The following is a 143,619-nucleotide window of genomic DNA, read 5'->3' on the forward strand; positions in this document are numbered from 1 at the left end:
TGTGAAACAACCGGTTCAGGATGCTCAATCTTTAACAGCTCCCAGAGCTTAACAGGTCACCGGGCCATCGGGTGGACCAAAAGCTGGTTTCTTGTCAATGGTACAAAAGCAGAACAATTAATTGCGGGTGCAAGATGTCGCTCGCCTTGTGTGCATTTGGTTCCAGCAACCGTGGGGTTAATTTTGCCTTCTGGTGTTTAAATCCCCCCAAAGTATGTGAGCAGGGTTAATAATAACTCTTGCCAACCCCCCACTACTCAGTGCCATCAACTGTGATTGACATTTACCAGTGGGGAGGGGGGGACTTTTGGAACGAGTGCCAGCCAATCGGCTGCAGCCGACGGGTGGGGGACTCCCTCCTTTGACGTACGTCATATATGTGTCGCATGAGGGGGGGGCGGGACGGGGAACGGTGCGAGTTTATAAGAAGGGCGGTCGGGGCAGCGTCTGCTGTTCAGTCTCCGCCAGTCCCGGGTTGCGACGGATAAGGCAGGGCTTTTAATGGCAAAGAATTAAATCAGGACAATCCTTCGATTCCGCGCCCTGTGGATTGTTACCATCATGGCTATGACTGAAACACCAAGCGATTTCACTTATTCCAAAATGAGAGGCATCATTGTCTTCCTGTCTGGTAAGCTTCTTCCCTTTAGGGGTCGCGATTCTCCGGAGCCCTTCGCGGCCTCGCCACGTCTCCTAGTGTCTGTGCTGCGAGTTAAATGTTCTGGGAGCCAAGTCAGTACAACATGAGAAACGTGGCATCCACTTTGTTCAGTAAGCTTCCATAACGAGCCGAATTGGGCGGCGATGTAGCGAGGCCCCGGTTAACACTGGGACTTTTGTCCTTTAGTTGAGGGGTTTCGATTTACGATGAGATCCTTGCTCTCGTTTCCAGTAAGCGCGTCGGCATTCTGGTGAAGTCTGCACCGACTCTTGTGCCCGCCGGGTCACAATCTGTCCTCGTGTTTCAGGTGGCCTGTTGTATTTAAATAAATGTCAGTGCTGCGTCTAATTGTAAACTTGAAATTATCCGCAGCTCTCTGTGATTGGCTTCGGAACTGTTTCCATGTTTTCGTGTCTTAATGAGACTTCAATGTCTCGATTCCTACTAAGTTGAAGATTGCAATCTTAAAATTGTCAACTCGTAGAGCAGGTTTAAAGGGCTCTTGTAGGTTTGCAATTATTTTACTTTCTGAAAGAATGCGTCATTTTGGAGATTCGGTTATTTCTTAATCGCTACTGAGTTTAAAGCTGGAATGTTGCATAAGCGGCTGATTATTTCCGTGAAGTACGAAACGGGATTGTTACTCGTGTAATATTATATCGTGTCTCGGCGTGATTTTACTGTTTTGAGATTAAGCAGTGAAGGAAAATAATACATTTGTAGCAGGGCAGCATTTAAACGAAATCACCAACAAAGAGAAAGCATTTGGAGCTTAATTTAAAACTCGTTCTCTTTTATTTTTATAATCTCCAGCTTTCATAAAACAACGAAAGATCGGCTTGAATGATTTCATACAGAAGTTGGTGTCCAACCCTCAGATCTGCCAACAGTAAGTGTGTTTTGTTTTTTGGATGGGTTTAAGATGCGCCTGAATGCAGAATTATACTAATAAAGTTTCACTATTGAGTGCAAAATGGTACATTATTAATGAAGTTAAGCTTGGATAACCAACAATGCAGTTGGATAATCCAACTAATCAATTTAATAGGTTTGAGATAGTCAACGTTTAATGTCTTGCAGAAATGTAAGCAAAGAGCGCCACCTGGTGGCGATTTTAATTTTCATCTATGGAAAAGAATACATTCAACGTTTCGGGCCGAGACCCTTCAGCAGTAGATACCGCCCGGCCCTGCTGAGTTCCTTTAGCATTTTGTGTGTTGCTTGGAATTCCAGCATCTGCAGGTTTTCTCTTGTTTGTAAATGTACGGTTAACATTGCCGCCTGCACTCAGTAACATACACAAAACGTCGGAGAACCTCGGCAGGCCAGGCAGCATCTATGAAAAAGAGTATACAAGAGTATGAAGGGTCTCGGGCCCGAAACGTCGAGTGTTTACTCCTTTCCATAGATGCTGTCTGGCCTGCTGAGTTCCTACAGCATTTTGTTTGTTGCTTTGGGTTTCCAGCATTTGCAGGTTTTCTCGCGCCTGCACTTGGTGGCGTTCGTAAACGGGCAGCTCTGGGCTTCTAAACATAGTTTAAAAAGTGAGAATATAAAGTGATCTTTCTAACTGCAAAGATCAAAATGGTTATGCCTTTGTATTTGATTGAATGCTCGTTCTGCAGCCGCCTTCCTCGTGTTTTCTTATAATTGACCAAATGTAAGTTTGGGTAACCAGGGAGGTGCTGAATGGTCCAAAGCATCAGCTTCATAAGTTTGAAATAGTTAAGTGCACGTTAGAAAAGTGATTCTTGGCAGAAAGTTATCAAGCGCGCCATCTGGTGGTAATTTTTAAATTTGTCACAAAATGTGTGGTTATTTTTGTTGACCGCACTCGCAGCCATTGGTGCTTTCAAGGGCAGTTCTGGGCTTCAGAGCATTGCTTTGTGGGTTCATAAAATAACATCTCCATTCTTTTGTGTTTTTTTTTAAAACTAACACATCCATAATATCAGTTCTGTCTTGTGCCCCGTTTTGATTGTACTAAATGCTTGTTTTGCAGCCCTGATGTCCGTGCTTTCTTACAAATTGACCAAAACCAGCCACAGGAAACAGATGCCTATTCTGATGTGAGTAAATGTCTCATTTCTGGAAAATGCATCTTTCACATTACATGATATATGAATCCTAACAATGCTACTTTTCTTCTTCCTTCCAGTCAACTATTGGATCAGATGAATTTGACCTTTCACCATCAAATAGGTAAGAGTAAAATTTGTACAAATATGGTCAGTTAGTTTGATTGGGCCATCTTTTCTAGGTTACTCAACAGGAGCACATAGTTCGCAGATTATTTTAGATTTAAATCCTGCAGAGTTTAAGCTTGTAATTTGGGCTGGTAAGAAGAAAAGCCTTCATTAGTAGAAGAGCTATTTTAGTGTAATAGGTGAGCTATCATATTAAGTAAGTATCAATGGGATAGATTCAAGAAAAACTTTATGCAAATTTTCCTAATGTTTTCCTGCTACTGTGTAGTTTTAATGTCTGACGTATTAATGCTATGTAGAGAGATTAGTGCAATTGTTTTATTGCACCAGTGGTCACTAATCAGTGTTTTATTCCTGCCACTATCTGTAAGGAGTTATCCCCATGACTACATAGGTTTCCTCCGGGTGCTCTGGTTTCCTCCAACATTCCCAAAATGCAGGGTTAATTGTGGGGAAGTGTAGCAACATTTACGAGTTACCCCACTACAGTCCTCGCTGATTTGATAATAAGCATTTCACTGCTTAAAAGTACATGTGAAAAGTAAAGCTAATCTTTAATCTGTACTCCCCATTTTAAAGTCAACTTCTCTTTCTGTTTAAATAGTGTGAAGCCATCAGACTTTGATTACCTTCGAATAATTGGCAAAGGGAGTTTTGGAAAGGTTGGTACAGTCGTACATTCTCCATCTGCTTTGTATTCTGTGTTGCATGTTTATGGTAATAAGTCACATGAGTGGGAGTGTGGTAAAAGTGAAGGGAATAAGTTCCATATTTGTGCTTCGTTCGAGGCAGTTTGCAGCTGGGGACTAATGGATGTCATTATTTTTGTTAATTACTCATTTACACCTGGGTATACTTAAGTTATATTGTTTCAAGATAGCATGTTTGCTAATAAAATATCAAATTCATATCTTTGACTTTTGGAACTGAGGGGCGTCATACAAGTATAACAAATCCAAGGTGGGGGGGAGGGAGGGTGTTGACAGTGGTAGAATTCACCACCACACCTTTTATACACCATGCTTTAAGAGCTTGTGTGGCTGATTTGTTTTCCTTCATCTACCGGTCATTAGTAATTCATTCACAAAGCAGCCTTAGTCAAGGGAAAGCATTGCTCCACTGCAGTCCTTGAGATTGTGACCATTTCATTTCAGGTGCTGCTTGCCAAGCACAAAGAAACGGAAAAATATTTTGCAGTGAAGGTTCTGCAGAAGAAGGTGGTCCTAAAGAAGAAAGAGGTAAGCTATTGACATTCACATGTACACAAATGTAGGCCGATTGGAGGGGAGACTTGGGGTAATTTAGCAGATGAATGTAACTTCCTCTGTCCTTTAGCATTGAGCAAAGTGTTTATCTTTCTTCAGCAAAAACACATAATGGCAGAGCGCAGTGTGCTCCTGAAGAACGTGAAGCACCCGTTCCTAGTGGGACTCCATTACTCCTTCCAAACTGCTGACAAGCTCTACTTTGTCCTCGACTATGTGAATGGTGGTGAAGTACGTAACACTTGAGTATTTCATTGCAGACTTGCCTCATTTAAAGAAGTATTCTGGTTTTGTACACATAATTCAAAGTCTGCACAAGGCCGCTACTAGTTTCAACCCCCCCCCCCCCCCCCACACCATGAGCAGTCAATCGCTTTTGCTTATTTCCGTGGAGTCACTAGCAAGGGGTCGAGGTTTAGCCATGACTCTCAGGGGTGGGTGCTGAGTTTTTTGAATAAAACACAGTTGATTTGAACTGAGCTGTGATAAATTCAGAAGCTTGAACTAGAAAGTACGTGGATATGTGTGTCACATCTGAGTTAAAGTCGGCTTGCTGTTGTATGCTCGAGTAGCTGGCTGCCAAATGGGGTGGTCCGTTACAATAGTGCTTTACAATACTTTATAGTATCAGCGACCCAGGTTCAATTCCTGCGGCTGCCCGTAAGGAGTGCCCCCCCCCCCCCCCAATGACTGCATGGGTTTCCTTCCACAGTCCAAAGACGTACTGTTTTGTAGGATAATTGGCCATTGTAAACTGTCCTGTGATTGGCCTAGGATTAAATTTGGGGAATTAAGGGCAGCATGGCTCAAAGGGTTGGCAGGGCCTATTCTGCGCTGTATCTCGATAAATAAATTAAAAAAAAACTTAGCTGTAGTAGCAACACAGGCACATGACATCGTAGAACAAAGTCCATTTTAGTGGAGAGTGGTCATAGAGTTGCTATACTGTTGGGATTAGGATTGTACTGGCTCAGTCATTATAGGGCACAGTGGAGAGTATCCAATCGTCACTGGTTGCATCACAGCCTGGTATGCCCAGGAACAGAAAAGTTTACGGAAGGATACAGCCCAAAGCCCTCCCCACCATTAAACACAGAGCGCTTCACAAGAAAGCTGCATCCATCGATAAGGTCCCCCATCATCCAGACCGTGCTCTCTTCTCACTACTACCATTGGGAGGAGCCTTGGTCCCTCACCACCAGGTTCGGGGACAGTTAATACCCTTCAACCTTCGGGGCCCTGAACATTAACCCTTTCATCCCTGGGATTCTCTCCAATGCCAGCTCATCCCTAGTCATGGAACATTAATTGCAATGGGTTTATTATGCAAATTGTTTTAGTTAAAGTTCCTTCTCCATGTCCTGATTGAGTGCAGCTTTGTGACACTTGGCAAGACCAGCTGATGTTCACAAACATGCCATCGATTCCAACAGCAAATCCCCTGAACGGTAGTGTAAAGATGGTTTCCATATAACTCTGGGCACTGTCCTTGTAATGCCTGTAACGATTGAATTAAAATACAACTTTATTCCCTCCAGCTGTTCTACCACCTTCAGCGGGAACATGTGTTCCTGGAGCCTCGAGCCAGGTTCTACGCTGCTGAGGTTGCCAGTGCCCTGGGTTACCTGCACGCCCTGAACATTGTTTACAGGTGAGTTTGCATTGCTATTCGAACCATGTCTACGGGACGGAGTAGAGTTAATATTTTGGGCTGAATAATGCAAGGGGGCATAATTTTAAAGAGGAAAGTATAGGGTGGATGTCAGCAGTTATTTATTTTTTTACAGTGGTGGGTGCAGTGCCTCTGGCAGATACATTAGGAACGTTTAAGAAACTTAGAAGGGCACATGGATGATGGAAAAAAATGAGGGCTGTGTGGGAGGGAAGGGTTAGATTGGTCGTTGGACACTGAGATTACCTTTGCAGACTTGTTACTTATGCCAGTGGCATTTAGGGCAGCAGTGAAGTTCCTCGGCCTCTGGTGGTGTTCAGGGCTTCCTTCATCGTGTCAGTAGCATCCTCTCGGTTTTCACCAGTCAGTCATGCAACTCCCAGGTGGAGACTCAGGAATACTGTCACACTCAGATGTAGAAGGGGATTCTTCAGTGCTCTTTCCAAAACAATTTTGTTTGACCCCCCCCCCCCCCCACCCAACCTGGAGAGCTGAACCCCCAAACCAGGGTGACTGGTAGACCACTCTTAGTCTGGCCTCTACCCTTTGACCTGTTTGGCATGGATTACCCTACCAAGAGCCAAAGCCTAAAGCCCTGACTCCAGCTCTCCAGGTCAGAGGTACGCAAGCCTCCAAACCTAGTGACAAAGGTCCTCTTGAAGGACCTTTGCAGAATTTTTATGCAAAAAGCATTTTCCTGTGTTAATTGTATTTTATTATTTTCAGAGACCTGAAGCCTGAAAACATTCTGCTGGATTCTGAGGGCCACATTGTCCTCACAGACTTCGGGCTGTGCAAAGAAGGGGTGGAACCTGATGGAACTACCTCCACATTCTGTGGCACCCCAGAGGTAAGTGATGAGAAGTTTTCTCGTGTGAAAGTAAGCTAACTGAATCCCACCTGACTACACATCCGGCCCGGGTACTAGACCAGGATTGTGTGCACCTATTATAAAGTCAGGCTGCAGGAGGAGAACAGGCATGCAGTTTCATGACTTGGGGCCCTTAGCCCAAGTGGAGCTTAGGCCATTGATGACCTTCCATATCCATTGTCCAAAGTCAATGGTATGGTTGGAGTTTGTGTAATCCATTGTGTCCACTGGGGATTGGCCTATGCACTTCGTCAGAGCCCTGTTGGCCAGCCTTGCCCATTTCCACCTCTCATGACAGGGGTTGGACTTCGAGAGTCAGGCAATTTCATTATTGTTAATAAATTATTACAGCGCGGGTAATGGGGCCCTTTCGTCCCAACGAGCCTGCGCTGCTCCCCATGACCAGGCAAAATAACAGTCCGGCACAGGCTGGATGGGCTATATGATCCATTTCTGTGACTCGAATGGCCAGTTAACCTCCTAACTCGAGCGCCTTTGGACTGTGGGAAGAAACAGCAGCACCTGGAGGAGACCCACACGCTCACAGGGAGAACAGCAGGAATTGAACCCAGAATGCTGGCGCAGTAATAGTGTTACACTATCCCTGAAGAGCAGATCTCTTGACCTGATCCCCATGCTCTTAACTGCTGGTTTTTATTCAATTGTTATCTTAATATTTTAGACTTTACTATATCATGATAGTGCCCTCTTCTCTCCACACCTCTCCCCCTCTGCAAAGCTGGTTCCATCCTTGTTCCAAAACGTTATTTTGTGCCCCAAAGACGCTGCTGGAATTTGGACCTTCTGGCATTTTCTGTTTTCCGCAGAGTGGCAGTGGTTAATATCAGACAACATTGTTTTAGGGGTTTTAGCGGAAGTGAGAGGTGTTATTTTTTTCAGTGGTAAGCTCCTGGACTGCACTGCTGTGGGTGGAGGTAGAGGTGGATACATTAGGGGCATTTAAGTTTTAGATAGGCTTGTGGGCAAAAGATGAAAGGGTTATGAGCTCTATAGGAGGGAAGAGTTAGATTGGGTTAAAAGGTCGGTACATTCCTGTACTGTGTTGTGCATTTCTACATTGTGAAAGCCTAATACTAATGCATTTGTGTGTTTTTTTTAGTATTTGGCTCCTGAGGTGTTACAGAAGCAAGCTTATGACCGAACAGTTGACTGGTGGTGCCTGGGATCTGTGTTGTATGAAATGCTGTATGGATTGGTAGGTATCATATCATGGCTTGCACTGAATGCAATCTCTTTTGCTCTGTAGCATTCAGAGAACGTATCTCCTTGTAAGGCACGGCTTCCCAGCCTGGGGTCCACAGACCCATTGGTTAATGGTAAGGGTCTATGGCATCAAAATGGTTGGGAACCCCTGCTGTAGGGCTTGGTTCTATACTGTCTGACAATGCAATGCATCATATTTTGTGAGATTTTTAAGGTTTCAGACTATAGAATCCTACAGTATATGTGCCCTTCAGCCCATAATATTTTGCTGATCTTTTAACCTACTCTGTGATCAATCTAAACCTTCCCTCCCATATAGCCCTCCATTTTTGTATCAAACATGTATCTAAGAGTCTCTTAAATGTCACTAGTCTGCCTCTACCACCCTCCCTTGACAGCAAGCTCCATGCACTTGCTGCTCTGTCAAAATAAAACTAGCTGACATCCTCCCCCTATGCTTTCCTTCAATCACATTAATTATGCCTCCTCGTATTAGCGCTGGGGGAAATCGTCTTTGGCTATCTGCTCAATTATCCCTCTTATCTTGTATACCTCTATCAAGTCACTTTTCATCCAGAGAAAAGCCCCAACTCACTCAACCTATCCTCCTAAGACATGCTCTGTAATCCAGGCAGCATCCTGGTAAATCTCCTCTGCACCCTCTCTAAAGCTTCCATACCCTTCCTATAATGAGGCGACCAGAACTGAAGTACTCCCAAGTGTGGTCTAACCACGGTTTATAGATCTGCAACATTGACGGCTGGTGGTGTAGTGTGGCATCAGCACCGCCTTTGAGGGTGGTCCCTGGTTCGAACCTGGCCAGCTCTTTGTACACCTTCCATCTCTGCTGGGTTGAGTGTCGAGCTAGCTACTTGGCCTCGTAAAAAAAGACAAAATGCTAAAGGTTGCCACCCAATGCACTAGAAGTAATAACATTATTACCTTGTGTCTTTTGAATTCTGTAAGTTATGATTGTATCCTTTCTCCTAGCCCCCATTTTACAGTCGAAACATGGCTGAGATGTACAACAACATCCTTCACAAGCCCCTGCTCCTAAAACCCAATGTGTCGAACTCTGCCCAGGATCTCCTTCAAGGTCTGCTGCAAAAGGACAAAGCACAGCGACTGGGGGCCAAGAATGATTTTGTGAGTACCGTGACTAAGGCTGTGTTTTGGGGAGGATGGTGGGGAAGGGATGGAATCCAGTAAAGGAAAATCCAGTTGAAATGACAAACCAGTCATTGTATTTGAATAGCAAGTGCTTTTTTGCTAATGATGGGATTTGGATTTTGTTGGTAAGGCAGCTGTTCATTGATTACTAATAGTTGCTTGTAAGCCTCAGGCCAAAAGAGGAGGTTGGCTTTTCATTCAAGGTAACTTTATTATCAAAGTACATATATGTCACCATATACAACCCTGAGATTCATTTTCTTATGGGCATAGTCAATAAATACATTATAGAATAATAACCACAATAGAATCAATGAAAGACTTGGGTGTTCAATTAGTGTCCAACAAACTGGAAATACAAAAACAAAATAATGGATATCGAGAACATGAGATAAGACTCCTTGAAAGTTGGTCCATAGGTTGTGGGAACATTTCAATGATGGGGCAAGTGCAGTTACCCCTTTGGTTCAAGAGCCTGATGGTTGAGCGCTAATAACTGTTCCTGAACTTGGTGGTGCGAGTCCTGAGGGTCTTGTAACACCTCCCTGACGGCGGCATCGAGAAGAGAGCATATCCTGGGATGGTGGGGGGTCCCTGATGGAATCATTCCTGAAAAATTAGGGTATTGAGTGGATTTTGACTCCCTGATGGCTTTAAATTCCTTGCCTCCTATTACTATTCTAACCCCCGTCTCTAGATCATAGTGTAGATACTAGCTTGGTAACATAATCACTAAATTGCCCCAATACTTTCAACTGTTGGGAAAATACATTAATGTTGCTTTTCACTGTATCTTCAACCACTAAATTTTTAGCCCCGGGTGTGACTTGTCCCAGTATCAGTTAGACACTCAATGGCCATTTTATTAGGTACTGGAGTAAAACCCAGTGTGGTTTTTTGCTCCTACAGCCCATCCATTTTGATGTTTGACATGTTGTGCATTCAGAGATGCTCTTCTGCATACCACTCTTCTAACACATGGTTATTTGAGTTACTGTAGCCGCCTTGTTGGCTTGAAACAGTCAAGCCATTCTCCCCTGATCTCTCTCATTAAGAAGGCTTTTTTTTTGCCCTCAGAGCTGCCACTCTCCGTAAACTCTAGAGCATGGGTTCCTAAGTTGGGGTCCACGGACCGCCCCGGTTAATGGTAGGGGTCTATCGCATTAAAAGGAAAGTAGGGAATCCATGCTCTAGAAACTGAAAATCCCAGGTCAGCAGTTTCTGAGATACTCAAACCACCCCATCTGGCACCAACAATCATTCCATGGTCAAAGTCACTTAGATAACATTTCTACCCCATTCTGATGTTTGGTCTGAACAACAACTGAACCTCTTGACCACGCCTGCATGCTTTTGTGGATTGAGTTGCTGCCACCTGATTGGCCAATTAGGTGTTTGCATTGACGAGCAGGTGTTCCTAATAAAGTGGCCACTGCGTGTACGCTCTGGACCTTGTTTCAATTTGCCAATTTTACCCACTGTTCGAGGGCACTGGTTTTGCTGGGGCATAGTTCTGGTGTCAGAACCAAGCCTACTACTATCTTGCTGAAGGGACAGTAGACAAGTTGTTTGAGCATGAGGGCATCACAAAACCAGATACTGGAATTCAGTGATTCAGTGGTGTCCACCCTCATCCTTGCTTTCCCTGAGGTCAGCCAACTAACGTGGGCAGCATGGTAGAATAGCGGTTAGCATAATGCTGTTACAGTGCCAGCAATCCCACTGCTGGTCTATAAGGAGTTTGCGCTTTCTCCCCATCGCTGTGTAAGTTTGAGGTGCTCCAGTTTCCTCCCATTTGCAAACACTGTGAATTAGTAGGTTAATTGGTTCCATGGGCTTGTTGGGCAGAAGGGTCTGTTACTGTGCTGTATATCTAAATAAAAAGTAAATAAACCTGCCAAGGTCCACTTCATTTTTTCCCCCCTTAACTGTCTTTAATCTCCAATTCACAGTTGGAGCTGAAGTTCCATTCGTTCTTCTCAACAATTAACTGGGATGATCTCATGGCCAGGAAAATAGCTCCTCCGTTTGTCCCTACAGTGGTGAGTACTGGACGTGTTATTGACTGGAATCTTTCAGAGACTGGTTGAGTAAAAGGATGATTTCTGTAATTGTATGATTGTTGCTTTAAAGATACTTCACTGGTGGTGTAGTTGTGAAGTGTAAGAGAAGCAAGGACCTTGACGGTAATGTCTAGCTCTTCTTTATTAAGAGGCACCAAGTAATTAAGACTTGCAGGAAGTTGCTCATTGCAATAAAGATCCATACATTAAACAAGTATTTGTAAAGTTTAAAGGCAGATGAGTGTTAATTGACCTACTCCATAAGCTGCTTGGTGTCCACATGGAACACTTTTTTTTAATAAGTTCACTTTGAGCCTGTCTGTGCTGGTGTAGTGGCATCCCGATCAGTGAGGTTCTGGGTTCGAATTTGTTCAGCCCCTTTCAAGAGTTCTATCTCATTTTCCTTTCAGTAGCAGTGTGATTCCACGTGCCACTGGGGGCTGTACACTAACAATACAGCCTTGGAACTTTCAGAAGAGACTGGAAAATTCACTATTACCTCAGTTGCTGACATGCACTATAAAAGACTTTTTCTAATGTTGTAAATACATGCTGGTACTGATGCACATTTGATTGGAGCAGAATTGGGCTTAGGCCATTTGGCTTGTCGCGTCTGCTCTGAAATTTCATTACGGCTGATCCATTTTCCCTCTCAACCCCAATCTCCTGCTTTCTCCCCGTATCCCTTCATGCCCTGACTGATCAAGAATTTATCAACCTCTGCCTTAAATATGCTCAATGACTTGGCTTCCACAGCCACCAGTGGCAACGAATTCCACCGATTTGCCACTCCCTAGCTGAAGAAATTCTTCCTCATCTCCATTCTAAAAGGACCCCTGTCTATTCTGAGGCTCTGTCCTCTGGTCTTAGACTCTCTCCACCACAGGAAACATTCGATAGGTTTCAATGAGGTCACACCTCATTCTTCGGAATTCCAGTGAGTACAGGCCCACGGCCGTCAAATGCTCCTCCTATGATAAGCCTTTAAATCTCAGAATCATTTTTGTGAACCTCCTTTGAACCCTCTCCAATGTTGGCACATCCTTTCTTGGGTAAGGGGCCCAAAACTGCTCACAATATTCCAGCAATATTCCAAGTGAGGCTTCACCATTGCTTTATAAAGCCTCACTATCTGTACTTTAACTTATTTTTATATAATTATAATATTTTTACTGTTGCATGTCACAACAGCACAGCAAATTCCTAAAATATGTAAGCGTATGACACATAAAGTTAACCCTCGATCGTTGATGAGTCATCTATGGTGCATCCTGCTTTCTCAGAACTGCTTGAAGGCAATCAGTCTCAAGGGGTGTACATGGTGTGTAGTTTCCTGATAAGACCTGCTGCGTTATAATTTTATTCCTGGTATTGGGTGTGGCATTTCTCAGTGCAACAGCTTCCACTAAAGTGATAATCCTTATCCAGTGCACATGCACTAAATTGTTAAAGTGCTTCAATAGCAGAGACATCTGGGTGGGAGGGGGAGTTCCAGTCAGCAATTTCACTTACAATAGAGCTTTGGGCAAATTTTGCCCTAGGCCAAGTTGAAAAATTGATGGTAGTTTGTTTTAATTTTCTTTCAGTCCGGACCCACTGACCTGCAGCACTTTGACCCTGAATTTACACAGCAGCCAGTTCCGAACTCTGTGGCAAACTCCCCCGAAGATGTTCCATTTACAGCCAGCATGCGAGAGGCTGCTGAGGCATTCCTTGGTTTCTCCTATGTGCCTCCTGTAGATACCTATCTATAATGCCAAGGAGTTTGGCACTTTAAAAAAAAATTGACAAATGGCTGAGGTTCAAACCTGCACACTGTGCACCTTATTCTTCATGCACAAGTTGTCCCCCCATCTCTCAGTGAAGAGAATTTTTCTTTCTCTAGGGACACATTCCTCTGGATGTTGTGTGGAGTACCTAACAGTCAAGATCATTGCCAAATGTCAATTTTTAATTTTCCTTCAGCTTTTTCACTTTGCAGTAAAGTCTTGAGACAGACTTTCCAATCGTTAGGCAACCAAAATGCCTTCAGAGCCAGCCCTTGTGACAGGGAGCTGTCTTGGGCACTCCTTGCAATCTGCACCACTACCACGACTCCAGTTTCTAATGAGAAAGTCAGCTCATACAGAAGAGGCCGAGGGGAAATGTTGTACATGTGAAGTGATTTATGGCATCCGGAGCAACTGATGCTGCTACTTACTGGGAGCAACTGCAAGATCTATCTCTCCCATTACCTGAAATTGCCAAGATGCCACATTCCACGAAGGATCTGAACTGTGGTCTTAATGGTCGTGCAGTTGGGACCATTGGGAACATTAACCTCTCAGCAGCAGAAGTAATGCTTTTGTGAACATTGAGCTGTTTTGGCAGAGTATGGACTGAAGATATTTTGTTTCCATTCTAAGTTGAGCTTTTCCCAACTAATCTTTCAATGTGAACCCTTAGCCCATGACTTGTTGTCTCTACTTCAAAATGAAATGTACCAGTCCTTCAGCTAAGTGAATTGTTATTTATGAATCATTTAATGTTTGTATTTGATATTTGAAGCCCAGTCTGATCAGGGGTATCAACAGCATGGCTGGAGGAAAAAGACTTGATCAGAACAGAGTTGCTGGGTGAGTAGATTATTCATAAAAGCCATTTGGCTTTTAGGAGAAAGAAAAGACTTGTGGTGGTCGCACATTTTTACCACAGCCAAAGCTTCTAAATGGAACAGTGTTACATTTGGGGTGAGGTAGGAAACCCTCCCCACCTTGCTGATTTAAAAAGTAGGGGGGAAAAGAAGGAATGAAGTGGTTCCATCACAATCCATTAAAAATGAGATTGCTGGAGATGAAGTTGAGGATCTGAGGATTTACTCTTCCTCGAGGTGGAAGTAAACCAATCCCAGGCTATCTTCAGATATGCCAACTACTGCTGTTTAAGCTATGAGATATTCAGTGCACAATGTTAATAACTGGATTGATATTTCTTTCACATTTGGAAGATATTTCTGTATCTACAAACATTTTAGATGTTTAAGGGGCATGGTACATATCTTAGATTTTTGAGAATTTATTTTTTTTAAGATCTCAGCTTGTACTGAATTTGACAATGTACTGTATTTGCCACCTGCTGTTTCAGTAATGTTGCTAGTGTTACAAACTGGAAGATGGATTTGGAATTGTTACTAGAACGTCACTAATGTGCAGCTATGTTTGTGGCTACTTGAATGATGTCAAGAATCATCAGGAAAGCAGATTTTCACCTACTTAACATTAAACCCAAAGCATTTCAGTTAGAAATGTAGTCAGAGGATTAAATGTTTTAAGTAAGCCAGCAACCCTCCCTGCAATCTCCATATTAACTATAGCATCCAACAGAAGCCTGTTGTCTGGTACTGGAATGCCAACCAACTGTGTAGAAACCGTAAACTTATTCATGCATCAAAGTTCTTGTTCTAAATCAGAAATCAAATTTAAAGCCTATTTAGGTTAGGTTTTCATGCATGGATTTATGAAGATTTGCCTGACCTTGTGTTTAGAAAAAAATACTTAATACAAAAATGAATTGTTGTACTAATAAAATAAATCTGTAGTTATGTTGTGTATACATTTGCAGTGCAAGATCAGACCATCTGTTGGTGTTATTGACATAACTGCATCCTATTTCTAAATCAAGAAAATGTTGAATAAATAAAAATGCTTATTTCCACAGTGGGTTTTTTTTATTTTAATATAAGGTATCTTTCTTATCAGCACCATTTTAAACTTGTGGACAATGTCTCTTCAGGTATGTTTGCCTTGAACAGCGAAGCATTGTAAACTTGAAGGGAAAGGCTGAGCGGATAGACAAATGGAACCCAATCCAAATAAGTTTGAGCACTGGGCCTGAGTGAATGAAGCACTACTGAGTAAAGTACTACTGAGATCAGAGGAATCCTGGAGTGTTGTAGTGAGAGAAGTCAGCAAAGCAAAGATGCTTAAATTTCCGGGGGGGTGGGGGGGGGGGGTTATTGAAGCCACAGCCTTCATAAGCATACAAAAGCATAACTTGCTAAAGACCAACATGACTGCTGATGGCTTTGCTGGCCAGTAGAAAAGAAAACATTTTCAGAGCTATAATGGAAGAGTAGACATACAGAACTATTCTGATGGCTCCTTCAGGATGTCAGCAGTAAGTGCGCAGACATTGATGAAGTTTAGGGAAAAAGAAATATTTTATAATGCACTGAGTGATCCCTCAGCACTATATCACAGCAAACATTCAACTGGTCACACACATGACTTAAAATCCAACTAGTTTCATGATCTTGTCAATTCAATAGTGCATTTATATCTACAGCTGACAATACTTGGGTTTCCCATGAGAATTACATTCTTGGCTTCATTGCCAAGCTGCTCCTTTCTGTACGTGTAGCTGGGCAGCTGTGCACAGTTCTTAGGGGGTGGGATCACTGTGGTTTATGTTCATCTTGCAACACCTTCTCCAGGCACAGCAAACTGGTGTTAACACTATGCTTTACAGTACAGGTGACTGGAGTTTAATTCTCGACATGTTCGAAGCTTATAGAAAGTTATTGCTGTTTCTGGACATGCCCCCACCCTGATTTATTAGCATCAGAGTGGCTCATTAGAAAAATTGGCAAAAAGAAGTAAGCATGGTTGTGTTACAGTTAATGTTGACACTATTACAACTCCGGGTGTCAGAGTTCGGAGTTTAACACCAGAATGCTCTGTAAGCAAGTTTGTACATTCCTTCCTGTGAACTGCATGGGTTTCCTTTCAGTCCAAGGGTGTACTGGTTAACTGGTTATTGTAAATTGTCCTATGATCAGGCTGCAGTTCATTGCTGACGGCGCGGCTCAGTGAGCTCTAAAGGCGTGTTCTGCGCTGTATCTCCGAATAAGTGCTGCCTTCTCATTGTTACCATCAGGAAGGAGGTACAGAAGCCTTAAGGCATACACTCAATGATTCACTAACAGCAATTTCCCTCTGCCATCAGATTTCTGAATGGACACAATCTGTGAACACCACCTTACTACATTTTTGTACTACTTAATTTAACTTTATATATTTAGTGATTCACTTCTTAATTACATATTACACTGTACTCTTGCCACATAACAAATTTCACAATGAATACCAGTGATGTTAAACCTGATTATAATTCTAAATAAAGCAAATGACTAGAATGGGTAATGAACCATTTGGCCACTTGGTGGTGCTGTTGTTACACCTGAGGAAGAAGTCTAAGTAGAACTTTGAAATTTCTTCAATGATTTTGGACAAAAATTATTGAAACGTTTTCAAACAAATTTCAGAAGATTGTGCTGCAGATTATCAGGAGCTTCAATGACTAAAATTGAAAATACAAGTCTTGTTGGTGTTTTGACCATTTTGTCCCAGTGTGCCTTTTTTTGTTACTTTTTTTTCTCCCAACCTGAACGGCTACATAATTTATGGCAGAGAATAAATTTCAGCTTGTCACTGACTTAGGTTGAATAAATGTAAAATTTCATTTTCTCCTAGTAATTTCCAGGATTTAGGATTCCAGGAACACCGGACAGCTTTCATGTGAAAAGCAATGGGGAAATTTATGTTGGATTAGTATCATCCTTCTTCCTTGGATGGCCCTTGCATTGAAGAGTAATTCACTTTCATTCCATTCCACAGATAGTTAGGTGTTTAATGAAGCCAATTCAGGATGAATAGACCCTTCAGCAGGTGTGGCATAAGACACAGGAGCAGAATTGGGCCATTCAGCACATCGAATCTGCTGAGTTGACTCTTGACTTTGATACCTTGACTAATCAAGAAATTATCAACCTCTGCTTTCAATATATCCAATGACTTGGCCTCCTCAGCTGTTTGTGGCAATGATTTCCACAGTTTCACTACCCTCTTGCTAAAGGAATACATTCTCAGGTTTAAATAAACTCCTATTAGTCTTGGTGAGACCGCACCTAGAATATTGTGTGCAGTTTTGGTCCCCTAATCAGAGGAAAGACATTCTTGCCATAGAGGGAGTACAGAGAAGGTTCACCAGATTGATTCCTGGGATGGCAGGACTTTCATATGAAGGAAGACTGGATTGACTAGGCTTATACTCACTGGAATTTAGAAGATTGAGGGGGAGATCTTACTGAATCTTATTAGATTCACGGGGTTAATTCCTGGGATGTCCGGACTGTCTTATGCAGAGAGGTTAGAGAGACTGGGCTTGTACATGCTGGAATTAAGGAGATTGAGAGGGGATCTGATTGCAACATATAAGATTATTAAGGGATTGGACAAGATAGAGGCAGGAAATATGCTCCAGATGCTGGGAGAGTCCAGAACCAGAGGGCATGGTTTGAGAATAAGGGGTAGGTCATTTAGGACAGAGTTAAGGAAAAACTTCTTCTCCCAGAGAGTTGTGGGGGTCTGGAATGCACTGCCTCGGAAGGCAATGGAGGCCAATTCTCTGGATGCTTTCAAGAAGGAGCTAGTTAGGTATCTTATGGATAGGGGAATCAAGGGATATGGGGACAAGGCAGGAACCGGGTATTGATAGTAGATGATCAGCCATGATCTCAGAATGGCGGTGCAGGCCAAATGGTCTACTTCTGCACCTATTGTCTATTGAAACGTATAAAATTCTAAAGGGATTGGACAGGCTAGATGCAGCAAGATTGTTACCGATGTTGGGGAAGTCCAGAACGAGGGGTCACAGTTTAAGGATAAAGGGGAAGCCTTTTAGGACCGAGATGAGGAAAAACTTCACACAGAGAGTGGTGAATCTGTGGAATTCTCTGCTACAGGAAACAGTTGAGGCCGGTTCATTGGGTGTATTTAAGAGGAAGTTAGATATGGCCCTTGTGTCTAAAGGGATCAGGGGGTATGGAGAGAAAGCAGGTACAGGGTTCTGAGTTGGATGATCAGCCAAGATCATACTGAATGGCGGTGCAGGCTCAAAGGGCCGAATGGCCTACTCTTGCACCTATTTTCTATGTTTCTAAGAAGGGTCTCAGCCCAAAATGTCAACATGTCAACATTTCCACAGATACTGCCAGACCTGCTGAGTTCCTGTGTGTTGCTTTGGATTTCCAGCATCTGCAGTTTTTCTAGTGTCTGCACCCTCTTTAACTCCGTTCTAGAGGGACAACCTTGTATTCTGAAACTGTACCCTCTGGCCCTAGGAAACATCCTCTCCACATCACCTCTATCAATATTCAATGTTTCAATGAGATTCCACCCCTACCCCCATTCTTTTGAATTCCAGCGAGTATAAGCCCAGAGAACAAAAAAAATTCTCTTATATTAACCCTTTCATTCCCAGACCCTTTCCAATGCCAGCAATGCCAACAACTATGATGTTGTTGGGATAACGGAGACATGGCTGCAGGGAGATCAGACCGGGGAAATGAATGTACAAGGGTATACGTGCTATCATAGGGACAGAAATGTGGGCAGAGGGGGTGGGGTGGCCCTGTTGCTGAGGAATGAGATTCAGTCCTTTGCAAGGGGGGGGACGGGACATAGGATCAGGAGAAGTAGAGTCTGTGTGGATAGAACTGAGGAACAGTAAGGGCAAGAAGACTCTAATGGGTGTTATCTACAGGCCACCAAACAGTAGCATGGATATTGGGTGCAAGTTGAATAGGGAGTTAACATTGGCATGTGGCAAAGGTAATGTCGCAGTAGTTCTGGGGGATTTCAACATGCAGGTGAACTGGGAGAATCAGGTTGGTGCTGGACCCCAGGATAGGGAGTTTGTAGAGTGCCTACAGGATGCATTCTTGGAACAGCTTGTACGAGAGCCGACCAGGGACAAGGCTATTCTGGATTTAGTGTTGTGTAATGAACAGGATTTGACAAGTGATCTTGAAGTAAAGGAGCCATTAGGAGGTAGTGACCATAATATGATAAGTTTTTATCTGCAATTTGAGAAGGATAAGGGCAGATCGGAGGTGTCAGTGTTGCAGTTGAACAAAGGAGGCTATGGAGCCATGAGGGAGGAGCTGGTCAGAGTTAACTGGACAGATATCCTAGCAGAAAAGACAGTGGAACAGCAATGGCAGGTATTCTTGGGAATAATGCACAAGGTGCAAAATCAGTTCATCCCCCAGAGAAGGAAGGATTCAAAGGGGGGAAAGGGGCCACAGTGGTTGACAAAGGAAGTCAGAGATTGCACAGCATTAAAAAAAAGGAAGTATGACAGAGCTAAGGTGAGTGGGAGGACAGATGATTGGGAAATTTTTAAGGAACAACAGAACTTAACTAAAAAGGCAATACGGGAAGAAAAAATGAGGTATGAACACAAGCTAGCCAGGAATATAAAGGAGGATAGCAAAAGCTTTTTTAGGTATGTGAAGAGAAAGAAGATAGTTAAGAACAATGTTGGGCCCTTGAAGAATGAATTGGGTGAAATTGTTATGGGAAACAGAGAAATGGCAGAAGAATTTAATAAGTACTTTAGATCTGTCTTCACTAGGGAAGACACAAGCAATCTCCCAGATTTATGGACGGGCCAAGGACATAGGGTAACGGAGGAAATGAAACAGATTGACATTAGGAAGGAAACTGTCATGAGTAGATTGATGGGACTGAAGGCTGACAAATCCCCAGGTCCAGATGGTCTGCATCCTAGGGTACTAAAGGAGGTGGCCCTGGAAATTGCTGATGCATTGGTAATCATTTTCCAATGTTCCTTAGATTCAGGATCAGTTCCTGAGGATTGGAGAATGGCTAATGTTATCCCACTTTTTAAGAAAGGAGGGAGAAAACAGAGAACTATCGACCTGTCAGCCTAACATCAGTAGTGGGGAAGATGCTAGAGTCCAATATTAAAGATGAAATAGTGGCATATCTAGATAGCAGTGATAGGATTGGGCCGAGCCAGCATGGATTTACTAAGGGCAAATCATGCTTGACTAATCTATTGGAGTTTTTCGAGGATGTAACCAGGAAGTTAGACAAGGGAGATCCAGTGGATGTAGTGTACCTCGATTTTCAGAAGGCATTTGATAAGGTCCCACATAGGAGATTGGTGGGTAAAATCAGAACTCATGGCATTGGGGGGAAGATATTGACATGGATAGAAAACTGGTTGGCAGATAGAAAGCAAAGGGTAGCGGTGAATGGGTGTTTCTCGGAATGGCAGGTGGTGACTAGTGGGGTGCCACAGGGCTCGGTATTGGGACCACAGCTGCTTATGATTTACATCAACGATTTAGATGAAGGCATTGAGAATAACATCAGCAAGTTTGCTGATGATACTAAGCTGGGTGGCAGTGTGACATGTGATGAGGATGTTAGGAGAATTCAGGGTGACTTGGATAGGCTGAGTGAGTGGGCAGATACTTGGCAGATGACGATTAATGTGAGTAAGTGTGAGGTTATCCACTTTGGGAGTAAGAACAGGAAGGCAGATCTGTACAGTGTAGAGTTAGGTAAGGGAGAAATACAAAGAGATCTAGGAGTCTTTGTTCATCAGTCACTGAAGGTGAATGAGCAAGTGCAGCAGGCAGTGAAGAAGGCTAATGGAATGTTGGCCTTTATTATAGAGGGAATTGAGTACAAGAGCAAGGAAATCCTTTTGCATTTGTACAGAGCCCTGGTGAGACCACACCTGGAGTATTGTGTACAGTTTTGGTCTCCAGGGTTAAGGAAGGTCATCCTGGCTGTAGAGGAAGTGCAGCGTAGATTTACAAGGTTAATTCCTGGGATGTCCAGTCTGTCTTACGCAGAGAGGTTAGAGAGACTGGGCTTGTACACGCTGGAATTAAGGAGATTGAGAGGGGATCTGATTGCAACATATAAGATTATTAAGGGATTGGACAAGATAGAGGCAGGAAACATGCTCCAGTTGCTGGGAGAGTCCAGAACTAGAGGGCATGGTTTGAGAATAAGGGGTAGGTCATTTAGGACAGAGTTAAGGAAAAACTTCTTCTCCCAGAGAGTTGTGGGGGTCTGGAATGCACTGCCTCGGAAGGCAATGGAGGCCAATTCTCTGGATGCTTTCAAGAAGGAGCTAGTTAGGTATCTTACGGATAGGTGAATCAAGGGATATGGGAACAAGGCAGGAACCGGGTATTGATAGCAGATGATCAGCCATGATCTCAGAATGGCGGTGCAGGCTCGAAGGGCCGAATGGTCTACTTCTGCACCTATTGTCTATTATCCTTTCTAAGATAAAACAGTTCACAACACTCCAAGTGCGGTCTGGTGAGTACCTTACAAAGCCTCAGCATAACATCCTTTAATATTTTTGACCTCTTGAAATGAATGTCCATTGAACAGTTGATGGCTTTGCTGACCAATAGAAAATGGAATTCTTTATGGAAGTGCAGGCAGAGAAATCATTTCAGGAAATTGTCATTAACAGAGCCGGTGGCCTCCAATACTGGATGATTTTTTTTTCTGGTTCTTCAAAATGCTTTAGGAATAGTCGCTACTTTTTTTCTGTGAGTGAGGGGGTCAGGGATTGTTATTATCAATGTCTTTTCCTGCAGTGGGGGGGGGGGGGGAACTTAGGGTCTGCGAGTTCTATTTCTTTTTCATGCTGTGAGTGAGGGAGTTGATGTCTTTTCTTTTATCAGCTCCCAAGCACTTTCTGTATTTCATGACTATTTGGAGAAGAAAAATAACAGAGTTGTATTGTATATGCACACTTTGACAATAAAATGAACCCTCTGATCTCTGAAAATGAGGCTGAAGCAGCAAGCCTTCTGTGCGCTAAGTCGCAGCAACCTTTAAAATGATCACACGCCTGACAAAAGGTCATGTGAAATTAATGATGCACTTACATCAATAACTGACAATACTTCTTAAGCTTTTTATGAGAATAACATTTTCTTACTTGCTCTACCAAACATTCCCCTCCTGTACAAGTAGTTGGGCGGCTGTGCACAGTTCTCGGGGCGGGATCACTGTGGGTGATCACCTTGCAACCCCTTTCTGCATCTGCTCAGTGAAATATGCCCAGGTCAAGTACAAACACATGATAAAAACTAGGCCAAGAGAGCTTAAACAAAGATATCATCCTGCTTCTGGACACATTCCCCTGCTTTCTTAGCACCCGAGCTGCCTCTAATAGGGGAAAGTGGCACTAAATATATATTCTTCAGCCAACTCATGAGAAAATATTAAGACCAGAATCTCCCCCAAACAGGAAATAACTGGAATGGGTAATAAACTGTTTAACTATTAAGCCCCTCTCAGCACTTGTCCCTGCAAGTGGCCTGAGGACTATACCTGTCCTTTCGCCTCCTCCCTCACCTCTTCAGGGCCCCAGGCAGTGCATCCAGGCGAGGCAACATTTCACCTGTGAATCTACTGGGGTTGTCTATTGTGTCCGGAGCTCTAGATGCAGCCTCCTCTACATTGGTGAAACCCATCAAAAACTGGGGGGCCGCTTCGTCGTGCATCTCTGCTCTGTCCGCCACAAGTGGAACACCCCGGTAACCAAATGTTTTAAATCATGGTTCCTATTCCCGTTCCAACATGTCGGGCCATGGCCTCCTGTTACGCCAAGATGAGGCCACCCTCGAGGTGGAGGAGCAATGTCTTATATTCCAGCTGGGAAGCCTTTAACCTGATGGCATGGAATATCAATTTCCTTCCAGTAAAAAAATTCCACCCCCCACTCTGACCTTTTACCTCTTCTCACCTGCCTACCACTTCCCCCTGGATCCCCTCCTCTTATCAGATTCCTCCTTCTTCAGCTCTTTCCCACCCACCTATCACCTTCCCCTGTCCCCACCTTTTTGTTCTGGCATCTTCCCCCTTCCTTCCTGGTCCTGATGAAGTGTCTCAGCCCAAATCATCGACCATCAATTCATTTCCATAGATGAGGCCTGACCTACTGAGTTCCTCCAGCATTTTGTGTGTTTTAGATTACCAACATCTGCAGACTTTCTTGCAATTATGATAAACTATTTGGCCAGTTGGTGGGGCTGTTGTCACGTCTTATAAAAACTTCCACGTATCAGCTTGAAACCCAAATAAAGTGATTCTCTGCTGTGATTTAGAACGTGATCATTTGAAACCGTTTAAGAAATAAAACACAAAAGATGCTACTTTAGGATATCAGAATCAGGTTTATTAACACTGGCATGCGACATGAAATTTGTTAACTTAGCAGCAGCAGTTCAATACATAATCTAGCAGAGAGAGAAAAAAATAAACAATTAAATCAATTACATATATTGAATATTCAAAAATGTGCAAAAACAGAAATATTATATACAGTATTAAAAAATAGTGAGGTAGTGTCCAAAGCTTCAAAGTCCAGTTAGGAATCAGATGGCAGAGGAGAAGAAGCTGTTCCTGAATCACCGAGTGTGTGCCTTCAGTATCTCCTACCTGAAGGTAACAGTGAGCAAAGGGTATGCCCTGGGTGCTGGAGGTCTTTAATAATGGACACTGCCTTTCTGAGACACCGCTCCCTAAAGATGTCCTGGGGTACTTTGTAAGCTAGTGCCCAAGATGGAGCTGACTAGATTTACAGCCCTCTGCAGCTTCTTTCGGTCCTGTGCAGTGGCCCCTCCATACCAGACAGTGATGTAGCCTGTCAGAATGCTCTCCATGGTACAACTATAGAAGTTTTTGAGTTTATTTGTTGACATGCCATATCACTTCAAACTCCTGTCTTGCCTTCTTTATGACTACATCAATATGTTGCGACCAGGTTAGATCCTCAGAGATTGATTGACTAAAATTGAAGACACGAGCCATTGCTGCTGATATGACTTGATAAATCACATGGCTCTACTTCGTTAGGAGTTTGGAATTTGGTGTGTCGCTAACGACCCCACAAATTACTACTAGATGTATTATAGAGAATGTTCTGCCTGTTTGCATTGCTGTCTAGCATAGCGACACCAAAGCACAGGATGATCAGAGGCCTCGTGGTGTCATAGATTCAGCCAATTCCATCTTGGTAACAAGCCTCCCCACCATTTTCAAATGGCTGTGCCTGAAGAAGGCAGCATCCATCATGAAAGATCCACCCACCATCTGGATCTTGTCCTCTTCATATTACTACCTGCATGAGGATTTACAGCAGCTGGAGGACTGACACTCAAGCGGTTTGGAAACATTTTCATCCTGCTTGCCAAGCAATTCCAAATAGTCCATGAGCTCATGGACACTAGCTCACAGTTCCTCTTTTGCACCAGTGACTGAATGTGTTACTAATTTACATTGCAAGTTATTCTGTTATGCATGTACTGTACTGGCGGCACAAAACAACATTTTTCTTGATGAAACCTGATTCTGATTCTGAACTGCTGTATCTGTTCCTCTGTAAAATGTGCCCAGGTTAAATACAAACATAAGAAAAACACAGTTGTGCACCTCCACTCCACCCATCAAAAGCAAATCTTCCTGGTGGCCAAATTTTAACTCTGATTCCCATTCTGACATGTCTGTCCACAGGATGGAGGAGCAATACCTTATATTCTTTAAGGTAAAAAAAAATCCCTCCCTTCATCTTCTATTCCTCACTCTGGCCTCTTACCTCTGCTCACCTGCCTACCACCTCCCACTGGTGCTCCTCCTATGGTCCACTTTCCTCTCCTATCATTCCTTTCTCTCCAGCCCTTGTCCTTTCACAACCACCTGGTTTCATCCATTACCTTCTAGCTAGCATCCTACCCCTCATGCCACCTTCTCATTCTGACACTTCCCCCCTTTCCTTTCCAGCCCTGAAGAAGGGTCTCGGTCCAAAGCATCAACTGTTTATTCTTTTCCAGCGATGCTGCCCCACTTGCTTCCAGCATTTTGTATATGTATATTTATTTACTGAGATATAGTGTGGAATAGGCCCTTGTAGCCACGCTGTCCAGTAATCCCCAATTTTTAAATCCTAGCCTAATCACAAGTTACAATGACCAATTAACCTACCAACTGGTACGTCTTTGGACTGTGGGAGGAAACTGGAGCACCTGGAGGAAACTCTCACAGTCATGGGGAGAACATACAAACTCATTACGCCAATTACTTACACTTCCAGACAGAAACCTAAAGATACTGCTTTAGTATGTCAGAAGGTTCACTGACACAAATCTTGATTCTGTTTTAACTATTTCCTTCTGTGTGCCTCCTATAAATCAGCTGCTTTCCCCAATAGGAGCAGCTACATAATTTATGGCCAAAAATCAACACCAGCTTGGCACTGACTTCAGTTGAGTGAATGTCAAATTTCATTTTCTCCAACAGTTTTCCCAGATTTTAATGTGGATTTAGGAATCAGATTCCAAACACTGGTATGCTTTCATGTTCAAAGTAAAATTTTATTATCGAAGCGTATTCATGTTACCATATACAACCCTGAGATTCACTTTCTTGTGGGCATTCTCAAAAAAATCTATAGAATAATAACCATAACAATCAATGAAAGACCGCCCAACTTGGGCATTCAACCAGAGTGCAGAAGACAACAAACTGCCCTTCATGGTTACAGTTGGAGGAAAATTTAGTAATGGGGTTTTCATTAGCTTCTTTATTAGGAGCTCCTCTTCCATTTTTGCTCTCCAGAATAGTTAAACATACTTTAAAAATTTGGTTTCAGTTTCATAGATTTTTTGAATTAAATGATTTTCTACTTTCTAGTAATATTTATTCTAATTTCTTTTTTTAAGCCATCAACTTTGGATAAGGCTTTTTTAACATGGAAAATTAAGGGAATAAAAATTTTTTTAGATTTGTTTTTACAGGACTGGTTAATGTCCTTTTCACAGTTAATGGATAAATGATATCTCTAATACACATTTTTTCAGATATTTACAGGTTAGGAATTTTTTGTGATTTTTTTTTACCAAACTGCCCCTTGGTCTGCTCTTTAAATTTTGCTTATGCTATTTTTCAGCTTAAAACTTTTCAAAAATGATTAATAGCTAGCATTTATAAACAGTTAATGAGTGCTCGCATGTCAGCTAATGATAGGGTTCAACGCATCTGGGAAGTAGAACTTCAACACTCACTTTCAGACAATCGATGGAGTAAAATTTATTATCTAGTCAATAATTCATCTATCTGCACACACCATATCTTAATTCAGTTTAAGATAGTACACAGGGTCTATATGTCCAAAGATAAATTGGCGCATATTTTTACTTATATAAGCCCTATTTGTGACAGATGTAACGCAGAATTTGCTACTCTAACTCATATGTTTTGGTCATGTGTAAGCTTAAACAATTTTTGGAGGGATGCGTTTGGAATATTATCTAAAGTTATAGTTGTGGATGTTCAACCTAATTCACTTACAGCAATTTTTGGGATTATTCCAGAGGAAGCAAGCAAAGTGTCTGCTTCCGCTCAACATATGATAGCCTTTTCAACTTTACTGGCTAGGAGAGCTATCTTGCTGTACTGGAAAGAATCTAACCCACCTAATGTTTTTTATTGGCTCTCCTCCATTATGTCACGTCTAAGCTTGGAGAAAATTAGAAGCTGGACATTTCAAAATTACGTCCTTTAATTTTGAACAAGTCTGGCGACCCTTTATTCAATATTTTCACATGATTTAATTTATGTTTTATTAATTTATTTTTCTTTACTCTTTTGGGAAAATCCTTATCCGTGAAGGTTCAGAGATGACTGGAAGGATGTTTTCTTTTCCTCTCTCTCTTTTTAAAATTTTATCCACAATTGGCCTGCCCAATCTTTTTTTTCCATCTTAGTTAGTGGGTTGTTTTCCTTTATTAAATAAAATTTCCTATCTTTTTTTTAATGATTGCTATGAGGAGTTGTAGTTTTTTTTAAACCATTGTATATATAACAGCGTAACATTTTACTTATCTGATTTTGACATTATATTTTCTGTTTTTTTATTGCTGTTTATGTCTTTTATATTATCTGTTTGCTAAACTCCTGATTTGTATATTCTTTATTTGAAAATCAATAAAAAGATTGAAAAATGAAATGACAACAAACTGCGCAAGTACAAAAAGAAGAAATAATAGTAAATAAATAAAAATAAATATCAGGGGCAGGAGGTGAAGAGTCCTTGAAAAGTGAGCCCATAGGCTGTGGGAACATTTCAATGATGGTGCGAGTGAAGTTATCCCTTTTGGTTCAAGAACTTGATGGTTGAGGGGTAATAACTGTTCCTGAAACTGGTGGTGTGAGTCCTGAGGATCCTGCTCCTCCTTCCTGATGGCAGAAGCAAGAAGAGGGCATGTCCTGGATGGTAGGAGTCCCTGATGATTGATGCTGCTTTCATGATGGAGTAGGCCGTTATCCACTTTTCTGTTGTAGGACTTGCCGTTCAAGGGCATTCCTGTTTCTATACCAAGCTGTGATGCACCAAGGCTGTGAAAGGTGACATACAAATTATGTTGGGTTAACATAATTCTTTCTACTTCTCAGTCAGTTCTTGTGATCTAGGGTAATTCACTTCGATTGCGGTCCTGCAGGTCCCTAGGTGTCTGGGAATAATGACATACATTCCTGAATCACTGAGTGTGTGCCTTAAGGTTCCTGTACTTCCTTCCTAACAATAAAAAGACATGTCCTGGGTGATGGGGGCGGGGGGGGGGGGGCGGTCCTTAATAATGGACGTCACCTTTCTGAGGCACCACTGTTTGAAGGTGTCTTGGATACTACTGAAGCGATTTACTACCAAAGATGGAGCTGACTAATTTCACAACTTTCTGTTGCTTCCTGAAGGGTTTTGGTCTGAAATTTCAACTGTTTACTCTTTTCCGTAGATGCTGCCTGGCCTGCTGAGTTTCCCCAGGTTGGGGGGGTGGTGGTGGTGTGTCTGTGTGTATATATAATGTCTTGCAATCTCTCCTAACAGATCAACTCATTACATAGTGCATTTAACAAGCTAACACAAAACGAATTCAAATAAAGCATTAGTTACAGAAGAAAGAGCAGTGCCAGTAATTGATAAGACACAAGCTCATAATGAGGTAAATTGCAACGTGAAGAGTCTAAGAAACCATAGTCTTATAACAGTGGGCAGAAGCTGTTTATGAGCCTGGTGATATGTGCTTTCAGGATTTTGTATCTTCTGCCCGATGGAAGAGGCAAAAACAGAATACAGGGTTGGGTGGGGTGTTTAATTGTGCTAGCTGCTTTACTGAGGCAGCAAACAGTATTGACAAATTCCATAGAGGGGACACACACGAGGAAATCTGAAGATGCTAGAAATTCAAATAACACACACAAAATGCTGGTGGAACACAGCAGGCCAGGCAGCATCTATAGGAGAAGTACTGTCGACGTTTCAGGCTGAGACCCTTCGTCAGGACTAACCGAAAGGAAAGATAGCAAGAGATTTGAAAGTAGTGGGGGGAGGGGGGAAATGCGAAATGGTAGAAGACCGGAGGACTTGGGATGAAGCCAAGAGCTGGGAAGGTGATAGGTGAAAGTGATACTGAGCTGGAGAAGGGAAAGGATCATGGGACGGGGGCCTCAGGAGAAAGAGGGGGGGAAGCACCAGAGGGAGATGGAGAACAGGCAAACAACTAAGTATGTCAGGGATGGGGTAAGGAGAGGAGGGGCATTAACAGAAGTTAGAGAAGTCAATGTTCATGCCATCAGGTTGGAGGCTACCCAGCCAGTATACAAGGTGTTGCTCCTCCAACCTGAGTTTGGATTCATTTTGACAGTAGAATTCCATAGAGGGCAGGCTGGTTCCCATGGTGTGCTGAGCTGTGCCCACAACTCTGTCATTACCATTTTAAAAGCAGCTTCATATTAGTGGCTCTGTGGACACTGGTTTCATACTCACAAGAGCACCTCAACTTTGAATATTTCCATACAACGGACCGTAAACTGCTGGAAATCGAAAGCAACACACACAAAAAAAATGCTGGAGGAACTTAGCAGGTCAGGCAACCTCTATGAAAATGAATCATCAATTAATGTTTCGGGCCGAGACCTTTCTTCAGGACTGGAAAGCAAAGGGGCAAATGTTAGAATAAAAAGGTGGGGGGAGCGTGAGGAGGGTAGCTGGAAGGTGATAGGTGAAGCCAGGTGAATGTGAAAGGTCAAGGGGTGGAGAAGGAAACTGATAAAGGAGGAGAGTGAACCATGGGAGAAATGGGAGAAGGGTGAGAAGAGGTAAGAGGCCAGAGTGGGAAGAGTCAGGTGGGAGAGGGGAGAAAGAAACACAAGTTGAAATCAGGGCAGAGGGATGAAATAAAGAGCTGGGAAATTGATTCGATGAAAGAGATATAGGACTGGGGACTCTGATGGGAGAGGGCAGAGAGGCCATGGGAGAAAGAAAAGGGGGAGATGATGGGCAGTTAAGAAAAGGTGAGTGAGGTAAATGGAAATGGGGAATGGTAAAGGTGGGGGTTTTACTGGAGGTTCGAGACTCGGTTTGTTTGGCTGCTGTTGTTTCCTGTGCTGTTCTGCCGAGCATTGTGGTCATGCTATATTGGCGCTGGAATGTGTAGCGACACTGGTGGGCTGCCACCAGCACATCTTGTGTTGACTGTTAATGCAACTGACACATTTCACTGTACATTTCCATGCGTATGTGATAAATAAATCTGAATCTGAACCAGCCTCCGCTCCACTGACTGCCTGCATTTCCCACTGCCTTGGTAAACAGCCAAGTAAGCAAAGATACCTCATTCTCTTTTCTTGGAAACGAAAAAAAAGTTGAGAACCTGTACCACCAGCTCAAGGACAGCTTCTATCCTTGAACAGACCTCTTCCAGTAGTTACTCGAAAAACAAACCAGAACTGCTGAGGGACTGAGTGAGGGAATTAATGCTGTGTGACTCGCTTAAAAAAAAACTCAGTTCCAAGTTGAAAAAAGTACTTTTGATCCTTTATTACGAAACCAGCAAAGATAGAAACATAGAAACAGAAAATCTACAGCACAGTACAGGCCCTTTGGCCCACACTGTTGTGCTGAACATGTACTTACTTTAGAAATTACCTAGGGTTACTCATAACCCTCTATTTTTCTAAGCTCCATGTACCTACCCAGGAGTATCTTAAAAAATCCTATCATATCCACCTCCACTACCATTGCCGGCAGCCCATTCCATGCACTCACCACTCCCTGCGTAAAAAACACCTCTGTACCTACTTCCAAGCATCTTAAAACTGTGCCCTCTCGTGTTAGCCATTTCAGCCCTGGGAAAAAGCCTCCGCCTATCTGCACGATCAATGCATCTCATTACCTTATATACCTCTATCAGGTAACCTCTCCTCCTTCATCTCTCCAAGGAGAAAAGGTGAATTTCACTCAACCTATTCTCATAAGGCATGTTCCCCAATCCAGGCAACATCTTGTAAATCTCCTCTGCACCCTTTCTATGGCTTTCACATCCTTCCTGTAGTGAGGTGACCAGAACTGAGCACAATACTCCAAGTGGGGTCTGACCAGGGTCCTATAAAGCTGTAACATTACCTCTCGGCTCTTAAACTCAATCCCACGGTAGATGGAAGGCCAAAGTACCATATGCCTTCTTAACCATAGAGTCAACCTGCACAGCTGCTTTGAATGTCCTCTGGACTCAGACCCCAAGGTTCCTCTGATTCTCCACACTGCCAAGAATCTTGCCATCAATACTATATTCTGCCATCATATTTGAACTACCAAAGTGAACCACCTCACACTTACCTGGGTTGAACTCCATCTGCCACTTCTCAGCCCAGTTTTGCATCCAATTAATGTCCCGCTGTAACCTCCGATAGCCCTCCGCACTATCCACAACACCTCAAATCTTTGTGTCATCAAAAATCTCTCCACTTCCTCATCCAGGTCATTTATAAAAATCACCAGAGAAGGGGTCCCAGAACAGATCTCTGAGGCACAACACTGGTCGCTGACCTCCATGCAGAATATAACTGTCTACAACCACTCAGCCTTCTGTGGGCAAGCCAATTCTGAATCCACAAAGCAAGGTCCCCTTGGATCCCACGCCTCCTTACTTTCTCAATAAGCCTTCCATGGGGTACATTATCAAATGTCTTGTTGAAATACATATACACTACATCTACTGCTCTTCCTTCATCAACGTGTTTAGTCACATCCTCAGAAAATTCAATCAGGCTCATAAGGCCTTTGACAAAGCCATGCTGTCTATTCCTAATCATATTATGACTCTCCAAATGTTCATAAATCCTGCCTCTCAGCATCTTCTCCATCAACCTACCAACCACTTACATAAGACTCACTGGTCTATAATTTTCTGGGCTATCTCTACTCCCCTTCTTGAATAAGGGAACATCCACAACCCTCTAATCCTCCAGAACCAGGATCATTGCCAAAACCTCAGCAATCTCCTCCCCCGCCTCCCACAGTAGCCTGGGGTACATCTCGTCCAGTCCTAGAGACTTATCCAACTTGATGCTATCCAAAAGTTCCAGCACATCCTCTTTCTTAATGTCTATTTGCTCAAGCTTTTCAATCCACTGTAGGTCATCCCTACAATTGCCAAGATCCTTTTCCATAGTGAATAATGAAGCAAAGTATTCATTAAGTACCTCAGCTATTGCCTCCAGTTCCATACACACTTTTCCACTGTCATACTTGATTGGTCCTATTCTCTCACATCTTATCCTCTTGCTGTTCACATACCTGTAGAATGCCTTGGGGGTTTCTTTAATCCTATTTGCTTAGGCCTTCTCATGGTCTCTTCTGGCTCTCTAATTTCATACTTAAGCTTTTTCCCTGTTCGCCTTATATCCCCTGAACATCTGCCACATTTCTGCCATACATTTTCCTGAGAGCATCTGTTCCCAGCTTACCTTCCAAGTTCCTGCCCAATAACTTCATATTTCTCCTTAATCCAATTAAACACTTTCCTAACTGGTCTGTTCCTATTCCTCTCCAATGCTATGGTAAAAGAGATATAATTGTGATCACTACCTCCAAAATGCTCTCCCACTGAGACACCTGACACCTGACCAGGTTCATTTCCCAATACCAGATCAGGTACGGCCTCTCCTCTTGTAGGCTTAGCTACATAGTGTATCAGGAAACCTTCCTGAACACACCTAACAAATTCCACCCATCTAAACACCTTGCTCCAGGGAGATGCCAATCAATATTTGGGAAATTATCTCCCATCATGACAACCCTGTTATTATTACACCTTACTAGAATCTTCCTCCCTATCTGCTACTCGATGTCCCTGTTACTATTGGGTGGTCTATAAAAAACACCCAGCAGAGTTATTGATCCGTTCCTGTTCCTAACTTCTATCCACAGAGACTCCGTAGACAACCCCTCCATGACTTCCTCCTTTTCTGCAGCCGTGACACTATCTGTGATCAGCAGTGCCACACCCTCATCTCTTTTGCCTCCCTCCCTGTCCTTTCTGAAACATCTAAAGCCTGGCACTCTAAGTAACCATTCCTGCCCCTGAGCCATCCAAGTCTATGCAATGGCCACATCATAGCTCCAAGTACTGATCCATGAACTAAGCTCATCTGCTTTGTTCACGATGCTTCTTGCATTAAAATACACACATCTCAAACCATCGGTCTGAGCGTGTTCGTTCTCTATCACCCTGCCTATTCTCCCTCTCGCACTGTCTCCAAGCTTTCTCTTTATGTGAGCCAACTGCCCCTTCCTCTGTCTCTTCAGTTCAGTTCCCAACCCCCAGCATTTTTAGTTTAAACTCTCCCCAATAGCCTTAGCAAACCTCCCTGCCAGGATATTGGTCCCCCTCAGACTCAAGTGCAACCCATCCTTTTTGTACAGGTCACGCCTGCTGCAAAAGAGGTCCCAATGACCCACAATTCTGAATCCCTGGCCCCTGCTCCAATCCCTCAGCCATACATTTATCCTCCACTCCCTCTATTCCTATACTCAATGTCACATGGCACAGGCAGTAATCCAGAGATTACTACCTTTGAGGTCCTGCTTCTCAACTTCCTTCCTAACTCCCTGTAGTCTATTTTCAGGACCTCCTCCCTTTCCCTACCCTTGTTGTTGGTACCAATATGTACCACAACCTCTGGCTGTTCACCTTCCCATTTCAGGATATTGTGGATGTGATCAAACACATCCCAGACCCTGGCACCTGGGAGGCAAACTACCATCAGCGTTTCTTCCCTGCATCCACAGAATCACATGTCTGACCCCCTATAGAGTCCCCTACTACTGCTGCCTTCTTCCTTTCCCTACCCTTCTGAGCCACAGGGCCAGACTCTGTGCCAGAGGTGCAGCCACTGTTGCTTCCCCCAGGTAGGCCATTTCCCCCTCCCCCCAGTAGTATTCAAACAGGAGTACTTATTGTTAAGGAAGACAGCCACAGGGGTACTCTCTATTACCTGACTCCTGCCCTTCCCTCTCCTGACTGTTACCTATTTATCTGTCTCCCGAGGCTCCGGTGTGACTACTTGCCTATAGCTCTGTCTGTCACCTCCTCACTTTCCCTGACCAGACAAAGGTCATCGAGCTGCATCTTCAGATCCCTAATCTGATCCCCAAGGAGCCTCAGCTCGGTGCACCTGATGCAAATGTGGCCATCTGGGCTGGGAGTCTTCTGGAATTCTCATATTTGACACCCAGTACAGAACACTGGCCTCACAGGTATACTTTCTGTTTCTATTCCTCACAGGTAACTTACCTCACCTTGACCTGTAATTGCCAAAGCCCTGTCAGATCACTGTCGATGACCACTCCTTTGATGACTGCTCTGCTAGGCAGCATCTCCCTTTTATGCCTGAACCTTCACTGCCATTTAACTTCCAACTGGTGCTCCGGTTATAGCCGCTTTAGGCCACATACAATTAACTAACACTCCCAAAGCTCCCTTGTTAAATAACTGCTGCCGATCTGCGAGAAATCCCTCTCGGTAAAGCTCTGCTGACGCCGCTTTCAGGCCATGTGCAATGGACTAACGCTCTCAAAGTGTTACCTATACAAAATAATCTTGTATAGGGATAAAAGAAAGCAAAAACTAGCATAGCTATAGTGAGATGAGCGAAACAAGCGAGGTTAACATAACCAAATTAGCAGTCAACAAACAAAATCCACTCCCTGGCGCGCATGCATGTTCTCCCTCTCCCGCTCTCTCTCTCTCTAACGGTACGAAGGGTTAATATGTGACTATACGTATTTGCTTCTACCACGTCCCAACCCATGTGACAGATTGCTGTAACCTACAATAAAAACACACAATACAGAAAAGACAGAAAATAGATACATGGCTCCTAAACCTCTCATAGAATAAAAAAATAAACTTGATACCTCATTCTATCTCAACATGTTATCTTGACATTTCTGACAACAATAAGCCAATTGCCAGCTACCAATATTTGTCAGTAGTTATTTTGGCTGTACATCAATTATTTATTTTTAGTGCCCATGATTTTATCATGCACTCTATTAAATTTGTTTGAATATTTACCCACTCTTGCTGACATGCCTCCTCAAATCCTTTCCTGGGCCTTTTAATTCACTTAAGGGATCTCAATGTCACAGTAGCTAGTGCACATCTGTAATCTTTCCTTTAAATGGGTGATTCTATTGAGGTACGTTGTCTCATTAGTATTGAGGATTTTGGAGTTGTATTTGGGGGCAGCACAATGCTTTACAGTACCAGCAACCGGGGTTCAATTCCCGCTGCTCTCTGTAAGGAGTGTGCTCGTTCTTCCCTTGACCATGTGGGTTTCCTCCAGGTGCTCCGGTTTCCACCCACAGACCAAAAAAATACCAGTTGGTGGGTTAATTGGTCACTGTCCTGAGATTAGGCTAGGATTAAATCAGGGAATTACTGGCTCGAAGGGCCAGGACCTATTCTGCACTGTATTTCAATAAATAAAAATTGCTTTGCGATTGCATCTGGCCCAATGGGTGCCCGTGGCTGTGTCCTTAGATCAGCTGATGATGGTATTTATAGACGTTATCCTCCCTCTGCTTCACTGAGGTTCCTATCTGCTTCAAGAGGACCACTATCAACCAATAGATAGCATTTCTTAATGATGACTACCCAGTGGTTCTGACACCTACCATCATGAAGTGTTTTAAGATGCTGGTCATGACATATATTAACTCCAGGCTCCCAGATAACCTCAACACACTGCAATTTCCCTGGTAGCATCTCCCTGGCCCTGCACTCATCTCTGGAGTATGTGGACAGTAAGAACACCCATGTTAGATTATTGTTTATTGACTACAGCTATGCCTTCAATACTGCAACTCCAAGCAAACTCATCATCATCTCCGAGACCTAGGAGTCAACACATCACTCTGTAGCTCAATCTTCAACATTCAACAGACTGCAAACAGTAAGGATAAGCACACCTTACTTCAATTACTCTAAACACTGGTGCATCACAAGGTTGTATCTTCAGTCCCCTACTCTATTCCCTTTACGTTCACGATTGAGTGGCTAGATTCCACTCTAATTCCATCTAACGTGAGATCCAGACCAGTGAGTTAATGGTCCAACGATTAAAGGTTGGGTACCCCAATCTACAAATTTGCAGGTGGGCTGTACACAGTGGGCTGTATCTCAAATAACGATGAGTCAAAAGTACAGCACACACACACAGGGTGACACAAAGAGGGAACATGGTGTCATGACAACAACATCAGCAAAACAAAATGAGGTGGTTTCTGACTTCACGAATGGGGACAGAGCTGAGGTCAAGCTTTTCAATCACCAATATCCTGTCCTGATCCAAACATGTAGATGCCATGGCCAAGAAAGCCTCTACTTCCAACACCTACTCTATTCACAATGCCTCTATCTCCTCAGGAAGCTAAAAGAAATCTGGCGTGACACCGTCAACCCTCAACGATGCAGAACAAAACATCATGGCTTGGCATGGCAATTGCTCTGCCTGTGACCGCAAGTAATTAGAGCTGTGGACATCAGCGCATCATAGAAATCAGCTTCCCCTCTGTGAACTCCATCTATATTTCTTGCTGTCTATGTAATGCAGCCAGCATAATCAAAGACCCCTCCCCTGGATATTCCCTTTTCTCCATCTCCCACTGGACAGAAGATACAAATATCTGAAAGCATGTACTACCAGGCTCAAGGACAGCTTCTGCAAGAATATTGAATGGTTCCCTGTATAATAAGATGGACTGTTGACTTCACAATCTAACTTATGACCTTGCACCTTATTGTTTACCTGCATTTTCTCTAGCTGTTGCACTTTAATCTGCATTCTGAAGGCTCATATCAAAGGATAACTCTGAAATTCTTCTGCTCCAGATAGCCACAAAACCAAATCAAGAAAAGAGCAGCAGCATGATCATCAGCCCCCAAATGCCTCCTTCCCACAGAAAAAGAATGAACAAAAATGGAATAGGCATATCAATCCCAAATCCTCCTCTCCCAAAGAATGAGAAAGATTGGGCAAAAAAGACAGAGTACTAAAAAAACCATAAGACTGAAAAAAGTCTTTAGACAAAGTCCATATCCAAAATGCAGAAAACATGGGTAACATTTTCTAGGCACAGCGGCAGGCCTTTCCCTCTCTGGCAGCAGAGCGATCCCACCAGTGATCAAAAGCTAGACAGCCAGCACTCAACTCCCACATTCAATCTCTCTCATTGCTTTCATTAGCAAACAATGGAAGATTTAATTCTATTATTGTTTTACCTTGTACTGCTTCAATGCACTGTTTAATACCATTATATCTCAGAAACTGGTGGGGAAACTGTCCCTGCTAGGTCACAACACCTCCCTCTGTAACTGGATTCTGGACTTCTTAATAGAAAGGCTACAGTCAGTCGGTGTGGACAGCAATGTCTAGTTCCATTTCACTGAGCACCGGCTGTGTGTTCAGCCTGCTGCTGTTCATACTATTTGCTCATGACTGTGTCGCAGGACTTAGCTCAAACAATATCAAGATTGTAGACGGCACAACTGTGGTTGGCCCCATCAGTGATGATGAATCAGAGTCCAGAGAGGAAGTGGAGTAGCTGGTGGACTTTAGGTAGGTGCAGATGAACAATCCACCTCTGTGAATACATGGCTCCTCTGTAGAAAGTTAAATGCACCAAGTTCCTGAGCATTCACATCACAGATGACCTCGCCTGGTCCCTTATTATCACCTCCCTGAACAAGAAGGCACAACATCTCCACTTCCTCAGGAGATTATGGAAAGCGAGGCTCCCCCCCCCGCCAACAACACCCTCATCTTTACTGCATTTTATAGGAGTACCATTGACAGTGTCCTGACAAGTTGGATCTCATCTGGTATGAAAGCAGAGAGCAGTGGACCAGAAGTCGTTACAAAGGACTGTGAGAACAGCTGAGAGGATCATAGGGGTCTCCCTACTATCTGTCGAGGACATTTATCAGAGCACTGCATGCATAATGCCCTTAGCATTACTAAGGATCCCACCCATCCAGCATCCTCTGACTTTCTACCATCAGGCAGGAAGCTTCCATGCATAACAAGGGTAGGTCAGGATGGCTTCTGAATTCCCTGCCACATCACATTCTAAGTGTCACTGGATAATTTGTACTGTTGGCTACAATATTTAATTTATGCAAAGTACTTGTTTATCTATTGTAATTCATTTGTAGACACAATTCTTACTTTCCTAAGTTATTGTGTGTTATATGTACTACTGTGCTTTACATCCTGGTCTGGAGAATGGTCTCGTTTGGCAATATACATGTATATAGTCAAACAACAATAAACTTGACTCAAGAATTGATCTGCATTAACAGTATGCAAGACAAGCCTTTCACTGTACTTTGGTACATGAAACAATATTAATCAATTCTAAATTCCAATTGTTAAAAATTAAGCAGAAATTAAAAGATTTAACCCTTGCCTACAGCAGGCTAAGGATTTACTTATACTATAAAATTTTAATGCAACCAAGATTTCAAATGCGATAATAGTTTTAAAAAAATGACACAGCAGGTCCAGAAGTACCAAGTTTAGCTGAGGTCCTCTAATCTCAAAATCTGACTGTCTCTGTCTCCACAGTAAGTCCTGCCCCAATTTCTCAATCTCAGCTCTTCAAGGAAGCTGACCAGTGCCTTCGAGCACAAGACCCGCCTTGTCTGGGTCCCAATAGTCCGAGTTACAGCACCCACTTCCTTGAGCAAAAGCATATACAGTTGCAAGAAAAAGTTAGCGAAGCCTTTGAATTACCTGGTTTTCTGCATTACTCATAAAATGTGGTCAGATCTTCATCTAAGTCACAATAATAGGCAAACACAATCTGCCTAGACTAATAACATACAAACAATTGTATTTCTTCTTGTCAGTACTGAGTATTGTACACTGTTGGTGCATGGCCAAGTGGTTAAGGCGTTTGTCTAGTGATCTGAAGATCGCTAGTTCGAGCCTTGCGCTGGGGGGGGGGGGGGGGGTGTCCTTGAGCAAGGCACTTAACCGCACATTGCTCTGTGACGACACCGCTGCCAAAAGTGGACAACACTGGTGGCGTGGAGAATGAGACTTGTAGCTTGGGCAACTGTCGGTCTTCCATAAAAAAAAGCCTTGCTTGGAAAGTTTCCAGGGCGCAAATCTGTGGTCTATCAAGACTAATAGAGGCCCACACACACTACTACTGTAAACAATTTACCATTTAAACAATCACAGTCAATGTTCAAAAAAGCAGGTGAACCTCTGAGGTAATGTTACTCCTCTGGAGTAATGCCTTCTACAAAAGCTATTTGGAGTCAAGTGTTTTAATCAATGAGATGAGATTGGAGGTGTGGGTTGCAGAGGTGCCATGCCCTATAAGAAAGACACACACAGTTAGGTTACTGACAGAGCCTGCTCTTCTGAAGAAGGATCTGTTTATGTGCGCCATGCCACAATCAAAACAACTTTCAGAGGACCTTAGAAGAACTGTAGAGATGCATGAAGCTGGAAAATGCTACAAAAGCATTTTTAAAGACCTGAGTGTCCATCAGTCCACAGTAAGAAAATTGTCTCCAAGTGGAGGAAACTCAGTACTGTTGCTACTCTGCCTAGTCGTGGGCATCCTGCAAAGATCACACCAAGAGCACAATGTGCAATACTGAAGGAAATGAAAATGAACCCAAGGGAGCAGCAAAAGATCTGCAGAAATCTGTAGAATTTGCTACAATCTCGGCTCATGTGTCCACTATATTTAAAAAAAACACACTAAACAGGAAAGGTGTTCATGGAAGTACAGCTGAAAGGAGACCTTTGCCACCCAAAACACTGCTGTATGCCTCAAGTTTGCAAGAGTCCACCTGGATGTTCTGCAACACCTCTGGGACAATGTTTGTGGACTGATGAGACAAAAGTTGAACTTTTGGCAGGAATGAACACCGTTATCTTTGGAGAAAAAAAGGGCACTGCACACCAACATCAAAACCTCATCCAAAATGTGAAGCATGGTGGTTTGGGGCTGCTTTGCTGCCTCAGGGCCTGGACAGCTTGCAGTCGTTGAGGGAACAATGAATTCAAAATTGTATCAAGACATTTTAAAGGAGAATGTCAGGATAGCAGTCCATCACCTGAAGCTTAATATAAGTTGAATGATGCACCAATTCAATGATAAGAAACACAAAAGTAAATCAACAACAGTACAGTTTATAAAGAAAATTAGTTTTTTGGAACAGCCAAGTCAGAGTCCAGACCTTAACCCAATTGAGATGCCATGTCATGATCTGAAAAGGGCTGTTCATGCAAGGTTTCCCAAAAATACTGATGAACTAAAAGTTTTTTTTTAATGGGGGAATGGTCTACAGTTCCTCCTCACCATTGTGCAAGTCTGATGAGCAGCTACAGGAAACATTTGGTGGAGGTTATTGCTGGTAAAGGAGGTTCTACCAGTTATTAAATACAAGGGCTCCAATACTTTTTCCAGCCTGGACTGTGAATGATTAAACAATGTGTTCAATAAAGACATGAAAAGTACAATTTTTTGGGTGTTATTGTCTGTAATTATAACTTAGAAGATCAGACATTTTATGAATAATTAATGCAGACAATTGGGTAACTGCAAAGGGTTCACAAACCTTTTCTTGCAACTGTACATTTTAAATAGAGAGATAACACTATCACATCAACTCTGATATCAGTGATAAATTCAAGATTCTGTTTATTGGTAGTCACACTAGTCATGGAATCTTAATCAAAATTTCACAACATATACAATTATTTAAGCTGATTCTGACTAGAACATCCCCCATTGATTCAGGATTTATTCCTTTGACTCACAGCCTATATCGTTTTTAACTATTATCACTTATGAATCCTCTGCATCTAAAATCCCAATTGTTAGAAAAATGCTTTGTTTCCCCCGCAAAAAAAGCGACATTTATTAAGAAAAATATTGAAAAGTACAAATGTTTAAGCAGGTCAACTCAGGGAAAGACAATCTTGGCATAAAATTGCTATACAATATCTGTGAAATATTGGTTTTGCTTTTCCTGACAGATGTATTATCAGCTGCAAAACTCGCTGTGAGCTATAGCAACAAACACAAAAATACTTGAACTCAGCAGGCCAGACATCATCTATGGAAATGAATAAACAGTCGACGTTTTGGGCCGAGACCCTTCATTGGGACCACCAAGTCCTGTTTACACTTTTCCAAAGATGCTGCCTGGCCTGCTGAGTTCCTGCGGCATTTTGTGCGTGTGCTGCTGTGGACTGCCAGACTCCGCAGATATTCTCGCTGCTGTGATCCATTGATTTTCCAAGAGTTTTTAAATCAATGTAGTTGCCAACCTCAGATCGTAAGTCATCAACCACACAGTTCTCCCACTAGCTTGCAGTGACCTGCAGAATTCCGCTTTTACTTCAGATGTCTATCCTCTGACACTTGGTTTTCCCCCTCAAATACTAAAATAGCTTACCTGGTTGTTTGTAGGAAGTGTTGCTACGTGCAATTTGTTTGTTGTGTCTCTAATATTGGAACAAGGAGTGCATAGGAAGGTTTTAGTTGGGAGGGGGTAGGGAAATAGCTTGGGCATTGTGGAAAAGGGGCTCTTAAGGATTCAGTTGTCTGTCTGCCTGCCGCTGAGTTTTCCCTTGGCGGGAAGGTACTCGGTTTGAACGACGACGGGCCTCCCCTTCCCCTCGTGCGGAGGACCAACCGGATATCCCGGCTTGCAGCGCGACGCTAGCATGGCGGCCAGCGACGTTCAACCACTGAGGCAAACGGCGGGATGAGGTTGGAACCAAGGGTAGATTGTCTTCGTGTTCGCCTCCTCGGACTCCAGCCCCCCCGCGCGGCTCAGCTCTTCCCGCCTCCCCTCCTTCCGCGCGATCGCCGAGGCGCTGAGCGCGGCCGGAGAGCGTCTTCGCGTCCGTCTGGCTGAGCAGGCTCGATGGGGCAGTGAGGACACGGGCCGCGAGTGTGCCCCTGCCAAATAGTGAGTGCCCACGGCCGCCAAGGCCAGGACGGGGCGTCGCGCTTGCGCACTAGCTGCCAAGCGGCACTTCCTGCTAAATCGTGAGCCACTCCACAGCGACTGGGAATAAAGCTGTCTCCTGCCGCCCATCAACATTTTTATAATTAAGAAAACTTTGATTAATGAGTTTCCCGCCCTTGCTTGCTCTTAACGTGAATACTGGTACGTCGAATTTCTAAACTTTTTAATGAAAATAAGGCATTGATTTATTTTCAATTGTTTAAGAACTTTTATACCTACCTGTCTGCTATTGTTGATAAATTGTTCTGTTGATTTTAGTGCACTTTATGGATTGAGAAAATTAAAGTGTTGGGATTAAAAGCATGGATTTTCCCCTTGGATTTCAACCTTGCTGGCTTAAGATCCAATATTAATTGTTGGTACAGCTTCCTGTTTACCAACCTTATCATTCCTTCAGACATTGATATATTTTTGTGAATTTCCAGAATTTTTATTCTTATCTCTGTATTTCACAAATTCCTATTTCTGTAACAATTGCCCAGTATTTGCATTTTTCCACTATTTAAGAATTTTTAAATTTACGTTTATCTTTCTACTAAAATAACCATTAATATTTGTAGGTATATAGTATAGAAATAGGCCACTTTTACTGGCAGTGCATTCCAGATTTCAACAATATAGTGTAGTGAAAAATTAACCCCAAAATTTCCCCTTTAAAATTCTTTTTTCTCTCCTGAAGACTAGAACACAGCACAAGATATTCAGCTCACAATGTTTATTTTTTTTTTAATTTATTGAACTACAGTGTGGAATAGGCCCTTCAAACCACACTGCTCAGCAATTCCTTGATTTAATCCAAGCCTAGGGGAAGTGAGAGGCAGGTGAGAAGAGATCAGAGTGGGGAATAGAAGAAGAGCGAAGGGGGAGGGAATTGTTTTTAACCGGTAGGAGAAATCGATATTCATGCCATCAGGTTGGGAGGCTACCAAGATGGAATATAGGATGTTGCACCTCCATCCTGAGGGTGCCCTCATTGTGGCTAAAGAGGAGGCCATGGTCAGAGTGGGGAATGGGAATGGGGAATAGGAATTAAAATGGTTGGGTACTGGGAAATTCTGCTTTTGATTGAGCAGAGGTGCTCAATAAAGCGGTCTCCTGATTTACATCGGGTCTCACTAATGTAGAGGAGACCATATCAAGAGCAATGGATACAATAGACAACCCCAGCAGGTTTGTAGGTGAAGTGGAGGAAGTTAAGGTGTGTTTGGTGGCTGCAGTTGTGGAGAATGATGTTTTGGATGTGGAGGCTCATTGGGTGGTAGGGGAGAACAAGAGGAACTCTAGTGGGATAGTAGGAAGATGGAATGAATGCAGATGTCCAGGAAATGGGACGATGTGGGTGTGGGCAGCATCAATGGTGGAGAAAGGGAGACCCCATTCTTTGAAGAAGGAGGACATCTCTCCTGGAGAGAAAAGCCTCATCCTGGGAACAGGTGTGGTGGAGTTGTAAGAACTGTAAAAAGCAAATAGTATTTTTACAGGAGATGGGTGGGAAGAGGTATAGTCAAGACAATTGTGGGAATCAGTAAGTTTATGAAAGATGTTGATAGTTTTTTTTTCTCCAGAGATGAAGACCGAGAGATTGAGAAAGAGGAGGGAGGTATCAGAAATGGACCGAGTGAATTTAAGAGCAAGGTGGAAGTTGGAAGCAAGGTTGTTGAAATTGGCCAGCTCAACATGGGTGCTTTAAAGCAGCACCGATCTTGTCATCAATGTAGTGCAGGAAGAGTTGGGAAGTATTACCAGGGAAGGTGTAGGACAGCTTATATACATGAACTGATTGTGTGAACCATGACGTGACACTAGGCTCAGGAATGTCTGTATGTTAGGTGACTGAGAGGAAGTGATAAAGTGGCAGTGATTGTGGAGGGGTGGATTAGCGGGTGGAGGTTTTGATCATCCTTACTGTCAGGGAAAGTAAATGTTTTTGAGTCTGGTGGTCCTGGTGTCCAGCTTGTACAGCTAGAGATGCTCTCTACTGCACATCTGTACAATGACTTGAGTATAGATGTACATAGTCCAGCTCACTCAGCCTCCTCACAAAGTAGGGGTGTAGGATTGTGTATAATGTGTTCTGGGACCTTGAGGAATTGTGCAAGACGTGCACTCCCAGAGGTTCCCACTGCTGTGCTACCAATGTAAGTGTAAGTGTAACAATGGCTGTGAGTGGTGCAAGTTCTCCTGAAGTCGATAACCACCTCCTTTGTCTTGTTGACATTGAGGAAGAGGTTACTTGCCTGGCACCAGGTCCTGAGCTCTTCCAGCTACTCTCTGAGGGCTGTCTCGTCATTGTTGGAGATGAGCCTCACTGCCATCGTGTCATGGGCAAATTTGACACGTTGATTACTTACGAGAGTAAGTCTGCAGACGCTGAATATCCAAATGACACACGCAAAATGTTAGAGGAACTCAGCAGGCCAGGCAGCATCTATGGAAAAAAGTACAGTCGATGTTCTGGGCTGAGACCTTTCGGCAGGTCCGGAGAAAAAAAGATGAGTAGATTTAAAAGGTGAGGGAGAGGAGAAAGAGAGAGACACAAGATGAGAGGTGAAACTGGGAGGAGAGTCATGAAGTAAAGAGCTGGGAAGTTGATTGGTGAAAGAGCTACAGGATTGGAGAAGGGGGAGTCTGATAGAAGGGAACAGAAGGCCATGGGAGAAAGAAAAGGGGGGGAGGAGCACCAGAGGAAGGCGATGGGCAGGTGAAGAGAAAGGGATGGGTAATGTGATTACTTGGCTATTTATAATTGACCTCCTATATTGGTCATTTTTAATCTACTTTGAAATAATAGTTCACTCCGGCTTCTTAAGTTCTGTGCTGTAATTTTCAAAAGGAACATTGCGACTGTACATTTTCCTCATACTTTCCTAAAATTGAACACATATCAATCAGAATCAGGTTTAATGTCACTGTTGTGAAATTTGTTGTTGAAGGATAAATTTAAGGAATGAAACAGCACAGGTATTGCAAGTTTGCAAAAAACTATATCCAGAAAAACTTAGTGATGAGTATACAGCATAGGAAAAAAGACCTTTGACCCCCGACTTTTCCATGGCAACCAAAGCGCCTAACAGAGCTGGGCCTATTTGCATTTGTTTGGCCCATATCTCTCTAAGGTTTTCATATCCATATACCTGTTCAGATGTCTTTCAGCCATTGCCATTGTATGTGCCTCTAACATTTTTTCTGGCAGTTCATACTGTCCAGCCTTGATGTAGGATAAAATCGCCCTCCACCCCATTCCTCTTTAAGTCTTTCCCCTCAAACCATAAATCTATACTCTCTACTTCTAGGTTCCCCTGCTAAAGACTGTGACCATAAACACAAGAGATTCTGCAGATGCTGGCAGATCCGAGCAGCATGCAAAAAATGCTGGAGGAACTTGGCAGGTCATCTGCAGACAAGGTTAAACAGTCGATGTTTCAGGCCGAGACTCTTGTGAGGACCCATCAGGATCCTGATGAAAAGTCTCGGCCTGAAACATCGACTGTTTATTCATTTCCATAAAGAAGGTGACCGATCACTTTATCTGTGCACCTCAATACTTCCATAATGTCACATTCCATCGAAAACATCCAGAGACAATCCTGTCTCTACTTATAACTTAGTCAAGACTCAGCAATGTCCTGTTGAATCTTTTCTGCACCCACTCTAGCTTAATGACATCCTTCTACCAGGATGTACACGGTGTGTCAAATGCTGTCTTCCCAACATCTTATACCGCTACAACATTGTGTTCAAGCTCTCTGACCAATGAAGGGAAGTGTGTCAAATGCTGCCTTCACCACCCTGTCCATTTGCTTTGCCATTTTTAGGGAACTGTGTACTTAAACCTTATGTTCCTTCTGCTGTACAATACTCTTTATGGCCCTACCATTTATTATGCAAGTCCTGCCCTGGTTTACCTTCCCATTCGCTATGCTAGAGTTTTCAGTCTAGTGGAAATAACTCGGAAAATTTGTAGCTCATGTGTTTGACGGCTGGTTGAGCTGTTCTTCAATTGTAAGCATTTCATCACTGTACGAGAAGACATCATCAGTGCACTTTTCAATTATGTGTCCCTCAATATGCTTGGCTTTTATATACTTATCATTACAGAAACTCCTTTGTGACGTAGGGAGAGGGTCTCTTCGCTGACTGGGTGCATGGCGAACTCTGGAATTTTGCCCGCATTGGCTTCTAAGTGGGATCAAGGTCTACATATCTGTTTATAGAGTTATTTGTAGAAAACCACGCTTTTAGGAATTCTCTTGCGGACCCCACGTCCACTTGCATCAGCACTTCCACTGGTGCCCAGTCAGTTTGGGCCCCTCTTGATCTTCATGGGTAGAGACTAGAGAAAGTCGGTGATAACACTTTACAGCCAGTTGATGTTTGTGGAGCCTTGTGGATAGTTTTCTCCCTATTTGGCCAATCTAACATTTGCTGTTGTCCGCACATTGGATTTTGCGGACCACATTGGTTTTGTCCAGTAGCTTGGTTCGTTCTTTTGGTCTGCAGAGTACTCTCCACAACATAGCTGTCGGTTTATGAGTGACTGAAATTCTATGTTCTTGGAGCAGTTGGGCTGTCATTTCCAAGATATTTCGAATGTATGGAAGGACAACCTGTTTGGCCTTTGGCACATTGTCGACCTCATAGGCATCTTTGTGTGAAGTTATGTGGGTATCCATTTTGTGCTAATACTTCGAAGAGATATTTCTCCTCTGATGCTTGAGCTCTGCCGTGCTAGAGGATAAGACCATTGGACAAGACCAGTGTGTGGACTGCAGCAAATATTACGTCAACCAAGCAGAGAGAAAACTATCCACACGGATCCATGAACAGGTTGAAAGGCCGAGACAGAGTAGATGTGGAAAGGATGTTTCTCATGGTGGGGGAGTCTAGGACAAGAGGACACAGCCTCAGGCTAGAGGGACATCCGTTCAAAACAGAGGTGCAGAGAAATTTCTTTAGCCAGATGGTGGTGAATTTGTGGAATTTATTGCCACAGCCAGCTGTGGAGGCCAGGTTTTTGGGTGTAAAGTCATGGCACAAGTAAATACAGAGTATGCACGATAATTCCTAGAGGCGTGGTTTTCTGCAGACAATTCTATAAACAGACTCGTGGACCTCGATCCCATTTATAAACCAATCTGGGCAAAATTCCAGACAGCACACAGAGTTTGCCATGCAACCAATTAGTGACAAGATCCCCCCCCCCCAACTTCAGAATCGGGTTTCTGTAATGACAGCCAACCAGCTGATTGATAAGTATATAAAGGCCAAGCTTTTGGAGGACACGCAAGTAAACAGCACACTGATGATGTCTCCTTGTATAGTGACAAAATGTTTTGCAAATGAATTACCAAGATCAGAAAACAACTCAACCCTACCATTTTCAGTCTGTCCTTTTAAAATGAGTGGGATACAGCATGGAATTGATTGGAAATAATTTGGAAGATGTATAGCTCAGGTGGTTGATGGTTGGGTTGAATTGTTCTCTGATCTTGGCAATTTTCTCGCAAGCGTTTCATCACCATGCAAGGAGACACCATTGTGGTGTGTCCTCTGAACGCTTGGCCTTTATATACTTTTCAATCAGCACTAAACATCATTTCAGAAACTCAATTGTGATGTGGGCAGCAAATCTCGTGGCTGATTGGCTGTGCGGTGAACCTTGAGCGTCGTGGTCTGGAATTTTGCCCACATTGGCTCGTAAATAGGATCGAGGTCTACGCGTTTGTTCACAGAATTGTTTGCGGAAAACCCTGCTTCTAGGAATTCTCTTATATGCTGCATGTTTGCTTGCACCATAATTTACACTGATGCCCAGTCGAATTTGTGCCCCTCTTGATCTCCATGGGTAGAGACTAGGGTGTGTAAGGGAATCAATCAGCTGATTGTAAAGTATACAAAGGCCAAGCATTTGGAGGACACACTGCAGTTAACAGTGTACTGACAACCTCTCTTCACATGGTGATGAAATGTTTGCAAGTAAATTGTACACTAAAGAGACCTGTGTTAGTAAAAATACTGTTCAGGAGGGGTTGGGGCTTGTTTGAGTCAAAGATGATCAAATGCCCCAAAAACAATACTGGGCCTGTCAGTAACAAAACCAGTGTTAAAATGTCACCACCACAACTATTGCATGTTTTGACATACAGTTCGTAGCTTTTTACTCTCCCACTTTGAATAACTAGTTCCGGTTCCGTCCGCCTAAACTGGGTGGAAGGTTGGATCCATCTAAGCACTGGGCCGATCTGGGAATGTCGAGTTCGGGCTGGACGCGTAACACTGTGGCAGGGCCTAGGTCCTAGTGCAGGGGATGACCCAGTGCTTGGATAATTTAAACACCGGGCCAGGTGGATTGAAAAGGCAGGGTATTGGGACCGGAGGAGAGGGTCCAGCCGGTCCTGCTCCGGAACATTTTGCTCTACTCTCCTCGGCGTTGAGGCTGTGTCGTTCCTCGGCTGTTCCAGGTTGTTGTGTTTGCGAGCTCTGCGGCGATTTGCCCTACTGTGAGATTGAGGCTATGGGCTTACTCCAGACTTCGGGTTTATGGACTCCCTTTTGTTCTGAATGCTGGTGCTTGCTGTATTATTTGCATAATTTGTTTTTCTCTCTGTGAGTATTGGGTGTTGATCTTATTTCAATTGCGTTCCTTCAGGTTTCTTGCTTTGTGGCTGCCTTTAAGCAGGCGAATCTCAAGGTTGTATAAATTATACATACTTTAATAATAAATGTACTTGGAACTTTAGTTCCCAGTGAACTTTGCCTCCTGTAGTAGAGCTTGGGTTTTAAGTGAATAACAACATTAATTTAAATACGGATATTAATTGCCTAGAAGAGGCCTGGCATGCTGTTCATGAAATCTTTTTGCTTATTTGTAAGAAAGTAGAAGACCAACAGTGGAAAGGTCAGAATAGAATGATGGTGTGAGTTAGTAGTGAAAGAGGGGTTATTACCATGAAATGAAGGCCAAATTCACACACTTATTTTTATTCATTAGGCTATTAGTAAGCTGTGACCTTTTTTAAAAATCAGTGTTCATTGTGAATCCAGTATTGATAAATATTGCAGAGATCCTGTTCACACAGTAAACATGTAAATTTAACTTTAGCCTCTGCTTGTTAAGGGTGTGGTGTAACTTAGCAGCTGATCATAAATAGGAGAAAAAGTCTAGAGATGCTGGAAATTCTGACCAACACACGCAAAATGCTGGAAGAACTCAGCAGGTCAGGCAGCATTTATGGAAATGAATAAGCCGTCGATGTTTCAGATCGAGACCCTTCTTCAGGATGGGACAGAAAGGGGGAAGATGCCAGAATAAGTAAAGTGAAAAGGGAAGGAGGATAGCTGGAGGGTGATAGGTGAAACCTGATGGGTAGGAAAAGTCAAGGGCTGGAGAGGAAGGAATCTAATAGGAGAAGAGAGTGGACCATTGGAAAAAGAGGAGGAGGAGGTGACCTGGAGGGAAGTGATAGGCAGGTGAGAAGAGGTAAAAGATCAGAGTGGGGAATAGAGGAAGTGGGAGATTTCCTTACTGGAAGGAGAAATCGATATTCATGCCATCGGGTTGGAGGCCACCCAGACAGAATATAAGGTGTTGCTGCTCCACCCTGAGGGTGTCTTCATCTTGGCACAAGAGGAGGCCACGAATCAACATGTCGGAACGGGAATGGGAATGACAGTTGAAATGTTTGGCCACCGGGAAGTTGTAAATTTCATGCTGTTTGAATAAATGAGAAAACCATGACTGCCAAGGACTGCACTTTCCAAAGTGAATTTATTAAAAGCACATCTTTCAAAAGATTGGCTATAAACAAACCAGTGCTTTTTTTGCTGAAATTTGTCCAAGGTATTTTAGTAATGTTCAAAGTAAATTTATTATCAAAGTCTGCATTACATTACCAAATACTACCTTGACAATCACAGTAAAAAAAAAGAAATGGTATAGAATTTTATGAAACACTATACATTAACAGACAAATTAAAAACGAATGTGCAAAACATGAACTGCAGACAAAAATAATACTGAACATGAATTGTAAAGTGACCTTGAAAGTGAGTCGGTAAGTTGTAGAATTAGTTGAATGAACTTATCCACACCAGTTCAGGAACCTGATGGTTGTAGTGTAATAGCTGTTCCTGAACCTAGTTGTGTGAGACCTAAAGATTCTATAGCCCCTGCCAATGGCAGTTGCGAGAAGGTGTTATGCCCTGGATGGTTTTGGTCATTGGTGATGATGGCGACGTTTCATGTAAATATACTCAGTGATGTGGAGAGCTTTGTCTGTGATGGACTGAGCAATAATCACCTTCTGTAACCTTTTCCATTCCTAGGCATTGGTGTTTCCATACCAAGCTGTGATGCTACCAGATACTCTTCACTCTAGTTATAGAGTTATAGAAAAGTACAGCACAGAAACAGGCCCTTCGGCCCAAATGTTCCATGTCGATACATTTAGACTGCCTATAGTGCGCTGTACCCTACCATCCATGTACTTATCCAAACTTCTCTTAACCGTTGAAATTATACTGGTATGCACTATTTGTGCTGGCAGCTCATTCCACACTCTCATGGCCATCTGAGTGAAAAAGTTTCCCTCATTCCCCTTTTCACCCTTCACCCTTAACCTATGAACTTTGGTTGTCATCCCACCCAACTTCAGTGGAAAAAGCCTGCTTGCATTTACCCTATCTATACCTCTATCAAATCTCCTCTCAATCTTCAGCATTCCAAGGAATAAAGTCCTAACCTATTTAATGTTTCCTTATAACTCAGGTCTTCCAGACTCAGCAACATCCTTGTAAATTTTCTCTGTACTCTTTCAATCTTATTTAAATCTTTTGAAATTTGTCAAGGTTTTTGTACCATGTCGAATCTACATAGACTTCTAATGAAATAGTGGCACTGTCGTGTTGTAGTTGTAATGACACTTATGTGCTGGTCCCGAGACAGATCATCTGATATGTTAACATCAAGGAATTTAAAGCTACTGACCTGACCTTTCCCACCTCCATTTACCTAATGAGGATTGGCTCTTACATTCGCACAGGGAGGAACTGAGGCCGAGGTCTTTGAGCTTAGGGATGAGTTTCAAGGGGGTGATAGTGTTGAATGCTGAGCTGTGGTCAATGAAGAGCATCCTGATGTATGCATCTTCATTGTCCAGGTGTCAAGAGCTGAGTGGGGAGCCAATGAAATGGCATCTGCAGTTGGTTGACCTATTATGACCATAAGCAAATTGAAGTGTGTTCAGGTCGGTCCTCAGACAGGAGCTGATATGTTTCATTACCAACCTCTGGAAACACCTTGTCACAGTGGATCTAAGTGCTACTGGAGGATAGTCATTGAAGCAGTTTACTATATTCTTCCTTGCTACCAGTATGAGTAACGACTGCTTGAAGCAGATGGGCACCTCAGCCTGCTGAAGCGGAAGGTTGAAGATGTCTGTAAACGCTCTAGCCCAGGGGTGGGCAAACTTTTTGACTTGTGGGCCACAAAGGGTTCTAAAATTTGACAGGGGGGCCGGACCAGGAGCAGATGGACGGAGTGTTTTGGTAATACACCTCATAAGAGAAAATAAAATATCATGGGATATTTGCTTTAATTTCAATTGAAAATGAACAAATGCATTACAACAAAATATCTGTATTTGAAGTCCCATGGTATTTAGCTATTTATTGAAATGACTTTTAAAACACTGAAAATTAAATGAATAAAATACAGCTTTTTTTAATAGTAACAGTTATTGTTTTAAAGCACTGAAAATTCTGTTATCCTTCAAGATATTATCATCATCACTCTTCTCCTGACTGTCTTTATTTCAAAAACGGTAGGAGATGCAGGTCTACTTGTCCTGCTCCTTCTTATTCAATTGTCCCCTGTGCCAAAACTCAACAACGACCAGCACAAGGATAGATCAGTGACAGCGCGCCAGTATGCGGAGCGCTTTATTTGATCTGGAACGCATTTTTTATTTTGAGAACGTACGTGCACCTGCGCACTACTCATGTCCATCACTTAACAGAAATGACATGTGACATGTAAGGCTTATTGAAAAAAATATTTTTGAATGCATTTTTTACATAACACAACGAAGAAACTTATTTTTAATTTCAGTGGGAACAGTGTTGTTGGTCTCCCTTTTTAGCCAGCGCATCAAAGTCTGGATTTAGTTTTGTTGTGGCGATTCTCAGGATGGATCTGAGGTGTTGGTCAGTTAACTTGGATCTGTGGCTGGCTTTGTTGATGTTCATGACGCTGAACGCCTGTTCACACAAATAGGTTGAGCCGAACAAAGAGTAAAGCGCAAATGTGGTGTAATACGCTACACCTCAACAAAGGTCAATGTATATAGAGTGCGTCATCTATTGGGAAAATGCCAGAATTGCGGGGAAAAAACGTTAACAAGGTTTATTAATATAATTTCATCAAGTTCTGCGGGCCGGATTAAAAAGCTTAACGGGCCGCATATGGCCCCCGGGCCATAGTTTGCCCATGCCTGCTCTAGCCAGTTGATTAGCTTCAGTACTTGGCCAGGTACACCATTTGGGCCAGATGCTTTCTGTGGATTCACCTGCCTGAAGAATGCTCCCACGTCACATTCAGACTGAGATCATAGATTCATCAGTGACAGCAGAGGTTCATGAATGTGTTTCTATGTTTTGTCGGTCAAAGCGGGCATAAAAGGCATTGAACTCATCTGGGAGTAAAACCTCATTGTTATTTTATATTGCTTGGTTTTGCTTTGTAGGAGGCAATGGCATTGAAGCCCAGGTCTTGTTCTTTGTGTTAGTAATTGGGATCGAAAGATATTCAAAGAATACAGGCATCCTTTCACTTTTCTCACCAATGGTGCTGAAAAGAATGTGTCTGGAATGGAGCTTATGTATAACATGATTGAAGGAGTATAAAGAATCACTGGTTCATAACACCTATAGCCTTTCCATTAAGTATGCATTAAGACCTAATCATTGGATGTTCTGTTATTCTGTCTGGCACCCTACAGAAATATGGTATTTGCCAAATAATGATTTTAACAGTTACAAACCTGATTAATGCATTTTGGTAGAATAGGATAGGTTACTGTGAGATGATGGCATCTTTCAGAATCAGGAATCAGGTTTAATATCACTGGCAAGTGTTGTGAAATTTGTTGTCTTTGCGGCAGCGGTACAATGCAATGCATAATAATAGAGAAAAAATTTTAATTACTGTAAATGTACATATATATATTAAATAGGTAAAGTAGTGCAAAAATAGAAATAAAAATGTAATGAAGTAGTGTTCATGACTTCAATGTCCATTCAGAAATTGGGTGGCAGAGGAGGAAGATGCTGTTCTTGAAATCATTGTGTGTGTGTCTTCAGGCTTCTGTACCTCCTTCCTGATGTTAACAGTAAGAACAAGGCTTGACCTGGGTGGTGGGGGTCTTTAATGATGGATTCAGTGACATTCTCAGATTCAGATTCAGATCATTGTAATTTATAAACAACAAATACAATGCAGTTAAAAAATGAGACAACATTCTCCGGAATGATATCACGAAAAAGCACAAAACAGACCACACAAGAGAAACCACATATCGTTTGGTAATCCCCAATCCAGAGTCCGGTGAGGCTGCTGCGTATCGATATCACGCCACCGTCTTAGCACGCTCCCCGGAAAGGAACTACAAACCTATCAGACAAAACTAAAGCTACAAGACCTACACAAAACCACATAGTTACATATAGTTATAGTTAACATATGGTTTCAACAGTACAGACAATACCATAATTGATAAAAGACTAACTGACAAAGACCACATAATTATAACACATAGTTTCAACAGTGCAAAGCAATACCGTAATCTGATAAAGAGCAGTCCATGGCACAGTTTAAAAGAAAGTCTCAAAGTCCCGACAGCCCATTATCTCACATAGACGGTAGAAGGAAGAAAAACTCTTCCTGCCATGAACCTCCAGCGCTGCAGCTTGCTGATACAGCACTTTGGGAGCCCCGACCACAGCCAACTCCGAGTCCGTCCGAAAACTTTGAGCCTCTGACCAGCCCTCCGACACTGAGCACCATCTCTGACAAGCGCTTTGACCCCGGCACCGGCCACCAAGCAACAGGCAAAGCCGAGGATTCGGGGCCTTCCTCCTGGAGATTTTTCCGATTGCACAGTAGCAGCAGCAGCGAAACAGGCATTTCAAAAGTTTCACCAGATGTTCCTCTGTGCTTCACACGTCCGTCTCCAGCTAGAACTTCTAGATTGCCAATCATAAACAGGAGAAAATCTCCAGATACTGGAAATCCAAACAACACACAAAATGCTGGAGGAACTCAGCAGTCCAGGCAGATATACCTCTTTCAAATTATGTGTGTGTGTGTGTGTGTTTTGTTTGCTCTGGATTTCCAGGATCTTCAATCTATCTCTCATGAATCCAATAATCTGTAAAGTCTGTGGCAGAGTAACATAGTTTTGATTTACCTGGCAAAATCTAGGCAATTAACGACTGAGGAAAAATTAAGTTAATTATTTAAGTATAGTCGTACAGTCATTTCTATGTACAGCACAGAAACAGGCCCTCTGGCCCACCTAGTCTGTGCTGAACCATTTAAACTGCCTACTCACATCGCCCTCTGTACCCCTGCCATCCATCCAAACTTCACTTAAACATTGAAATTGAAATGCACCACTTGCACTGGCAGCTCATTCTACACTCTAACGACCCTCTGAGTGAAGAAGTTGCCCCTCATGTTCCCGTTAACTTTTCACATTTCACCCTTAGCTCTGGTTGTAGTTCCAGCCAACCTCAGTGGAAAAAGCCTGCTTGTATTTACCCTTCTGCTTTATTGGTTTAAAGGAAAGCTAAATCATGAACATTCTCTTTTCATTTGTTTTCAAAAAGGTTAAGGCACATCTATTTAAAAATAGGAGTTAATTCAGGATGCTGTGTACATCAGAAATGTTTTCTCTTCTGTTCACAGTTGCTATGTACAATGCAAGCTTAAAAAATGTAATCTACAGGTTTATATTGATTAAACTTAGTAAACATGTTGAAATAGAGAATGGGCAGAGAGGTGTTGTAAAATATCTCAGGATTTTATTTGAGACAGCCTCTGTTCCTTGACCACTAAGTATATTTAATTCCACACCTTTACGGGAAGAATTAAGGTTTCAGCTTTCATCTAGAATGGGTAAAAGAGTGACTGTGGAAGTGCAGCAAGGGTACATGTAATTGAAAGAGCAAGGAAGATGTAAAACAAAGAAAAAAATGTGAGAAGGAAAGAAACAGCCCTAGCTTCAGAAAGAAAGAAAATGCTTTGAGATACAGGAGCAGTGGTTTAAGGAGGGCAAGCTACTGTGGCGACCCATTTCCTAGCGGATCCGAACCGACTCACAATTAGATAGCCTACGGGGGTTTGTGAGCACAGAGCTTTGGAGCCTCCGCGCCATGGGGGGCCGGTTGACAGAGGCTTAAAAGTGAGGCTGAAGTTTTCGAATAAAGTTTTTTTCCTTCGACTGCAGTTACCGACTCCGTGTCGTAATTTTAGCGCTGCGTGTAGCACACCGCTACAATTGGTGACCCCGACGGTCCAAACGATTTTTGGACCAGAAATGACCGACGCCGCCTCTGTTCATGCGGTTTCGTTGAAACTGCCAGGTTTCTGGACACAGCGCCCGGACCTATGGTTCCAGCAAGCCAAAGCCCAATTCCACGTTCGCCAGATCACTGCAGAAGACACCCGCTACTACTACGTGGTGAGCTCCCTCGACCAGGACACAGCGGCCCAGATCGCGGAGTTCGTACAGTCGCCCCCGGCAGACGGCAAGTACACGGAATTCAAAGCCCTGCTCCTCAGGACTTTCGGACTCTCATGGCGCGAGCGGGCTGCCCGTTTACTGCACCTGGATGGCTTGGGCGACAGACCTCCATCGGCTTTAATGAATGAGATGTTGTCTCTTGCCGACGAACACGCACCCTGCCTCATGTTTGAGCAGGCATTCCTGGAGCAGCTGCCCGAGGACATCCACCTGCTGCTGTCCGACGCGGATTTCAGTGACCCCTGGAAGGTGGCAGCCCGGGCGGACTTGCTGTGGAACGCCAAAAAGGTGAGCGGAGCGTCCATCACACAGATCTCCCAGCAGCAAACTAGTCCAGGCCCGGCCGCAGAGCCCGCCAACCCCCGGCCCAAGGAACACTGGTGCTTCTACCACCAGCGGTGGGGTGCAGAAGCCCGCCGTTGTCGCCCGCCCTGCGAGTTCCCGGGAAACGCCAGGGCCAGCCGCCACTGATGGCTACGGCGGCTGGCCATCGGGATAGCCTCCTGTATGTGTGGAATAGAAGGTCGGGACGCCGGTTTTTGGTCGATACTGGGGCTGAGATCAGCGTTTTACCTCCGACGAGTTACGACACCCGCAGCAGGGCACCGGGTCCCCCCCTGAAGGCCGTGAATGGCAGCACCGTAAGGACCTATGGCACCCGCCAGGTGCAGCTACTGTTCGGCTCCAGCCAGTTCACGTGGGACTTCACACTGGCCGCCGTAGCCCAACCGCTTCTGGGTGCGGATTTTTTGCGGGCTCACAGCCTGCTGGTCGACCTGCCCAGGAAGAGACTGGTACACGCCGAGACCTTTCAGACGTTCTCCCCGGGTGCAGCCCAGTTGCCGGCCCCTCACCTCGGCTCCATCACGCTGTCCGACAACGACTTCACCAGGGTCCTGGCGGAGTTCCCATCGGTTCTGGCACCGCAGTTCACAGCAGCCATGCCCAGGCACAGCGTACAGCACCACATCCCGACCCAGGGACCACCCCTCCATGCCCGTGCTCGGCGGCTTCCCCCGGACAAGCTCCGACTGGCGAAGGAGGAGTTCCAGAGGATGGAGGAATTGGGGATCATCCGGCGGTCCGACAGCCCATGGGCTTCCCCCCTGCACATGGTGCCCAAAGCGACGGGCGGCTGGAGACCCTGCGGCGACTACCGCAGGCTGAACGAGGCTACCACACCGGACCGCTACCCTGTGCCGCACATTCAGGACTTTGCGGCAAACCTGCACGGCGCACGGATCTTCTCCAAGGTGGATCTCGTCCGGGGATACCATCAAATCCCGATGCATCCTGATGACGTCCCCAAAACGGCTCTCATCACCCCATTCGGCCTTTTCGAGTTCCTCCGCATGCCATTCGGCCTGAAGAATGCCGCACAGACGTTCCAGCGGTTAATGGACGCGGTGGGATGGGACCTGGACTTCGCGTTCATCTATTTGGATGACATCCTCATAGCCAGCGGCAGTCGTCAGGAGCATCTGTCCCACCTCCGTCAACTCTGCGCCCGACTGAGTGAGTACGGTCTTACAATCAACCCTGCCAAATGCCAGTTCGGACTCGATACCATTGACTTCCTGGGCCACAGAACTACTAAAGACGGGGCAACCCCTCTGCCTGCTAAGGTAGATGTGGTCCGCCTCTTCCCCCGACCCACCACGATCAAAGGCCTTCAGGAATTCGTAGGTATGGTCAATTTCTACCGCCGCTTCCTCCCTTCAGCTGTCCGGATCATGCGCCCCCTGTTCGCCCTGATGTCGGGTCCGAGCAAGGACATTACCTGGGACGAGGAGTCCGCCGCCGCTTTCGTTCAAACGAAGGAAGCTTTGGCGGACGCCGCAATGCTAGTACATCCCAGAATGGACACCCCTACCGCCCTCACAGTGGACGCATCCAACACGGCAGTCGGTGGGGTGCTGGAGCAACTCATCGCAGTTCGCTGGCAACCCCTGGCGTTTTTCAGCAAACACCTGCGACCACCCGAGCTTAAGTACAGTGCTTTCGACCGGGAACTGTTGGCGCTCTACCTGGCAATCCGGCATTTCAGGTACTTCCTAGAAGGTCGGCCCTTCACTGCGTTCACGGACCACAAACCGCTTACCTTTGCGTTTACGAAAGCATCCGACCCCTGGTCATCCCGCCAGCAACGCCACCTGTCCTACATCTCTGAATACACGACGGATGTCCGGCACGTCTCGGGTAAGGACAATGTCGTGGCGGATGCGCTCTCTCGCCCTACCGTTCATGCCCTTTCCCAAGGGGTAGACTTTGAGGCGCTGGCAGAGGCACAGCAGGCGGATGAGGAGATTCCGAGTTACAGGACCGCAGTCTCCGGTCTGCAGCTCCAGGACCTCCCCGTGGGCCCGGGTGAGAGGACCCTACTCTGTGACGTTGCCACCGGCCAGCCCCGTCCGGTCGTCCCGACAGCATGGCGGCGCCGCGTTTTCGACTCCATTCATAACTTGGCGCATCCCTCCATCCGGACAACTGTCCGGATGGTTTCCAGCAGGTTCGTTTGGCACGGACTCCGCAAACAGGTCAGTGAATGGGCCAGAACGTGCATGCACTGCCAGACGGCCAAGGTGCAGCGGCACACCAAGGCCCCACCGCAGCAGTTCCATCCCGCCCACCGGCGTTTCGACCACATTCATGTGGATATCGTGGGCCCCCTGCCAGCGTTACCTCCTGACTATCATGGACCGGTTCACAAGATGGCCAGAGGCGGTCCCGCTCACCGACACCACCTCCGAATCTTGCGCCCGAGCCCTGATCGCCACCTGGATATCTCGCTTTGGTGTACCAGCCCACATTACCTCCGACAGAGGCGCCCAGTTCACCTCCAGCCTGTGGTCAGCTATGGCCAGCCTTTTGGGGACTCAGCTGCACCACACAACTGCCTACCACCCACAGTCGAACAGGCTAGTGGAGCGTTTCCACCGTCACCTGAAGTCGGCCCTCATGGCCCGCCTGCGAGGAGCCAACTGGGCGGACGAGCTTCCCTGGGTCCTACTCGGCATCCGCACAGCGCCCAAGGACGACCTGCACGCCTCGTCGGCCGAGTTGGTATACGGCGCGCCCCTGGTCGTCCCTGGGGAGTTCCTACCAGCCCCAAGGGGGCAAGAGGAAGAACCCGCAACAGTCCTGGGCAGACTTCGCGAGAAGCTCGGTAACCTGGCCCCCATACCCACTTCACAGCATGGGCGGCACCCGACCTGCGTACCCAAAGACCTACAGAACTGTAAGTTTGTGTTTGTACGAAGGGGCGGGCATCGGCCACCGCTGCAGCGGCCATACGAGGGGCCGTTTATGGTGCTCCGGAACAACGGGTCCACGTTCGTGCTGGACGTTGGGGGGAAGGAGGAGGTTTTCACGGTGGACCGCCTCAAGCCGGCCCATGTGGACCTGGCGCAACCGGCCGAGTTTCCGGCGCCTCGGCGCAGAGGCCGACCTCCCAAGCAGGTTCTGGCCCAGACTGTGGACATTGGGGAGTGTATTGCCGGTTCTGGGGGGGGGGGTTATGTGGCGACCCATTTCCTAGCGTATCCGAACCGACTCACAATTAGATAGCCTACGGGGGTTTGCGAGCACAGAGCTTTGGAGCCTCCGCGCCATGGGGGGCCGGTTGACAGAGGCTTAAAAGTGAGGCTGAAGTTTTCGAATAAAGTTTTTTTCCTTCGACTGCAGTTACCGACTCCGTGTCGTAATTTTAGCGCTGCGTGTAGCACACCGCTACACTACCTCTGTTTTTTTCCGTCCCTGTCTGCAGCCGTTAACTCAGCTGGCTACACCTGCAGTGTTGATCAGTGTCAAGAAACCCAAATTAAATCCACTGCAATTCAATGTTGTAAAAAAATAAAACATGAAAACTACAAAGGGGTTGGGGGGGGGGTGAATACTTTTTATAGGCACTGTACATTTCTACAAGGAGGAACGTTCAACATGGCGTCAAGAACTTCAAAGTCACATGTTAGGAACACCCAGATGCTCTGTATAAGCCCACAAGCTGGTACAACCCTACTGTGTCAGACACCATCTTGAATATTTGTGGGTCCCCATATTGGTTTCATTTGCCACCTTGGAATTTGCCTTTTTGTTAAAATTGGTACTGAACTGAAATGCTTCTAATTTTTCTTCTGATTTTTTTTGGTCTTTAAATATAACCATATAACAATTACAGTACGGAAACAGGCCATCTCGGCCCTTCTAGTCCAACGCTTACACTCACCTAGTCCCAGTGGCTCGCACTGAGCCCATAAGCCTCCATTCCTTTCCTGTCCATATACCGATCCAATTTTACTTTAAATGACAATACCGAACCTGCTTCTATCACTTCTACTGGAAGCTCATTCCACACAGCCACCACTCTCTGAGTAAAGAAATTCCCCCTCGTGTTACCCTTACACTTTTGCCCCCTAACTCTCAAATCATGTCCTCTTGTTTGAATCTCCCCTACTCTCAATGGAAAAAGCCTATCCACGTCAACTCGATCTATCCCCACATTATTTTAAATACCTCTATCAAGTCCCCCCTCAACCTTCTACGCTCCAAAGAATAAAGACCTAACTTGTTCAGCCTTTCCCTGTAACTTAGGTGCTGAAACCCAGGTAACATTCTAATAAATCTTCTCTGTACTCTCTCTATTTTGCTGATATCTTTCCTATAATTCGGTGACCAGAACTGTACACAATACTCCAAATTCGGCCTTTACCGAATTTTGCTTTGAGTTAATTTTTAATTTAGCTTCATTGTGCTAGTTCTTTAAAAAACAGCTAAAACTAACTTAAAACCTGTTGAAAGAGCATAAAAACACACAAATAAGAAACATTGCCTGTGTGTATTTCAACACTTTCTGTTTTTATTCTTGCCTGGATGTTCCTTCCTGATTATTATAATTATCCAGCACTGACGATGTTGTCATGAATCTCCTTTGCACATTCTTGTGTTGTAGCATTCTTTCTGTAGGGCGGAGACCAGAGAAGTATGTAGCAGCTCACCTCCTTCCCCCGCCCCCATCCCACTTTCTGCAGGAATCGCTCCCTCTACTATTCCCTTGTCCATTCGTCCCTCCCACTAATCTCCCTCTAGTCACTTATTTCTGCAGGTAGCCAAAGTGCTATCCTTGCTCGTTCACTTCCTCACCTCCATTCAGGGCCCCAAACAGTCCTTCCAGGTGAGGCAACACTTCACTTGAGAATCTGCTGGGGACGTCTGTTGTATCTGGTGCTCCTGATGCGAACTCATATACATTGGTGAGACCCATCGTAAATAGGGGATCACTTCCTCGAGCACCTCCACACCACCCATAGGTGGGACTTCTTGGTGGCCAAACATTTTATTTCTGATTCCCGTTCCGGTTCCATCGTGTTGATCCATGGCTGCCTTTTGTGCCTAGATAAGGTCACCCTCAGGGTGGAGGAGCAAAACCTTGTATTCTGTCTGGTTAGCTGGCATGAATATCAATTTCTCCTTCCAGTAAACAACTCCCCCCACCCCCACCCCCATTTTCTCTATTCCCATTTTGATCTTTTTACTTCTCAACTGCCTATTACCTCCTCCTGGGTCCCTTCTTTCTTCCCGTTCTTCTATGATCCACTCTCCTATCCTACCAGATTCCTCCTTCTCCAGCCCTTAAACTCAATCACCCACCTGACTTCACCTAATACCTTCCAGCTAGCCTCTTCCCTGCACCCCACACTTTTTATTCTGGCATCTTCCCCCGCCTTCTCAGTTCTGAAGAAGGGTCTTGGCCCAAAATGTTGGCAGTGTATTCTTTTCCATAAATGCTGCCTGTCCTGCTGAGATCCTCCAGCATTTATTCTGTGTTGCTGCAGTACTTAAGTTATGGCTGGACCACTGTTTAATACAGATCTTCATAACCTTGAACACTAGAGGGAATTTGCTAATATACCTTCTCAGCCTGCTTTTCTGACTGTAGCCCCCTGGTAAGCCTCGGGCTCACTCAGCTCGCTTCCATCTAGGGGGAGCAGCCTTTGGCCCCGCCAAACTGAGTAATCAGCTTGTGTAGGTGCTGTGTGATGTCCCCTCCAAGCCCAATAACAGACAGTACACCATATGCAATTAAATGAATACACTTTATAGATCTTACTGGAACTATGAACTTAATAGAGATACAATACAAAAGGAAAAGTAAAAGGTGCCAAACTTATCAAAGTCCAACCACTTCATGCACTACCATTGGAGCTCAGTTAACGAAGTCTTCTTGCCACCATTTGATCCCCTCTGACCTCTTTGGCCCACCGCCTGGGACCAACAATGGTGGTCGACCAGACACTCCACACATATCTGTCCTCGTCTCCTCTCCTCACCGAAAACCCTGGGCCTGGGATCCCTGCTCGGGGTCCGTTCCGCCGCCCAGCTTACAACATTGCGTCTTCTCCCTCTAACCCCCTCACCCCGTCTCCCCCAAAGTCCGCCCAACACTAGCTTACAGACCCACAAGAAAGAATAACCTCTATCCCCATTGGTTAACAAACGAATGCAATTCTCGTTATCAGTAATTATAACCCAAACAAGCTGCGAGAGAAAGCACTCTCACCAGTTAGCATAACACAGAAGCATTTTTACTTTTAACAATCAAAGAAGCCATTTTGATTAACACACACAGTAACATAAAGAAAGAAGAAATCCCCTTACATAAGTCTCTTGGGAGTTTGGACTGACATTTCAAAACGTTCCTTTATACTACCTGTTCACCATCCATCATATACTCCCTTGCTTTGGTTTTCCCTCTGCCGTATATGACCATAAGACCATAAAATATAGGAGCAGAATAAGGCCTTTCAGCCCATCGAGTCTGCTCTGCTATTTCATCCATGTCTGATCCATTTCCCTCTCAGCCCCAACCTCCTGCCTTCTCCCCGTATCCCTTCGTGCCTGGACTAATCAAGAATCTATCAACCCTTTACCTTAAATATACCCAATGACTTGGCTTCCACAGTCGCCTGTGGTAACGAATTCCACAGATTCACCACCCCCTGATTAAAGAAATTCCTCCTCATCTCTGTTCTAAAAGGACGCCCCTCTAGTCTGAGGCTGTGTCCTCTGGTCTTAGACTCCCCCACCATAGGAAATATCCTCTCCACATCCACTCTTTCAAGGTGTCATTTTCCTTTTATCAACTCAGCCAGTTATGGTACCATAGGAGTATTTGATAACCACGCAGCCACTGAACCTTTTGTTATTCTATTTGGTTGCCATTGTTTTATATGAGACTTGTCAAGTGGCTTCTGAAAATACATATTAAAAGAGGAGAGTGGGAGAAGGTAGTCTGGATATATGTTATAATTTGGTGGGGATTCTTCCCACAAAAATTTGCAAATTACTAGCTGTACTTCAGTTTTTTTTGCCTTGTTTCACAGAGAATGTTTAATTAATGTAGATTCATTTGAATTCACAGGAGTTTCCAACTCACACGAAGTCAGTGAATAGCTATTATGGCCCTGTGATTAACTTGATATCAGATGAGGCAAATTGTGTATCTTGACCTTGATTCGGGAGAAATGTTTGTAAAGAATTGGACTTGCACATGGCAGTTGACCTTGTTATTTCAGTTCTTGCAGTTGTTTATAGAATGTGTAATACTTTGTAATTGGTTAAATGATCTTCCCAGGCTTAACCATAAAGCAGACTCCATTTTTTCACTCGGTGCATTAATATTGGCTTCTCCCATGTAATTTGATAATGAATTAAATCTGTAGTTTGCTCCTTCTGTTACAGATAATCTGTGATGACAATATATAAGGCTCGTAATTTTCTGACAAACCTCATCTTTGAAGATAAAGTCGTGTCACTGTCTTGAGCTGTCAAGGGGAGGAAAACACAGGTGCTCAACTTTAATGGAAGGTCCACGGGGCTCACAGGAACAGCCTGTAAGTGTCCATATAAGCAACGTGTTTCAGTATGTGCTTTGTTAAACGGAGGATTGCTCAGGGGCCCGATTTATAGTTCATTTATTGGATACTACTGCTCAGCATATATTCATAAACTTCAAAGGAAACAGACTGCAGATGCTGGAATCCAAAGCAATGAACAAGCTGTGGAAGAACTCGGTGGGTCAAGTGGCATCTGTGGGAGGAAAGAAACTATCGACATTTTGTGTCAAAGCCCCACATGAGGCCTGATGCAGAGTTTCAACACAAAACGTTAACAATTCCTATCCTCCAGTAGGTGGTGCGTGGCCTGCTGAGTTCTTCGACAGATTGCTTGTTGCACATAATTTTGAAGTCTCTTTCAGCTGTCGATGCAATGATGTAAGGTAACGGATACGCTCGTTCTTATCTCCTCTGCCTCTCTTTGATCTCCTTCCCCTTTTTCCCATTTTGGGTGAGTGTGTGATTAATTAACAAAGTGAAAATTTACTATGTACAAGACAGTAAAATCTTTGTTGGCAATCCATCAATATAATCCCAAGGACAGAAAACAGTGACTCTAAAGAATGAACCAGAGCTATTGTAATTGTTGAGCTAAACAAAGGCTATTGAAGGTACAGGAAATGCAAGCAGCCAATTTCTCCATGATCCTAGAAATCAATTAGAATATAAAAAAATCACAGGTCATTCAACCCATTCTTGCACTTATGCTCCACTTGAACCTCCTGTCATTCTGCCTTGTTTAACAGTCAGCATAGTTCTTTACTGTTTACTGCCTTTGCTTTCCCTTGACTGCATCCAAGCCTTCACTACAATCAATGGTTCAATTTAATATCAGAGAATGTATACAATATACAACCTAAAATTCTTACTCTTCATAGACACCCATGAAACAGAGAGGAAAAAACCCAAAGAATGAATGACGGAAAACATTGGAACCCCAAAAGCCCCATTCACCCCTTCTCATACTCAAGCATCAACCCTCCTCCTCCCACTTGCTCCAGCAAAACCGTCAACCCCCACCCCCCCACCATACAAGCAATAGCAAAGCCCCCAGAGACTATGATGTAGAGTCCATCAAAAACTACTATCCACCACAACATTTTGACAACTCAGACATGTTCTCTCTCACTAATGAAGAAGAAAGAAAGATATCATTCCTGCCACAACAAGGGGAGGAGACCAACAGCTCACTGTTCCAATGTCACATCTTAGATCCTCACTACTCTGGGTAAAAAGTTTCTTCGGAAGTCTGTTGAATTCTTAAAGTGATTGTATTATATTCATACATTGGTTTATTAGCAGCTAAAAGGTGAGCAGCAGGAGGGTGAGAGGGGTTGGAGCAGATGAGATTAAGTTCCTGCTTTTATTGATGCTTGTGCGTGAGAGGGGCAAGTGGTGGCTTTGGGATTTAATGTTTTCTGTCATTTATTCTTTCGGGTTTTTACTCTCTGTTTCGTGGATGTTTGTGAAGAGTAATAAGAATTTCAGGCTCTACTGTATACATTCTCTGATAGTAAATTGAACCAATGATTGTAGTGAAGGCTTGGGTGTAGTCAAGGGAAAGCACAGACAGTAAGCAGTAAAAAAAAATTACTTTGGCTGTTAAACAAGGCAGAATGAGAGGAGGTTCAAATGGAGCATCAGAGCAAGCACGGGTCGAATGACCTGTGATTTTCAAAAAATTCTAATAGATTACTAAGATCACAGAGTAATGGGCTTTTTGCATTTCTGTACCTTCAAAAGCCTTTGTTTAGGTCAATAATCCCTTCTTCACAGCCAATATTTTCTATCCCTGGCATTATATTGATAGATTTCCAAAGTTTTTACTGTCTTGTATACAGTAATCTTTAACTTAACTAATCACACACTCACCCAAGATGGGAAAATGATTCCAAAATAAAGAGAAGAATTGTATAACACTGCTGCCAAAATTGATTTATTCATTTGGAACAGGCAGACCTCCTTCCCTGCCCTTCCAACATTATAAACCTCTATCTTTTATTTTCCTTTCTATAGCTGGAAAATGATTGAATTGTTAATATAGTTTCAATCCTCAATACCTGATAGTGGTGATCATCCAGCTCCTGAGGCAGTAATTGATTCCATGAGATCTCTTCCTCCCTGGAAAATTTACTGTCATTGATGTCACATGGGAGGAAAGAGCCCCTTTTACAGAATTGTTTTATTAGGAAAAAGGGACAATGTTTATGTACTGACATTTTACGTTTCACAATTGAATAGCAATTCTAGTATGATTGCAGAGAGTTGTGAATGCAGCCCAGACCATCTCAAAAACAAGCCTCCCCTGCACTGATTCTTGCTGCCTTAGGAAAACAACCAACTTTAACTGGGACACCGCAGAGGTTCTGGCGCAGGCAAACATGAAGCAGGCACAATAATTTTAGAAGCGTGGTTCTTTTCTGATAACTCCGTAAGCAATCATATCAAATGAAGCGCCATTTGCAAAAACCCAAGAACCAAAGAAAAATGAAGCAGTAGAATTCAAAGGTGATCTGAAAGGGTAGCCAATCAGGACCGAGGCAAGTGAACAGGGGGCTATATAAACATGAGTGCTCCCAGACAGAAACACCAACAGCTGTGCTTTGAGAATGTTGCCTCAACTGGTGACAAAACACCTGCAATCTAATTGCCAAGCTTGGCAAACACCACAGCATCAAACGCCTCAATCCATGTAGCCACCATCCTAAACAGTCAACATAATCCCACCACAGTCATTCTCTCCTCCCCCATTTCCACTGGGCAGAAGATTCAACCGCATGAGAATATGTGCTAGCAGCCTCGAGGACTACATCTTCACCAGGATTATTCTCAATACTGCTCCCTCACAAAGCTCCCCTTACTCTACTCCCTATAGCCAGATTCTCCTCTCACTCCATCTACAAGTTTGCAGATGATACAACGGTAATGGGCTGAATGTCACGTAATGATAAATCGGAGTACAGGAGGAAATAAGAGTGCCTTGTGATACAGTGTCGTGGCAACAACCCTTCTCTCAATATCAGCAAAACAATGCGGCAGATTCTATCCTGCCATTATAAGACTATTGAATGGTTCCCTAGTACGGTAGGGTGGATTCTTGACTTCACAATTCAAAGATTTAAAATACATGTATTATCGGAGTATGTATGCAGTGTAGCCGGCTGGTGGTGTTGCGGTATCAGCACCGGACTTCAAGGCGAATGGTTCCGGGTTCGAATCCAGCCTCTTGCACACTTTCCATCCATGCTGGGTTGAGCGTTGAGCTAGCAACTTGGCCTTTTATTTAAAAAAAAACTGACAAATGCTAAGAACATGGGAAAAATTCTTCCCATTCCACCACAAGGCATGAAAAGGAACAGTAACAACAACAATGTATGCAGTATATAACCCCCGAGGTTCATCTTCCACACAGACAGCCACAAAACAAAGAAACACCGTGGAACCTGTTCAAAGAGAAACACCTACACCCCTCCCCCGCCACACACAAAAAAAAACAAATCACACAAATATTAACAAAAAGAAACGAGCGAGAAACACTGAACATAGAACACAAAATTGGAGGAGTCCAGGCATAACCAGTTCACCTCATTGTGGCCTTGCACCTTACTGTCTACCTGCACTGCAAACAAAAACAAAGCCTCTTATATGATAAAAGTGAACTCAATCTCTCAATGTACCTCATCACGGCCCTTGCACTGTATTTTTCAACCTGTACTGCATTTTCTCTGTAACACAGTATTCTCTATTTTCTTTTATTACTTTCCGTCTTCAGGGTTTCCCAACTTGGGGTCCACGGACCCTTGGTCCATGGCGTAAAAGTGGTTGGAAACATGGAATGCAAACATCCTTTTCACTGCATCTTGGTACAGTTGACAATAATAAGCCAATTACAAGTGATGGGGAATCTAATCTGTGACTTTAAGCACATGTAAATTTTGATGACCACTATTGTGTTCATTTTTCTTTTTTTTAGGTAAAAAAAATACGCCATGATTTGGACACAACAGATGAGCAAAGATTAAGGTTGGTGTGTATGTACAGTAAATGATTCAATTCATATCCGTTGGTCAGCACAACACTTTACAGTACAGGCAACCCAGGCTCAATTCCCACTGCTGTCTGTAAGGAGTTTGTACGTGGGTTTCCTCCAGTTGCTCCAGTTTCCTCCCACAGTCCAAGGACATACCGGTTTGTAGGTTAACTGGTCATTGTAAATTGTCCCGCAATTAGGCTAGGATTAAATTGAGGGATTGCTGGGCAGCACGGCTCAAAGGGCCAGAAGGGCCTGTTCCACATTGAATATCAATGAATGAATAAATAAATAAATACTGCAAAACAAGTAACTGAAGCTGGTTAGCTTGCCTTCACCCATTTAATTGGCCAATTGTAAATATTTTGTTTCATAGTGAATCAGCAAGTGTGGTCACTATTCTGCTATATGTGGAAGTCCAAGTTTTAAGTAACGCAGTTTGATGCAAGATGGTATTCCCACCTCAGAATCAAAAGGCTTTGTTCCCAGTAAGCAAGTTTAGAATTGTATTTGTTGAACTAATAAAAGACCTTGTTACAGGACTGTGTGGAAGAAGTGGGTTGCGTTGCCTGCTGTTAAAAATGAAGAGGGGTTTAGTAAAAATACTCATCTAATTTTTTTAATTACTCAAAACCAAAAGGATCAAGATGTTATTACTAAGTATTGTAGATTCTATAAGGTATGAAACTATGTATATGTGCGGGAGAGGGAGGGTCATTCAGAAACAGTCCTTTCACCATTAGAGTTATATCTGTATTTATTCCAAATCTGTAGCATACTATGCCTTGGCATGTCAAGTGCTCATCCAGATGCTGCTTAAACAATGCGAGAATACCTGCCTCCACCACTTTCTCGGGCAGTGTGTTCCAGATTTCAGCTTCTTGAGCATGGGGAAAAAAAATCTTCTTTGGTGCCCACTAAATATCTTATTACAGGGGTCTCCCCCTTTCCAAAGGTAGAGCATTCCTACAAAACCTTTCTTAAGCCGAAATGGCATAAAGCGAAGAACCGTTAATTTATATGGGAAAAATTTTCGTAAAAGTGAAAATCCTCTTTGTAATGCAAAAACAGGTTACTAATGTAGGTCTTTTGTAAAAGTGAAGTGGTGTAAAACAAACATTTGTAAAGCAGGAGACATCTGTACTTGGATTCAATTTCTGCCTTCTGGTTTTAGACAAATTTGTCATGACGCAAAGTTTAGAGTCATGGTCATATGTTTAAAAAAGACGGTAGAACACAGAAACAGGCCCTTCTGCCCATCTATCTATGCTGAATCTTTTAAACAGACTCATCCCATGAATCTGCACCCGGACCATAGCCCTTCAGACCCCTACTGTCCATGTACCTAACCAAACTTCTCTTAGATGTTGAAATTGAGCTCGCATGCACCACCTATGCAGGCAGCTCATTCCATCCTCTGAGTGAAGGAGTTTCCCCTCGTTTTCCTTAAACTTTTCACCTTTCACCCTTAACTCACGACCTCTGGTTTTAGTCTCATCCAGTCTCAGCAGAAAAAAGCCTGCTTGCATTTACCCTATCTGTACCCCTCATAATTCTGTACACCTCTATTAAATCTCCCCTCAATCTTCCATGTTCTGAGGAATAAAGTCCTAACCTATTCAATCTTTCCTTTTAACTCCGGTCCTCCAGTCCCGGCAACATCCTTGTAAATTTTCTCTCTACTCTTTCAACTTTATTTACATATTTCTTGTTGGCAAGATATTTTCTTAGTATCTACCCTATCTATGCCCCTCATAATTCTGTATACCCCCAGCTGGTTGCCCCCACCCCCAACTTCACCTCTTCCAAGGAAAACAGTCCCAATCTATCTGACTCTCCACCTAGCTGAACATTCTGTCCCAGGTAATACCCTGGTGAATCCTCTGTCCTTTGAAATAATGCCCTTTCCATAGTGTGCGCATAACATTCCAGCCTACAAAAGCATTTATAAAGTTGTGCCAAGATCTACCTGCTCTTATATTTTATGCCTTGGTTAATGAAGTTAAGCATCTTGTATGTGTTCATCACCAACCTGTTCACATGTTACCACCTTCATGAATCTTTAGGCTTGTACACCATGGTCCCTTTGATCTCTCAGTCCTCCCTACAGTTTGTAGTACATGGTCTAAGCCCTTACTAGTGCAACCCCCATCCCAAAATACATCACCTCACTTTATTTATCATTGTTTTTTTTTCAATAAGCCTGCTAAGTAGCTTGTTTTTCTTCAAATTCAAGTTTATTGTCAGTCAATCATACATGAATACAGCCGAGCAAAACAGCATTACTCCAGGGCCAAGGTGCAAAACACAGTACCAACAGTCATTCACAGCACAATGCACATAAGGCACGTAGAGCAAGCACATAATAAGATATCAGTAAAATACATACACAGTAAAACTATAATCCAAGATCCCAAGTCCATGAATATTACAGCAGTCTGCAGTTGAACACAAGCAGACACTGAGAGGCAGCACTGACTCAAGCTTGGTCGCCATGCCACACCACCTCTCTCCTGGGCAGCCACAGGCAGGTGGTACCTCGGCTTGAGTCCCAGTCCTAGCTACGACTCAGGCCACACAGCTCCCCCGCGGTCCGCCCCTGCCGTTCGCCAATAAATTAGTGAATATTACTTGCAACATTCCTCATTAACAATGTGAAACAGGGTCTTGCAATCACAAGAAAAGTGACTGAAATGACCACTGCATTGTGCACCACTCCCCCGACAACTCTCTAACATGGGTGGCAGCGTGATCCACACCAAATCCAGCTCCTTCAGTTTCTCCACCAATGCGCAATTCGCTGATGGGGTAGACTTGCAGTACTTTTAAGTTCTCAATGTTCTACAATGTTTTGCAATCATAAAAAAGATGGTAACACCTTGGTTGACTCTGTGGAAGCAGCTGAAATTGAATGGCTGCCATCTTATATATTGAAGTTCTGTGGACTGATGTATTGAATATATGTACTTACAGCTATAACTGGCATTAACTTACAAACAACATTTAAATAAACATCTTGTTTATGTAAGTATTTGACACAAAATTTATAGTGAGAATTGGTATAGGATACGTTAATTGCTGACTACATTAGAAAATGCAGGAAATTGTCATCAGGTCTGACAGATCTGTGGAGAGGGAAAAAGTTTACATTTCAGGTCAATGACTTACTGAGTATTTCCAGTATTTTCTGCTTTAATCTCAGGTTGCCAGGGCCCACTCTTTTAGCGTATTGATTGCTCGAGATCTAATTAATATTGTTACTAAATTGTCCATCAGCAGAGAAAGAGATCAGACAGGATTTTCACTATTGTTCTTTGTTGAAAGAAAATAGTGGTTAAGGAGGTGGTTCTTAATTATACCCCAGAGTTAGAACTGTGAAGATGAGGAAAACAAAAGTTCGCAAGGATAACAATTTTTCTCGTGTTTCTTCAGATCTAGGGAACTGCAGAACTTTATGAGTCTGCCAAATCAAACCAATAGAAACGATAAGCAAAAGTTTGAGGATGGTAGTCAAGCTGTTAATTTAACCGTGCTGAATGAAGCGGAAGGTGAGTTGAACTCCTACCTACCAAGAGTTTTGGTTGACTACCTGTTTCATTTTTGTGAAGGCCTGCATCTCTCTGTCCATTTTCAGTAGGGATCCTGATAATTACCCTATTTTTCTCTCACACTTTATCTTTCAAATCAAGGACCAAATATTTGCAAACTATAGAAATGGGCCCTTCACTATGTCATCTGCACTAATTCCACTAATTCCCATCTACACTTACCCATTTACCCATTAGGACTGTATACCTTGCCTAGGTAAGTAGCTGTCTCAATGCCTCTTAAATGGACCCTGGTTTCACTATTTCTTTTCACTGCACCATGCAGATAGCAACCACATTGTGTGTTTATTGTGCCTATAAAAAGTATTCCCCCCCCCACTGAAAGTTTTCATGTTTTATTGTGTTACAATATTGAATCACAGTGTATTTAATTTGGCTTTTTTGACACTGATCAACAGAAAAAGATTCTTTCATGTCAAAGTGAAAACAGATCTCTACAAAGTGATCTAAATTAATTACAAATAAAAAACACAAAATAATTGATTGCATCAGTATTCACCCCTTTAATGTGACACACCAAATCATCGTTGGTACAGCCAATTGGTTTTAGAAGTCACATAATTAGTTAAATGTGTGCAGTCAAGGTGTTTCAATTGATTGTGGTAAAAATACACCAGGATCTGGAAGGTCCCACTGCTGGTGAGTCAGTATCCTGGCAAAAACTACACCATGAAGACAAAAGAACACTCTAAGCAACTCCATGAAAAGGCTTTTGAAAAGCACAAATTAGGAGATGGATACAAAAAAATTTCCAATTCACTGAATATCTCATGGTGTACAGTTAAGTCAATCATCAAGAAATGAAAAGAATCTGGCACAGCTGTAAATCTGCCTAGACTAGGATGTCCTCAAAAACGGACTATGCAAGAAGGGGACTAGTGAGGGAGGCCACCAAGAGACCTATGACAACCTATGAGGAGCTACAAGCTTCAGTGACTGAGATAGGAGAGACTGCGCATATAACTATTGTTGCCTGGATGCTTTACCAGTTGCAAGCTTTATGGGAGAGTGGCAAAGAGAAAGCACTGTTTGGGGGTGGGGGGGCGGGAAATCACATGAAATCTCAGCTAGACTTTGCCAGAAGGCATGTGGGAAACTCTGAAGTCAGGTGGAAGAATGTCTATGGTCTGATGAAACCAAAGTTGAGATTTTTGGCCATCAGACTAAATGCTATACAAGAGAAAATCAGTAGATGCTGGAAATCTGAGCAACACACACAAAATGCTGGAGGAACTCAGCAGGCCAGGTAGCATCTATGGAAAAGAGTACAGTCGACATTTCGGGCTGAAACCCTTTGGCAGGATGGAGGAAAAAAGTTGAGTAGATTTAGTATGAGTAGTAGTAGAAAAGCCTCCTCCCGGCTTCTCTTTCTTCCATGGCCTTCTGTCTCTTTCACCAATCAACCTCCCAGCTCTTTACCTTATCCTTCCCCCTCCAGGTTTCACATATCACCTTGTGTTTCTCTCTCTTCTCCCGCCACCTTTTAAATCTACTCCTCAGCATTTTTCTCCAGTCCTGCCGACGCTTTTCCATAGATGCTGCCTGGCAGTCTAAACACCATGTTTGGTGTAAGTCAAACACTGCACATCGTCAAAAACACACCATCCATACCGTGAAGCATGGTGGTGGCTGCATCATGCTGTGGGGATGCTTCCCTGCAGCAGGCCTTGGGAGGCTTGTGAAAGTAGAGGGTAAACTGAATGCATCAAAATACAGGGAAATCAAGCCTGATGCAGCCTGTAAAAGAACTGTGACTTAGGAGAAGATTTGTTTTCTATCAGTACAATGACCCCAAGCATAAAGCCAAAGCTACACATGAATGGCTTACAAACAACAAAGTTAATGTCCTGGAGTGGCCAAGTCAGAGTCCAGACCTCAATCCAATTGAGAATTTGTAGCTGGACTTGAAAAGGGCTGTTTGCTCATGATCCCCATGAAATCTGACAGAGTTTGAATAGTTTTGTAAAGAAGAATGGGGGAAAATTGCAGTGTCCAGATGTGCAAAGCTGATAGAGACCTATCCACGCAGACTCAAGGCTGTGCATCTACTAAATGCTAACTTGAAGGTGGTAATAAATTATGCAATCAATTGTTTTGTGTTAATATTTGTAATAAATTTACACCAATTTGTAGAAATTTGTTTTCACTTTGACACGAAGGTCTTTTCTGTTGTTCAGTGTCAAAAAAGCCAAATTAAATCCACTGTAATTCAATGTTGTAAAGCAATAAAACACAAAAACTTTCAGGGAGGGGTTGAATACTTTTTATAGGCACTGCATATTTTAAAAAATTCTCCTCAGATCCTCTTTAAAATTGCTTCCTCTCGACTTCTGCCCTCTTATTTCTGGCTGTCTGCATTATCAGTTCATCTTGCTTATACCCCCCCCCCCTCCCCATCCCAAGTAAGTAAGCCCTGTCTACTCCCTCTCTCCCCTTATGTCCTGAAGAAGGTACAGGAGCCTCAGGACTTACACCACCAGGTTCAGGAACAGTTATCACCCCTCAACCATCAGGCTCTTGAACAAAAGGGGATATATTCACTCAGGTTCACTTCAGAATCAGAATTAGGTTTAATATCACCAGCATGTGTTGTGAAATTTGTTAACTTTGCAGCAGTAGTACAATGCAATACATGATGATACAGAAAGAAAAAAATATATATATAATATGTAAATGTAAGATCTCTGAGGACCTAACAACAGCGACTATACTTCATTAGGAGTTTGAAGAGATTTGGTTATGTCAACAAATACACTTGAAAACTTCTATAGATGTACCGTAGGCAGCGTTCTGACAGGCTACATCACTGTCTGGTATGGGGGGGGGGGGGGTGCTACTGCACAGGACTGAAAGAAGCTGCAGAAGGTTGTAAATTTAGTCAGCTCCATCCGGGTACTAGCCTGCAAAGTACCCAGGATATCTTCAAGGAGCAGTGCCTTAGGAAGGCAGCGTCCATTATTAAGGACCTCCAGCATACAGGGCATGCCCTTTTCTCACTGTTACCATCAGGTAGGAGGTACAGAAGCCTGAAGGTACACACCCAGCAATTCCGGAACAGCTTCTTCCCCTCTGCCACCTGACTCCTAAATAGACATTGAACCCTTAAACACTACCTCACTTTTTTAATATATATTATTTCTGTTTTTTGCACGATTTTTAATCTATTCAATATATGTATACTGTAATTGATTTACTTATTATTTTTCTTCTATATTATGTATTACATTGAATATATATACATACATACACACTTACTGTAGTTGATTCAGAATTACTATATTTATCCGCAGTGACTCAAACAAATAGACAACACATATCAGTAATTAAACATGTAAATATTCTCCGCGAATGAATATTTCTGCATCTTGAGCTACACTTTTTTTTGTTCACATGATGTAGGTTTCCCTCTCAAGGCTGACACATAGTGTCCATTTCAATTTAATTTTAAATTGAACAGATAGGTTAATATGAACTTTATTGTTGGGTCTGGAGTGACAAGCAGATCAGATTCAGAGATGGCAACTTCTTTCCCTTAGTTAGCATTCCCAAGCCAGGTGAATACTGAAACCATCTGGGAATTTCAAAGTGACCATTACTGATGGGAGTTTTTCCAAAGATTCAAAGTACATTTATTATCAAAGTGTGTGTGCCGTATGCAACCCTGAGATTAGTCTTCCCATAGACAGCCACAAAACATAGGAAACCATGGAACCCATTCAAAGCAAGACATCAAACCCCACCCCCTCGCAACATGCAAAAAAATCCAAACTGCACAAACGGCAAAAAAAAACCAAGCAAACGCCACAAAATATTAAACACAAAATCTTAAAGAGTCCAGGGATATTCATTTGAGCTCAGCTTTATTATTTGAATTTAAACAAAACCTTCAATTTTCCTCATCCACTAATAGCTTCATCCACTATTGACTTAAGTGAATCCAATTTTCCTTTACCCTCTCGTTTAACGTATTTTTAATCATCTTCTGCTTAGTTTTGTTCATCCCTACAAGCTTTATTTGTACACTTTCCTTTTATTTTCCAACTCTTTCCACCCACTGGATTAAAACTTCTTGCATTTATGTTAAAACGTTTCCCATCAATTCTTCACTGACCATTGCCATTCATTGATGCTTTCCTATTTTTATGGAGTATTTCTTTATGTGAGAACTGATATACAAAATGGAAAACTTCCATTTCTCGGAACCAGAGATTATTTTGAATAATTTGTGTCTTCTGTGTAGTTAAAAGTGAAGTGGTTCAAGGCAATGAATCTGAGGCTGCAACAGAAGTCAGATCTGCTGATGCATATCCAGGCTCAGGTAAGATCTTTGTATTTACATTGTCTAAAATTGTTGTTTTATGAAAGAAATCAAAACTGTTGCTAAAGATCAGTTAAAAAGGTGAAAAGCACTTGCAGTCAAGTTTGTTTCCTTCAAATTCAGACTTGCTACAGTACTGTACAAAAGTCTTAAGCACCATAGATATATATAAAACCTTTATATAAAACAGTACTGTATTTGTCAATGTGGAGTGGGGAGCGGGTTTGTAAATCTGGCGGGAGCAAAGGATGTTGAGAATGGTGAGGGTGGAGCGCTAGGGGAGGGGTGTGGGGCAGGGAGAAGGAGTGCTGGGGCAGGAGAGTTGGCACACCCAGCCCTGAGACAGCAGACAAGGTCATTTGATTACAATTGGTTTATTGATCATTACAGAATGTCCCTTTGGTGCTTCCCACTCCCTCCTCCTTTAGCCAGGCAAGATTCCCATCTCCCAAGTGCAGAGAAGTAGCAACAAGTAAATGAAGGCAGGCAATATTAATTACATTAGAAGACCTGTAAGGGGAAAAAATTGGTATAGTTTGACAGAGACATTTTGGTAAATGCTTGTATGGGTAAGGTTTGGCATCATCTTTTAAAAGATGTAGCCAAAACTTGGTCCTTGGTAAAGCATTTAAAACCCGGGATGATCATGTGAAGTTGAGAGGCACAACTGTCGTGTGATGGGAGATGCCACTGGACTGGCCAAGCACCACCAAGCTTTGCCATCCTGTTTTCTAGTTTTGCCCCAGTGGAGCTGGTTCAGAACTGAAAGAGGAAAGGTATTTTCTGGAGGAGGTTTGCAGTAGAGTTAGATCCATCAGTTTGCCTGGTTAGCATGGATCATACACAATGATAAAGAATGAGTTTCATAGAATGGACCACGAATAATCCCACTGGGAGCAGCCCAGGTAGTAGCAGGACTTGGTTTGAGAGAACGTAACCATTGCTGGAAGCTGAAACACTCGTTTCACTTCCATTCTGAAACCCTCGAAAAGCAGCATGCCATGCATTTGATATTGGCAATGTCTGACAATTTATATTGCCTGTATTCATTGTTGCTTTTATTTACTGTATATAACATGATAAAGAATCCCCAAATATCCACAATATGAAACAAAATTTGATCTGAATCTTATGATGTTCAGACAGTTGTCTAAAACCTTGATCGAAGATGCTGATGTTTCAAAAATCTCCGAGAGGAGGAAAACAAGGTTAAAGGATTTCAGAAAAGAATTATAAAAATTAATAATTCTAATCAGCTGAGTCCATGCTGCCAGTGGTAGAGCATATGAGGCCAGAAATATAGGAACAATAGTGTTTTTTAAATGACTATCTTACTTACTGCCCATTATGCTGTTGGCATTTAGGGCAGCAATGAAGTTCCTGTATCTCTGACAGTGTTCAGGGTGTCCTTCATCATGTTCAGTAGCATCCTCTCGGTTTTCACTTCTGTCAGTCATGAAGTCCAGGTGGAGACTTGGGAATACCATCGCACTCAGATGTAGAAGGATTCATCATTACTGTTTCCTTAACAATTTTGTTTTACCAATCAGGGTTGTTAATCCTGAGCTGAACCACAGAACCTGGGGGACCAGTGGACCACTCTTAGTCTGGCCTCTACCCTTTGACCTGTTTGGCATGGGTGACCCTACCAAGAGCCAAAGCATAAAGCCCCGACTCCAGCCAACATAGCTCTCCAGGTCATTGAGGCACACAAAGGCCGTAGCTCCACTATCAGCTGAATAAGTCTGAAAAACAATTAGAAGATCATCAAATTTGTTTTTTGTAGCAGCTTTAACCACAAAAGATGCAGCACTTGTCTGAGGGGGAATAATAGCTGGAGTGGAACTTAAATGCTGCTGTTGATCAGTGTGGTCAATTTCTCCAGCATACTGAGCTCCACTGTGCTCTTATCCAATGTTGAAAATCCATTTCATAGTGAGATTGCTTTCCTTTGCATTTCTTAGCTCTCCGTTCGTAGGAAAGATATTGTAATTTTCTTGATTGATAACAGCAATGAATGGTGATACAGCAAAATTAATAACCTCCCACCCTTGGAACTTTGATAGTGTTGGACAACAGATTTACCAGACTATCCTATGTTACTCCCATTATCTCGCAAACTCACTTTGATCTTTTTTCACAGATTGTGCAGTAGTATAATAAATTTTCCAATAAACCCAGTGTATTTAAATGGAGTGGGAAATACACAATTAATTGATGGGCTGAATGGCCCTGTGTCTATGCTGTATGATTCTGTGACATAGTCTGAACCTTGGTTCCAGCCACAAATCTACCCAAGCCCTAGTGTTCTAACCCCAAGTCTATTGTTTGCGCCCCCCGTCCTCCTCCACAGCTGTAAGTTTCTATTTTTCAGTTAAACCCTCTTCAGAAGTTTTTATTTTTTAAAACTTGACATATTTGAGATAAAATACATGGTTAGATTGATTTATTGTTGTGTATCTGGGCTGTGGTGTGCTGGTTGTTACTTGGATTTGTACTGCCACATAAGCAAGTCCTAGACTTGTAACCACTGGGTTTAAAGTTGGGTTACACTGAATCGCTGTTGGCAATGCCAAGGAATTTGCCTCTTTGATCCTGACCATGGGTTGGAGACACCTTTCGTCTTAATGGGAATTGAACAGTACAGCCCCTTCGGCCCACGATGGTATGCTGACCTTTTAACATGCTCCAAGATTAATCTTTCCACATAGTCCTCCATTTTTCTTTCAACAGTGCGTCTGTGAGAGTTTCTTAAATAGTTCTAATGTAACGGCGGTGGAGCTGGATACAATAGGGTCTTTTAAGAGACTCCTGGATAGGTACATGGGGCTTAAGAAAATAGAGGGCTATGGATAAACAGTGGTAATTTCTAAAGTAAGTACATGTTGGGCACAACATTGTGGGCTGAAGGGCCTGTGTTGTGCTGTAGGTTTTCTGTGTTTCTGTGTATGTATCTGCCGCTACCGCCACCCCGGCAATGTGTTTCATGCACTTAGCACTCTCTGTTTGAAAATAAACACTATCTTTGGCATCTTCCCTATATTTTACTCTATTCACCTGAAAATTATGTCCCCCATATTAACACTCTGGGGGAAAAAGGCAGTGGGTGTCCACTCTATCTATGACTGTTATCAGCTTATACAACTCTGTCAAGTCACTTCTCATCCTCCTTCACCCCAAAGAGCTCGCTCTGCCTTTCCTCATGAGACTTGATCCGTAATCCAGGCAGCTTCCCGGTGAATCTTCACATCCACGTCCTTCCTATAATGAGGCGAACAGAAACTGAACACAATACTCTTAACTGCTGTCTAACCGGAGTTTTATAGAGCTGCAGCATTGTCTCATGGCTGTTGAACTCAATCCCTGAGCAACGAAAGCCAACACATTCTTGACCAGATTGTGATAAGGAGTGTTACAAATTTTGCTCTACTTATTTTAACCTTAATTACAGTATTTCTTGGTAGTATGTACTTCTGGTTAATTTTATTTTTATAAACTTTATTTTTTAAGAATATATATTGCAGTTGTATTAATTTTTAAATTAGACATTTTTAAAAAATACTTTAATACAGTTCTCATAGATGTTGACAGCAAATGAAGATTATCCTCCATTTTGTCTCCTGCCTCAAGCAGTGAGGTTGGTTTGGGAGTAGAATTTTGGTAGTGAATTGCCTCACACCCCACCACACTCTGCTGGGTTCCTTCCAGATATGGAAGGTCAGCTCAGTTTGTTTCTCTGTAAGTTATGTAGATTATACAGTGAACTAGAACCAAGATGATTGGACTCTCAAAAGGTTTGACAAGTGATTTAGTGGTTTTGAGTTTCAAGAGCATTTACCTTTCATTTAGCAATATAGTAATGTGGTTCCATATTTCTAGCACTGACTCCAGATAACTAAAATGAATAACTTCTGCTTTTTACAGTTATAACTTGCACGGGTTATAATCCTCGGGTACCAAATCAAGACAGTGCCCTGTTATTTCCTACGAAGTAAGTTTCAGCTTAAGTATGCAGTGTTGACTTGAAATTACTAAGGATTTTCATTATTGAATAATTTCAAATCATGGCCAGCTACAACATATATGATATTTTCTAGAAAAAGATGGAAGAACAATCAACTTAAGTCTCCTTTCCATGCCCCTTCCTCCTAGTTGCTCTTTTTAACTTTTATTATTATTCTTCACTAGATAAAAACCCTGAGTGCAAAATTTCTGAAGTTGATAAAATTAAACATTTCTGCTGCTCTGTCTAGAGTAATATTTACAAAAGCTTGTTGAAAATTATGTTACTTGTTTTGTTTCAATTTTCCTCTTTTCTACTCCACTGTCACTATATAATGTGAAAGGAAAATGATGGAAGAGAGCAGCGTTGCATTATTCGGTAAGCAGGTGCTCTCGGTACAGAGTGTCGCCATCAGCAAAGAACAAACCATCTCCCCCGACTCCTTTCAAATCATTGTCGGGGACATTCAGTCAGGCTTGTTTGAAGAAACCTCTTCCTACTTATCATCAGCATATCACTTGCAGCACCAGGGGGTGCCAACGCACTTGACTACCGCTATACTACAATCTGGAATGCCTGGCGTTCCATGCCTAGACCACATTTCAGGAAATCTGATCACTTCACTGTCCTCCTACCTGCATACAGGCAGATTCTAAAGAACAAAGCTCCAGAAATGAGGACAACAAAGAGGTGGTCACAGGAGGGAGAGGAGCAGCTACAGGATTGCTTTGAGTTGGTGGACATCGACTCATCAGCGGATCTGAACGAATACACCACGGTTGTCACAGACTTCATAAGAACAGGCATAGACAAGTGTGTCCCCACAGTATCATTCAGAGGTTTCCCCACCCAGAAGCCCTGAATGAATCGTGGGATCCACATCTGCTCAGGGCCAGATCAGTGGCATTCAGGTCTGGTGACCAAGGGGTCCAAGTACAATCTCCAGAAAGCTTCTCACATGCAAAGTGGCAATTCTGAACCAAACTTGAATCTCTGAATGATGCTTGTTAGCTGTGGCAGAGCTTGAATTATATCACATCCTACAAAGTGGTGACAACAAGGCTTCATTCCCAGAAGAGCTTGTTTTGACCATCAAATCATGAACAAACCCCATACAGTCCCCAATATCCTTGAGATTTTGTTCACTGTGGCTGAATTAAGAGCACCCTTCAGGAGAGTGACCCCACAGAAAGCATCTAGCCCAGATTGGGTACCTGTCCGAACACTAAAGGGCTGTGCTGATAGCTGGCTGGAGTGTTCACCGCTATCTTTAACCCCTGACTTTAGCAATCTTAGGTTCCGACCTGCTTCAAGCAACCTTCAATTATATTAGAGCCTAAAAAGAACAGGGTTACCTGCTTCAATGACTATCGCCCAGAAACACTTGGATCCACAGTGATGAAGTGCTTTGAGAGGCTGGTAATGAAACATATCAACTTCTGCCTGAGAAGTGACTGGAATCCACTCCATTTTGCCTACCATCACAACAGGTCCACACAGCAGATGCCATCTCATTGGCTCTTCACTCAACCTCTGGAACACCTGGATAGTGAAGATGCGTACATCAGGATGCTCTTCATTGACTACAGCTTGGCATTCAATACTATCGTCCCCTCAGAACTAATCAATAATTTTAAAAACCTTGGTATCAATACCTCTTTGTCCAACTGGATTTCCTCACTTATAGACCCTAGTCAGCTCAGATTGGCAGTAACATCTATTCCACAATCTTCATCAGCACAGGCGCACCACAAGACTATGTGCTTATCCCCATTTTTACTCACTTTATACTTATGACTGTGTAGCTAAGCACAGTTCCAATGCTATATTTAAAACTGATGACAGCACCACCATTGTTGGCCAAATCAAAGGTGATGTCAAATCAGCACATGGGCAGGAGATTGGAAATCCGGCCGAGTGTTGCCAGCAGCAACCTCTTACTCAATGTCAGCAAGTCCAAGGAGATGATTATTGAGTTCAGGAGAGGGAAACTGGAGGTCCATGAGCCAGTCAACATTTGGTGGGGGTGGGGGGGGGGGGGTTCAAAAGTGGAGAGGGTCAGCAACTTTAAATTTCTTCATGTTACCATTTCAGAGGATCTTTCCTGGATCCAGCACACAAATACCATTACAAAGAAAGTGCAGCAGCGCCTTTATTTTCTTAGAAGTTTGCGAAGGTTCAGCATGCTAACTACGACTATGACAATCTTCTATAGATGTGTGGTGGACAGTACATTGATTGGTTGCATCATGGCCTGGTATGGAAACACCAATGCCCTTAAATGGAAAATCCTACAGAAGTAGTGGATACGACCCAGTCCATAATAGGTAAAGCCCTCCCCACCATTGAGCTTTCACAAGAAAGCAGCATCCATCATCAAGGACCTCCACCACCCTGGACATGCTCTCTTTTCGCTGTTGCCATCAGGAAGAAGATACAGGAACCTCAGGACTCACACCACCAGGTTCAAGAACAGTTATTAACCATCAGGCTCTTAAACCTGAGGGGATAACTTGTCTCAACTTCTCACCTCACCACTGAATTGTTCCCATAGCCTATGGGCTCATTTTCAAGGAATCTTCATCACATGTTCTTGATATTTATTGCATATTTATTATTATTAATAATGTTTCATTTTGTACTTGTTGCCTTTTGGTTGGTGACAGTCACTCTTTGATCCTGGTGTCTTCCTTGTATTTACTGTGAATGACTGCAAGAAAATGAATCTCAGGTTTGTATATAGTGACATGTATGTACTTTGATAATAAATTTGCTTTAAACATTGTACTTTATTCTCTTTTATTTTCTGCATGAACTCTCCCAATTACTTGGGTTATAATACGTAACGGGCAGCAGGTGAATGGAATGCCACTTTTTGCAGGTTCTGCTGCTGCAATCCACCCTGACTTGGAAATGTATTACCATTCCTATATTTCCACTGGGTCTAAGTCTAGGAACACCTTTCCCAACAACAATGTGGGAATTGCCTTCATCAAAGAACTGCTTACATACTTAAGCCGATCTGAGGTATAGGCTGCTGACAGCAGCTCACCACAGTCCTTGGTCCTGGGCCAGTCCCTCAAACTGTCCCCCAGTGTAGTTCATCCTCGAAGATCTCTCCCAAGGATGAGATCTCAGGAGCTTCCTTTTCTGTAGAACTGGGTTTTTACAGGATGGGGTTGCTGTCCCCATGCCCAGCCCTCCTCCTTTCACAGCCGGGCTTGGGATTGTCCATGGCACAGTTAACCAAAACTACAATGGTTCAAAATGGCTCACCGCCACTTTCACAAAGACATTTCGTTATGGCCAGCAATGCCTGCATCCCGAAGAAGGAATAAATATCATTTTCCATCTAAATGGTCCCACTTGGTGGTGCAATAATATCAGCGCCAGACTCAGGAGCGAAGGTTCCCGAGTTTGAATCCAAGTTGGTTGAGCGTCGAGCTAGCAACTTGGCCTCGTAGAAACAAGAATAGCTTGCTACGGAAACACCGTCATGACGGTGCCCCGATAACTCTTCCTTTTCATCTAAATGGAATTGTATAGGTAGTGCTTGTTCATAATGTCTTTGGAACTTATTTGAACCCTAGTTTACTAAAGCGAGTGTTTTAATATTTAGTGTTTGTTGAAATAGTTTCTGTAATGGCTTTTAGTATTTTGTAGGCATGTACAATCATAACTTTATATGCTTTTACATTATTGGCAAGAAATAAATTAATTCTTAGTTCAATTCCTCAGCAAATATTTCAAAAGGATTAATAATTTTCTGGTACTCATTATGCTGTTTATTCTGCAATTATTGCTTATGAATTCATCAAACTATTGACAAATAGAGTTTTAATTAAAGGCAGTTCTAAGTCTCTTTAAGTTTACTTAAATCAAATATGCAGAGAGTTAAAGGTTATTGGTATTTCAACCATCTCTCATCTTTTTAGGCCATATCCACACCTTTTCTCTCCACCAATAGTGCAAGCTTCTTACATAGGAGAGGCACGGTATTCAGCAATGCAGCAGTCAGCATCTTACCCTGCATATTCCCAGTCAAGTCAGCCTTACGGACTACCTCCATTTGGTAAGGGGACTTTCCACCCTTTCATATATGTAAAATAAATTAAAATATTTTCAAATATGCTTTCTTTATTTGCTTGTATTGAAATTAAATATTTCCAAACCTAATCTAGAAAGCTGTTCATAAATGTTTCATTCTGCAACATGCATCTTAGCAATGATATAATCTATTTGAATTAAATCCTGCACAAAATATTTTGAAGTATTGAGACAGGTGAATAAAGCAGCTTAAAGAATAAAAATGGTGGGGAGGGACATTGGGGCTTCGTATGTAGTATTGTCAACTTCTGAACCTGCAAACACATTTGCTCCCCGCTGGAATATTAAACCCAGTTCCAGGCAACATTGATAGCGTAGTGGTTAGCACGCACTTAACAGTACCAGCAACCCGGGTTCAATTCCTGCTGCTGCCTGTTGTTCTAAATTGTCCTGTGATTAGGCTAGAATTAAATCAGGGGTTGCAGGGTGGCATGGTTCAAAGGGCCTATTCCACACTCCCTATCTCAATAAAATTTATAAAAATATATTTGGAAGAATGTGAAGGCCATTTAAAGGGCATTGAGGAGACTGAGACAGAAGTAAATTATTCAGCTTGTTTTTTCCACCTTTCAAAATATATTCATGGCTGATCTACTAACTCTGGCATTTTTCATGCACTGAACTTGTATCTCGTGATTCCCAAGTTATCACAAATAAAACTCTACAACTTCTGGATGATATTTGGTAATTGAATTGCCACAATTTTGAGTAGTGAGTTTCAAAGGTTTTCTATCCTCTGGGTGGAACAGGTTTCTCATCCACTCATTCTTCGGTCTAAATGGGTTCATTCTAATACACCTCTGAGTGCACTGCAGGAATCAATCTGGTAGGCTGGTTTATTGAGTCTTGATAGTGTCTGGGGTCACCCTTCTTGTAAAGACACTGCCCAGAAGAAGGCAATGGCAAACCACTTCTGTAGGAAAAATTTGCCAAGAACAATCATGGTCGTGGAAAGACCAAGGTCACCCGAGTCGTACAACAAGGCACATTATGGGTGCAGCTTCACCAAGACTACATGTAACAACAAGCAAGGCATCTGTACTTTACCTCTCAAGTCAGCTTACAACAAAGGCTAAGGTACTGTTTTGTCTTCTTGTGTTAACTTTATAATTCGAGCACAAGATCACAAAGACCTCTCTGAACACCAACGTGTTTTGGCGGCTTGCCATTTAAAAAATACTATACCTTTCAATTTTCTTGTCAAAGTGACTTTTACCATGCACTATATTCTATCTACCATATGCTAAGTCTGTAGCTCTGTGAAGAATCAACAGCCCAATTGCCATCTGCTTCTGTGTTACTGGCAAACTTGGATCTGTTATACTAAGTTTCTTCCAGCCACGTTATTGATAAGGTTCACTCTGGGGCTCCAGCTGCTCATAACCCCAGTGGTACCGTTTTGGTCGTAGCCTTCCAACCTGAAAATGAGGTGTGTTTTATTGTTGACTGATCTTTGATCTAGGTCAGTATACTACCCCATTATTACACATTGTGATTTTACTTGATAAACTCTTAATACGGCTGCTTAACAAAGATCTTCTGAAAATCCAACTACACTAACAGTTACAACACACAAGCTGCTGGGGGAACTCAACAGGTCAGGCAGCATCTATAGAAGGAAATGGGCAGTTGATGGTTTGGGTTGATATCCTTTATCTGGACTGTTTGGTAAGCCCTAGTAACAGTTTCAAGCTAATAAAAGTCACTGACTTCAGACTGAATTGTGTTTTAAGTAGGTCAGAATCAGAGTTAATATCACCATCATATATCATGAGATTTGTTAACTTTGTGGAAGCATTACAATGTAATGCATAATAGAAAAAAACTGAATTACAGTAAATATGTATGAGCGCGCGTGCGCGCGCACACACACACACACACACACACAAATTTAAAAAAATAGTGAGGTGGTGTTCATGGGTTCATTGTCCATTCAGAAATAGGATGGCAGAGGGGAAGATGCTGTTCCTGAATCATTGAGTGTGTACCTTCAGATCTCTGAACCTCCTTCCTGATGGTAGCAATGAGAAGAGGCCACGTCCTGGGTAATGGAGGTCCTCAGTGGTTTTGAGGCATTATTCCTGGAAGGTGTCCTGGATGGTGGGAAGGCTAGTGCCCATGGTAAAGCTGATTAAGTTTACAACTCTCTGCAGCTTTTTGCAATCCTGTGCTGTAGCCCCCCCCCAACCCCCCTCCACCATACCGGATGCTGGTGCAACCAGCTAGCGTGCTCTCCATGGTACATTGAGTGTTTTTGGTGACATACCAAATCTCCTCAAACTCCTGATGAAATATAGCCACTGTCATGCCTTTTTTTACAATGGCTTTGATATGTTTGTTTTAGGTATAGACTATCATTTTTGATATAGAAGAGATGGTGTGCAATCAAGAAGTCTGAAATTCTCTCATTAATGTTTTAAACCCTCCATAATGTAGAATATTTGTACCTACATCTCTTCAGTTTTGTCTTTTATGTTGTGAAGTGGTTAAGTGCATAATGTATATTTATGTTAATTATTTTAATCTTAGATGCATTGTGGCCTGGTGTGAAAACAGAAGATGGATCACACAGTCACCCGGGATACCTCAGTTACAGTACAGGATTTAGCTCAGACCAAACCAGTCCAGCATACTATACATACCCTGTTCAAGGTAGAAGTACATAGCTTACCTTGTTATTATTTATGTCTTTTCACATCTCTCTGCTGTAATGAAGCATTTGGTGTGGGGGGGGGGGGGGTGGGGTCTGTAGGTAGACTCTTCAATAGCATTTAACGTGGGATTCTATATTTCCCCAATCCACTCCCGACTTGCATCATGAATGTTCTGACTCTGTATCAACAATGGTATTATGCCTAAAGTCTCTGCATAAAAGGATTATGTATAGTAAATGTGAGCGCTACCACGTTTCACAATTTAGGCATTTTTACTGTGTAAAATGTTCTAAATGTTAGTAACGTTTCTGATTAATTACAGTAAAACCAATCATGCCATTTTGATGGAAACAGATATAAGTATTTTCCAGATTATTTGATGTTACTCTTAATGATACTACAAAAGAATTCACATATTGTACAATAGTGTAATGAATTTTCCAGTGAACCGGTGAGATAAAATCTAGTAGAAAATACAGTGCTGTATGCTTCAGCTTGTCTGTTTTCAGTTTGTCAGCTGAAACAGGCAAGCACTCTAGGGTATTGTTTCCAGCTGCAAACCTGCCCATGTTTCTAATCCAGGTGCCCCCGGCTCCAACCCTGGTTCCGTCCACACCCATAAGTGAGCCAGATGCTAAACCATCAGGACTTCTGGAAAAAAAAACATTATACAGAGTTTTATTGTAATAGTTTTTAAATCTATAAGGTAGTGTGCACAGTAAAGACCTATTAATCTGACATGCTGATGATATTGGCAGTGCTGGGTTGCAGATGTTCCAGAATATTAGATGTTATAACTGGCTGGTGGTGTAGGGGCATCAGCACTGGACTTTGAAGCAAATGGTCTTGGGTTCAAATCCAGACGGCTCCTTGCACGCTTTCCATCCTTGTTGGGTCTTGTGTTAAGCTAGCAACTTGGCCTCGTAAAACAGACAAATGCTAAGGAAATCACAAGGTGCCGCCTGATGCACTACAAGGCACGGAAAGGGGGAAAAGCTAATTAGATATCAACGCTCCTTGAATCTGCTATTTTTAGATCAGTTGGCTAAGCTGAAAGGCAGTGTGGGAATGGGCTCTGTTGAGTGAAAGGGAGCTCAAGAAACATCACCTGCTGAGCAAGGTGCTTTACCTTCTGAATTTCTGAACAATGGATAGCTGATTATCAGTTTTACTGTAGCACGTTTGTGTTTGAAGTTGCTTTAATTTTCCTTTCCATCAGGTGCAGGATTCCCAAGAACTAGTATTTATTCTGGTGGCGCTGTCGTTGCCAATGTAGCAACTCCCAGCAGTTCTAATCAGGTACACCATGTCTTTTGTTCCGGTTTTAGTTTTGTAATTTTATCTTGAATTACTCTAAAAATAAAACAAAAATTGCCCCTCGTTTTTATTTACCTAGGAGTACCATTCCTACACATCCCTTGGGCAAAACCAATATGTGCCATATTTTCAGAGTTCAAATTACGCGTCAACCGTGACTTCAAACCCTCAACCTGCCAGCACCACAACTGTCACTTACCAACTGCAAAAAACAGAAGCAGAGGTTTCTAATTCCAAAGATGAAAGTTTTCAATCAGGTAATGTCATAATATCATTCTTTTCAAAAATATTAATCTCTACACTACTAATCTGCAGCTGTATTACTTTACATTAAATGTGCTTCCTACATAAAATTCCTTGGCAAACTTAACTTTTAATATTTCAAGGTCTGGGGAGGTAGGATTTGAACCTTGGACTAACTTCAAATTAACTAAGATTTTTAAAAAAAAACAACAGCCTTTATTCCTCCCAAAAAACTTAAAGGTTGCAGTTAAGGAGATTGGGGTTGAGAGGGAAATGGATCAGCCAGGATGAAATGTCAGAGCAGACTCATTGGCCAAATAGCATAATTCTGCTCCTATATCTTACAGTCATAAGGTGCATTAAAAATAGCAATTTTCATTACATTTAGCAATCTTCTTTCTGCTGAAGCCTGTAAGTATGTGGAAGCATCTTTAAAGTTAGTCCGAACTGAAGTTTTGCCTAGTCCCAACTGAAGTTTGAACAGTTTTAAGATCATAAGACATACGAACAGAATTAGGCCATTCAGCCCATTGAGTCTGCTCCTCCATTCAATCATGGTTTATTTATTATCCCTCTCAACCCCAATCTCCGGTCTTCTCCCCATGACTTTTGATGCCCTTACTAAATAAGTACCCATCAACCTCCACTTTAAATATACCCGATTACTTGGCCTCCACAGCCATATGTTGCAATGAATTCCATAGATTCACTAATTCACCACCCTGTGGCTAAAATATTCCTTGTCATCTCTGTTCTAAAGGGATGTGAGGCATTCTGTGGCTGTATTCAGGTCCTAGACTCTCCCACTAATGGAAACTTCCTCTCCACTGACATTTTTATCTAGATCTTTCAATATTTGGTAAGTTTCAATGAGAACCCCCCCCACCCATTCTTCTAAACTCCAGTGAGTACAGGCCCAGAGCCATCAAACATTCCTCATACGTTAACCCTTTCATCCTCAGGATCATTCTCATAAACATCTTCTGAACCCTCTCCCAGGCCAGCACATCCTTTCTTAGATATGAGTTCTAAAACCACTCACAATACTCCAAACGTAGTCTGACCAATGCCTTGTAAAGCCTCAGCATGAAAGAAACAAAAATCATCTTCACTATTCGGATCTTCCAGGTACCAATATAAGCTTTATTTTTGTGAGGGCTTTTAATTTTTTTTGACTTGTAGAGAGTGGTAGTTTTTCCATATTTGGAGTCAGTCAGCATGGAAACAGGCCGTTCAGAGTTCTTGCCAACCATTAAGCACTAATCCCATTTTATTCTGCCCATGTTCTTATCAACTCCTGATTGCAAATGCATTGTTAGCATTTATTTCAAGGAGATAATGCTGAAGCTTTATAAGACACTAGTCAGACCACACTTGGCATATTGTCAACAGTTTTGGGCCCTTTATCTCAGAAAGAATGTATTGTCATTGGAGAGGAGGTTCACAAGGATGATTCTGGGAATGAAGGGGTTAACATATGAGGAGCGTTTGGCATCTTTGGGCCTGTACTCACTGGAATTCAGAAGAATGCGTGGAGATCTCATTGAAGCCTACCGACTGTTGAAGGGACCGGATAAGGTGGATGAGGAGAGGATGTTCCCTCTGGTGGGGTTATCCAGAACTAGAGGGCACAGCCTCAAAAATCAAGGGATGACCCTTTTAGAAAGGAAGTAAGGAGAAATTTTTTTAGCCAAAGAGTGGGGAATCTGTGGAATGCTCTGCCACAGACTGCAGAGGAAGCCAAGTCAGTGGGTATATTTAAAGCAGAGGATGATAGATTCCTGGTTGGTCAGGGAATCAAGGGATATGGTGAGAAAGCAGGTGTATGGGGTTGAATGGGATCGAGGATCAGCCATGATGAAATGACAGAGTGGACTCAATGGGCTGAATGGCCTAATTCTGCTCCTATGTCTTATGATCTTACGGCCTCTTTTCATATTCCACCTGGGAAAAATCCAAAGAGTGACGATGATCTCGGTTTCTTTCATGCTGAGGCTTTGTAAGGCATGCTATTTTCATGGTTAAAGTTTACAATTCCAAGGTAATCAAGCCTGAGAGTATGTATTTCCATGCAAGTATCTATTTTTCAAAGGATTAATGTCATTAAACTTTTATATTGAACAGTTTGACTATTTTGTCATGACGGATAGGGCTTATAGTAAAAATAGAATTCCATAATCCTTTTTGCTGGATCAAGAACATTACAATTATTTTTGCAGATGTGAATGCAATGACATTTATCAGACCATTGACTAGTAACTTCCTCAAAACAATCTCCAGGTTTATAGCATTGAATTAAAATGTTTAAAATCTCCCCTATAAATAATCCAAATATAATCTTTCATGATTTCGGTCAAGGTTTCTTTCTCAAACTGCAGGAGAATTTTCTATGTTTCGGTGAGACTACAAATTAAGGTTGCACTTTTGTTGTGATAAGAAGCTCTTCGAAGGGCACGTGAATGATAGAAAAATGGAGGGTTATGTAAGAGGGAAGGGCTAGATTGAATTTGGAGTAGGTTAGAGGGTTGGCACAACACCATGGGCTGAAGGGCCTGGACTGTGCTGTAATGTTCTATGTTCTGTTAGATTATTTGTTGTTGTTTTGCGGATGGTATGGTAGTTTTTACTGGGATAAAAATTGTCATAGCATCCACTAGGGAGCTGGTCTAATACCTCATTAACATCCTGCAGACAACAGTCTAACAGCATGTGGAAGGAAAACACTAATTGACAGAAAGTTATTTACCTTACAAGTTAAATTCTTTATGGCTATCACATTCATTTCAGGGGGAGGGGGCTAGAATATAAAAGCAAAGATGTAATATTGAGACTTTATAAAGCACTCCAAGCCTGACTTGGAGTATTGTGAGCAGGTTTGGGACCCTTATCGTAGAAAGGATGTGCTGAAACTGGAGAGGGTTCTAAGGAGGTTCACAAAAATGATTCCAGGATCAAATGGCTTATCATATGAAGAGTGTCTGATGCCTCTGGGGCTGTATTCACTAGAATTCAGAAGAATGTGAGGGGGGACTGCATTGAAACCTATCAAATGGTGAAAGGCCTTGATAGGGTGGATGTGGAGAATATGTTTCCTATGGTGGGAGAGTCCAAGACCAGAGGACACAGCCTCAGAATAGAGGGGCATCCTTTTAGAATAGTATTTCTTTAGCTAGAGAGTGGTGACTCTGTAGAATTAATTGCCACAGGCAGCTGTAGAGGCCAAGCATATTTAAGGCAGAGGTCAAAAGATTCTTGATTGGTCAGGGAATGAAGGGATACAGGAGGGGGTAAGGCAGAAGATTGGGACTGAGAGGAAAATTGGATCAGCCATGACAAAATGATGGAGCAGACTTGATAGGCCAAATGGCCTACTTCTGCTCCTATATTTTATGGTCTTCTACATTTATGGAAAACAAATCCAATTTTTTTTAACAAATGCTTAGCTTTGAACAGGACGGAGTAAAGCTGGTATTTAAAAAAAACAGGATTTTACACTAGTATAAAATTAAAATTGGCAGACTTTAAGGACTTGTATTTGTTTAAATGTATTGTCATTTTCCAAGGCTCCCACTTAACATTGATTATTCTTCAGGAGTTTCTGCTGCAGAGCAAACTCTGTCAACCACAGTAATAAAGGAGCTTAAAGAACAATCCCAAAAAATTCCAAGCGGGAAGTCCCGGGGGAAAGGAAAGAAAAGCTGTTCATCCCCACCACCTGATAATAAACTGGAGGTACGTATAGCTTTTCACTAACCTTTTGAAGGGAAATGGAGCTGGAGATGCTAATGGTGGCAAGCCAATTATTTTTGGGAAACTAAAATAATTTCATAAGAAGCAAAACTCTTAGAGGAAAGATAAGCAGTTGCTTGCTGCTGCTCATTGCATGGGTACAGCTGAGCTTGATTCAGTGAGCAGGTTTACCAGTTTGGGAGCTGAGAGGCCTAAAGAAAGTTGTATTGCAACATGGGGTACAGATCAGCCACAAGTGGCGGGGCTGGATGAAATTCAAAGTTCAAAGTAAATTTTATCATCAAAGTACATATATGTCACCACATACAACCCTGAGATTCATTTTAACCTGTGGGCATACTCATTATATCTATAGAATAGTAACTATAAACAGGAGTAATGAAGGAGCAAGAGCATAGAAGACAACAAACTCTGCAGATGCAAATATAAATAAATGGCAATAGATTATGAGAACAGGAAATAACAAGGTAAAGAGTCCTTAAAGTGCACAGACAAAATGCTGGAGGAATCTATAGGATCTATGAAAAAGAGTACAGTTGACTTTTTGAGCCAAGGCTCTTCAGTGGGACTGCAGAAAAAAGGATGAAGAGTAGGTTTAAAAGGTGGGGGAGGGGAGAGAAAAACATAAGGTGATGGGTGAAACCAGAAGAGGGTGAGGGGGTGAAGTAAAGAGATGGGAAGGTGATTGAAAGAGATACTGGGCTGGAGAAAGGGGAGTCTGATAGGAGAGGACAGAAGGCCACAGAAGAAAGGAAAGGGGGGAAGGAGCACCAGTGGGATGTGATGGGCAGGCAAAGAGATAAGGTGAGAGAGGGAAAAGGGAATGGGGAATGGTGAGCACCGGGGTGGGGGAGCATTACCAGAAGTTCGAGAAATTGATGTTCATACAGCGTGATTATTGCTTGTGGGAACATATCAATAGATAGGCAAGGGAGTGTGGTTTATCCCCTTTTGTTAAAGAACCTGATGGTTGAGGGGTGGTAACTGTTCTTGAACCTGATGATGCGAGTCCTGAGAGTCTTGTAACTTCTTCCTGATGGATGCTGCTTTCCTGCGACAGCATTTCATGTAGATGTGCTCAGTTGAAAGACGTTGCTTCCGATTTAACGCGATCCCAACTACTGATGCAGGAACTTCTACATAGATATTTGGATCTGTCTCTATGTGGAAGCTGAATGGAAGAGTTGTCCCAGTGTAGCTTTTCCTTGCAATGCACTGTGCTGCAAGAGTCATATTCTAAACTAAGATGTAAACCAGAATTTGTAAACTTGATCGGAAATTATTTCCATTTCTAACATTGAATAATGGTGATCAAGAGTAATGGTAAGGAGCGTTAACAAAATTGCTGTCTTCAGAATAATACCTCACACAGACAGCTTTAGAAGCTTTAGTATGGCATCTCAGATGCACATAGGAAAATATATAATTATTTATGTGCTCTTTTGCAGCGTGTGTTTGTTTGGGATTTGGATGAAACCATTATCGTCTTTCATTCGTTGCTAACTGGGTCATATGCACAAAGATTTGGAAAGGTAGGACATGACTAAACTGTGTGATGTTAAGCTGGTTCAGCAGTTAATTACAGACACATCAGCACTTAAAACAAAATGGAGGAACTTAGGCTAGGCTGCATCTATGGAAGTGAGTAAACAGTCGACATTTCAGGCCAGCGCCTTTCATCAGGACTGGAAAGGAAGGGGACAAGTCAGAAGATAGGGGGAGGGAAGGCATTTACTTCCAGTAATTGCTCTTCCCTTCAACATTTCCCATACTTGTCTGGTGCTTCTCCCCCTTCCCTTTCTTACATGGACTTCTGTCCTCTCCTATCAGATTCCTCCTTCTCCAGGCCTTTATCTCTTTCACGTATCAACTTCCCAGCTCTTTAATTCACCCCGCCCCTCTCCCAGTTTCATCTATCACCTGCTATCTTGTATTTCTTCCCTCCCCTCCCCCCACCTTCTTACTCTGATTTCTCCCCTTCCTTTCCAGTCCTGATGAAGGATCTTGGCCCGAAACATCAAATGTTTACTCTTTTCAATGGATGCTCCCTGGCCTGAGTTCCTCCAGTGTTTTATGTGTGTTGTTTTGGATTTCTAGCCTCTGCAGACCTACCCGCGCTTGGGACTTTGGCATAAAATCCCGGGCCGAGAGACTTGTTCCAGTGCTATGTTGTTCTGTTGATGCTGCAACCTAGTGAAATATATCTCATTAATACCTCCTGTTTTCCGGTTATGTTTTACCACTGATGAGTCCTACTGTCCCAGTAAGACATTGTAATTTCCCGTAGGCAAATTTTTCTGTGTTTTTGATCCCTAGCTTTGTGGCCGAGTACATTCTTGTCCTTGTTTTATACCATATGAATCTTGCAGCGATGATAACTGGAGACCGATCAAAAACAAAGTTTAATTTATCTTTTCTGACTCATTTCAGTCACTCCTTCCAGAACTAGAGGAGGTAGCATTACTATTAATATAACTTAATTCTAATTTATATTATTGATTAATTTATAGGATCCTGCATCGGCTCTGACCTTAGGGTTGCGGATGGAGGAAATGATCTTCAATCTTGCTGACACTCACTTATTCTTCAACGATTTAGAGGTAATGAATATTGGATAACTGCATAATATTAATGTATCAGAAATACTTGTGTTCATCTCTTTGTTTAAGCTTTGAGATTGAATAAAGCTTGATCTTCTAATCTGCTTGCAATTGGAATTGGTTAATGATAGATTCCAATTAATGTTCTAAAGGTTCAAAGGTTCATTTATTATCAAAGTATGTATACAACTCTGAGATTTGTCTTCTCCAGGTAGCCATGAAACAAAAGAAAACCATAGAAGTCATTCAAAGAGAAACAGCAAACCCACCCACTCCACTGACACCAAAAAAAGAATGCCAGTTATTCAGAACGATCATTGACCCCCAACCATCCTCTCCCATTTAGATTGTGTTTGTTTCTACACTCCTGTTCGGCATTTTGAAGTCAGATATGGATTGCTTTTATACTGGCATCAAAAGAGAATTTGGCAAAGGATATTGTATTCAAGAAAAGTCGTAATTAGTGATCAATTCAGGTCAAATTTCCTCGGTTTGTTAGGCTTTTACTAAATAGTGAAACTAGACATCTTAATTTGATTCTCTTTATCTTGCTTATTCAATAGGAGTGTGACCAAGTTCACGTGGAGGACGTTGCGGCTGATGACAACGGACAAGATTTAACGTAATGCATTTAAACTTTTTTTTGCATTTTAGTTCAAAGTGTTTTGATTGCTCATTTTGACTACTCAAGATAAATTTCTACACAGGATTAATAACTGAGTTAGATTTTGAACATTTTCCACTACTTAATTTTTTTTTTAAATTCTGAACTACATTACTTCACATGAAAAAGGTAAAAAGTCCAGCATCTCCTGTAAATGCTGTTGAGGCTGGGATCAAAATGCAAATTTAAAAACCTGAAATAGATTTCTATTAATGCAAGGCTGTCCACTGTTACTCACATTCGTGAAAGGACTTAAAGTACAGATCAGATATGATCTAAACGATTGCTGGACCAAATCTGAAGAACCGAATGGCCAATTCTTCTGCGTAATTGTACAGATGTGCAGATGTAACTATGATATACATTTACACTTGTAATTGTTAAATTTATAGCCCAAGAATTCAATTTCATTTAGGCTGTCTGAGGAAGGTACAAAGTCATCCGCTGGGAATTTTTCATTGCAGAGGGAAGGAAAGATTTACTCTAATTTCTTTGGATATACAGTCGGCCCTCTTTATCCGCGAATTCCGCATGCGCAAATTCAACTAACTGCAGATCACAAAAAACCCAGAAGTGCTCTTCCAGCACTTGTTGTTTGAGCATGTGCAGACCTTTTTTCTCTTGTCATTATTCCCTAAACAATGCAGTATAACAACAATTGTACATAGCATTTACATTGTATTAGGTATTATAAGTAATCTAGAGATGATTTAAAGCATACGGGAGGATGTGCGTGCGTTATCGTGGATCGGGATCGAAAAAAATCGGAAGTTCTCTTACTAAGTAAGTCGAAACAGATACATCCAGTATTATTTAGAGTCAGTTAGTCAAACATTTGTCTCAGTATTTAGTATATATTTTACCTTTCTATGCATATAAAACACTTAAGAACGTATGTTTCAGCGCTGGGCTCGGGAACGGAAGTTCTCAGGACTTGGGACAGACCGCTCCCGAGTACACTCTCCACCGTGCTGGGTTGATGTGGAGGATCAAAAACCCAAATCCTAATAGTTAAACCACTGCATTGCTTAGTAATAATTGTAACTTTCATCGGGGCAGAGCCTTTCTCACTTTATCTTTTAAAATTGTTCCGATCGTTGACCAACGTAGCCTAACGCTTTGCCAATGACCAATGGTGTTTCACCTCTTTCAGATCGCTTTATTATTTTCACTTTATTTTCAATCGTGTTTGTGATTATTTTCGCGAACAGAAACACTGCAGATTCAGAGCTCTGCAGTGGGATCCTAATGTCCACAGCACTGACCCAGGTTAAATAAGGTCTGGGGTTCCGCTAGGTCATAAGGTCCGCCGTATTGAGACAGGTTGAATAAGGCACGAGCATCCGCGAATTTTGGTATCCGCGAGGGGTCCTGAAACCAATCCCCCGCGGATAAGGAGGGCCGACTGTACTTGGCTGATGGCTTGCATTTTTACGTATATGATCTTCATTAAAAAGTGACTCTCTGTAGCCACTAGAAAAGGATGGGTAGGAATGTGTGTAATGGGCCAGAAGGCCAGTTTATTTACTTAAAACTCTGATTCCGTAGAGATGGAAAGAAAACCATAAAGCATCGTGCAGATAATTTGAATGCTTCAATACCTATCTGAATGCAATTGGCATTGGTTTCTGATGGATAACAAAAAAAAATACATATCTCAAATTACTCTCCCTGTCATAAAAAAACATTAAAATGAATTGACACCACCTATGACTAAATCACAGAAAGTTTTAAACCTTGTGAAATCTCGGTGGTGGTTGTGAAAGGGACGTGTCATCCTGTGATTCTCTCTATAGCAACTTTCATCCTAACAAGCTCTAAATTAGAACCTCTCAGACTCCACAGATAATCTGTTGCAGTTGACAAGCTACCACTGCTTTTAACTTCTGGAGCTTCGCCATGTTTTATTCTGAAGCTAGTGAGTCAGGGAAGATTTTTAGGTGATGCAGCTGCCACTCGAGGTCACCCTGCTCCCAGTTAATGTTACTGGTTCCATTCTAATTGGAGAGGGGCTGGATACATCATCTTTTTTTTTCTGGGAAGCCTTACACTGTACTGTTGTAATACATAAACTCAAAAGGTCAGAGGTCTGGAGGACTGTACAATGTTTAGAAACAGTGGCTTGCGAGTGCATGGATCACAAGGACTGAGTGAACATAGTTTTGAATTCGGATAGAGCCAAATTCTACACAACTTTACCTATAGAGCAGTGGTTCCCAACCTGGGGTCCACAGGCCCCTTGTTTAAAGATCCATGGCATGAAAAAGATTGGGAATCCCTGCTATAGAGAATAGATAAATTGATTATAAAGGCAGCACTGAACATCTTGTGGAGAATTGGGCTTCTCATTTAACTTATTTATTTCTTGTGTTTATAAACAAATCTAATTTTTTGGGCAGTTGGAAACAGCTGCTTTTTTAAATACTTTTTATAAGATCTGTACTTTTTAACAAACTCATGTACTTTTCACAGTACATGGTGGCTCATCCCCACTCACTGGCAGGAAGTGGTATAGCAGCTAAACTAACAGTTTATCTCTTTTCTCATTTTGCATTGGCCAAGTATTAGCACATTACCCACATGAGGTAATTATTTTAATTATGTAGCCTGTTAGTTAGTTAATTCCTATCTAAAGAATTTTCCTTATAACACTGATGGATTTTGCAGAGACACCATCTTCTCTTTGTTTTTTTTATTCCTTTTGAGTTTGGGTTTGGGTATCCTCCACAATATTCCATATGGGAATTTAAACTGGAGGTGGCAGTGTTTTTTTTAACAAGGTTGAGTCGCCAGCTTGACATCAACCCAGCACGGATGGAGAGCATGCTCGGGTGTGGTCTGTCACTGGATCGAACTCAGGTAACCTCCGTTCTCAAGCCTGGCACTGATCTCACTGCGCCACCAGCCGACTCCACATACATTCACCTCTCAGCATCATTTCTCAGCTCTTTATTTAGTTTCCTTAGTATTTGTCTGTTTGTTTGTACTCTAAAGTAAAACTGAAATCTTAGAATTAAGACTACTCGTCATTCCTGACTCCTAGAAGAACCATAAGGATCAGAAAATAAACAGAGATCCAACAGAGGCTTCCAATAACATACTGGAATGAAATCAGTAGGAACTGGAATTGGTTTATTGTTGTCACATGGGCCAAGTAGAGCACAAATCTAGAGTAGAGTACAGATCGAATTATTGCCCAGTGCATTAAGGTAGTATGAAGCGAAGCAAAACAAAACAGAATGCAAAATAAAGAAAGTGCAGTACAGGTAGAGATCAGTCCTGATGAAGCATCTCAGTCCAAAACATCAACAGTCTATTTCCCTCCACAGAGGTGGCCTGGCCCAATAAGTGCCTCCAGCGTTTTGTGTTGCTCCAGATTACCAGCAGCTGCAGCTTCCCTTGTGTCTTGGATTTTCTTGTTGGTATTTAACTTTTAATCTATTGTAACACGTTGGTTTCAGGAACTATGACTTTGCTGCTGATGGTTTCCATGGATCAGTGCCTGGCTCGAGCCACTCCTCAGGAGGTATTGGTCAGGGAGGCGTTGATTGGATGAGAAAGCTGGCCTTTCGATATCGACAAGTGAAGAAAATTTACAACACCTACAATACAAACGTTGAAGGTAAGTGACTTTGAATTTTTTTTTCATTCTTGTTTGCTGCGAGAAGGAACAAGTAAATGCTTTATTCTTTTTTTTTAATTCGCAGAACTCCTCAACCCAGCCAAGAGGGATTCATTACAACAATTAAAAGCAGATGTAGAAGCTTTGACAGACTCCTGGCTAGCAACTGCATTGAAATCATTAACGTTAATTCAATCAAGGTAGCTGATCAAAATATGCTTTTTTGGATGAAGTCAAAATGTTTATTTTACCATTCTGTTGCTTTCTACATCTAGATAGCATTGTGACATTGAAATAGGGTTAGAGTCATCAAATCACATGTTGGGCTGAAAGAGTACAGAGAAAATTTACAAGGATGTTGCTAAGGCTGTCTATTTTATTTATTTTTCCTGTAAATTCCTGCAAGAAAATGTATCTCATCGCAGTATATAGTAACATATGCATACTTTGCTAATAAATTTATTTTGAACTTTGGATGACCAAATGAGAGAGTGACCTTTTTCGATAATAATGGCTTAATTAATCCGGCTTTTCCTCCCATGTTGGACCCCTACCAGTCTGCATATCACCCAATTCGGTCCACTGACGATGCCATAGTCTCCATCGTGCACACACACACCTGTCCCACCTGGAAAATGTCAGAATGCTTTTCATTGACTTCAGTTCTGCTTTCAATACAATCACACCCCAGAAACTGGTGGGAAAACTGTCCATGTTGGGTCACAACACCTCCCTCTGTAACTGGATGTTGGAGTTCCCATTGAAGAGACTGCTGTCAGTCCATCTGGGCAACGTCTCTGGCTCCATCACACTGAGCTCTAGTACTCTTACCCCCCCCCCCCCACCCTAAACTTGTATGCTCAGCCCAATATCTTTTACACTGCTAACGCATGCCAAGTCCACATCATTATGTTTGCTGACTATACAACAGTGGTTGGCTCAGCAGTAACAATAACGAAACAGCATTCTGGGAGGAGGTAGAGCAGCTTGTGGACTGGTGTAAACACAACAACTTGAGTCTCAACATGGACAAAACTAATGAGATGATCGTGGACTTCAGGAAGGTGCAGGCTGCTCACTCCCTCCTGCACATCAACAGAGAGAGTCAGGAGTGCCAAGTTTCTTGACATGCACATCTCTGACGATCTCACCTGCTCCCTCAGAAACGCCTCTTTAGGCAAGAGAGCACAGCACTGCTTCCGATTCCTGAGGTGACTAAGGCAAGCGAAGCTCCTCCACACCTCCCACCACCGTCCGAGATGGGAACTGCAGTGCATCGGATCGCAAGACTGCAGTGGATTGTGAGGACAGCAGAAAACATCACTGGGGTCTCTCTCCTCCCCCACATTCAGTCCGTGTATCAGAAGCACTACATACGCAGGACATCCAGCATTGTCAAAGACTCCTCCCATCCTTTCCTCAAATCCTCTGACCTCCTGCCAGGCATAAGGTATCACAGCACAACCCCAGAATTGTCAGGCTGGATAACAGCTTCTTCCCCCCCACCATACCAGGCTGTAACACCCTGCTGCCAGCCAGCACAAATGTACACCGTATCTTGACTGTCTTAATCCCCACCCCCTCAACTCACAGACACACTCTCATCCTGCACCGGTCACTTTTCATCTTTTATTCCTGCTGTTTCACATAGTTATTCGACCTCTTGTTTTACTATAATAATGCCAGTAACTTTAAACATGTATCTCACACTTTATGTCAACCTGTCAGGCTTCAGGTCATGCTGTTCTGGGATGTGTGCAAATATCTTGTGAGCATATGTGCTGGATCATAATTACATGTGCAGTACCTGACTATATGTACAGTGTTTTGCACCCTGGCCACAGAGAAGTGTTTTGTTTAGCTGTATACGTGAGACAATAGACTTGAAGTTGAACTTGCTTTGTTAACCAAAGGACAAACACAAGAGAATGAATGTTTAAAACAGTAAATAGACCAGTTTGATTTTTTTTTTTCTTTCCACTTCAGAAGAAATTGCATTAATATCCTGGTCACCACAACGCAACTGATTCCAGCTCTGGCTAAAGTTTTGCTGTATGGATTAGGTGAGATCTTCCCTATTGAAAACATCTACAGCGCCACGAAAATAGGTAAGGAATTTATCTTTCAGTTATTTCCTGTTACCAGGGTTTCCCAATCCATTGTCCATGATCCCCAGAGTTAATGGAACACTCCGTGACATAAAAAAAGGTTGGGAACCCCTGTGTTAGACAATTGCATGTAATACAGCTAACTGGAAAATTTTGAGACTGCACTTGGTGTCACAGTGTAAAGAATTATTGATGTTTCAGTGTAACACCATTGTTGTTATGAAGGTGTGGATTTTAAAAATCAGACAGCAGGCCACAACAACACGTTCAGTACAAAGGCATTTATTGTGTGCCAGAGGTGGAAAACTTTTAGAAAAAGGTCAAAAATATTTACAGTGCAGTGCAAAAAAAATGTCAAAGTGACAAAAGAAAAAAATGCAGACATATACCATCTGACCTTTAGGACTGCAGCTCCAAAAATTCAGACTGAAGAAATACACCTCACCATACCACACCCTCTCTCCCTCCCCACTTATACCAACATGATCCTTTAAGAAAGGATCGTTGCACTGTAGGAGATCCATTTCTTTAGAATGCGGGGGAGTTGTTATCATGAGCCTATAATTACACAAAAACCAAAACACAGGATTTCACAAATGTCCACCAATACATTCATCACAGTAAGATTATAATAATCCTATGGAGCCAAATGAGGGGGGAAAGGAGAAAGGGTAGGCACAGAGGTTCATGGTGGTAGATGGAACGAGGTAAGTATTCCTTTAATGCCCCTTGTACCAAGATACAGTGAAAATCTAACACGAAGAAATCTGCAGATTCTGGAAATTCAAACAACAACACACACAAAATGCTGGTGGAACACAGCAGGCCAGGCAGCATCTATAGGGAGAAGCGCTGTCGACTTTTCGGGCTGAGACTCTTCGTCAGGACTGACTGAAAGGAAAGATAGTAAGAGATTTGAAAATAGTGGGGGGAGGAAATCTCTAACTATCTTTCCTTTCGGTTAGTCCTGACGAAGGGTCTCGGCCTGAAACGTCGACAGCGCTTCTCCCTGTAGATGCTGCCTGGCCTGTGTTCCACCAGCATTTTGTGTGTATAGTGAAAAGCTTTCATTTGCATTCCAGTCGTGCAGGTCAGATTTATACATTCAGATACGAGGGGTGATTGATAAGTTTGTGGCCTAAGATAGAAAGAGATGAGTTATACAGCTCTCATTACACACACATGCATTTCAGCTCTTTGAGTGATTATGCAGAAAGTTTGAAGTTAATAACTCATCGGGGTGATTGATAAGTTCGTGGCCTAAGGTAAGAGATGATTATTAACCTCAAACTTTCTACATAATCACTCAAAAGAGTTGAACCACACATCCATGTAACCAGAGCTGTATAACTCATCTCCTTCTACCACAGGCCACAAACTTATATCCTTCTACCTTAGGCCACAAACTTATCAATCACCCCTCATATTATTATTATTATTTATTTCTTTTTGTACTTGCACAGTTTGTTCTCTTCTGTACTCCAGTTGATCACCCTAGTTGCATTATCTTTCATTGATTCTGTTATAGTTACTGTTCCAGAGATTTATTGAGTATGTCCACAGGAAAATTAACCTCAGAGTTGTATATGGTGATGTATATGTACTTTGATAGTAATATTTACTTTTAACTTTAAATGGCCAATCCAGTGCCTTTGTGGTGTGGTTTAAAATATTTTGTTGTTCTAAGTGTAAATTGAATAAGAATCATCACCGATGTGGCGCCTTTCCCATTGCTATCAGTGCTCAATGCAATCTAAAACCCCTGAGGAGGTGGCGGTTTGATTCGCCACCTCAGATCATATGCAATCGGACTGCTTGATTGGATGCCAGTGTTGCAGGGGTTGATACTGAACTAACAGCCAATATTCTAAATAATTGATTGAGGCAGATGTTTAAATTCCACCATGTGGTCACGCTCGCAAGCAGCATCAGGAATTGAACCCGGGTCGCCTGTACTATAAAGCATAGTGCTAACCACTACGCTACTGTGCTGCCCATTGAAGGTATCTAATACATTTTCAAAATGTGTAAGATGGATTTCTTCAAAGCTTATGAATTTATCACACTGAAGAATATCATTGGGTTCATTTCAACTCATTCTATTACATAATGAATCGGAGTCCTGGAGTGTGCTATCCAGCCATTTGATTTGCTCCACCATTCAATCATCTGATTTTGGCTTCAAATTTTCCTTTCTGCCTAATTTTTGCATAGTAGGGGAATTAAGGGTTATGGGGAAAAGGCAGGTAGGTGGAGATGAGTCCATGGCCAGATCAGCCATGATCTTACTGAATGCCGGAGCAGGCTCGGCAGGCCAGATGGTCGACTCCTGCTCCTGTTTCTTATGTTCTAATACTATAACCCTTTATTCCCCTACAGCACATTCCCCTATGTATCAGACAGTGACCTCCTATAATCTGTCAGTGTATGTGATTTGATCTGTGTCTGTGTTGCACACTGAGGTAAAGAGCTTTAGAATGAGATTTACTCCTCTTCCCAGTGTAAGCCAAAATAGAAGCCCCTTCCTCTCTGCCATACGATTTCTGAATGGACGTTGAATCCATGAATACTACCTCATTACTTTTTTGTTTCTAATTTTGCAGTATTTATTTAAAGTAAAATATGTTGTGTGACTATATATAGATACACACACTAGTCTATTATTGTGACTTAGATGAAGATCAGACCACATTTGTATTTATTTATATGTGTATTTAGTTAATGTAACTTAGTTTTTTCTCTATATTTATCATGTATTGCGTGGTACTGCTTTAGCAAAGTTAACAGATTTCATGACATGTGCCAGTGACATTAAAACTGATTCTGATTCTAAATAGGTTGAATAACTTTAATTTTGATTTTCATGGAGTGCATTAATTGTAGTGGGTAAATGAGATAGTTTTTCATTGCACCAATGGTCTACATACAGTCAGATGAAGCACTGATGATAGATCTGTGTTGAGCAGTAGTTTGGAGAGAAATGTGAATAAAGGCACTAGAATTTTTTTTCCTTGATAATCTGGGAGGAGAACCCATTTGACAAGGTAGGTATTCCATACCTTATATGTTGGAGAATATTTCCCTATGTTTCACATTGTCCTACTAAGCAATAGCAATTGCTTTATTGAAGCCAGCGTTGTAAAGTTGACTGTGCAGTGTTGGTAGAGAAAACTTCCATACTTTTAGCAAACAGACTCATTCTATTCAATGACTTTGTGTTTGAAGGTAAAGAAAGCTGTTTTGAACGTATTGTGTCCAGATTTGGAAAGAAAGTTACATACGTCGTCATTGGAGATGGTCGGGATGAGGAGTACGCAGCAAAACAGGTAAATTTAACTTGCTACATTTTTCAGTGAAAGTAATGTGTGGCACAGAAGAGGAATAAGTGTCATAAGTAGCATTAACTGATCTTTTAAGTTTGCTAAAACATTGGCTTGATCACATGAAAGATTAGTAATTTTTTGGGAGCGTGTGTAAGATTTGTTGCAATCCTTAAACACAAATTTTTGTAAATGCATAGTTTTTTGTTAGTATGAGCACAGGCTCAAAAAACAGATGCAGCACGATAGCGTAGTGGTTAGCACAACGCTTTACAGTACAGGCGATTGTGGTTCAATTCCCATCGCTGCCTGTAAAGAGTTTATATGTTCTCCCTGTGACCGTATGGGTTTCCTCCGGGTGCTCCGGTTTCCTCCCACGGTCCAAAGACGTACTGGTTGGTAGGTTAATTAGTCATTGCACCATGATTAGTTTAGGATTAAATCAGGCGATTGCTGAACAACATGTCTGAATGGGCCAAACGAAGGGCCTATTCCACACTGTATCTCATTAAAATAAAATAAAAATACCACTCAGGTTTCTGACTCCAGTGATCACCTCTTTTGTGGATGCAACAACTTGCAAACATAGGACTGATGCAAGGCCTCGCTCCAAAACATCAACCTTTTGCTCCACAGATACTGTCTCCAGTGTTCTGTTTGCATTCAAGATTCTAGCATCTGCAGTCTCTCTTCTCTGTACAAGTTCAGTGTTCAGCCTTACACGTCCTTATCGCATTAAGAATTAGAGGAAGCAGTAAAACAGTGAAATTCATCAAAGATTTAATAATTTTTCCCAATTAAAAATGATGTTTGTCTTGCAAAGTTTGTTTAGAATTTGCCTATTAGCTTCCTTACTGCGTGCTCTTCAATTCTAGCACAACATGCCATTTTGGAGAATTTTGAATCATGGTGACCTGATGTCATTGCATCAAGCTCTGGAATTGGACTATCTGTGAACAACTGGAAAGGAACACAAATCTGAACTACTGCTACAAATGGCTTGCATCTTGCTTCAGTGTGGACCACTAACTTTGTTGATAACGTGTCTTGTCAACCATGGACAAAACGTTGAGGACATTGAGCAGCCCAGCTACCTGAGTGATCTGCTTATTAACGTTGGACATTGACTTAAGAATAGACATGCACAGGTTGCAAGAGCTTTATAGAGTGAAATTACCACCTTTGTTTTTTTTTTAAATTTTAAATCTATCCAAATCTTTTGAATTGGACCTTTAAAATAAGGCCATAATCTTGTGTTGAATTTTTAGTCAAGCCAGTGTCTGTTCCTTTTTAAATGCACTGAAATCTTTGCTGTTATTAATAAGGAGAGTTTGTGCAAGACATTCTTTGGAAATCTTGCTGTGTAAATGTTCCTGAACATCTTTTCTTCAGCATTATCCGATCCAGCAGTGTTATTATAGGGAAACTGGCTGCAGAAATGCATTGGAGATTTTTTTTTGTGTGGAAAATTTGAATGAGCAGGCCTATCTACATTTAAAAAAAAACTTCATTTTAGTTGATGTCTTTTTAATTCTATTAGAGTTTTTAATAAATACCTTATTTCTGAATGCTCCCATGCTGATGCAGGGCACAGCATGAAATAGAACCTCGAACTCAGCCGCCAATCTTCCTTTTTTAACACTGCTCGGTGACCTAGAGGATGGAGATGAGAGCCTCGGCTAAAACCGTAGAAAGGAGGAAATGATTCAGGTTGAGGACCTTTTATCAAAACTGGAAAATGGAACTGACTTGAAGCAGGAAATGTTTGGGTTGGGGGGGGGGATGGTAGTGTTGGGGAAGAAGGTGTGTTGCAAAGATGTGGAGGAATAACGGAGGTGTGTGTTAGGAATGGAATAGGAGGTGACGTGACAAAGGGGAATAACGGTACGAGAAATATGCCGATTAACAGTGCATGTTCTTCTCCCATTTCCCTCACAGCTTCATTCTGTCCTCTTTAGTGTCAACAGAATCACTATATTAGTGATTTATTTTTGCTGTTAGCAGCTCCGGTCAGATTGTTCAGGCATATTTTTATGATATTACAAGCAGACTTTGCTACTTTCCCTTTTTTTTAGTCTACTGTCACCCAGAAAATACCTGACTTGAACAACGTGGATATCTGAGATGCTGATAAAAAGTGTATTAGTCCATCCCTGAGTAAATAAAGCAACACAAAAAAAAATAGTTGGCTGGTCCCAATGCTGTTTATTTAAAATATTTATTAACTTTCGAATGAAAGTGGAATGTTAAATTAGTTTTCATTCTCTTTGATCAGTGTTTGCCTTGCATTTTGAAGTTTGCACGATTCAAAGTACATTTATTATCAAAGACTGTATAAATTATTCAACCTACAGGCTGCCACGAAGTAAGAAACTGGAAAAACCCAATTTAAAAAAAAGACCAACACCCGATGCGCAGAAAGGGGGGAAAGAAAACACAAATCATGCAAACAATAAAAGAAAGCAACAGTGTTCTGAACCAAATTCATTCCGTAGACCTGGAGCCCCTTGTAGACCCATGGCTTCGGTGACAGTTCATCACTCAGCGGGGTAAATCGCCACAAATCTCGTGGACACAAAGCACCTAGCAGCTGGAGTAGTCTCATGGCCTCAGCATCATGGCGGAGAGTGGAGTAAACATTGCGGAAGACTGGGTGAATCTCGTCTCCGGTCCCGACACCCTGCCTTTTCAGTCTATCTGGAGCGCACTGCGACCGGGGTTCCGCCGCAGCGAAACGCTCTGGGCCCGTATCCTGCCGCCCAGCCCCAGGCAGTTCTCAACCCTTCCAAATCGACTCTGCACTTAGATCAGTTGTTTCATTTAGAATTAAAACCCTTCAAGTTCAGGAATAAGTACCAGAAATATTACAAACGAAGCTCAATTATGATACTTCACCAAGATAGTGCGTTAAAATATCTTGCGTCTTGCCCAAGATGAATGTTTTATATTCCAACAAATTGAGTTTATGTACAACTTACTGACTGCCCGTTTTGTCGCTGGTGTTCAGGGCTTCCTTCATCATGTCCATAGCTTCCTCTCGGTTTTCACTACTGTCGGCCTTATAAGTCCCAGTTGGAGACTCGGGAGTACCGTCAAACTCAGATGTAGAAGGATTCTTCATCGCTATTTCCGTAACGATTTTGTTTTACCCGTCAGGGTTAGCCCTGAGCTGAATCTCCAAACCTGGAGAACCTGTGGACCACTCTTAGACTGGCCTCTACCCTTTGACCCTACCAATTGCCAAAGCATGAAGCCCTGACTCCAGCCAACGTAGTTGTCCAGGTCATTGAGGCACGCAGACCAAACCATGACAAGGTTGCGGTCCTCTTGAAAGTTTACGCACAACACTAAGGCCAAGTTGGTGAACTTGACAAGAGCTGAACACAAACTATCCAAACTGTGAAGACCATTTTGCATTTTCTTCCCCTCTCCCAGAACTCAAAACAATAGTTCTGAGTGAGATACAAACAGTATCATGACATCATTACTAATGCACTGACCTAATTCCCTTAAGCTTTCTATGATACCATTGTGATTTGTAAGCTAATGTAATGTGTGCTTTTTTCTGCTTCATCTCCTTAATGCCTGTTATGTTCATACCATGAGTACAAACTATGGCATTGGTACTTGACTCTCATACATACTTCCCCATAACAATACTGCTGTGTGAATTGTTGTGTTCCAATGGTCGTTGCGGTCCAATCGACTACTGTATATGTAGGTAATAAAAGTTCATTTCAAGTCGAGTGCTTGGCTTAAATATTTCATAAATTCAGGTAGCTACTGTATGTAGCAACGTAATGAAATACAGTTATGTAACAACTGTCCAATTTGTACTGCTAAAGATGGTAATAAACATTTAATACCAGTCAAATCAGGAATGCAAATTAGTCAGCTGATTGAGGTTTTGTTTGAAGCTACTTTCCTTTTAGATTGACAGGTTGTTTTTGTCATCTCTCACTGGAAGATTATTATTCCCTTACCATATGGAAATTACTTAATTAGACATCAAAGGTCCAATTTAATGTCAGAGAAATGTATACAATATACATCCTGAATTTCTTTTTCTTTGCAAAACATCCACGAAAACAGAGAAGTGCCCCAAAAAATGAACGACAGTTAAATGTGAGAACCCCTAAGTCCCCCTCCTCTGGCAAAAAAAGTGCACCCGCTACCGAGTACAAGCGTGAGCTGGGCGATGGCAAAGACACAGACCTTGCAGTTACCCCAAAGACTATCGCATTTCATCCGGCATTCGACAAACCACAGGTTCTCCCTAATAAGGGAGAGGGAGGTGTCCCCCATTTCCATTGCAAGACCACCCCTGCGATATATAGCTTTTTCAGATGTCCCCTTGGCCTCCAGCCAACTAGTAATCCTGAATAAGGGTCTTGGCCCGAAACATCAAACTGTATCACCTATCACTTTCTAGCTATCCTCCTTCCCCTCCTCCCACCTTTTTTTATTCTGGCATCTTCCCCCTTCCATTCCAGTTATGAAGAAGGGTCTCGGCCCAGGACATCAAACAGTTTATTCTGTTCCATAAGTGCTGGCTGGTGGTGTATAGCCTCAGCACGGGACTTCAATCCAAATGGTCACGGGTTCAGCCAGCGCCTTGCACACTTTCTGTCTTTGCTGGGTTGAGCATTGAGCTAGCAATTCGGCCTCACACACAAAAAAACAGTCAAATGCTATGGAAACGACAAAAATCCCACCTGATGCGCCACAAGGAACAACACAGGAGATGCTGCCTGACCTGCTGAGCTTCTCCAGCATTTTGTGTGTGTTGCCTCTGACTAAGTAACTATTCAACTGTCACCCCTCTGCAGTATGGCCTACATTGAAGCCTATTTTTACCAAAACCTCTCTTAAATTATTATAGGTGTGTTCAAGTAGTTCCAGAGCTCTGCTCATCCCTGTCTTGCCACCCCTGAGAACAGTACCCCACTTCCTTTGTTCCAGCATCTCAGCCTGTGATATCTCTCCCTTCGTAAACCACTCCCAAATCATCTGCCTTTAGCTGACTTGTATCTGATCAATTGCCTTAGATGAATTTAATCTGTTTGTTCTCCTGTTAACAGCATTAAAAATATAATATAAATGCTTGATGGTGTTCTCTGTCATGCATTTCGACACCTCTACCCATTGGCTACGTAGCCATTCGATCCCTCTATTACCCAATCCATATTCCTCTCTTATGTAGTTACACCATCTCCAGCAATGGCCACTGTACCTTCCTTTACACTGCTGGGATTTTCTTCCTCCACGGTATGGTGTCAGCCTTGCCAAAATCAGGTGTGTTCAAACCCTGTCCTGACGAAGGGTCTCGGCCCGAAACGTCGACAGCGCTTCTCCCTATAGATGCTGCCTGGCCTGCTGTGCTCCACCAGCATTTTGTGTGTGTTCAAACCCTGCTCCAGATTTCAAAGTACATCTTAATCTGATAACAAACTGTTGTCCTATCCCGTGTAAAAGGAGGCACTACTTTTTGAATACTAAATTAGGGCCGACCTGGAACTTTAAAAACAATTTACGTTTCAGGGAGCAGCACAATAGAAAATTGACACGTCAGGTGAGACCCTTCATCTGGAGTCCAAGTGAAGGGTTTCAACTCAAAATTATCAACCATCTTATTTGCCTCCCTTGATGCTGTCTGACCCGTTGAGTCCCTACAGAGCCTATGTGTGTTATTCCAGATTTTCAGCATCTAGTCTCTTGTGTCTCAGTTAAGGTTCAGGTGTTATTTTTCCCTCTAAAGTGTCCAACAAAGAATGGAAGAAACTATTAGGAGACCCTCTCCCGAACCCCCTTGTATCGATTACGTTATTCAATATGAAGCCTGATCTGTTCCAGGGTTCACTCTACTTTCAGTTCCTTGATCTTTAATATCTGCTTCCTCTTTAAATACACCTGATGATTTAGCCTCGCCAGGATAGAGAACTACAGCTAACCACCACTCTGTGAGTGGTTACCCTCATGCATGTGACAGCCCCAAATATTTTAACATCTTTCTAAATTCTCCCGTTGACCTTTCATGCTTCCTCATAGCTTTGTGTTTCAGTAAGGTCATCCTTCGTTCTTCTAAACTCCAAAAAAAATCTAATTACTTCAGCTGCTTGTGATAAGATCATCCTAGAAACTAATCAAATGACTCTCTTCTGGACCGCCTCTGATGCCAGTAATTTCCAAAACAGCATAGTACCCCAGGTGTGGCTTCAACGCCCTGCATAATGTAATAAAATTGTGCTCTTCCTGAACTCCAACTCTATAAAACCCCCAGGGTGGGGGAGCAACGCCTTGTATTCTGTCTGGGTACCCTCCAACCTGATAGCATGAATATCAATTTTTCCTTCTGGTGACCAAATTCCCACCTCCCACTCCCTTTCCTCTATTCCCCACTCTCACCTTTTACCTCTTCTCACTTGCATAACACTTCCCCTTGGAGCCCCTCCCCTTTCCCTTCCTCCTAATGTCCACCTTCCTCTCCTATCAGGTTCTTTCTCTTCCAGCCCTTGACCTTTCCCACCTACCTGTCTTCCAGCCAGCCTCCTTCCCGTTCCCCCTACCTTTTCGTTCTGGCATCTTTCCCCTTCCTTCTCAGTCCTGATGAAGGGTCTCGGCCCAATACATCAATTGTTTACTCTTTTCCATAGATGCTGTCTGACCTGCTGAGTTCCTCCAGCATTTTGTGTCTTGCAATGTACCATTTGCCTTCCTAACCACCTGCTGTATCCACTGATGACTTCGTACAAAGTTGTTCAGAAGAAACCCTTCTTCCCTCTGTACTTTGCTCATCAGCAATTTTCTCCTATTTAGGTAAGGGCCTGCCTTTAGACTTCTACTTGTTCTCCTCACTGAGTGTGTGCCTTCAGGCTTCTGTACCTCCATCCTGATGGTAGCAATGAGAAAAGGGTATATCCTGGGTGGTGGGGGTTCTTAATGATAGACAACACCTTTCTGAGGCATTGCTCCTTGAAGGTGTCTTGGATACTACAGAGGCTAGTACCCATGATGGAGCTGACTGATTTTGCAACTTGCTGCAGCTTAATTCTGCATGTTTAATTCAGTATTTTGTAGCAAAGGTGTTAGACCGTTGTCTAACACCTTTGAGACAGGTCGTGAGATTTGTTAGCGGCAGCAGTACAATGCAATATGTGATAATGTAGAGAAAAAAATAACAAAGTCGATTACAGAAAGTATCTATGTATATTAAATAGTTAAATTAAAAATAGTGCAAAAACAGAAATAATATGAAACAAAAAGTGAGGTAGTGTTCATGGGTTCGATGTCCGTTCAGAAATTGGATGGCAGAGATATCGTTCCCAGCAAAAGGGTAAATTTAAAGGGAACTCAGGAGAGATTACCCTGACAACAGGTGCAATGAGTTGAAAGGGAATGTAGGAAACGGACCCTTGTTGTTTTAAGGGGGTTAGCTCCTGTCAAAGTTCAGGGAAGAAGGCCGCTTGGCCCATTGAGTTCATTGCCAGCTGATGGAGGGGTGTTGGGGAGGACAGTCCCAGTTGTGGAATTCAAACTCATAAATGTTTCTCCTAAGTTCTGAGTTCCTTCGGTAATTGTAGACACTTGTTACTGTATCCCTGTTGGTTTGAGTGTTTTTTAAAAAAGACTCAAATATAATAAAATTTTGAATTAAGTATTTTTTTAAAATTGACTCACCTTTGCCCCATAATCTACAAGCCACACGTTCCAGGTTGCAATCGATGAAGTCTCAAATCCTGCTGCAGAGCTAATCCGCAGAGTCTGAGAGAGCCTGGTCTCCTAACACAATGCGACTATCCTGTTGGAACTGGTCGATTTTGAAAATATAGATGAGGGTCTCAGGTCTGTGCAGCCAGACTGACGACATTAGCACCTTCAATGTTGAATGAAGTCGCCCATAAGACTTAGGAGCTGAATTAGGCCATTTGACCCCTTGAGAATGATTTATATGCCCTCTCAACCCCATTCACCTGCCTTCTCCCCATAACCTTTGATGCCCTTACTAGTCATGAACTGATCAACCTTTGCTTTAAGTATTCCCAAAGACTTGGCCATCACAGCCATCCATGGCAATAAATTCCACAGATTCACCTCCCTCTAGCTAAAGAAACTGCTACTCGTCTCTGTTCTAAAGGGGCATCATTCTCTCGGGTCCTAGACTAACCTACTGTTGGAAACATCCTCTTCACATCTACTCTATCTAGGCTTTTCAATATTTAATAGATTTCAGTGAGATCCCTCTTATTTTTCTAATATCTAGTGAGTACAGGCCCAGAGCCATCAAACGCTCCTCACATGTTAACCCTTTCATTCCTGGGATCATTCTCATGCACCTCCTCTGGATCCTCTCCAATGCCAGCACATAATTCCTTAGGTAAGGGGCCCCAAACTGCTCACACAATCAAGTGCAGTATGACCAGTGCCTTATAAAGCCTCAGCATTACGTCCTTGCTTTTATATTCTAGTCCCCTTGAAATGAATGCTAACATTGCATTTGCCTTTCTTACCTCCAGCTCAACCTGTGATTTAACTTTTAAGGAATCCTACAAGAGGACTCCCAAGTCCCTTTGCACCTCTGATTTCTGAAGTTTAGGAAATAATCTGTGTCTTTATTCCTTCTACCAAAGTGCATGACCATACACTTCCCGACACTGTATTCCTTCTGTTACTTCATTGCCCATTCTCCTAATCTATTTATGTCCTACAGCCCTCCCTGCTTCCTCAACATCACCTGCCTCTGCCAATCTTTGTATCATCTGCAATCTTGGCCACAAAGCCATCAATTCCATCATCCAAATCATTAATATATAATGTAAAAAGAAGCGGTCTCAGCACAGACCCTTGTGGAAAGCCAGCAGCCAACCAGAAAGGCCTTCTTTATTCCCACTCTTTGCCTCCTGCCAGTCAGCCAATCCTCTATTCATGATCTTTTAAAAAAAAAATTATTTAATTTTCAAATAGGTTACAGAAGGAAAAAAACATTGTCAACCCCTCCGCCCAAACATATCCCTGTAAAAAAAAGAAGGAAAAAGAAAGAAAGAAAGAAAAAATGCCTGGATATCAGAAGATCCCCACATGCTCCATGGAGTTCATAATAGCTTTAATATGTATATTTAATTCTTTCCCCAGATAACCAATAATTTTTATCTTCAGAGCACCTATATATTTAATCCTATCTTTTGTAAATAAGGGCGCCAAATTTTCAGAAATATTTCATATTTATCTCTTAAATCATAATTTTTTCAAGCGGGATGCAGCTAAAAATTTCATTCTTCCAACGATCTGTATATAAGTATGAATCTGATTTCCAAGTAACTGCAATAGCCTTTTTGGCTACTGCCAATGCAATTTTTATGAATTCTTTCTGATATTTATTCAAATTTGATTTCAATTTTATCCCTTCAATATCACCTAGTAAAAATAATGTTGGATTATGTGGAAGTTGTATTCCAATAATTTGTTCCAGTAAAACTCTTAAATTTGTCCAAAAAGATTGAATTTTAAAACAAGACCAAGTAGAGTGTAAAAAAGTACTAATTTCTTGATTACATCGAAAACATTGATCAGATAAATTTGAGTTTAATCTATTTATTTTTTGTGGTGTAATATATATTTGATGTAAAAAGTTATATTGTACTAATCTTAGTCAAACATTTATTGTATTTGTCATACTGTCAAGACATAATCTTGCCCAACTTGTTTCATCAATTTTAATATTCAAATCAGTTTCCCGTTTTTGTCTTGACTTATGAATTCCTTGTTTAATTGCCTGTTTTTGAATCAGATTATACATACCAGAAATAAATTTTTTCATGATCTTGTTTAGTAGCCTCATGTGCAGCACCTTTATCAAAGGCCTTCTGAAAATTCAAGTAAATGCCATTCAGCAATGGCAGGTATTCTTGGGAATAATGCACAAGGTGCAAAATCAGTTCATCCCGCAGAGAAGGAAGGATTCAAAGGGGGGAAAGGGGCCACAGTGGTTGACAAAGGAAGTCAGAAATTGCATAGCATTAAAAAAAAGGAAATATGACAGAGCTAAGGTGAATGGGAGGACAGATGATTGGGAAGTTTTTAAGGAACAACAGAACTTAACTAAAAAGACAATATGGGGAGAAAAAATAAGGTACGAACGCAAGCTAGCCAGGAATATAAAGGAAGATAGCAAAAGCTTTTTTAGGTATGTGAAGAGAAAGAAGATAGTTCAGAACAATGTTGGGCCCTTGAAGAATGAATTGGGTGAAATTGTTATGGGAAACAGAGAAATGGCAGAAGAATTTAATGAGTACTTTAGATCTGTTTTCACTAGGGAAGACACAAGCAATCTCCCAGATTTATGGATGGGCCAAGGACATAGGGTAACGGAGGAAATGAAACAGATTGACATTAGGAAGGAAACTGTCATGAGTAGATTGATGGATCTGAAGGCTGACAAATCCCCAGGTCCAGATGGTCTGCATCCTAGGGTACTAAAGGAGGTGGCCCTGGAAATTGCTGATGCATTGGTAATCATTTTCCAATGTTCCTTAGATTCAGGATCAGCATTGGAGAATGGCTAATGTTATCCCACTTTTTAAGAAAGGAGGGAGGGAGAAAACAGAGAACTATCACCTGTCAGCCTGACATCGGTGGTGGGAAAGATGCTAGAGTCCATTATTAAGGATGAAATAGTAGCATATCTAGATAGCAGTGATAGGATTGGGCCGAGCCAGCATGGATTTACCAGGGCAAATCATGCTTGACTAATCTGTTGGGAGTTTTTCGAGGATGTAACCAGGAAGTTAGACAGGGGAGATCCAGTGGATGTAGTGTACCTCGATTTTCAGAAGGCATTTGATAAGGTCCCACATAGGAGATTGGTGGGTAAAATCAGAACTCATGGCATTGGGGGGAAGATATTGACATGGATAGAAAACTGGTTGGCAGATAGAAAGCAAAAGGTAGCGGTGAATGGGTGTTTCTCGGAATGGTAGGTGGTGATTAGTGGGGTGCCACAGGGCTCGGTATTGGGACCACAGCTGTTTACGATTTACGTCATCGATTTAGATGAAGGCATTGAGAATAACATCAGCAAGTTTGCTGATGATACTAAGCTGGGTGGCAGTGTGATATGTGATGAGGATGTTAAGAGAATTCAGGGTGACTTGGATAGGTTGGGTGAATGGGCAGATACTTGGCAAATGACGTTTAATGTGAGTAAGTGTGAGCTTATCCACTTTGGGAGTAAGAACAGGAAGGCAGATTATTATCTGAATGGTGTAAATTTAGGTAAGGGAGGAATACAAAGAGATCTAGGAGTCCTTGTTCATCAGTCACTGAAGGTGAATGAGCAAGTGCAGCAGGCAGTGAAGAAGGCTAATGGAATGTTGGCCTTTATTACAAAGGGAATTGAGTACAAGAGCAAGGAAATCCTCTTGCATTTGTACAGGGACCTGGTGAGACCACACCTGGAGTACTGTGTACAGTTTTGGTCTCCAGGGTTAAGGAAGGACATCCTGGCTGTAGAGGAAGTGCAGCAGAGATTCACGAGGTTAATTCCTGGGATGTCTGGACTGTCCTACGCAGAGAGGTTAGAGAGACTGGGCTTGTACATGCTGGAATTAAAGAGATTGAGAGGGGATCTGATTGAAACATATAAGATTATTAAGGGATTGGACAAGATAGAGGCAGGAAATATGTTCCAGATGCTGGGAGAGTCCAGTACCAGAGGGCATGGTTTGAGAATAAAGGGTAGGTCATTTAGGACAGAGTTAAGGAAAAACTTCTTCTCCCAGAGAGTTGTGGGGGTCTGGAATGCACTGCCTCGGAAGGTAGTGGAGGCCAATTCTCTGGATGTTTTCAAGAAGGAACTAGATAGGTATCTTATGGATAGGGGAATCAAGGGATATGGGGACAGGGCAGGAACCGGGTATTGATAGTAATTGATCAGCCATGATCACAGTGAATGGCGGTGCAGGCTCGAAGGGCCGAATGGTCTACTTCTGCACCTATTGTCTACTGTCTATAAACAATATCCACCGATTCTCCTTTGCGGAGCCTGCTGTTATGTCCTCTAAGAATTCCAACAGATTTGTTAGGCAAGATTTCCTCTTCAGAAACCATGTTGATTTCAGCCTATTTTATCACATCCCCAAGTAACCCGAATCCTCATCCTTTATAATGGACTCCAACATCCTCCCAACCACTGAAGTCAAGCTAACAACTGTAATTTCCTGTCTTTTGCCTCCTTCCCTTATCTAAGTGTTGCCTGGGCTTTGTTAAACCAGACACAAATCCAAGTGATGTTTTAATCTCGAATGAAGCCAGGCTCTGCGTGTGGAGCGAGTGATGAGTGCGGCTCCATCTGACTTTCAGGAAATGAATACAGTTCTCCTTATCCGCAGGTTCCGCACACGCGGATACAACCAACCGCGGATCAGCAAAACCCGGAAGTTCTCTCTCCAGCACTCGTTGTTTGTGCATGTACAGACTATTTTTTCTTGTCACTATTCCCTAAACAATACAGTATAACAACTATTTACATAGCCATTTATATGGTATTAGGTATTATAAGTAATCTAGACATGATTTAAAGTACAGGCAGTCTTCAAGTTGGATTTGGCCAAACCACCAGAGAAGAACCCTACAAAATTTGGCCAATGATACATCACCAAGCAATAACCAACTAGCAGTTAAGCTAGAACTTCTTCTGATGAAACCCAGTTTTTTATCTTGCAGCTGTTACCCACCCTGCAAATGTCGAGCCTGCACATCGCCAATTGGATACATTTACTGAAACAATATCAAAATTTAAAATCTGGCTCAATTTTACTAGTTTAGTGGCACTTTTGATCCTTAGAATTACTTAATTCTACTGCAGGTAAGTTTTGATCATAATGTGAAATTCCACATTGCACTAGAACTGTAAACCTAAGTGTGAAGGGTTTCTTATGTTACTGCATACGTTAATCAAAATAGCTTCTTTGTTTGTTAAAAGTAAAAATGCTTCTTTGTTGTGCTAACTGGTGAGAGTGCTTTCTCTCGCAGAGCACTCTCACAGCTTGTTTGGGTTATAACTACCGATAACGAGAATTGTATTCATTTGTTAACCAATTGGGATAGACATTATTCTTTCTTGTGGGTCTGTGAGCTGCTGTGCGGATTTTTGGAGAGTCGGGGAGGAGATTGCGAGGAAGGTGGACAGTGCTGGAGACGCTGCTGGTTGATCACAGAGGGTGGTCCCAGACACGCAGGTCGTGGAGGTCAGAGAAGATCGAATAGTGGACCGAAGACTTAATGGTTGGGCTCCAATGATGTGCACTAATTGACTGAACCCTGATAAGTTCTGGCACCTTTTCTTTCCTTTCATATATATTGTATTGCTATTAATCACTTAGTTCTAGTAAGATTTATAAAGTGTATTCTGTAAACGTACCCGATGTGCGTTTGATATTGTGTGTGCAAGTTTGTATTAGTGTGCATTTCACAGCATCCACACATACAGGAGGCGCGGTTTGGCGGGTGGGCAAATCTTCCCCTAGACGTACACCAGACGATATCGTAAGCGTTACATAAGTCTGAAATTTCAGGTTTAGAGAAGAAGGTGATGAAACATTGTAATTGTGGACTCAAGATAACTAACGTACTTTTTCAGCACATTTTACTTACAGGCACAGTCAAGAGTATGCCCAACATCTCAGAGCTCGATGAAGGATTCTGGTTAAGTTCTGTGTGTTTCTTTAGAAAGTATCGTACAAGATGGTTGAGAATGTCAATGCATCAGTGAATACCGAAGCTGGCAGTGTTTTTTTCAAAAATTCACAATTGTTCACACAGTACACAAGTGTAAATGAGAACAAAGTAATTTTTACTCCTGGTCCAATGCAGCACAATAAAAACGTAATAAGGAACACTAACAATTAAAAAGCACAATAAATATAAGTATGTAAGGTAGTTATATACCTACTGTAGAACGATTGCATAAAGTGAGGCACAGGAGTGTTTGTACATAAGGTGACTGACAGGAAATGATAAAGTATTGGCAGGGGGGGTAGTTGATGGAGGTGTTGATCAGTCTTACTGCTTGGGGAAAGCAACTGTTTTTGAGTCTGGTGTGGATGGTATGCAGCTTCTTCCCTGATGGGAGTGGGACAACCAGTCCATGGGCAGGAGTGGGATCCTTCATGAGAATACTGGCCCTTTCCTGCCATTCATTATTTTGGGGTTTTTCTTCTGTTTCGAGGATGTCCGCGGAGAGCAAGAATTTCAGGGTGCATATTGTACACATTCTGTGAAACTAAATGGAGCTGGTGGCTGGTAGGCTAGCACCAGCAACCCCTCATTTACAATGACAAATCAATCTATCCACTGGTCTTTGGGAGGAAACCCACACAGTCAAGGTCACAAGTCAGTCCTGTACAAACTGCTAACAGGCAGTGGCGGGAATTGAACCGGGGTCGCCTGCACTGTAATCCATTGTGCTAACCAGTATGCTACTGTGCCATCCACCACCCCTTCCAAATCCAGGTGAAGAGTTTCACTCCAAAACGGCAAATGGCCACTTTCCTCTATGCCTGCGGCCTGATCTGCTGAGTTCCTCTATAGCATCTTGTTTACTTCTGAGAAAGCAGGGCATACCGGAAGTGGCGGTCGGCTGGAACTGGAAATTCAGTGTTCATACCACTGAGTGTTATTTGAGCTCTGACACATTTCCCTGTGATCACCACAACAAAGGAGGAGTGGTTAGGGGGTTTCCATACAGCTCCTCACAAGAATTATACTCATCCCTTTCTTTTGGCATAAAGTCTACTTATCACCAGCACAGTATAGGGAGCATAGTTACTGTGCCCTGAATGGGTAAAATCCTGTTCCTAAACACTATTCTTTTCCCATTCAACCCATTCATTTATTGCTTTAACTTCTATAGCTGGTGCATCTTACTTAAATTTCGGTTATTTTATTGCATGTATTAATTTCACAGTTTATCAGGAAACTCAACAAGGCATCAGAGCTCGTCCGGTGTATTAGTAACTTTCTCTGAAGTGTTCCAGTCCCAGCCGCTGATACTAGGTAACTTGAGAAGCCCCAAGGTTTGAGCAACATGAGAGCCGGCACAACTCGCTGGGACATGCTGCCTGATCTGCTGCATTCCTCCAGCATTTTGTGTGCTGCTTCAGACTTTCCACACCTGCAGTCTCTTGGTCTCCAATCTCAAGGACTGAGCCTTGTTTTTTTTTCACTCCCTTATCCTTCACTATCCTGAGAAGGCCACAGAGATTTGGCACAACATCAAAAATCTTGACAAACCTCTACAGATGTGTGGTGGAGAGTGTATTGACTAGCTGGCATGGAAACACCAATGCCTTTGAATGGAAAATCCTCCAAAAGGTAATGGATTTGCCCAATACATCATGGGTAAAGCCCACCCAACCACTGAGCACATCTATATGGAACAGTGTCACAGGAAAGCACCATCCATCATCAAAGGTCCAGACCATGTTCTTTCCTCATTGCTGCCATCAGTTGGAAGGTATAGGAGCCTCAGGACTCACACCACCAGGTTCAAAAACAGTTGCTACCCCTCAACCATAAGGCTCTTGAACCAAAGAGGGTATTTACACTCATCCATTGAGATGTTCCCGAACCCAATTATCTCACTTTGACTCTTTTTCTTGTTATTTCATGCTCTTGTTATTTATATTCAGAATTTCAACAGTTTGTTGTCTTCTATGCCCTTGAATTGATCCTGTTTACATTTACTATTCTATAGATTTGCTGAGCATGCCTGCAGGAGAAAGAATCTCAGGATTGAGTGTGGTGACGTGTATGTACTCGGATAATAAATTTTACTTTGAACGGTGACACTGAACGTAGTGAACGGACCATCCTACAGTAGTAGGACGCCTTTTGCTATGACATCCAAGCTACTTCACCGAAAAGCTAAAGGATGCCGTTTGCAGGTGGGCAGAAATGGAAGTCAATGAAGGAATCTACCTAAGAAAGCAATCGGAGTCAGAAATGCAGAGTTGAACCTTGGAATTCACGACCCTGAACCTAGCAATGATCGGTGTTATTCAGAAGGCGTAAATGAGCCTTTCATCTATTATCAAGAAATGGTTTGTAACCACAGAACAGGATAAATCTATGTATGCTAATAATCAATAATAAATGTTATTGTTAGTACTATACAATCCCTTGGTTTCACAAAAAATATTCTCATAAAGTTACAAAATTATTAGTGACCTTCAAGTAAAATGAAGTTTGTCGTTTAACTACACACATATATATAATGTATATAACCATACGATGTATATAGAAGCAAGACATTTCTTTGAACCAGGATGTAAAGCACATAACACACAATAACTTATGAAGTTGTGGATAAAAACTACGGATGAAGCTGCTGGGTCTTGCTCAGGGAGGTGGTATCAAGGGACCAGGCGAGGTCACCCACGATGTGGGCTCTCAGGAACTCGGTGCACTGCTGCGTGGAAACCTGCAGAGTTCCTAGGAACGTGTTCAGTGGTGATGTACCAGCAGAAAGGAATAAAAGTGCAAAAGCTGTCTGTTGCACATCTGAAAAAAAAACCAATGTGTTTTCCATAGTTCCTCCTTGTTAGTCATTGTGAAGAAAACTGACATCTTCCATCTGCTAAAAACCTCAGGATGCTCAGCTTCAACGCACGTTACATCTGTTGTTGAGCTATTTAATAGCAAATTGAAATCAGTATTCAGCTGTGAAGGAGAACTTCTTTATCTTCACTGAGTTAAGAGCCTGAAACCAGAGGGCATGCATTGAAGATGGGGGTGGGGAGGGGTTAGATTCAAGGGAAGGATTTGAGGGTCAAGTTCTTTTTGGTGGATGCCTGGAAAGATGGTAGAGGCAAATACAGAGGGTTTAAGAGATGTTTAGATATGAGGAAGATGGAGGGATATGGATGTTCTGACGGACTTATGCTTGGGTGATTTTGTTTAGCTGGTTGGTTCAGCACAACAGTGTGGGCTGAATGGCCTGTTCCTGTGCTATATTCCAGAGCAGGAGACATTAATTGCAAATTCTACCAACAAAGTTCACCATTCAACCACACAACATGAGCTGTAATTGCAAACTCATGTCTCATTCCATTTCCTACAATCTTTAATTCCCCTCATAATCTAATTACAGAATCATTCTTTGAACCCATGTTCCAGTGAGAATTGTGCAATGTGGCCCTTGTAGTTGTATTAATTCACACCAAGCAGCAGTCTTGTGAATTTGCACTGATCCCACATGGTGCAGAGACCAAAACTGAACTAAGTATTCCAACTGAGCATTTACTAAGTGCCAATGCATCTCCATGCCAAGGGAAATAGGTCCTTCCAATTCACCTCCTCTGGGTTCCTTGTATTTGGATTTTATTCCTTGGAATTTAAAAGATTGAGGGCAGATTTGATAGACGTATACAAAATTATGAGGAGTATAGATGGGGTAACCACAAGCAGACTTTTCCACTGAGGTTGGGTGGGACTACAATTAGGGGTCAGGGGTTAAAGGTGAAAGGCAATAAGTTTAAGGGGAACATGAAGGGAAACATCTTCACTCAGAAGGCTGTGAGAGTGTGGAACGAGCTGCCAGCACAAGTGGTGCACGTGAGCTCGATTTCACTGTTCAAGAGAGGTTTGGATAGGTGCTTGGAAGGGAGGGGGATGGAGGGCTATGGTCCTGGTGCAAGTCGATGGGAGTAGGCAGTTTTAAATCAGTCAGGACCTACTAGATGGGCCAAAAGGCCTGTTTCTGTGCTGTACTTTTCTATGACACTATTGTAGAATAGCAAGGGAAATTAGGTACTGTTTTAATACTTCAGGCAATTAAAAAATTAGCAAAGCTTAATGACTGATTATGATCAGTCATTAAGTTCTTTACACCTAATTTTGTTCCCTCAAATTATATTGAAAGACATTCTAATTGGCATAAATTTGGTACACTTGTATTCCTTACAAAAACAAGATTTAAAAAAAAAACTGGAGATGTACAGCTTTGAAGGAGATAATTTTGTTGGCCATGGAAGAGCGATCCAGTCCAAGCCCACTTTAATCTCTCAGTCCACTGCCCTGCAAGCTAAGGAACCTCAAGAGCTTGTCCATTGACTTTATTAAATGTGGTTTGACCGTGGGTTCCTCACTACTGCCAATTTCTGAGTGGGGAATAAAAACCTGATTAATTCCATTTAAACCTTTCTATTGATCATCTTACATTAATGCTTCACGCTCCCCAAGCTGCTGGTAGCGGCCCCTTTACTAAGTAGGTACTTCCTAGTAATCCTGCGAAACCTCCTTCTGCAATAGGTTACAGGACTTCCTAACAGCAAGGCCACAGTCAGTCCGTGTGGGCAGCCACATCTGTTGTCCCATTACACTGAGCACTGGCTGTGTGCTCTGCCCGCTGCCGTTCGCACAGCCGACGCACGACTGTGTCGCGGGATCCGGCTCTGACCGTGTCATCGGGTTTGCAGATGACACCACAGTGGGTGCCCTTATCGAGGACGGCGACGAGATGGAGTACAGGGAGGAAGTGGAGCGGCCGGTGGATTGGTACGAGGGGAGCAACCCAAGCCCGAACGTGGAGAAGACAAAGGGAATCGCTGTGGACTTCAGGAAGGAACAGACGAACCATCCCCCTTGGTGAATTAATGGCTCCTCCAGAGAGAGAGAAAGTTCCTGGGAGTTTACATCACGGATGACTTCACCTGATCCCTCAACATCACCTCCCTGAACAAGAAGGCACAGCAGCGCCTCTGCTTCCTAAGACTGAAGCAAGCAAGGCTCTCACCACCCAACTTAACTGATTCTCACAGGAGCAGACCCTTAGCATCCATCCAGCATCCTCTCTGACTTTCTAACATCAGGCAGGAGACTCCGATGCATAAAAACAAGAGCAGTCAGGATGGGAAACAGCTTCTTCCCTCAGGCCATCGGGCTTCTGAACTCCCTGCTGCATCGTATTCAAAGTGTCACCAGTTCTGTACCTTACAATATTTAATTTATGCACTTCAGCTGTTTATTCAGGTGTAATCCACTGCAGATTTAATCCTTACTTTCACAAGTTATTGTATGTTTATGTCTACTACTGTGCTTTGCACCCCGGTTCGGCGGAACATTGTCTCTTAGATGTAGTTAAATGACAATAAACCAGCATTTTGTGTGTGAAACTTGACCTGACCTGTTTATCAATCGTCTGGACAAAAAAATGTGAACTCCTTGCTCTCGGCTTAAAAGGATGCCGAGGTTGGTACTGGAAAATAGGGCTTAGAGTCATTATCGTCTAAGGATCATTAATAGTGATTGTGAACTAATGAGCTTTGTGGTTAATCAATATCGCTCCATTGCAACGGACAGCAAGGGAGAGCTAGCTGCGCTGCACGTGCAAACCTGAAGATTCACAGTGAGAAGTTGCAACTTACTCATCATAGTTAGTTAACTGACTGACTCCTTTTCCAGCCCCATGGCACCTGAGAATGGCAGGACAGGAGGAGACACATCTACAGCAATAATAACGACACAACAACTTGCTTTAACTTTGTTCCCTCAAGCTGAGATATGCCCCATTAAACACGTTTTTGCCCTGAAATCAATCCAACATAAGTTCAATTGCAGAGGGAATTCCTTTGTGCAAACATGCATTTAAGAAAATACTCCATCTTTAGATTTTAGTTTCCTCTGTTTTAGTATTGGAACTTTCCCCCTCAGGTAGGAAATAGTAAAAACTATCGGAAAGGATTTTCATCCTCTTGTTCACGAAAGGTGGCCTCTCACAAAGCGATCGGAATCCATCTTCCTGTAAACTGTCTGTTTCATCATCACTTGGTATGTGTTCCTTTGCAACTAAGGGATGGAGAAACACGTAATAAAGACACTTCACAATCACACCAGTGAGGTAAGATAATGGTAAACCAATAAGTATTAGAAATGTGTAGGGAGCAGTTAGAACTGGGTCTCTGTGGATCCACCAAAAGCCAATGAGAATTCCACAATCCACTGCTATGAACGAGTGATAAATAATCTGTCTGACGCATGTTCTTCCCTCAGCGATATTAAGCCAAGTGAAATACAAGACCACGGCCACTGTACCTCGATAGAAGACCTCTTCTGGAAATCGTTTCATGAAGTTCGTGCCTTGCTGCCACGCCCAGAAGAACATCGGCAGCCAAACGAAAGCAAAGTGCAGGAAGATGTATTGTCTGAATACAGTTGCAAACAAGGCGATGCTTATAATCCTGGGGCAGGTGAGCAGCAGGTTACACAGGAAGTAAGGCACAGCCGACTTGAATCGAAGCCGCAGTTTGTCAGAAAGAGAGGTGCGCAGGGATTGGTGGAAGTCCAGGAGAGCCCAGGCGATGGAGAGGAACGACGCCACAAGGGAGAAATCTGTGGAAATTGGATCACAGTGAGCAGAAAACGCTTGAAAGGGTTAATTAGTAAAACATATTTCAATACAGCAGAGCCCAGTGGAATGTTCCAACAAACGCCACACTCTTAGTCACAACATTATGAAGTCTCTACTAGTTAGAGAGTTCAGAAATATGACCTTTGAATCAAGCTGTCCATACCAACCCAAATACGCATCCAAGCTAGTCCCATGTCTCTGGTCCATATTCTTCTAAATCTTTCCTATCTGTGTAACTGTTCACTTTATTTTTAAATAATAGTTGTTACCGTACGTGTTTCAACCACTGCCTCTGGCAACTCACTCCATCTATATTCCACCTTTGAGTTCTTCTCTTCTACTATCTGAATATCACTGTACTTGTATTGCCACTGTGACACTGTTATTTCCTTTGGGATCAATAAGGCATCTATCTAAAAGAAATATTGCCCCTAATTGTTGGTCCTCCTGAGGCCTGAAAGAAGACCGAGTGCATTCACCCTGTTTTTGCCCCTCATGATAGTATAGACCTCTATAACATTATCTTTGCTACAAGCAGCTGTGGAGGTCATATGTTTTATGTACATTTAAGGCAGAGGTTGATAGATCCTTGGTTGGTCAGGGCATGAAGGGACACGGGGAAAAGGCAGGAGATTGGGGCCGAGAGGAAAATTGGATCAGCCATGATGAAATGGCGGAGCAGACTTGATGGGCCAAATGGCCTAATTCTGCTCCTATTACCTTATAAGATCTGCACTCCAAAAAACTGTGCTAGCCCTCTCTCTATAACACACCTTTATAAATCTTTTCTGCTCTTTTTCCTAGTGTAACGTCATTAGGATGACCAAAACTGGACACAATACTCCCTAGCATGCCCCATCAGTATCTTATAAAACTGCAACGTTAACTTCCAGCTTCTATTCTCAACAGCCCGACTGATGAAGCCCAGTGTGTCAAAAGCTTTCTTCACTGTCCTGTCTACCTGTGAGTCTACTTTCCAAGAACCGTACCTGAACTCCAAACTCCCCGTTCTACAACACTCCCCGGGATATTACATTCACTGTGAAAGCCCTCCCCTGATTTGTCTTTCCAAAACTCACCTATCACACTTTTCTGAATTAAACACTACTTGCCATTCAACAGCCCAGTTATGCAGATGAAGAGCCCCCTGTAACTTTTGATAAGCTTCTTCAACGTCCACAAAACCACCTATTTTAGTGAGGCCTGCAAACAAAGTACGCCTTGTATATTCTCATGCTTACATCGGAGAAGATTCAAAGGAGGCCCACGGAAATGATTCCGAGTGTGAAAGACTTGTCCTATGAAGAGCATTCGATGACTCCGGGCCTGTACTCACTGGAATTCAGAAGAATAAAGGGCGACCTAATTGAAACCTATCGAATGGTGAAAGGCTCCAAATGAGTGGAAGTGGAGAGGACATTTCCTATGGTGGGGGAGTCTAAGGCCAGAGGACACTGCCTCAGAGGAGGGACATCATTTTAGAACAAAGATGAGTTGGAATTTCTTTAGCCAGAGAGTGGTGAATCTGTGGACTTTGTTGCCACGGGCAGCTGAAGGGGCCAAATCTTTTGGTATACTTGAGGTGGAGGATGACACATTCTTGATTAGGGCATAAAGGGACATGGGGAGAAGGCAGGAGATTGGGACTGAGGGGGAAAAAAAAAATCGATCAGCCATAATAAAATATGAATTGGCCTAATTCTACTTCTGCATCTTCACACCACTAACCATAGGCTCACAAACAAGAGAAAATCTTGTCCTGTCAAAGGGTTTCAGCCCAAAATGTCAACTGTACTTTTTCCCATATATGTTGCCTGGCCTGCCGAGTTCCTCCAGCTTTTTGTGTGTGTGTGTGTTGCAGTAATCATGGGCTTCCTGTCTGAGAACAACCTCCCGCTATCACTCTCCACTTTCTCCCCTCAAACCAATTGTGTACCCAAGTTAGTTAGCTCTTCCATACGATCTAACCTTCAGAGTAATTTCTGACACCTTATCAAAGCCTTTCCTGGAGTTGATAGAGATGTGTATGTACCACCCTGCCCTCACCCCACAATCAAAAAAAAACTCAATTAAGTTCTTAAGACACAATATCCCATGAAGAAATTCATGCTGATCAATTACAGCATTAAAGCCCGAACAAAGCCAAGCTGACCCAATTCCCTTTATTTTTGCTGCATGCCTTCTTAAATAAAGACACAACATCTGTCTTCTGTCTAACCATGATGCAGACATGCCTTCCACAATTTCTTCTGGAGTCTCCCGCATTGTCCTTGGATGTATCCAGTCAGGTTCTGGAGATTTGTTTCGAGATGTCCAGCACCTTGTCTACTGTAACGCAGGCTATCCCCAAAGAAATTCCCATCAACATCCCTAGAACGTCTTCAGGTCTTTCTTAAAAAGACAAAGGAGAAACATTCATTGAGGATCTTGTCCATCTCCGGTCCACTTCAGTCCTTGAAAGACCCCACTGTCTTTTTACTCTTTTTCCCTTAATATACTTGTAACATGTATTTGAATTCACCTTAACCTTTTCTGCCAAATCTATCTCATGCCTTTTTTCTTCCTGATCTCCTCCTCGAGTATACGACTATGTTCCCTGTACACTTGATCCCTGCTGCCTGTACTTGACCTATTGCCACCTCCTTCTTCTTGACCAGGTTCTCCCAACACCTGCGAGCCTTGCCCTTCATTCTAACTACTGCTGTATTTTTGTTGTTTCTTTCCACACCTTGTGGTGCATCGGGTGGCATTTCCATAGCATTTGACTGCTTTTTTTTTTAAACTTGACCCTCAACCCAACGTGGATATAAAGTGTGCAAGGAGCCAGCTGCATTCAAACTCTGGACCGTTTGCCTCGAAGTCCGGTGTTGATGCCACTACACCACCAGCCGGCCTACTGCTGTACTCTTACTTCTAAAGAATTTATTTTAACAATTCCACGAACACTACTGCCTCAGGTGGGTAAACCACTTGACAGGACATTTCACAGGAATTCATGTGCAGGACAGCCAACACCTTTGAGCTAAACTCCAGTGAGAAGAGCTTAGAAAAATAGAGGGTTATGGGTAGTTCTAAGGTAAGGACATCTTCGGCACAGCTTTGTGGGCCGAAGGGCCTGTATTGTGTAGGTTTTCTATGTTTTTATGAGAACTTCCGTAATGTGAAGATAATTTTTGAGGAGGTGGGAATGAGTAAGATGTGACCTTAATAATAGAGTTAAGCATGTACAAGGGAAATACTGTGGTGAAATTTATAACCAGATTAGTACGGCGAAAGATACGGTTCTGAATGTTGAAGTACTGCATTACAAAAGCAAAATGAATTCGAAGACAGAATGTGCTTCAAAGGCAAACACGAGGAACTCTGCAGATGCTGTAAATTCAAGCAACACACACAAAATGCTGGTTGAACACAGCAGGCCAGGCAGCATCTATAGGAAGAAACACTGTCGACGTTTCGGGCCGAGAAGTCGACAGTGTCTCTTCCTATAGATGCTGCCTGGCCTGCTGTGTTCAACCAGCTTTTTGTGTGTGTGCTTCAAGGGGTTAGCTGACCGTACAGAGATCCCAGTCAAGACCCTCCTTGCCCTGATCAACTTCAGGTTTTCCGTACGAATACTGATTCCTGCCCGTGTAATTTGGATGTTTTCTACCTTCTCCGTATCCATTGATCCACAGAAGCATCCTATCTGCACCACACTTACTCCACTGGCTCTCTTCCAACTCCACAGACATTGAAAATATACAAAGCACCTCTTTATGAGACCACTGTTAGTTTAGCTCTATCCTGGTAATGGACAAGCAAAGTACCATTGCCTGTAATTCTATTGCTCAGTATATCACTCAGTATATCACTCATTGTTCCTCTTTACAAGAATTTCTTCACAAGGAGAAGATATAAACGGTGTGGTTATATTATTGAACTAATATCCAGAAGTGTGTTAGTGGGGCGGTTAAGTTACTGGACTTAAAACCAGGGTTCAGGGTGTAGTAACACAGTAGTAAAGCCACTTGACTAATATATCCAGGTATGGTAACATAACCCCCCCCCAAACTCATAACACTGCTGCTTATGAGGGCAGAGCTGGAGGGGGTTCTAACATCTAACTGCCATTCATTCTTTGGGGCACTCCTCTGTTTTCATAGATGTTTGGGAAGAAAAAGAATTTCAGGATGTATATTAAATATTCTCTGACATTGAATGTACCAACTGAAACCTATTTCAGAAGGATCTGGGCCCAAAACATCAGCTGTTTACCCTTTGCCTGGTCTGCCCCGAGTTCCTCCTGCATTACGTGTGCATTGCTTTGCTAAATTAAAAGTGGAACGCTATCTCACTACCTTTTTTAAAACTTCTATTTATATATCTGACCGTAATTCCCGGCTTACTTCTCTCTCTCTCTCTCTCTCTCTCTCTATTACCGGGTATTGCATCATACAGTTGCCACAAAGTTGACAAATTTAAACCCGATTCTGAAGTTAAACTGGACGAGCTTGCAGGGTATGGCAGCCAGATGGCTCAGTTACTTAAGCAATATCCAGGGTGTCAATAGTTAATTTATTGGATTAGTATCCAACATGTTATGTAACACTTTGGGTAAGACTCCAGTTCTGGAAAATGAGTTTCAGTTCCACCTGTTGTAAGAAAAAAGCCATTACACTGGAAAGAGTGTAAAGAAGATATAGGAGGATGTTGCCAGGACAAAAGGCTACGTCATTTTTCCTTGCAACGTAGGAAAACGAGGGGGTGACCTTATAAGTGTTTAGAATTATGAGGAGCGTAGATAAAGTGGATGAAACAGTCTTTAGGGTGGAGGAGTGGTATAGGTTTACTTGGTGGTATAGGTTTAAAATGTGAAGGGACCCGACAGGCAAATCTTCATGCTGAGGGTGATGTGTATATGGAACAAGCTGCCAGAGGAAGTGGTTAAGGCAGGTACAACGGTGACATTTAAGGAATACTTGGGTAAGTACAGGGAAGGGGCAGGGCTTGGTGGGGTAGGGGCTAAACACAGGAAATCGGTTGGGTAAAAGAGCCTGTATCCTTGCAGTATTGTTACATGACCCCCATGAATCCTACAATTGCAACAGAAGGCACTTACATTTAATTAATTAAACATTTTTGGAATGTGAAACTACTATCAGCAATAATGACCATGAAAACCTTAAGACCATTAAGATATAGGAACAGAATTAGGCCATTTGGCCCATCGAGTCTGCACCACCACTCATCATGACTGATCCATTTTCCCTCTCAGTCCCAATCTCCTGCCTTCTCCCCGTATCCCTTCATGCTCTGACCAATCAAGGATACATCAACCTCTGCTTAAATATACTGTACCCAATGACTTGGCCTCCATTGCCACCTGTGGCAACAAATTCCACAGATTCACCACTCTCTGGTTAAAGAAATTCCTTCTCACCTCCATTCTAAATGGACGTCCCTCTATTCAGAGGCTGTGCCCTCTGTGCTCAGACTCCCCCACCACAGGAAACATCTTCTCAAAACACTGATCTGTCAGAGAAAGTCACCTAATTTACTGATTCATTTAGATAAACAAAATCCAACCAGGCAGTTATACACGTTTCCAGACCCAGCACAATCTGATTGCTTGTTAACTGCCTTCTGCTCCAGTTCAGCCACTCATTCAGTCTTAGTGCAACTAGAAGCATGAATTCCCAACAGCAGAAAATCTGCAAATGCTGGAAATCAAAGAGAAACACACAAAATGCTGGAGGAACATCTATGGAAAACAGTCGACATTCTGGGCTGAGGCTCTTTATCAGGGCCAGAAAGAAAGAGGAGGTCAGAATAAGGTGGGGGGAGGGGAGGAAGTAGGACAAGTAGGATAGGTGAAACTGGGAGGGGGGGAAGGGGTGAAGTAAAGAGCTGGGGAAGTTGATTGGTAAAAGAGATTCAGGGCTGGAGAAGGGGGAACCTGGTAGGAGAGGACTGAAGACCATGGAAGAAAGGGAAGGGGGAGGACCACCAGAGGGAGGTGATGGGCAGGTAAGGAGATGAAGTGAGAGAGGGGAATGGTGAAGGGATGGGGGAGTCTGAGAAATCAGGTTGGAGGCTCCACAGACAGAATACAAGGTGCTACTCCTCCAACCCGACCGTGGCCTCATCGCGACAGCAGAGGCGGCCGCGGGAAAACGTGTGAATGAAGTGACAGCTCAGCCAACAAAGGTGACTGAAGAAGTTGATGTCCGTGGGGGAATGCTGCCAACTGGCACATTCTCGGCTGCAGGGGTACGTGCTGAGGGACGCACTCAAACTCGGTGCAGCCACCGCAAGGGCCCGGTGGGGAAGGACCACAGTCTAGGGCCCTTCTCCCGTGGGAGTTGAGGTATGAGGGGTTGGAGGTATACCCCCTGAATGTAAATATGAAAGAATAAAGTGCCACGTGGGTGGCAAAACATTAGAACTTTGAAAATGTGAAGACAGTAATGGTACCAACTGTAAAGAATTGAGAGTCTTTGAATGGTTATTGTATATAATTTTATTTTGGAATAAAGTATATTTTGTTTAATAAAAAAAACAAGTTGATTAAACACTTACACTGGTGGATCTCCACGTGGTTCCTCTGCATAATGATGTAGAGCATTAATGCAAGTTGAGGAGCACTCTCAAAGATGCTCTCGAAGAGTCGCAGCATGCTGATGTCACAGGCCAGGTAAATGACATAGTGCACACCCATGGTCTCACCTTCTCTGTATACCCGGAAGCCGAGCTCCAGTGCTGTTACGTACCTGAGGGAACAAAATTCAAATGATAAAACCAACATACGATCTTCCTCAAACCTTGAGGATGCAGACAGGAAAAGCCATTCAGCTCAAGCCCACCAATCAAGTTTGAGTGCCTACAGTCCCTACAGCACCAGGCTACGCCTTAGGGCATCGCGGTAGCATAGCGATTAGCACGACACTATTAGAGCCTGGGGCATACTGGGGTTCAGAGTTCAATTCCGGTGCTGGCTGTAAGGAGTTTGTATGTTCTCCCTGTGAATCACGTTGGTTATCTCCCAGTGCTCTGGTTTCCTCCCACTGTCTAAAGACGCACCGGTTAATAGGTTAATTGATGATTGTAAATTATCCTGTGATTTCTTCTCACTGCCTGTTACACCGTTGGCATTTAGGGCAGCAATGAAGATCCTCCATCTCTGGCGGTGTCCAGGGCTTCCTTCATCATATCAGTAGCTTCCTACTGGTTCTCACTACTGACAGTCATGCAAGTCCTGGGCGTAGGCCCAGGAATACCGTCATACTCAGATTTAGAATTGAATTGAATTTCGGTTTATTGTCATTTAGAAACCTCGACTGCAATGCAGTTAAAAAATGAAACAACGTTCCTCCAGAATGATATCACAAAAGCACACGACAAAACAGACTACAACAGAAAATCACATAAGGATTCTTCACTGCTGTTTCTATAAGAATTTTGTTTTGCCAGTCAGCACTGGGAGCCCTGAGCTAAACCCCTAAACCTGGTGGACCACTCTTAGTTTGGCCTCTGCCCTTTGACCTTTTTGGCATGGGTTTCCCTACCAAGAGTCAAAGCCTAAAGCCCTGACTCCAGCCAACATAGCTCTCCAGGTCATTGAGGCACACAAGCCTCCAAATCATGACGAGGTTGTGGTCCCCCTGGAGGCTGGGGTTCAATAGGTGAGTTGCTGGGTGTCACAGCTCTTTGGGTCAGTAGGACCTGTTCTGCGTTTTAATCCCTATATATAGAATAATGAATTACTGAAAATTCACCTTGTTCCAAGAACCCACTCTAGGTTGTTTTCATAATTTTTACATACAGCTTAGTGACTCTTATCCTAAACTAATGCAGTGACCTGCAAGTACTTTTCGACATAGGCAAGTATCTGGTGTGTTTCCTTCAAGCCAGTTCTTCAACCCTCCATCTGCAGGAATCAGCCTCTGCATCAACCCCAGGACTGCAGCAAAGATCTGATAAATGATCTGCAAGAAAATTGGATTGATATTTGTATACAAGATATTAAGAGGAATCGATAGAGTTGACAGCCAGCACCTCTTCCCCAGGGCACCACTGCTCAATACAAGAGCACATGGCTTTAAGGTAAGGGGAGGGAAGTTCAAGGAGGATATTAGAGGAAGGTTTTTACTCAGAGAGTGGTTGGTGCGTGGAATGCACTGCCTGAGTCAGTGGTGGAGGCAGATACACTAATGAAATTTAAGAGACTACTAGACAGGTATATGGAGGAACTTAAGGTGGAGGGTTATATGGGGGGGCAGGGTCAGCACAGCATTATGGGCTGAAGGGCCTGTACTGTGCTGTATTGTTCTATGTTCTATATTCTGCACAGCTAGGCTTAATTTGCTTATTTTTAAATTGTGGGTTGTAACTCATTTTGTCAGAAAAGGGGGAAGAAAGCTCCATCTCTTACGACAACCATCTTCCCAAGTTACTTTTTACTATTACAGTCACAAGGAAGTTTAAAGATCTCTTTCGTGAAAATTTTGCCAATCTTGCATATACTATAAAACAGAGTCTGGTACAATGGTTACCTCTATCTATGTCTTTGGAAGGTCGTATTAATGTTGTTAAAATGTATGTTCTCCCTAAACTTTTATACTTATTTCAATCAATCCCAATTTTTATTCCTAAATCTCTTTTTGATTCCTTAGACTCTATTATTTTGTCATATCTGTGGAAGAATAAGCGCTCTAGAATTAATAAAATCCATCTCCAAAAACCTAAAAAAGAGGGTGGCATGGCTTTACCTAACTTTCGTTTATATTACTGGGCAGCCAATATACGTTGTGCTACCTTTTGGTCTTTCTTCCATGGCCAACCGAGTGCCCTAATTGGGTGGCAATGGAGTTGAGCTCCACTAAAGAACTATCTATCTCTGCACTTCTTGGCTATGTACTCCCTAGTAGTTTGTCCAGATTAATAGTTAATCCTCTTGTTAGACACACTTTGCGTATTTGGGCTCAGTTTAGGAAATTTTATGGTTTCCACGGTTTTTCCGTTTCCAGCCCTGTCGTACATAATCACCTTTTTCTACCCACTACGTATGATTCAGCATTCCATGATTGGTATAGGAAGGGCATTAGACATTTTGAAGATCTTTTTCTTTACAATCGCTTCGCTTCTTTCCAACAGCTCTCTGCTAAGTTCAATCTGCCCAATGCTCATTTTTTTAGATATCTCCAAATTAGACACTTTATTGTTCCTTTAATTCCTAACTTCCCTGAAATGCCTGTGAAAAATGCTATGGACTTTTTTCTTTCCATTAATCCACTAGGTAAAGGTTTAATATCAAGTATTCAAGATAAGTTAGCAGCCTTACGATGTGCCCCTGTGGATAAAATTAAAATGGCATGGGAGCAGGATTTAAATACCTCCTTATCTGATGAGACTTGGGACTCGATTCCTCAAATCGGTTAATACAACCTCTCTGTGCTCGCCATTGCCTCTTACAGTTTAAGATTGTTCATAGAGCCCATATGTCTAAATCTAAATTATCTCGATTTTACCCTAACATCAGTCCGCTTTGTGATAAATGCAAAAGGGGCGAGGTCTCTCTCATTCATATGTACTGGTTTTGTCCTAGCTTGGAGAAATTTTGGAAAAATGTCTTTATAACGTTATAGTATATTCTGAATCACCACCTAGAACCAAACCCTTTAATTGCTCTGTTCGGTTTCTGGGGTGAGACAGATTTAAGTCTGAGTTCATCTAAGTGTCGAATATTATCATTTGCCTCTCTCCTGGCTAGACGTTTAATCCTTCTTAGATGGAGAGATGCTGCCCCACCCACGCATGCTCAATGGCTTAATGATATTATGGCCTGCTTGGACCTTGAAAAAATTCATGATTCAATTCTTAATTCTGACTTAAAGTTCCATAAGGTCTGGGGACCCTTTATTGAGTACTTTCATAACCTTCCTCTTAACTAAGGTTTTTTTTTCGGTCCCTTGCTTTCAGCTTCTTTTTCTTTTTGGTATTCGGCATTAATATCTTCTGTTGCTAAGTGTATTCACAGTTTGGGGGTTTGATTGTCCTGATTTATATTCTCTATATTGTGTTGTGGGTGGTCTGGAGTTCCCTTTTTTTGTTTTGTGTTGTGGGGCTTGGGGAGGACACTAATTTTACTTGTCTTCAATTTGGGTGCTTTTTCAATTATCTTTCTCTGTATCAGATTGTTATTGTACGCTTATTTTTGCACTGTTATCAATGTCCTTCATTTTGATCTGGGGTTCTTTTAAATCTGTAGTTATGTAGAAAATGTATTAAAAAAAACTAATAAAAAAAGTTACTTTTTATTGTCGTTTCGAGCGTAACTGCTGGTACAGTACACAGTAAAAACGAGACAACGTTTTTCAGGACCATGGAGACTGAGGAAAGCAAGGCTTCCGTCATCCAACTCCTCACCCCCGCCAACTTAACCACATTTTACAGGAGCACCGTTGAGAGCATCCTGACAAGCTGCATTTCCATCTGATATGGACACAGTCCCTACAAAGGGCTGAGAGGATCATAGGGGTCTCCCTACCATCCATCAGGAATGCCGCATACGCAGGGCCCTTAGTATTATTAAGGATACCACCCATCCATCCAGCATCCTCTTTGACTTCCTACCATCAGGCAGGAGACTCCGATGCATAAAGACATGAGCAGACAGGATGGGAAACAGCTTCTTCCCTCAGGCCATCAGGCTTCTGAACTCCCTGCCACATCGCATTCAAAGTGTCACTGGTTAATCTGTTCTGATCCTTACAAGATTTAATCTATGCACTTTAGCTTATTTCTGTGCGATCCACCTGTAGATTTCACCCTTACTTTCGTAAGTTATTCTGTGTCATATGTACTACAGTGCTTTACACCCTGACCCAGAGGAACGTTGTCTTGTTTAACGGTATACATGTACAGGTATTACATGTATGGGTGTATGGGTCCTAATGCTCTTCCCTTGGACAACATCGGTGGCGTGGAGAGGGGAGACTTGCAGCTTGGGCAACTGCCGGTCTTCCATAAGAAAAACCCTTGCCCAGGCTTGCGCCCTGGAAACTTTCCAAGGTGCAAATCCATGGTCTAACAAGACTAACGGAGGCCTACATACACACACATTAAATGACAACAAACTTAATTTGACTTGACTTAAAAGCACTTTACAACCAATGAACTACTGACGTCTCGTGTTGGAGGCAAACTGTCAAAAAAGTCCCACAAACAGAGGTGAGAAGATCACCCACATTAGTGACTTCATTTGATTGGGTAAGAGATAACCAATGACTGGAAAAGCACCTGCCAAATCTGCCTTTTAGACTTCCACCAACGTACATGACCATGAATTTCCCACACTGTGTTACATCTGGCACTTCTTTTGCTCCAAGCTCAAGCTGCAGCATGTGGAAAGACAGGAAAAAAACTCCATAAGGGGAAAATACTGAACATTACTGTTCATCGTGAGCAAACCCTGTTATTAAAGACATCTTCAAGCGACAGTGCTTCATGTGGTGATATCTATCACTAAGGACCCTCACCTTCCAGTGTGTGACCTGTTCCCTTGCCTACCACCAGGTAGAATGTACAAGAGGCTGAAGACCCACAGACTCAACAATTCAGAAGCAGCTTCTTCCCCTCCACCATTAGACTTCTGAATGGTCCATGGACACTTTTTTTCTGCACTATTTATTTATTTTACAGATCTTGTATCTCTGCACTGTGCCACTGCTACAAAGGAACTTATCTAACATTAGGCAATACATGAAATTCCAGAGGAACTCTGCAGGCAAGGCAACATCTATGGAAAAGAGTTGGCGTTTCGGTCCGAGACCCTTCATCAGGACTGGGAAAAAAAAGGTCAGGGCAGGAACGTGGGGGCAGAGAAGGAATGGAGGAAGTACAAGGTGGTAGGTGATGGGTCAAACTGTGAAAGGGGGAGGGGTGAAATAAAGAGCTGGGAAATTGGTTGGCGAAAGAGATAAAGGGTTGGAGAAGGGGGAATCTCATGAGAGGATAGAAGACCATGGAAGGAAGGCGGGGAGCACCAGAGGAAGGTGATGGGCAGACAAGGAGATAAGGTGAGGGATGGAAACAGGAACGGGGAATGGCGAAGGGGGTTCATAATTACCGCAAGTTCAAGAAATTGATGTTCATGTCATCAGGTTGGAGGCTACCCAGACGGAATACAAGGTGTTGAAGAGAAGGTGAGAGGGGTAAAACAGGAATTGGGGGTGGGGGAGGGAGAGAGAAAGGGTGAAGGGAGGCAATTAATATTTGAGAAAAATATGGTTTACCTGAAAACAATCTAGGAACCCAAGACTGCATACAACAATTTCAGTTGGTAAAATGCAAATACAAACACAATACTACACCTGCAGTGCAATAAATTATTGGATATATTAAACGTCCATCTGATTTCTGTACCTATTTACATCATGATCTTAAAGGACGTTGACGTCAGTGACAGTGCAAACATTTCATGTCCATCTCTAATGGCCCATTTGAACAGAGTGCCTTGCTGACCTATTTATAATGGTTATTGTTCTATAGGTTTATAGCGTATGCCCGCAAGAAAATTAATCTCAGGGTTGTGTGCAGTGTCATGCTTTGATAATAAATTAACCTTCAGAGGCCAGGTAAGAGTCAACCATCCTAGGCTGGGCAAGGCAGGGACAGCAGAGTTCGGTATCAGTGGGGCAGCTGGGTTTTGACAACAATCTTTCTTTTCAATAATATAGTTTTTTAAAACTATTGAAGCACAGGCCCTGGCGATCCCCCTATTTAAACCAAGCCTAATCACAGGACAACTTACAATGATCAGTGAACTGTGGGAGGAAACACACGCGGCGACGGGGTGAATGTATAAACTCTGTTTACAGACAGTGGCGGGAATTGAACCCGGGACCACAGGACTTATAAAGGGCTGGGCTAACCACTACACTCCCGTTATACTAATGCATTTTCTAAATTTTAAAATCCCCTGAGGTGCTGGTGGGATTAAAACCTGAGAACCTGAATCAACAGTTTAAGCTTCTGGATAATAGGCTATTATCTTTTATTTTTGCTAGTCTGTCACTTACTTCACCTGATCCTCACTGTTTTTGATTCTCACCATTTCCTTCCTCCTAGTACCGTTTATTTTCTCTCTTGTCCCGGTGTTACAGTACAGTTTATTCTCTCTTTCCTCTTGGTGTTACAGTACAGCTTATTCTCTCTCTTCTCTTGGTATTACGCTATTGCCCTGACACCCAAAGTAAAGTGGCTCGGTTTGCCGTTACTGACCTGATCAGGAATCCCAGCTGCAACCAATGCAACAGGCCCAAGACGCAGTCTCCTGGCGTGGTCTTCAACTTTGGTAATCCGGACCTGGAAACATCATCCAGCTGCTCCCGGTCCCCGGCAAACCAAAACCAGCTGAAGAGTTGGACGACCGCCGAGCACAACAGCGCCAGACTCAACACCATGCTGCCCCAAAAATAATCTCCAGCTAAGTAGAAGGAGACCATCACCCAAACATCAGTCCCAAAGTCTAGTAAGAAAGTGCCCATACCGAGACCGATAAAGAGCAGGTCGCAGACAGTGAAACGAACCACACTGTTCGGGTACATTTTCTTTGTACAAAACTTCCGGGGGAAAGTTAACTGCTATTTATTCTGGAGCTTATATCTTTAGTGTTCTTTGTAACACTTGCCCCTTCCGACGTACCTCGGCTCCGTGTCGTCGCTGCCCGCTCTGCATAACTAATTTTCTTCCACTGTTAAGTCGCCAAGCATTTTTTCGCTTCAGTTTTTACAGTTTCCTTCGGGGAAAAGAAAATAGACAAGAGTGGACACGCCTTAAATACAGTATTCCCTTTGGCACCCTCTAGTGTTATTTCCCAAACTCTTAAGAAAAACCTGCAACTCTTACAAGTGGCTGTTTCATCCCATACCTCAAAGTTCAAAGGAAATTTAATATCAAAATGCATATATGTTACCTTGAAATTCATTTTCTTACCGGGCTTTTTTCACAGGGAAAAATAAATACAATAGAATTTTACGATAAGCTATACTTAAGCGAAAGTAGATAGATAGATAGATAGATAGATAGATACTTTATTCATCCACAAGGGGAAATTCAACATTTTTCCAGTGTCCCATACATAAATACCAATGTGTAAAAAAGGCAGCGTAAATATATATTTAAAAAAAACTAATAACTTGAATTGTAAAGAGTCCTTGAAAGTGAACCTGTAGATTGTAGAATCAGTGGTGAGTGGTGTTATCCACACTGGTCCAGAGAGTCAAAACAAAACAGTATTTTACAGGCTGGAAGAATATATCCAGAACAGGGGTTCCCAACCTTTTTTTATGCCGTGGACCCTTACCATTAACCGAGGGGTCCATGGACCCCAGGTTGGGAACCCCTGGTCTAGTAGAACACCTCAGTTAACATAGAACATAGAACAGTACAGCAAAAGGACAGGCCACTTTACCCACATTGTCATGCCAACCAAATAAAAAGCAAATCCAGAACACCCAAACCATGTCCATATCCCTCCACGTTCCTTACATCTATGTGCCTATCCAAATGTCTCTTAAAAGCCTCTGATGTATGAGGTGAACTACATAGACCTGTCTGGACACGCCCCCCCCCCCCTGCTCCTGTGGCTCCTCCCACAGACCCCGGTATAAAGGCGATTGAGGCCTGAGCCCTGCCCTCAGTCTCCAGGATGTAGCATGGTGATCAATTGCTGCTTGTTCTTTCTTTCAGTCAATAAAAGCCGATATCTCGCCTCACGTCTCAGAGAGAGTTATTGATGGTGCATCAATGTATTTGCCACTACCAGGTATTCACAACCATTCACATCCACCTTGAACCTACCCCCCCTCCTCACCTTCAATATCAATAACCTGGAGCAGATTGTAAGGTATCTAAGTTTGCTAATGAAATGAGTGTAGGTGGGCAGACACGTTGTGATGAGGTTATTTGCTCTCTGCAAGAGGATGCCTTCCCAACTAATGCCCCCAAGTTATGGACTCTCCATCTAGGGAGAGTCCATTTGCCATGTTACGCCATTGCTCTCTCACTCATCCTATGGCAAAGTGTGAGATAATGCACCTCAGTAAGAGGAATCTTAAGGTAAACTATTATCTGTATGTTCAAAGAGCTCGCAATGTGTTCATGTTCGAGCTGTAGACGGAGACGGAATTCGTATCGCTGCCAGAGGTGGAGTGAGCGATTTGGTGAGGAGTCGATGCGGAAGAGTTTTGATGCCCGTCCACCCAACCCGGGTGTGAGGTTGGTTTGCTCCAAGCACCAAACGGATTTGGTGAGACTGAGAATGCCTTCAGGCTGGGTGGCCCAGGTGTATCGGAGTGCCAGGATCCAGGACCTAGAACATGGCGCTACTCGATCATTGGACAACTAAACGCTGGCACAGATAGACTGGAAGCCCAAGTGTCGGGTACAGAGGCAAGGGTTGGACTGATTTCGCTCGCTCTCCCACAAATGTTCATTCCTTTCTCCACAGCACCGAGGCTGTGAACTGATCCAGCTGCTCTGCATTTCTGCCCCACTGCTGTGAAAACTGGGAACTGAGGCTTGGCTTAGGCCTCCTCTGGCTGCTCCGAGAGCAGATCTTTGACTCAGACTGATGGGGATGCTGTTGGCTTGCTCTATTGTTTGCATGAGAGGGATTTTTTTCGCTCTCTTTCTCTACACAGTGGTTTTTTTATCTTTTTAAAAATTGGGTTATTCAATTTCTGATCAATGTCCTCACCTCACTCCTCCCGGGTTTTACTACAGCTACCAGGAAAAAATTGGACAGCGGCAAATAGACTCAGAATTTGACATGCCAAAACAGCGCAAACACTACACTGATGGGGTGCCTGACAAATCCCACCTTGGCCCTGTGGTGCCCCAACCCAGGACTTCCCCCACCTGGTCCAAACATGCCCTCTCACCAAGATCCAAGACGGCTTTGCTGTGGTCCATCAATGCAATCACAAGTTGGAGGAGTGATTTGACAAAAACTAATTAGAAGAGAAAAACGTCCACCATATGAAACAACAACGTCATTCGAGTTTCTTGCTTTGTGGCTGTCTGGAAGCAGACAAATTTCAAGGTGGCTAGTTTATACATTCTTTGATAATAAGTGTGTTTAGCATCTTTGAAATAGAAAATGATGACACATAAGCGAAATGCAATGGGATCTGGGTGTCTTTGTGCATGACGTGTGCTCAAGGAATTCGCTGATGTATTAGCAGATGTCCTGACAGACATTTTCAACATCTCCCTTAGTCAAGCCATTGTCCCCAGATGCTTCAAAACCTCCACAATCATCCCTGTAGCAAAGAAATCAGTTGTAGCCTGTCTGGATGATTACCGTCCCGTCATAGTGATGAAATGTTTTGAACGGCTTGTCCAGCCTCATATCACAGCCAGCCTCCTCTCATCGCTGGATTCTGTACAGTTTGCTTATCGTCCAAATCACTCTATGGAGGACGCATTATCCACCACACTGCACACAGTTCTCTCTCACTTGGACAACAAAGACACTTGTGCCAGAATTCTGTACATTGATTTCAGTTCAGCGTTCAATACCATCATCCCGCAGAGACTAGTGGAGAAACTGTCGCTGCTTGGCCTTAACACAGCCATGTGTCGCTGGATTCTGGATTCTTGACAGAGAGACCACAGTCAGTCCGTGTTGGCAGGAACATCTCTGACTCCATCACACTGAACACTGGATCCCCACAAGGCTGTGTGCTTAGCCCATTGCTGTTTACACTGCTAACACATGACTGTGCAGCCAGATTCAAGGAGAACCTGATTATTAAATTTGCTGATGATACCACAGTGGTGGGGCTCATCAGCAAAAATGATGAAACAATGTACAGGGAGGAGGTTAAACACCTAGAGAGCTGGTGCAGTGACAACAACTTGATGTTTAATGTCACCAAAACCAAAAAAATGATCGTCAATTTCAGACGGTCTCAGCCTGAGCACACACCCCTCAGCATCAGCGGCTCCACAGTGGAGAGAGTGGAAAACATCAAGTTCCTTGGGGTGCAGATCTCGGACAATCTCACCTGGTCCAGGAACGCCACTGGGATTGTGAAACGAGCCCAGCAGAGATTGCACTTTTTGAGGAAGCTTAAACAAGCATCACTCCCCACTAACATCTTAACTACATTCTACAGAGGAGTGGCTGACCTTTTGCATCACAACCTGGTACTCCAGCTGCAGTGCTGCTGACAAAAAAGCCTTGCAGAGGGTGGTTAGGGGAGCAGAGAAGGTTATTGGGGTCTCCCTACCTTCTGTTCAAGACCTCTTTCAGAGTCGATGCCTCCAGAAGACACGGTACATCTTAAAAGACCCCTCACACCCTCTCCATGAACTGTTTGTTCTTCTGCCATCAGGTAAATGTTACAGGAGCATCAAAACTAAAACCACAAGGCTACTAAACAGCTTCCTCCCTGATGCACCATCAATAACTCTCTCTGAGACGTAAAGGCAAGATATTGGCTTTTATTGACTGGAAGAAGGAACAAGCAGTGGTTGACCACCATACTACATCCTGGAGACAGAGAGGCTGGGCTCAGACCTCAATTGCCTTTATACCTGGGTCTGTGGGAGAAGCCACAGGAGCAGTCAGCAGGGGGCGTGTCCAGACAGGTATATGTAGTTCACCACACTCCCACAGGCAGTCAGACTGCTAAATAGCTGCTCTACCTGACTCTGCTTTGGACACTTTTAACTTGCATTGGACACTTATAACTTGTTTTTAACTGACATGTGGCTGTTGTGTTTTACTATTTATTGTTATGTTTATTATTTAGTGTTGCGTTTGTCATGTTATGATTGCACTGCTCCTGGGAAACGCTGTCTCATTCTGCCCTGCAGAGCTGATGTACGGTTAGAATGACAATAAAGTTTTTGAATCTTGAAGCACAGGATGTTAGCAGGTAGGTGCAGCAAGTACTTAATAAGTCAAATGAAGGATTGGAAATTAGAAATAGAGAACTACTGTAACAATTATGTGGGGTACTGGTGAGGCCACACCTTAAGCTTTCTGCATGATTTTGGTTCCTATTTAAGAAAGGATATACTGACATTAGAAACAGTCCAGATGAGATTCACTTTGGCTAATACCTGGGACAACTATCCTGAGAGGCTGAATAAATTAGGTCTATATTCTTTGGAGTTTAGAAGACTGAAAATTGATTTTGGAGGGATATAAGATCCTGAGGGAGCATGATAAGGCAGGCATTGAGGTGTTACTGCTAGTGGGAGAATTATGAACAAGGGGACAAATTTACAGGATTTAATTTTGCACAGATACTGCCTAATCGTTTGAGTGTTTTCAGCATTTTCTGTTTTTATTTCAGATTTCTGGCATCTGCTGTTTTCCATTTTCTCCCTTTCACCTTTAAGAGCATATACATGTTGATTATTCGAAATGTAAATATCTTATGCCCTTAAGATGTCTTGTTTCTCTGATCTTAGATTTCACATTCTTCTCCTTAAGACATTGTCTCCTAAGTTACAATGTCTATATCATCACCAGCTCCCATGGGATCAGTTGCTAAATTATTTTTTCCAAAAGTTACAAATTTGGACTGGAACACAGCAGTGGACAAGAAAATGAATGAAGGAGACAAAAGAACTAAATGTGACAAGGAATTTTTTAAAAATTTTTTTACACAGAGTGGTCTGATTCTAAAATTCTTTCATAGGTGGTATCTGGTGACAGCTTCAATTCAATTCTCCAGGAGCACGTGGAAGTTGTGCACCTTTGGAATGTGGCCCTGCGGATGACCCAATTCCTCACCAGTGTTACCGACTTAAGTGTCGCAGGAGATTGAAGTATCGAGACAGCCGGTGCAGCTGTCAAAATAAGCGACGCTGCAGATTGTAACATTGAAGCAGCCAGCTGTTGGTCTCCCTTCTCGCTGGGCAGGAGCGATACCTCTCTCTCCCTCATTAGTGAGAGACAAAGCCTGTGGGATGTCAATGTGTTGGGATGGACGGGGTTTTGTTTTTGTTAGACTCTCGGGGCTTTGCTATTGCTTGTATAGTGGGTGGGGGAAAAGGATGATTTTGCTGAAGCAAGTGGGGGACGGTTGATGCTTTTGCTGCTGCTTGTGTGTGGGAGTGGGGAGGGAGGCTTTGGGGCTCCAACAGTTTCCTGTCTTTCATTCTTTGGGGTTTTTCTTCTGTTTCATGGATGTCTATGAAGAGTAAGAATTTCAGGTTGTATACTGTTACATTCTCTGATATTAAATTGAACCGTTGAAACTTTGTAACATTCTATGGGAGGCTGGATAGGTATCTGAAATTAGAGAATTTGCAAGACTGGGGATGGGAGAGGGGTATGGGATTGGCATTGAGGTGGTATGGATTTGATGGGACAAACACCATAATTTTGTACTTGAGATAGCTATATGAGAGGCCAATACAGAGAATAGGGGTAAAAGATTGCAGGTCTCCTCCCACATCACAAGGATGTGCTAGTTGGCCTAATGTGCACATGAGTGGTAGAATCTGGGGAGAACTGGAGGTAATGTGAAAAGAAATGGATTCGTTGAAGACGAGTGTGTAATTGGCACAGACTCTGTGGGTCATCAGGTTTGTTGACAATGTTGTATGTCTTTTTGTTCAGTCAATGTACAGAGAAACTATAATTACTGACAAAAATATTTTAATACAATATTCATTAAACTTTGTATCCATATCAACATGTTACATATCAGTTTGAAAAACAGATACAATAAAGAGAATCCAGACAGT

At 42.7% G+C, this 143,619-nt stretch overlaps 3 protein-coding genes across 10 annotated transcripts in view; 2 read left to right on the forward strand and 1 right to left on the reverse strand.

Annotated features, from left to right (window-relative positions):
- Positions 1–14,846, forward strand: part of si:ch211-195b13.1 (STKc_SGK domain-containing protein) — an 85,582-nt gene extending 70,736 nt beyond the window's left edge. For 2 of the 4 annotated variants that reach the window (XM_059949286.1, XM_059949287.1), the window contains 12 exons: positions 1,475–1,550; positions 2,664–2,730; positions 2,820–2,863; positions 3,473–3,530; positions 4,023–4,106; positions 4,233–4,364; positions 5,672–5,784; positions 6,532–6,655; positions 7,797–7,892; positions 8,891–9,046; positions 11,023–11,112; positions 12,720–14,846. In XM_059949286.1, coding sequence (XP_059805269.1) covers positions 1,475–1,550; positions 2,664–2,730; positions 2,820–2,863; positions 3,473–3,530; positions 4,023–4,106; positions 4,233–4,364; positions 5,672–5,784; positions 6,532–6,655; positions 7,797–7,892; positions 8,891–9,046; positions 11,023–11,112; positions 12,720–12,887 — 1,208 coding nt within the window. In that variant the 3' untranslated portion in view covers positions 12,888–14,846. Of the gene's footprint in view, positions 1–403; positions 632–705; positions 772–1,474; positions 1,551–2,663; positions 2,731–2,819; positions 2,864–3,472; positions 3,531–4,022; positions 4,107–4,232; positions 4,365–5,671; positions 5,785–6,531; positions 6,656–7,796; positions 7,893–8,890; positions 9,047–11,022; positions 11,113–12,719 lie in introns of those variants that run through there. The other 2 variants (XM_059949288.1, XM_059949290.1) reach the window with 2 other exon arrangements.
- Positions 14,847–40,902: 26,056 nt separating this feature from the next.
- Positions 40,903–107,209, forward strand: LOC132380468 (eyes absent homolog 3-like). Of its 4 annotated transcripts, none has more exons than XM_059949285.1 (19): positions 40,903–41,566; positions 62,965–63,116; positions 67,093–67,142; positions 70,582–70,697; positions 74,998–75,075; positions 79,000–79,066; positions 83,014–83,150; positions 85,715–85,837; positions 87,059–87,138; positions 87,236–87,413; positions 90,992–91,131; positions 92,598–92,681; positions 93,660–93,749; positions 94,313–94,371; positions 97,875–98,035; positions 98,121–98,235; positions 100,025–100,143; positions 103,369–103,469; positions 104,339–107,209. In XM_059949285.1, the coding sequence occupies exons 2-19, from the start codon at positions 63,084–63,086 to the stop codon at positions 104,417–104,419; spliced, it is 1,812 nt and encodes a 603-aa protein (XP_059805268.1). In that variant the 5' UTR covers positions 40,903–41,566; positions 62,965–63,083; the 3' UTR covers positions 104,420–107,209. The 4 variants fall into 4 exon arrangements, with proteins under 4 accessions (XP_059805268.1, XP_059805265.1, XP_059805266.1 ...); XM_059949282.1 differs by having other exon boundaries at positions 40,904–41,566; positions 100,022–100,143; XM_059949283.1 differs by having other exon boundaries at positions 41,103–41,163; positions 100,022–100,143.
- Positions 107,210–117,288: 10,079 nt separating this feature from the next.
- On the reverse strand, positions 117,289–137,644 carry LOC132380471 (XK-related protein 8-like). Of its 2 annotated transcripts, XM_059949292.1 has the most exons (4): positions 137,128–137,644; positions 130,426–130,616; positions 123,549–123,845; positions 117,289–123,302 (listed from the first exon to the last, which is right to left on the reverse strand). In XM_059949292.1, exons 1-4 carry the CDS (start codon positions 137,451–137,453, stop codon positions 123,121–123,123), a joined length of 996 nt encoding a protein of 331 aa, XP_059805275.1. In that variant the 5' UTR covers positions 137,454–137,644; the 3' UTR covers positions 117,289–123,120. The 2 variants fall into 2 exon arrangements, with proteins under 2 accessions (XP_059805275.1, XP_059805274.1); XM_059949291.1 differs by having other exon boundaries at positions 117,289–123,845.
- Positions 137,645–143,619: the final 5,975 nt, after the last annotated feature.

The sequence above is a fragment of the Hypanus sabinus genome, chromosome 24 (assembly GCF_030144855.1).
Source record: "Hypanus sabinus isolate sHypSab1 chromosome 24, sHypSab1.hap1, whole genome shotgun sequence".
Lineage (NCBI taxonomy): Eukaryota > Metazoa > Chordata > Chondrichthyes > Myliobatiformes > Dasyatidae > Hypanus > Hypanus sabinus.

Excerpts from the sequence above, each read along its gene's own strand:
- LOC132380471 (XM_059949291.1), bottom strand. The coding sequence starts at position 137,453 with ATGTACCCGAACAGTGTGGTTCGTTTCACTGTCTGCGACCTGCTCTTT. Across the intron at positions 130,617-137,127 it reads CAGCTGGGATTCCTGATCAG|GTACGTAACAGCACTGGAGC; the intron begins GTCAGTAACGGC and ends TTGTTCCCTCAG. Across the intron at positions 123,846-130,425 it reads CCACGTGGAGATCCACCAGT|ATTTCTCCCTTGTGGCGTCG; the intron begins GTAAGTGTTTAA and ends CAATTTCCACAG.
- LOC132380468 (XM_059949282.1), top strand. The coding sequence starts at position 63,084 with ATGGAAGGTCCACGGGGCTCACAGGAACAGCCT. Across the intron at positions 75,076-78,999 it reads TGATGCATATCCAGGCTCAG|TTATAACTTGCACGGGTTAT; the intron begins GTAAGATCTTTG and ends TGCTTTTTACAG. Across the intron at positions 83,151-85,714 it reads TTACGGACTACCTCCATTTG|ATGCATTGTGGCCTGGTGTG; the intron begins GTAAGGGGACTT and ends TTTTAATCTTAG.